Source organism: Panicum virgatum, chromosome 5K, assembly GCF_016808335.1.
Source record: "Panicum virgatum strain AP13 chromosome 5K, P.virgatum_v5, whole genome shotgun sequence".
NCBI lineage: Eukaryota > Viridiplantae > Streptophyta > Magnoliopsida > Poales > Poaceae > Panicum > Panicum virgatum.
Window position 1 is genome coordinate 2,366,739 of NC_053140.1, and position 114,258 is coordinate 2,480,996.

Consider the following 114,258-nt stretch of genomic DNA (forward strand, 5'->3'; position numbering starts at 1 on the left):
TGAGGCAGGCTCTGCCTCTGATGATGAGGAGACGGTGGAGAGCGGCGACATCGACACCGACCCGGAGGATCCCGCCTACTGGGATGGGCGTGTGCACTCGCTGGAGGTTTGGCTCCCCCGGGGGGGACGAGGACATGGCTGCGCGTCTTGCGTTCACCTACGTCGCGCCCACCGAGGTGAGCACCAGCGTTGCCCTGTTCCTCCGTGCTGCCCTGGCCGCGGTGGCCCCCATGGTTCGAGTGGAGCTCCTTCCGTCCTCCAGGGGTCATGCTGCTGCGCTTTGCTACGGCGGCGGATCGGGACCTGGTGCGTGGGATGAGCCCCATCATGCATGATGGTGCTACCCTGGAGCTCGAGCGCCCAAAAGAAACCTCCAACAGGTTCTTCAGGGAGCCCGAGTGGCTGGCCTACATCGCAGTGGTCGACTACCCGCCCGAGCACTGGCAGCCGGCGCACATTATGCGCAGCATGGCCGGCTTCGGCACGGTGGTGGAGATTGACCCGGCTTGCCTCACTGGGTATGATTTCTCCCCGCTGCGCTTAGTCGTTGCCGTTCACAGCCGCTTGGACATCCCGTCTGAGCTGTGGGTTGATGCTGATGATGGAAACCTGTGAGGGAGCATAGCATAGATCCTGCCTATCCGCGTTTGGCCACGCCACCTGCAGCTCAACCAGCTTGGAGGCCTCATCCCCTTCTTTGGGCCCCCACCACCAAACCCCTTCATCCCACCCAACCACCCTGCTGGGCCCTGGCCTGCCCCCCCCCCCCCCCCCCCCCCCCGCCAGCCCACAATGCTGATGCTGCTGCTCCTGCCCACGGGCTGCCTCCTGCTGCTGACCTGTCGGGCGGCCTTCCTGGCACGCCGGCGCGGTTCAACCCTGCTGCTAGTATGCTTCAGCTTGCTGCTATCCTGTCTGCTACAAAGCGCGCTCTGCAGACCCCGCCTCGCCCTCCCATCGGCTCTGCTCAGGTGGCCCCAACCGCACCGCCACCCTCTTCTGTGCGCTCCAGGCCCACGGTGTGCTGCGGGCGTCGCCCCCGTGTTGGCCTGCAGCTGAGCGCTCCCAAACCCAAGCATCAGAGCAGCCGTCTAGCCGAGAAAGCTGATGGTAAGTTCGTGCCTGTCGCGGACAAAGCTTGTCAGCTCAAAGCTCTCAAGAATGCGCTCGTGCCTAGCTCCAGCAAGCTCAAGCAGGCTGTGGAGAAGAGGAACCTGCTCACCCGCTCCAAGCTGACCTCCGCAAGATGGTGTCCGCTACCGGACTTGGCGTGAAGCCATCGGTGCCTGGGCCGTCTGCATGATGCGCAGACTCTTTCCGCCTCACCGTGACGGCGGCTGCCTTGTTGCTGTCCGTCCGGTTCCTATCAGTGTTGTTGTTTGTTGTGTCCTTCGCTGTTTAGTTCGTCTTGTTTCTCAGTGTTGTCATCTTGTCGTTGTGTCTTTGTTTACCTGTGGTCATCTCGGTGCTGTTTCACCTTGTGACCTCAGCTTTGGTTTAGTCTGTCGGTTGGGTGTCCAGCATCCTTGGTTTCTCCTTGGGAGTGGATGCTGCTGGTGTCTGTGCTTTCTCTATGTGTAACCGCTTTAAAAATTTCAACGTTGTGTCGTGGAATGTGCGTGGGTTAGGCGACCCGGACAAGTGTGCAATTGTTAAAAGATGCTCTAGTTTCTGCAGCCCCTGCCATGATCTGTCTCCAAGAGACCAAGCTGCACCACATTGATCAATTTCAAGCACACAGTTTCCTCCCCCCCCCCCCCCCACGATTCGCACGCTCCTTGCAGTTTGTTCGTTCTGCTGGCACTCGCGGCGGTATCCTCTCCGCCTGGAACGCTGATGCCTTCGCTCTTGAGGGCTTCATATCCAGGCGTCACACCCTGACCACCACGCTTGTTTCCATTGCCTCCGAACACCTGCTCACTGTGACCAACGTCTATGCTCCCTCGGATCATCGTGACTCCAAGCACTTCCTTGAGGACCTGCTCGAATTGCAGCCTCTCATCTCTGGCCCTTAGATCTTAGTCGGGGATTTCAACCTTATTCGCTGTGCTTCTGAGAAAAACACCGGAAACCTCAATCCCACTCTATGCACCCTTTTCAATGATACACTCGATAACCTTGGGGTCATGGAACTCCCGCTCCTGGATCACCTCTACACCTGGAGCAACAAACGCTCCTCCCCGGTCATGGCACGCCTTGACCATGCTTTTGTCAACACCACTCAGTGCAGCGCCAACCCCAACACCACCCTCACCTCCCTGGTTCGTCCCACGTTCGACCACACGCCCCTGCTTCTTTCCATAGCCAGCACCATCCCCAAAACAAACCTCTTCCGTTTCGAAAATTCCTGGCTACAAAACCCCTCCTTCCTCCCTGAGGTGCTCCCTACATGGCTCGACACTCCAGCTCATGCGGATGCTGCTGGCAGCCTTGCTGCTTGCCTCAAGACGACCCGTGCCGCGGCAATGGTTTGGGCTAAGCGTATGTGGGCGCCACCCTCTCTCATTCCCAATTGCAAGTTTCTCATAATGTTGTTCGACTTTCTGGAAGAATCTTGTTGCTTGTCCCCACAGGAAGCAGATGTGCGCACCATGTGTCATGACAAGCTAAACCAGGCTGTGAAGGAACGGGCTGCTTATTGGAAGCAAAGAGGGAAGCAAAAAGCACTGCGGGAGGGGGACTCAAACACTCAGTTCTTTCATGCCCATGCTACCCAGCGCATGCGCCGGAATGCAATCAAACTTGTTGAGGTGGACGGTGTTCAACTCACTGCTCACGAGGGGAAGATCGCCGCTCTTACAACTCACTACAAAAAGACACTTGGGGATCCTGGGCACAGCAATTTCAGCTTCGACCTCCGGACCATTTATGCCGGGCACCGATTGGCAAGTTCCCGCTTATCTGAACCGTTCACTGAAGCGGAAGCTCACCATGCTGTCCACTCCATGAACAGCTGTAGTGCGCCCGGGACTGACGGCTTCGGGCCAAGCTTCTACAAGGCTGCTTGGGCAATGATCAAAGGGGGAGTGATGCAGTTCCTTCGGGGTTTTTATGCGGGGACAATTGATCTTGGCCGAGTAAACTGCTCCTACATGGTCCTGCTTCCCAAGAAACCCGGAGCATTTACTGTGGATGCATTCAGACCAATCTGTTTGCAGAATTGCAGTGTCAAGATTGGAGCGAAGATCCTCACAACACGCCTGCAGTGGGAAATCACAGGGCTGATTGACCTAGACCAGACTGGTTTCCTCAAAGGCCGGACGATCGTTGAGAATTTTGTTTATGCCGCGGAGCTGCTGCAGGTGTGCCACAAGCGGAAAGTGCCCACATTGGTTCTTAAGCTCGACTTGCTTTTGATACTGTCAACTGGAACTATCTCTCTGAGATCATGGAGGTTCGCGGCTTTGACGCTCGCTGGTGCTCCTGGGTGCGGAGGCTACTACAAACATCACGCACTGCTGTGTTAGTGAATGGATGCCCCGGTCCGTGGATCACATGCAAATGGGGGCTCCGGCAAGGGGATCCAATGTCCCCGTACCTGTTCCTCCTTGTGGCAGATTTGTTGCAGGTGCTCATCCGGCGTGATGGCTCTGTTCGCAACCCCCTCGACCTATCCTCCACTTGCCCCGTGTTGCAATATGCTGACGACACTCTCATTCTGATGAGAGGTGAACTCCCTGATGTGCAGAACCTGAAGAATGTGCTTGACCAGTTCTTAGCTGCAACTGGTCTCCATATCAACTACCACAAGAGCACGGCTGTCCCCATGCACATGGAGCAGCATGTGATACCGCAGTGCATTTCTGAACTTGGTTGCAAGCAAGATGGGTTTCTGCAAAGCTATCTAGGCTTCCTTTGTCCTGCGACAAGCTGAGATTGTCTGCCTTTGATCCTTACATTAGCAAGGCTGATCGGTACCTAGCTGGATGGCAAACTTCACTTCTGAGTCCAATGGGTAGGACGGTCCTCATCAACTCTGTGCTGGGTGGACAACTCTCATACGTCATGTGTGCTGTGCCATTGCCGCCGGGGGTGATAACCAAAATTGATAAGCGACGTAGGAGCTTCCTCTGGACCGGTACTGATTGTGCTAGCGGGTCAAGCAGCCTTATTGCCTGGGATAATGTTCGCCGCCCGCGCGAACAGGGAGGGCTTGGGATCAAGGACCTAGCTGTGCAGAATACGTGTCTACTGCTGAAATTGCTGCACAAACTTTATGTGGGAGAGCTCACCTCCTGGGCTCGTTGGGTACGCCAGAATGTCTGTCTTGCAACAATGGAAGGTGATATAGGTGGTGTGCACTGGACTGCCCTGAGAGAGCTGCTTCCGCTTTATCAGGCAATAACAACGGTTGCGATTGGGGACGACCGATCCACCTCATTCTGGTATGATGTCTGGTGTGGTGATGAGAGCTTCTTTGAGCGGTTCCAGGCACTGTTAAGTCACTGCACCTCTGACAAACAAACCGTCTCGGACGTGGTTGGCTGTGGCCTGCAACCATGGCTCGTGAACAGACTCACGCCGGAGGCGACTGATGAACTGACTCTTTTGGGCGGAATCCTTTCTGCAGTTACACTTGCACATCATGACGACAAGAGGCTTTCTCCATTCTCTGGTGTGGACGGGAATCTCCAAACGTCTGCCTTGTATGCTCTGATCAAGTCGATGCATAACCCGTCTGGGAGTGTCACCACAAACTTCTGGAAGAGCTGCGCGCTGCCCAGAGTCCAATTCTTTGCTTGGCTGCTCCAGAATGACCGAATCCAATGCAAGGTTAACCTGCACCGCCGCGATCCCTGGGCTATGAGCTCGCCCCTGAGCTGACGGTAGCCGATGCACACCGCATGCCGCGGCCAGAGAGTGTGCCAGCGAACCACTTCGACACTTTTACATTGCTATGTTGCTGGCAGCTGTGGAAAAGAAGGAATGGATTTGTTTTCCGAGGCGAGACAATGGGCCTTCGTCAGACTCTGCATGAGAACCTGGAGCTGCAGGCTTCCGATCACGGATCGCCCCCTAGGTGATCAATGGTGTAATCTTTTGTCTTTGGCAATGTAAACCTAAAAAGGATGTAAAAACAAAACTTTCTCTTATCAGGCCTTTTAGGGGCAACTGAAAAATGAATAAAATCAGGTGGGGATCCTCTCCACCCCCCCCCCCCCCCCCCCGTTGACCCCTCAAAAAAACAGAGGATGCTCTTGCTCAGCGCCTGGCCGTAGTCGTGCCCGGCGGCAGCCGCGCACGCCATCTGCGCCGCGGCGGCGAGCACGAGCAGGGCGAGGCCGAGAACGGACATTCTGCCGGCTGCGCCGCGCGATCCTCCTCCTCGTCGTCCCCTGGCCATGGCCGAGAGAGCCCAGAGAGGCTAGCCAAGGAAGGAAGGAAAGCGATGGCACGGAATGGATGTAACTACACCTGCAGCGATTCCGTCCTGGCGATCGCGGATTGCTGCTTGAATCTTCGATCTTGCTGAGGCCGAGAGACAGAGCACTAGAGCTGTAGAGCAGAGCCGCCGCCGTATTTACGGGCTCCCGCTCCCGGTAACTCGCGCTGCAGACAACACGCCAGTCGCCAGGTGAAGAGTCAGAGTCTCATGGCCGCCGCGCAGCTCCGCCTCGGCATGTGACCACCTGGTCGCTGTGCTACCTTACAGCACAAGTGGCAACAAAGACCAAATGCTCGCTCAAGTGACGGACACGCACGTGAGTGACTCTGAATTTTTCGATTCCGGGTGCAGTGCCCGGAGCCGGAAGCAGGAAGGCCATGGTTTCCCAGACAGACAAGCCCCCTGACTTGTGCGGGAGCTCAGCGCCGCCCGGAGCCGCGGCCGATCCGCGGTGAATCCGGCGGCCTGTTGACCCAATGACCCTGCTGCTGCTGCGACCAAGCACGAGAGAGCCCCCATGATTTCTGCTCGCCGATGCCGTCTGCTCCTCCTCCCTCTGTTTGTTTCAGGAACCACAAACGCCAAGCGCAAAGGCCTAGCAACTCCCTTGCGCTGCACCAAATCTTCTCGCCTCTCATGCCACAAATGAACAAAAAAAAAGCACAAAAACTTGTCCCTGAATAGGCTAAAGCAAAGAGTATCAGAGAACCAAGGCGACACGCCGCTAGCACTGCGGCCTGGAAATACACATCAGGGAGAGGAGAACCTTGCAGATGATCCCAGACTTGTGCCCCTTGCATGCTTGCAGCACACCTCTCGAGTTCTCCAGCCACAATTCCGGCCAGATCACCGCACCATATATTCACTAACATATGCTAAACTATCAGCATCTTGCCTTACAGTTTTTACATAAAAAAAAGTCCCCCAAATTTCAGCTCAAACCCCGTGTACAGCACTGATGAAACGTCTTCCAAACCAGAAGCCACGGTTCTGCACCGGGTCATCGACCGTGCAAGCCCAAGATAATCCAAGACCCAAGGAAAAGAGTTTAACCCGTACCAACTGCTCACTCGCTTCTGTAGTAGCAGGCAAAGAGAGTTGTTCCTGGTGGTTTGACAGTCACCAACCGTAATTTTTTTTTTCAACGAACATTTCACCCACCATTCACAGCCAGCGACTTTTATCCAGCCAAAGGCTACACCAACCAACTGTTTATTCCAAAGAATTAGGATTTTAACCACTACTAAAAATATTCTCTAGCGGCAAAGGCCAATTACGGAATTACCCCACCTGTGTGTGGGGAGAAGGGGATACACAGTTAGGTTCGCCGCAGCATCGCAGCAAAGTTACACTACATGAGAGATTGGAGTCCTTCCTGAACCTGAACGGGGCTACGATATGAAAAAAGAGCATCACTGTGGTTTCTCTTCATCTGATTGAGATCCGTTGATGGCATCAGCAAAATACTCAACTGGAAAAAGGATTAAACAAGGAAACTGATGGTTCAGTAAGGATGCTACATTTTAGATGTTGAACGACATACATCTGAGGAGAACAATTACCTATGTCGTCCTGATCTGGGGAATCAAGTAATATGTCAGAATCTGAATGCAGGAAAGGGGTACCGGTGTAGTTCTCAAGAGCTTCCAAATCTGATGTGAATAGCAGCAGATATTTCATTGAACAGGTGAGGAATACACAAGTACACACAAAAGAATCTTCTACTGACTAAATTACAATGTTCTGGAACATATCATTGCTAACTAGATGTGTTTAGGTTTAAGATTCTACCAATAACATAAGTAGCACAAGAAAACAATGAAACACCTTTACAACACAACACATTTGCACTCGTTGCCTATTGCTGTTTTTCCTTTTTATTTTCTTCGCACACAATGACTATATTTCTTTACTACAACCGGTGGAACGTATCAGGTTAAATTGGAGTTAATCTATTAGTTTCCAATCTAGTATCAGTAACGCTACCTTTGTAGTTCAACAATGGAAGTGAAGATTAATAAAAAAAAACATAAGGTAAATTTCTCAACTAGAACATTACCTCCCAAGCTCATCAAATCTGCTGTTAGATCAGAAAGGCTGAAATTCCAGATCTGCCCTAAGGATCTGATGGAGTCTCTTGACGAGCCATCTGGTCCTAATTGCAGAGGTCCGGCATTTCCTACATCAGATCCAAACGTTGAATCTAGGGCTGATACATCCATGGTCATCCCTGGTATCTCTGATGGCGTAAAAGGAGCATGGTTGCTTGACGCCGCTGATGAGGGACTCACAGCCATCTCAGATGACATAGCACTGCCAGTAGCGCCAGCATGTGGTGCTTCAGTTACACCATTGTCCACAACCATGCTGCAGCAACATTAGAACAGCAATGAAGAGTCAGCAATGTGAAAAGAGTATGCAGCACCCAAAAAAAGAGGAGGGCACTGTGGTATAACTTTCCACAAAAAGTAAACAAGATTGGCCTTGTTTGGTTGTTCCTCTTCTAGGAACTTCTAGGAGTGAATCTTGCATGCATGGAGTAATAAATGAAGTATATTTGCAAAACCTCTTCACGGATGGGTGTAACTTTTCGCGACGAATCAAATGACGGTAATTAATCGATGATTGGCTACAGAGATGCTACAGTAAACACCCTCTAATCATGCGGTCAAAAGCCTCTTTAGATTCGTCAGGGTTCCTAGCACAGGAGTTCTGAAGTTGGTTTTGTAAATTGTCTTTATTTAATACCTCTAATTAGCAGTCAAAGTTGTGAACAGTCACTTCTAGAAAAACAAAACAGGGCAGCCCGACAAGGAAATGATGTAGCCAAAGTCAAACTGTGCATATCAAGCATATGTTCTGTATTAATTTGATGTGCAGTACTAGCTTAGAAACTGTACAGACCTTCTATTCCAGCATGTGCAAAATGCTAAATGCTTGACATGCTTTAACTATTCCAGGATGCATACTCAGGAACATGACTAAATAGCTTATAGGCATGACTCGTAATGAAAAGTCCAAAATTTTCGAACACAAAGGATAATGGTAATACTTACTCATTTCCAGAGTTCATGCGAATTGGATGATAACCACCTGGGGCAGGGATTCCATTCACTACATGACCACTGGACATACCACAGGCCATTGGGTCTATGTGAGGCTGGCCTGGAGCAGGCATTATAGGCTGCTGAAGTACTGGATACCCCATTGGTAAATTGCCAACTGCACATGAACCAGATTTTCATTAACTAAGTGCTTCTTGATTAAGAAAAACAGTCAATAATTTAAGCTGCACTTGGATTATTTCTAAACCATGACGGAGAGTTGCTAGAAGCAAGGCGTTTTTGTGCGGGAACTTATATCTTAATAACACAGGTTACTAAATGAAATAGGAACCGAAGTATTATTCTGTTAAGCAGGGAGAAAAGTATTAATCTGAAATGAATATGAATTTAACTAACATACAACAACCAGCGGCTAAACAATAATGTTTGTTTATCAACAGTGCAAGCCAAACACATTTTGAATAACAGATTAAACTAGCATGATGATTGCCTATATTGAGTCAACATTGCACGACTGGCGAGACCAAGAAAGAGAAGGAAATCATCTAACAGAAAATGCGCACACTTCAAGTCAAAGGCAAAGGAAGTATATTAAAGCTAAGGAGAACAGAAAAATATAAATCTTAGGCTGAAGCCTATTAATTCAGCCACTTTTCTTGGATAGACTAAGAAACATGGACATTACCTGGCATATGATGAATCCCATTTTGCATTGGAGCCAATGGAACACTTGAAGGTACTGGATATTTCATTAAATTGTACTGGTGTTGCAATAAATGATTGAACAAGATGATCTGCCTTTTCAATTTCAACCGTATATAGTAAGCCCTAAAGAACTCAGAGTTCTCTTCTTCGAGTTTCTGCCATACTGAACATAAAGAAAACATTAAACAAAATGAGCACTAAAACTTGAAAACTCAAATGAGTACAACTAGACGTTTGATAATCACAATACACCACAGAAGCTGAGCTCAGAAAGCATATAAAATTTTTCATTTGTACTGAGCATTTCCAGTAAATAACGATCATCATTGATCAATAGAGCAAATGCATGTGCAAATCAAGGAGAAGCTGTGCATTTATACTGAAATGAAATTTTTTTGGTCATTAATATTTTGAGCATGGTTATTTAACACTGAGTAAGACGACAGGTTGATTCAAGCAGTGGTACAGTATTTTCCCTATCCTATTCTTAAGTGTGTGAAAACAAAACAAAGCTCGACATAAATATATACAACCATAATCCCCCTTTTTTTTAAAAAAAACCAGAAGCCCATTTGACAAAACTAGTAAATATAAAAGATAAGTACACATGAATATCATCACCAACAAAATGTGAGAACGTTACCTAAGGTAGTGAAGCCAGGTTCTATTCTTGCACGAGTAGATAGAGTCCTAACAACCTCTCCTTTGTTCATGTATAGCTGTAGACATCGTTCTATCAAATTCTGTACCTGCAACAGGATGTATAGTTCAGCTAGTTGGACAAAGTGTAAAACTGTCATTGTAGAGGTATGCCATTCAGTAGGCTAGAGAGCTTACAAGTTCAATGTCTTCACGAGAGACCTTCTTATTGTCATTACTTGCTACTGACAAGGAACCAGAATCTCCTGCAGGAGCATCAGTGGCCATTGCATTTGGTTGTTGACTCTGCACTTCATTAATACCTTGTGCTGATGACTGCAACTCTGTCGTGCTCTGAATATCCTGTAGAAAAAGTCCTTGAGTAACATAATTCAACTGCCTGATGAAGGGAAAAACGTGGGTAAATGGCGCCGTTGAAAGTAACATCAGTCCATTGTGAGTATATCAGCAAGAAATAAAAATGGAGGCCTCGGTATTTAAGAAAAAATTGTCCAGGAATGGAGGGAAAAAAACTGAGGCCTTGGCATTAAAGAATGAATCATTGAAACAAAATGAGAGCAATCTCGTTATTGGACCACAATTGCTAAATACATAGATCCATAGCGTCTGTGCAATACCATTTTCTTTAGGTTTAAGTACAGATTCTGTGCAATTGCTCATGTTTACGTTTAGTTACCCCACAGAAATTCAATTTTTGAAACGAAAAGGCAGGACAGCTGCCTGTTTTTTTCTCTCTCGCAAACACAGAGGAGAGCTGCGTATCATTATTAATAAGAAAAAAAGGGTAGAATACGCATGGTAAATATTGAGTTAGGCCCAGACTGGGTAGTACACATCCAACAACAAAAAGAACAAGTGGCTTATAGAATACTATCCAATTACCAAAACCTTTAAAAGAAAGTGAACTGTTTAGCATCCAATACAAATTCCATATAGCACATCACTTGCAGTCTGCTTAAGGGGAAAAAACATGCACTTAAGCTGTATAAAATCTACCAGCAATCAATTTATTCTGAAGAATGAAGGACTGAAGGCAAAAGCGAGCAAACTCACCTGAGCATCCTTCATTGCAGCTTTATAACATAAAAAGACCGTGTTCTGTGAGCCTGATAAGAAAAATATAACAATGGTTATGCTTGGGTTCAGGGGCGGACCCAGCATAGGACATGGGTGTACACATGTATACCCGATAATTCTTCTTGTTCTTGCAAACGAAATCCAAGTTAGTAGGTAGCTCAATATATTGTAACTGGGTTTGGGGTGCTCCGTCTCGCACAGCACAAGGAAAGAGAAGGGGCCGGAGCGGCATACCTGGAGGATGCGCTCGTTGCCGGCAAAGGGCTGGGCCGCCGCTCGCCCAGTCGTCGCCGCCAGGGAAGGAAGATCTCGAGCAAGGGGGGAGATCAGGAGAGAGTTTCTCTCGGAGAGAAGGGAAAGGTTGGAGAAGAGAAACAGAGGGAGCAGATGAACCTGACGCCCTGAGGAGCGGAGCCTCGAGCGGGAGGGCGTCTAGTTATGGCCTGTCAAACAGATCTATAAAATTTATGTCTCAAAATATCACATCGAATATTTTGAACATATATATAAAATATTAAATAAAATTTATTTATAAAACCTTTTATACAGATAGATTGTAAATCGCGAGACGAATCTAATGAACCTACTTAATTCATAATTTGCAACAGTAATGCTACAGTAACCATTTACTAATTACATATTAATCATGAATTAATTATGCTCATTAGATTTATCCCGCGATTTATAATCCATCCGTGCAAAAAAAATTATAAATAAATTTTATTTAGTACTCGGAATAGCAAGATTCCATTTTAAAATATTTACACATGAAAATCTAAACACGGCCTTAGTGAGCCAAGCTCGAGCGTGACAATAACACCCATTGATATCATATCAGAAATAGTATAATAAAACTATATACTGAGATTAGTTTAAAAGATTGATTTAATTCAATAAAAAAAATAAAAAAAATATCTGGACATTTAGCTTTATTCTCTCTATTTTTTATAGTCATGTTTTCAAAACTGAATTATTCTCATTTGAGTTGACATCTTTGGAATAGTATGGATGATTGTTCGACTCCTGCGCAGAGAAACGCTCTTGAAAAAAATACTAGTGTAAGTATAAGATAACATCGAAAATGAGGAATCTTGATAATGAGATGATAAGCAAAGTTCTTCTTGATCGCCGACAATTATTTCAGGGCTGAAGGCAAACTAAGAGAAAATAGGGTGGCACATAACAGTGGAGCGCTGGTAATTTTGGTAAAGAAAGCACAATGACAAGCGGGAATATTAAAATTTTGTTTTTTATAACTTTAAAATTGATTTCATAAAAAAACTATTTAGATGCAACTAAAAATATATTCTCTCCGTCTCACAAAGACTATTCATTTAGAAAATTTCAGACATATTACTAGAAGTGAAAAATGTCATGTTATGATTGAAAATCGCATTGTTTATTTGATTCCTTATATCCTCAATAAATACAAAATAGATGGATTTTACTTAAACATTCGATTGGTTCTATGCCCTTGTCAATGCAATTATTTCTTAGTACTTGATATTTGGTTTGATTAGATGGATTTTACTACAATCTAACAAATAGTTTTTGTAGAATAAAATTTGAAGGCTAAAAGAACGATCTTTGCGGGATAGGAGTAAAAAGCATTGAAAACTGTAGTTCCGACCTTGGACATAAGATGTTGAAAATTGTGAACCTTGATTTACGGAACTTTGAAATCCTCAGCTTATTAGCCTAAAAAAATGCTCATTATTAATTGCAAACGTCGATCGTGGCTCGTATTGCAATATACGCAAGTTTCATCTTGATACGCATGGACCTTCTACTAGGATAATTACTTTCGAAAAAAAAGGATAACTATATTAGCATGTATTTTTGTTCTCTAAATTTAGTTAAACAGAACTCCGCCTTATTACCACATGTATTCTACCTCTTTGGCACTATCAACCAAAATTATATAATTTTGTGTGTTGCCACCAGGGGCGTCTTTGGCCCTGTGCGGGCTGTGCGACCGCACGTGCCCTCAAATTTGAAGGGCCCTCAAAATATAAAGTATATTTTAGTATACAGTAGTTTAGGAGGTTTCAATTTTACGAATTTATAGTCCATTTCGTAGCAAAACGAGGCCTAAATTGCTCGAAGCGGAACCGATCGGCGCGTGCGTGCCCAAGTCGCCCGACGCTCGGCCTTCCAATTCCTTTCGGTGCACACTCGCGACGTGAAACCCCAGACTGACGGGCGACGGCGACACTTTGGCTTCCTCACGCGACGCGACGGTCGCGCACCGCACGGCGCACGCCTCGCTGTCGTCGCTCGTCGGCAACGCGAAGGCGGACGCGCCCACGCCGGCACGCGGCATCGGCCAGAGCCCAGAGGCACTCGCGCTCGACCGGCGACCGCCCACGGCCCATCCAATTCCATCGTGCATCGGCGCTACTAGTAGTAGTACTTGGTTGCGATTGCAGAGGCCAAAGGCACTCGCCAAGGGAACTGGGCAGTGGGCACGCCAAGAGTAAGTCTTAATTTCATGTTATTTTTCTTCTTTCATCATTTAATTATGTTGATGTCTTGATGATTAAAATACATCTATTAATTTTGTTCTTTCCATTGCAAATGCAAGTCATGTCGTCAGCAAAACAGCATAGAAAATATGATTCTGGTTATCAAAAGCATAGAAAGAAACAAAGAATAGATGACATGCTAGAGAAGATTGATTATGAGCGCATCATTGAAGATTTTGTTTCAAAGAATGCCCAAAAAATAAAGTTCTTCAAGTGAAAAATAAGTACGACAATTCTTGAAATATCCCATTTACATGTTACTTGTTACTATTGTTTGATTTTATTAAGCTACTAAGGCTTTATCTTAGCATTTCACACTGGCCCCGTTTTGGCCGGGACGCCTCTGGTTGCCACCATGACTTGTACCAAGAAGACTAATGTGACAAAAGAGGAGATAACTGTGAGGCAACTGGAGAAGTTTATAAGATGGTGTGCTGTAGCTTTTTTTTTAACATGGCAGTAATTAAATCAAACAATACTAGAAGAGACAAATGCGAGTATTTTTTTTTGAAAGTAATAAACAAATGCAAAGTATTACATCGAGGTCTCACGTTTCTTTGGAGAGCGCCACCACCACCACCACCAAGACACGTGCATCTCACGTACATTTTCCCCTTTAGAACGGCGGCTTTTCTGATCGCCAACCAAGACGTGCGTGACGACTGGGCATAAAAAAGCTACTTATTCAAAAAAAAAACTGTTGGGCAAAAAGAGGCCAGTGGCACCAAAAAAAAAAGTCCGGTCCTGTGACTGTGAGCGTGACAAACCCCTCTGCTCTGCCTCTGAGCTTGTAGCTTTGCCATTGGCGAAGAAGCAAGGCAGCAGAAAGAGATGCCTCCCTTCCTGGTCAGTGTTGGGTGTGGCAGGCCGACCGCTGACCAGTACCCGTGCCCAACAACCAAATGTGTGTCTCGGCAGATCAAAGTGGCCGCGACAGCTGACGAGCCATCGTCGTCCTGTTCCTGTAGGACAGTAGCAGGAGGGGGTCTCTCGCCGGCGGCCGGCCGGGAAAGCCGCAGGCGGCGCCCACCGGAAATCCAATCCCGGCGGCGGAGCAGAGCAGAGCAGGTGCGAGCGCGAGTGACTGCAACCGCGGCCACGACAGCGCTTGCTGTGGCTGGAATGCGCCGCGTCCCGTCCGGTGGTCGTTTTCGGGAAGTCGAGACGAGTAGCTTGTAGCTGGTGCTGGCCGGCCGGATAACCATGCATGGAAGAAGCTGTTTTGTACTGTACCGGCCTGCTAGCTGCAGGTCAAGGTCCATTCTCCGGCTGCTCTCCACCGTCGGATAGCAGAGCCACATCTGTCTAAAACGAATGATATTTTCTTTCTGGATGAAACGAGATGTGAGGTTCGTACTGACTGACCAGAGGACATGTGCTGTTTCATCAGCAGGACGTCAGAGGATTGCTTCTGGCCGTGTTTTGTTCTGCGTAATTTTTTAAAGAGAATCTTGTTACAGTAGTAAATAAAATTTATTTATATTTTTTTTATAGATAGATTGTAAATCGCGAGATGAATCTAATTAGTCTAATTAATCTATAATGGTTATTGTAGACAATGGTTAATGTAGTATCACTGTTGCAAATTATGGATTAAGTAGACTAATTAGATTCGTCTTGCGACTTACAACTCATCTGAGTAAAAACTTTTATAAATAGATTTTATTTAATACTCACGTGTGTCCAAACATTTGATGTGATGGGTTTTAGGGTAAAGTTTTTGAATCTAAACATGGCCGACTTTATTTTCTAGTGCCATGGGCAATTCTCATTCCTGAGTGGTAAAAAGGGAAGAAGAGTGATATATAACTTGAGGGCCTGAACTTGTGTGGCAAATTACTAGCTGCTAGTTTCAGCATGGCGAGATTAATTGGGACGTCTAGAAATGGATTATTCATTATTCAGAGACGGTACAATTGCTGGCTTTAAACTTGAAACGAAACGGCGAAGGCATCAATCAGGATTAAATGTTATGGCCCCCAAAAGAATCAAAAACAATGATTTCGCAACAAACCTAGTACCGACAGAGAGATGCCTGGCGAGCTGAGCCAGCCAGTGGTCCTGCTACATGTTCACATGACCCCTCCTCTCACCAGCTTCAATTATTGGGGAAAAAAGTACTCCATTGCACAAGTTGAGAATGATATATGCCATTTCTTCAAAAAAAAAAGATTGATATATGTCGACATATTTTTTTCTTTTCTTTTTTGTAGTGAAGAGAGAAAGAAAAGGAAAGGGGACATATCACTGTACTGCAGGACAGAAGATCATGTTCCTGTGCTTCAGCCCTCAATTCCTTGTTCTCCTAAAAGATTTGATCTGGGAAAGCCCAATGGAAATGGGGCCTCAACTTTCAATCCATGGCCATTTCCTTCAGCTCATGGGAATGATAGGACCGAGTATTAACATTAGTAACTTTTGGGAAATCAAATAAATAGTGATCAGCAAAAGGATCCAAAGCTTTTCATCATGGGTGTTCCCGAATGCGAACAAGCAGAGAAGGAAGCAATCATGGATTCATGGCGGGAACCCAGAGATAGCTAGCTAGCCTCTAAAGTCAACCTACTAACCCTAGCGACGCAGATGGACACCGTCACCATCCAACAGCAAGCTAGCATAGCACCCCGTGCACGATTCACGCATGGCCCCCCGCATCCGCATGTGGGTTCACGCATGCCGTTACAGCGCTCGCGCTGTGCCCGGAAGTCTGGCCCGCCGCCGGCAGGGCCGGCCGGCTGGCTGGGGACGTGGTGAACAGGAGCAGTTTCGTTCGACGCTTGGCCAACCGGAGGAGGCGCGGTGAACCGGCGGCCGATCTACCCTGCTGCTGACTCGTCAAGGGGGCCAGCGCGAAAGCGACGGCGAGGCCGACAGGGCTTGGTCCTTTCCTCACCGGTGCTCGCTCGCTCTCGGCGTCGCTCTCGCTCCCCCCGGCGACGTCCCGGCTCGAGAGATATTCTCGTGGTCGTGGCCGCTCCGGCGTCGAGGCGGGCCGTGTGCGTGCCAGACCGTGCGCCGCAGGCATGTTGTGGCCGCGGCTGACGACGGCGCCCGGGATCCGATCCGCCGGAGCGTGACGCGAGCGTGAAGTGAATTGAGAAGAGTATCGCGCGCGTCGACCGGGACCTTGCCGGCCACTGCCCACCGCCGCTGTCCAGGGCCCTGCTCCGGCGAGCCCGTGCCGTTCGTCCATCTCCCCGGCCGGCGACGACGATGCACCATCTGTCAGGGCTGGCCGTGTCTGAGCAGCACCATCCACAGCCGTCTGCTCGTCTGACACGCACGGAGGATGAGGACGTAAGCACAAGCAGCAGGAAGACGATGGGTCTGATTGATGGCCCATTTGTTCGTCCTCCATGCATCATTCAGATTCCGCACCGTCGGATTGCATTGATCTAGCTAGAAGACGGCGACAGTCGACGACACCGGGCAGGGGGTGGGTGCCCGGCCGGAGGAGTGCGCGCCGGCCCCGCCGCACAGGCGGCGCGGCGACGGTTAGCCCGACGGGCGGGCGCGACACCGACACGCGGCGGGCCGGCGGCGAGCGAGCGTGGCCACCGCGGGCGTCACTCGTCGGAACGGTGGACGGATCTGGCGGGAGGGCCCCGGCCCGGACATATGGTCGCCACCGGGCCCCAGGGATCGGAGCAGGGCTTGACGGCCGCGTCCCCGGTTGCCAAAACCGCCCGCCGCCCCGAACGCGACGGCGGTTTGTTGCCTAGCGAGGTAGCGTAGCGTGGGGTTAGCGTCAGCCCATCTCTCACCTGATACTGCATTTCGTCGCATTCCTGTCCCTAGATAGCGATCCGGCCTAGATACCCTACTAGTACATGATTTGCGAGCTGAGACAAGTATATATATGCACGGCAAGATTTGGCACAGTATTCAAGCGTCAAAAACCATGCTCGCCTACTTTTTTTCTTTTATTAATGGAACACGCACAATCTTGATGGTTATCACATAGATATGGTGGGTGCGTGCGTGCGTTCGTAGGGATGAGTACACTAGTCATATGTTTTGAAAAAAAAATTATATACATATTATAATATAACACATTAAACGAAAGTGTGGCAGGTATTTCTGGGCCTTGCCTGGGGTCGGCCCACCCAACCAATCAGGCCCGTATCTTCAGGTCGACGACGGGACGACCTCTCTCAGCCCAATCAAGCCCACGAAAAACATCTCGAGGCCCAACTGGCAAAACCCCAGGCTCGACCGCTCAAGAGGCGGCGGCGAAGAGCGAGCGCCGGGCTCGGGGCGCATCGGGCGGGAGGACGGAGAATAGTTCGGCTCCCACCCCCCCCCCCCCCCACCCCTCCGGGAGCAGAGATGCCTCTGTACGACGGCATCAAGAAGCTCGACGGACGCCACTACCAGGTCCGCCCCCGCCTCGCCCGATCCGCTCTTCTTTAACTCCGATCCTCTTCTCTCATCCGTCACCGTCGCGGAGCGAGCCGAGCTCTCGTGCGCCCTGCTAGATGGATGTTCTGGTGGAATGGTGTTAGACGAAATGCCTAAGCGGGCTGTGGATTCGGGGTTCTCGAAATTACCATTTCGCAGTGGATGGTGCCTCTGACGTGTTCGATGGAATGGCCAATTAGATTTCACCGTAGGATTCATCAATGCTGGAGGGCATTAGCTTTTGCATTCGTATTGGAATTCTTCTTTAGGCCAAGATTTTAGTATTGTTGTGATTGTTCGCTTGCATAGAACTAGTGTTCTATAGTCCAAGATCATGAGATCGCCTTGATGGAGTGCTTCAGATAACAATACCTTACTGTTGATGCAAAACTCTTCATCGGCTTCGTCTTTTTCCTTCGGAATTCCAATAACTGTTTTGCAAAAATCTGGTGTCAACACTAATTCAAGGCAGTTCTTTGTCCCTCGTATATATTGTCTGTCACTCTGAACTACCTTAATAATACATATTCCTGAAGCCATATTACATGTGGAATGATGAGCATTCATCAAGTTCTTTCCCCCTAGTTCATGATTTTGTTCTCTGTTATACATGTTCCTGCAAATCATTTTTCCAGACCAAAGGCCTAAACTTGGACTTGCTCTTGTTCCAAGTGAATAAAGTAACTGTTGCATTCAACGATTTGGTCTTATGAAGTTCAGAACAGTATCCGGAAGGCATTGTCTCACATGACAGTATACCATTTCAACTTGGCTCGAGTACACGCTACCGAGCTTTGGAATTTAAGTTTGGACCTTCTTTGCCACTCTTTAGTGCTGTATACCAAAACTGTATATTTTCTTTTGAGTTAGACACATCACTTCGATTATCAATATCTATTATGGATAGCGAGTAGCGGGCGAAATGCCAACGTGGAAGAGAGCGAAGGCAGGAGAGAGACCGCGAAATGGCAGCGGGGAGTGGGAGCATCGTGCTTGTGGGGCCGCCACCCCGGCTTCTGCGTCGCTCATTCGCTACCCCTTCCACGCGCAGCATTAAACTGTCGTGGGACCCGTCACCAGGAGCTCGGCTACTCCGCTGAGTTGGAGCGGGAGACGCCCGCACGGCAACGTAACTATTACCTTTGCTCTTAGCTAGTAAGCTAAGCTATCATGGGTTCTCAAGTGACAAGTGGTGGGCCGGCAGACGGGGATCGACCTGGCCAGTTTGAACAGGAGACGGCTGACTGGCCGGCCGACGGACGGACGGACGGATGGCAACAGCAGCAGGCGTCGACGTCCATGTCGATGGACGGGGAGAGGTGGGGCTCCGGGTTGCCCGTGGCCGTCCAGGTTCATGGCACGCTGTCGCTGGCGACGAGGCACGCCGGCCGGAGCCGGAGCTACTACCAGGACGCGTACCAATCCGCACGGCGCAAGTGGGGGGAGCCGCGGCCGCTCGGGCTGCACGCCATCTCTCTACGAACATTTACCGAACATCCCGATCCGAGATGGTGGTGATAAGGCTGTAACTTTGCGTGCGTGTACTCCGTTGCAGTGCCTGTCATGCGGGCATTGTCCTCGTGGCAGATCAGCAAGGGTCTCACTCACTCACACGTTCGCTGCCAGCATGACAGACGCGCAGCAGCCGGGGCCCGGTCGCCGTGAACTCGCCGGCCGGAAAACCCACCAGATCCCGAGGCATTTTTTCATCACGTCGGCAGCAGATGGTGCAGTACGTGCCGGCCGTTCCGTTCAGGTTCAGATCAGGTTCAGGGACGAAGAAAGGACTGCTCCGCAAGGACCAGCCAGACCCTGCACGTACGGTACACGTTTCGGCACGGGTACGGCCTGCGGAAAAGGGCGAGGAAACCGACGTGCCTGCGCACTCCCCCGATCGATCGGGACGCCAGCGGCGGCCAGCTTGTTCGACGGCGTGCATCGCGGCAGGGGGTATCGCCGTCTCCTCGGTCCCCATCGGCGCGCAGGACCAGGACCCGCGCGACGCGAGCGCGGGTCGCGGTCGCCCGGCCGATCAGGTACGTACGGGACGCGCACGGCGCTGATTGCTACTCCCGACTACCCACCGTGTGGTGTCCGACTGGTGGAGGTAGCCCGTACGTACTCCGTACTTGACAGAACAATATCTCTGGCATCCATGATCATCTCCAGGTTATTTTGCTGGGAAACTCGGTTGCGTTGGGCATACATACCCTCACTTTCTTCTTGCTCTCCTCCAATCAACCGCTGCTAGCTCGCTCTCACACCCCACCATGTGCAGTTGCCTGCTCTGGCTAGCCGTCCTGGAATACCGTACATGGGTATCCTCGATTTCTCGACGATCGTTGCCTTATCATACCACACAACTCCTCACTGTGTGAGGCTGTCCTGCCTACAATCCGCTCTCCTCTTCAAGGACCACCTCGTCCCCTTGATTTAAAAAATGTTAAACCTGAACCCTAGCCACCAGCCAGGCCGCCTGTGATGATTTTATATTTGCTGTTTGATGCATGTGGTCGATACCCAAGTGGTTCGCATCGAGCGGCCGACGAGCGCGCAGGCTAAAGTACACAAGCGCCTGTCACCGAGTGTCAGTCAACTCGTAGACACCACTGGCCTACGTATCGCTCTATCCCTGCTGCTCGCCAATGATCGGCATGTCAGATTCCCACCGCATCGATGCGATCCCTGGCCAAAAACCATGATAAGGACACGCCTACGCTGTACAAAGATTTGCCCAATCTTTCACGGTACAAGAATCAATAATCAATATAATCTGAATTAGCACACGGGCAAGACAAATAAAATCTCAGCCAATAGCTACTAACTCCAAAACGTAGTTGTATTCTCGCGAGTAATAGTATAGATTAATTTCTCTTGCCAACCAATCACAGCAAACAAACCTCGCGTAAGCACAGACCCAAACAAGATAGCAGCAGTAGTTCACCACCGTTGGAATAAACAACTCAAATATGCCCCTCAATAATCAGCCAGCAAAGATAGATATAAGGATTGGCTTACAAGATTGCAGACCAAACCCTAATAACAGCGACCTTCTCCCACCCGTGCTTCCGAAGAATACGATCAGAAGAAGAGGGATCTCAACAAGAAATCCAAGTGACGCACCCGAGTAGTAGCAACTCGATCACGCACTCCACGCAAATCCGACGAGAGGATCAGCTTCAATTCATGATAATAGATGGGATCGCCATCTAGGGTTCCGGTCGAGGAGGAGCGACGGCTCGACAGGAAAATCCACGATCAAAACAAGTACTCCGTTTACAGGGAACGCTGCCCAATATAAGTGCGCGAAGGCACCTGGACTTAACTTGGACTCGGCCAACATGGCCTGACTGCACCTATTACGAGTCTAACAAAACAAACCATATAGCCAGATGCTCTACAACCCACGTACATGCATATAGTTGTATTAAAATAATCCGGCTAGCTTGCGAATCCTATTCCAATTCAGCCTGTTTCGTTGATGCTTTACAGTTGGAGCCAATCAATATTCTCTTCCATGGAATTTGTGTCCCTTCTTTAAGTCTCACCTGTATAGAACCAATATAGAAATATCCTCTTTTCTTCTCTATATTTTTGCGCAGATTAATTCCCTTGAAAAGAAGGTTGCACGGCAACACACTAGATGAAACAGCCTGACTCGTCTCCTTGGCCCTCTCTCCATGCTTCATATGAATATTAAATTCACCAAGCTTAATTGTCATAGAATTGTTTATATTATTGCTACCCCAAATAATTGAATCCTTTCCTTTGTTCAATAGGACATTATTAAGTGTAACATTGTGAGGAGCCATGGGCTCATCATCCTCTTCCCCTTGAAACAAAGTCGTCCTCGACTTTGACATATTTTTGAAAGACTTCTCACTCGAAACTGGGAATACACCATTCATATTTTTGTCAATTCTAATTTCATCCTTATTAATATCTTGTTGCTTCACAGCTACTGCTTTTGGATCAACATTGTTAACTTTGGACTCACTAGCTGCTGCTTCTGGAGTAGGAATATTCACATCACTCTCCGTCCCTTGAAGCAAAGTCGTCCTCGACTTTGGGACAATTTCAGCAACCTTTTTCTTTACTTTCACATGAGGAAAAATGATAGCCTTAATAGCACTCTCCGGCATTGGTTTCAGCACATGATGAACTCCCTTGTGCACAAAAGAATAATTATTGGAACGACCACCATGTGTTGCATCAACATCAAACTGCCATGGTCTTCCCAACAACAAATGACATGCACTCATCGGCGCAACAGCACAATCTACTGTATCCATATAATTTCCAATAGAAAATTTTACTCGCACCTTATGAGTAATTTTCAGCGTGCCACTTTGATTCATCCATTGCATGTAACAAGGACTAGGAAGCCTCCATGTAGATAAGGACAAGGCATGTACTAAATCTGAGCTAATGACATTAGTGAAGCTACCACCATCAATAATTAGCTTGCATACCTTATCATGAACTTTGCATTCCGAGTGAAATATATTAGATCGCTGCCCTCTCACATCAATAGTAGTACCATCACTGTGAACTTCCCGTGCCATCATAGATAACCCATTTGATGCAACATCATTATCATCAATTTTAATGTCAGGCTGAGTATCACAAGAAGAATCAGTAGCATGCAGCCCTGATGCTAAAGAAAGATCCACCCTCTCATCAATAGAGATTTGCTCAGGCACTCCAGCCTGCTGCTCAAGTGGAGAAGAAATATCTGAAATACTAGTATTCAATGGGACATCTTCTCCAACAACGGATGTGGCTGTAGGAATATCACTAGGCAATCCCATGATAGCCGGCTGGTTAGTAGAATTATTCTTCTCAAATGGTGTAGCAGAAGAAAATTTAGAAGCAACCAAATCAGAACTCCCACTACTTGATAATATATTCTTCTCTGGCTCAAAAGGAGGAGCAAAGCGTCGGCGCAACGCCTCCTTCATTGCATACCAAGTAGTGCAATAGTCATCACCATGTTCCAGTTGCATTCTTCGGAACCATAATGACACAGAAATAGAGAAGCTTCGTTTTGCCAAATTAGCCAGCTGGTTTAACGGCAATTCACCAATAGAATAACAATTTATTATAGCATCCTCCCACTCATAGTATTCTGATGGAGATGTTGTTGCACACAACATCGGTACAAACTCAAGGTATACGTCAAAAGAGTAATCCATCACCAAAAATTAGCAGAGTACCGTGAACAACCTGTCTCGTGATACCAAATGATAAGAACACGCCTACGCTGTCCAAAGATTTGCCCAATCTTTCACGGTGCAAGAATCAATAATCAATATAATCTGAATTAGCACACGGGCAAGACAAATAAAATCTCAGCCAATAGCTACTAACTCCAAAACGTAGTTGTATTCTCGCGAGTAATAGTATAGATTAATTTCTCTTGCCAACCAATCACAGCAAACAAACCTCGCGTAAGCACAGACCCAAACAAGATAGCAGCAGTAGTTCACCACCGTTGGAATAAACAACTCAAATATGCCCCTCAATAATCAGCCAGCAAAGATAGATATAAGGATTGGCTTACAAGATTGCAGACCAAACCCTAATAACAGCGACCTTCTCCCACCCGTGCTTCCGAAGAATACGATCAGAAGAAGAGGGATCTCAACAAGAAATCCAAGTGACGCACCCGAGTAGTAGCAACTCGATCACGCACTCCACGCAAATCCGACGAGAGGATCAGCTTCAATTCATGATAATAGATGGGATCGCCATCTAGGGTTCCGGTCGAGGAGGAGCGACGGCTCGACAGGAAAATCCACGATCAAAACAAGTCCTCCGTTTACAGGGAACGCTGCCCAATATAAGTGCGCGAAGGCACCTGGACTTAACTTGGACTCGGCCAACATGGCCTGACTGCACCTATTACGAGTCTAACAAAACAAACCATATAGCCAGATGCTCTACAACCCACGTACATGCATATAGTTGTATTAAAATAATCCGGCTAGCTTGCGAATCCTATTCCAATTCAGCCTGTTTCGTTGATGCTTTACAGTTGGAGCCAATCAATATTCTCTTCCATGGAATTTGTGTCCCTTCTTTAAGTCTCACCTGTATAGAACCAATATAGAAATATCCTCTTTTCTTCTCTATATTTTTGCGCAGATTAATTCCCTTGAAAAGAAGGTTGCACGGCAACACACTAGATGAAACAGCCTGACTCGTCTCCTTGGCCCTCTCTCCATGCTTCATATGAATATTAAATTCACCAAGCTTAATTGTCATAGAATTGTTTATATTATTGCTACCCCAAATAATTGAATCCTTTCCTTTGTTCAATAGGACATTATTAAGTGTAACATTGTGAGGAGCCATGGGCTCATCAAACCACCCCACCCACCCCTCCATGATGGGTACGGTCAGCCATCATCGGTGCGGTGTGGTGTGGGTTCGCGCACGAGGGGGATTTCTTCCTCAGGTCATGAATTCGCGTCCATGGATCATCGATTCAGGTGTCCCCATGCCACAGCCCACAGCCTTGCTGAATGCTGAGGCTAGAGTGCAGCCGCTTTATCGTAGACACGGCTGGATTTGGGCAGGTGAGTGGGGGTCGGCACACAGCAAAGCTACAACAACCTCACCTCAATCAGGCAGCGTGCTCTAACCCACCAACTTTTTCTTCCACCAATGACCTGGCATCAAACGGGAGCCTGCCCGCCCCTGAATCAACAGACAACAGGGGGGTTCATTCAGGTATCGCTGACTATGGCACTAGCACCCTCCAATCAAGGCTTCCTTCCTCGCGATCTTGCTCGATGGTTCTGTTACTCTTGTTGCGAGCGAGGGGATTGCAAGCTACGAGCAGCACCACCCTGAGCTTGGCACAGCTGCGCTCGTAAACTTGAGATCGCAAATCGTTGTCGTTGCTGTTCAGGTTGCAATCGCCGGCTCGGCACTGCGCCGCTACAGTGCCCGGGAAAGAGACCTGCCGAGCGCGAGAGTCCTCCTGCAAGTGGTCGTCATATCATGGGCCGGGCCGGGGAGGGGCCCCTCGTCCGATCCAGCCATTTCGTCAATGACAGACGCGACAGCCGGACAGCGAAGCAAATTGACGGCCGCGGCTCCTCCTCTGCACGTCTGCGGCACCACGGAACCAAAGGATGTCAATGGCGCCTGCACATCTCTCCATCTTGCTCTGGCGAATAAAATTGGACAGATAATCTCAGCTTCGCCTCTTATTTAGTTTGGGAATCAAGAAAATGGAATACGGTGATGGTATCTGCAGAATAGTATGCTTGCTTCCATGAATCGATTAACTATTTGTGTTTAATTTGGCATTTTTCGATATATTTCTCATTTTTCTTATTAGCTGTGGTTGCTAGAATGAGATGAAACGCAAAAGCACCTTTTTTTCTTTTACCATGGCGTCCTGGTTGTGACTCTATTTATCAGGGATCATTGCATGTATAGAGTTTAAAGATTGTATGTATTCAGTTGATACATAGACCGGACTTTTTCATCTAAAATAGTAAGAATGAGGAGAAATATGTGAACTGACTCGTCACCTTTTGCGCGGACAAGAACTAAAATAAAATGTTGATAGCTAGGTTTGAACTCGTCATTACTCAAATCAAACATCTTAGTCTATCAGCACACTATATAAATGCCCACCTCAGTTACAGTTCTTCAGGATAGATAATTCACTACTTGTTTACTTTGGTTGAGCTCAGCGTATCTTAATATCAACAATCGAATCCCACATCTTTTCCATCATGTCAACGAGCCAATCAGACCGTTTCAATTTTTCCTTTTGAAATGTCAATTATCAAGATTTGAACTCATTGCTCAAATCAACAATCTTAGGGTCTGTTTGGATGAGGCTAAAGTTGACTGCTAAACTATAGCACATATTAGCACTCATACCTATATTAAAAATTTTAAGTCTCGCCTAAAATTTAGCCCATTCTATTAGCACTCCCATTTGGATTAACTAGTGCTAAAATTTAGCACTTTCACTCATTAGGGCAGCCGCAATGTGATGAAAAAGTGGTCATTATGCAATAAATGCATCTTTGAGGACTGACTATATACATTGCAGAGGTGGTCTTTATAGCAATGATTGCTAAAGTAGTTCATAGGCATATGGACCGGCCATAAGAGAATAGAATATATCAACTTTTGATTTTACTGTGTACAAATGGATATTAAACTAAAACAGTTTGCGTTGGAAATGAGGAAGTTGAGTAAAAGCTGTATTTTTTTAACTTGTGGGACCCACCTTATGACCTACTCAGTTATTTGCACATTGTGAGTCTAACTTTTAGACTATTGACACCTGCTGTGGCCCCCGCCTTATGAACCATGCGGTCCTCTAACATTGCCCTCGCCCTTAGCATTTGGGTCCAAATAGAACCTTAGTATAACACAATAATACATAAATGCCCTCATGTGTGGTTCTTCAGTCTTCAGGATAGATAAGATAGCATTGCTAGTCTGGTTGAGGTCAGCGTATCTTAATATCAACAATCGAATCCCACATCTTTTCTGTCATGCCAATTAACCAATCAGACCATTTTCGTCGAAGTTGTTGTCAGTGGACCGTGACAGGCTTGTGTGGAAGAGAACGGGAGTTGATCCACGTTGCGTTTGACGTATGGAATGCTACTGACAGTGACACGGGAAATCGGTAGCACTAGCAGAAAAAACGCTGATGAGGCAAGAAAACCTGGGCTGAAAAAAGTATTGTGAGAATCCTGCAATGCAGTACAGCAACAATCCAAAGAGGCCAGACACTACTTTTTGTACGCCAGGGAAACAGTAGCTTCTTTCCGGTATGTGATTTTGTATCGTAAAAAAAAAAACTCGACCAGCGAGGGGCAAGCCGCCCCCGGGCATTAATGTAAGAAGAAGACTTCTCACGTAGTGCGAGAAAACCCCCGAACCCCTGTCTCACCCTTACACAGGGGCGCCGTAACCCATACCGTAACCCGTGTGAGAGCGGGCCGGGGTGAGCCGGGACCTATTTCCATGTGCTTTGGTGTGTAGGCAGGCGAGGGAATTTTTTTAACCTCAGCATAAAATTTGCTCCCACTAGGAGTCGAACCCAGGACCTGAGGAGTGCTACGGAGGCCACCTAACCAATCCGGCTAGGCACCCTTTCGCCCATTTTGTATCGTATCTTTGAAAAAAATGATAAACACAAAAGACAACATGATAAACAAAGTTTTTGGTGATAATTTTGTGTTTTGTGTGAGCAACGGATTGAAGGACCAAAGGGACTGCACGTCTAGTTCCGCACGGATTGAATGATCCAAGGGATTCCGTGCCCTAGTAACCCAGCAACTACCAACAAGAACTTGCAGCCGATATCTTATCGTAATAATCTAAAAAAGGAACTTCAATAATTTCATTCAAATCCCAAAGGGACGAGACATTGTACATGGAATTTAGGAGGACGGGGGTAGATGTACCAAGAATTTCCATCCCTAGATCTGTTTAGGGTGGCATGCATTCCAAACATTCCAAGACTAGAAAACCGATCGTAGGGTTTGTGGTCCTCGCTTGTCAAATTGAGAAAAGGAAGAGGAAACACGTTTGGTCTTCTCCAATACTAGCTGCGTTTGCAGTGATCCGTGCTTCGTAATGTCAGCACTCATCAGTCGTGATCACCATCTCTTTTTCATCAGAGGAAGATGCGCTAGGATCAAGGCAAGATGAGTACGCCTTGACAGCAGCCGATGAACCAACCAAGCAACCAACGATCACTACTTCAGAGACATGTTCAACAATACACGCCACCACTTTACCTTTCTTGATAAGAAAATAAAAATATCATGCCATGAACTAGCTAGGATGGCCATCAGAAATCAAAGTAAGTAGCCATCCCCTTTTAAATCTATCTATCTTTTCTGTTTGCTGCAACTTAGCAGAAGATCATGTACAGCTCATACGACAAGGATGTATCATATCCCTGTGCACTATTCGATCATCTCTCAATCAAAATAAGTACTTCATCTTGTGTGCTTTTTTTTTCCTGCAGCATTGTCTATAGTTTAGAAAAGAAAGAGATTTCGAACAAGCATATTAAGTTCTGTGGGATCTCATAAAAAATATGCTACAAAATGTCCTACTCAACCAATTTAATCTCAAATAATATTTTAAAGGATTATAGTTCAGATCTCTAGTAATGTAATGTTCTGAGTGCATGGCCAGAGGCGATGGGTCTATTTGGTTGGGCTGTGTCTACGGAAAAAAAGCTGCCGTGGGTTGTGAGCGGTGAAAAAGCTCAGAACCTTTTGGATGAATTAGCACAGGTTCCTAAAAATTAACACATGTCCATATGAAAGTCAGATTCAGATTTAAGATCATGTAAGCAATCCAGTGGCCGATATAAAGCCTCACATGTTGACAGTGTGTTTGCAATAGCGTCAGGCAAGATTTACATCAAGTGACATTAACAAGTACTGGTACTAGGCCTTGATTGGCCACCGATGCTTGATCAGAGGGCCCAAGTTACAGCAGCATGCCTGTACATACTGCCCAGCCATGCACCGTGGCGTGGCTATATAAGATGCGCGCACGCGCGGCTCTCCTTACCCTCGCGTTCGTGCTGTGCATAAACCTCTTCCTCTGCTTTCCTCTGTTTCGCCGGCCATGGTTGTCCTCGCCAAGGGTGAGCTCGAGCAGATCGCCCTCCCCGCGGCGCAGCCGGCGGCGGCCGACGTGCGGTCGGTGGACCTGTCCGCGGCGGCGGGGCCCGCGCGCTCGGCCGCGGCGCGCGCGCTGGTGGCGGCGTGCGAGGAGCACGGGTTCTTCCGGGTGACGGGTCACGGCGTGCCGGCGGAGCTCGTGCGCGCGGCGGAGGCCGCGGCGTCCGGGTTCTTCGCGCGGCCGCAGGGCGAGAAGGACGAGGAGGCCCCGACGCTCGGGTACGGCAGCAAGCGGGTCGGCGGCAACGGCGACATCGGGTGGGTCGAGTACCTCCTGCTCGGCGTCACGCCCGCCGGCGCCGTGCCCGTCGCCTCCGCGTCCTCCTCAACATTGCCGTGCGCCGCGGCCGCCGCCTCGTCTTCGTCGGCGTCGTCGTCCACGCCGGCTGGCCCCTTACGGTGAGTCGAAGCGGTGACGTTTACGTCAGCGGTCGGTGTTGCCTCCCTGCCTCTGCTTGCTCCCGGCAACGCCTTTCCATCGCTCACTCCACTCCATCATGCCCCTGCTCCAGCTCGCGTCCGTGACGTGGAGCGAGATACCACACGAGGCACGCGCACGTGCCAGGAACCAACACGGTATCGGTAGTGGAATTTCTTAGCGGCCACGTTGACCAAAACCAGACGCATGAACAGTAGTACCAGGCGTCGGGGGGCGGAAAAGAAAAGGAAAGAGTCCCTGTCCGTGGTTAAGACCGCTCGCCGTGGCCGCGTGCTGCGTCACAGGCTTCTGGCGGCCGACGACGCGCACGCCGTTTGACTCACGTGCGCCGCCGCGTCCCCCGCGCGACGTCGGTTGCATGGTCTCTCTCGACGCGCCGGCGCCGCCCGTTGATTGAGGTGGTGGCGGCCGGGGCGAGTGGTGACGTGCTGCCGCGCGGCTCCAACGCAGGAGCGGCCGCCTAGCAGAGGCATTGGAAGAAATCCAGAGAAAACAAAAGCAAGCTGGGTGTATAAATAATAATTTATTGTGATCTGCTTTCATTTCGTCTGACAGGGATCTCCTGGACGAGTACACGGAGGCGGTGCGGCGGATGGCGTGCGCGGTGCTGGAGCTGATGGCGGAGGGGCTGGGCCTCGCCGGCGGCGAGGGCGAGGACGACGAGGTGGGCGCGCTGGCGCGGCTGGTGACGCGCGCGGACAGCGACTGCGTGCTGCGGGTGAACCACTATCCGCCGCGGCCCCCCGCGGCGGCGGGCGCGCCCAGCCTGACGGGGTTCGGCGAGCACACGGACCCCCAGATCATCTCCGTGCTCCGCTCCAACGGCACCTCCGGCCTGGAGATCGCGCTGCGGGGCGGCGCCTGGGCCTCCGTCCCGCCCGACGGGGACGCCTTCTTCGTCAACGTCGGCGACACCCTGCAGGTACGCCCATTGATCGCTTGCCTTTTACTGTGTCAGTCAGTCTGTCAGTGGCCATACCATACATCTCGATCGAGCAAGCAATCCAGTCAGTCACGAGCAGCTAGCGAGCGGTACTCGCTCGAGATCTTTCGATGGGTCAACATCCATCCAACACGAATACACGATCGATCGACCTGTAAATAGCACGTACGGCCATATCTCGGGCCCAAACTGCACGTGAAACCTGCTGGCAGGCAGCCGTACGTGCAAATGCAATGAGCTGCTGAATAAAGCATGGGGCTCGCGCACGAACAGCGACGGCTCTTGGAAAAGTCCAAGCAGAGCGTATGCTGACGCTGCTGGGCATGCTTCCTAATTTGTGTTCACTGCTGATCAATGGCCGGCTGGGCGTGCAGGTGTTGACGAACGGGAGGTTCAGGAGCGTGCGGCACCGGGTGGTGGTGAACAGCGAGCGGTCCAGGCTGTCGCTGATCTTCTTCGGCGGGCCGCCGCTCGGCGAGAGGCTGGCGCCGCTGCCGCAGCTCCTCGGGGACGGCGGCCGGAGCCGGTACCGGGAGTTCACCTGGGCGGAGTTCAAGAACAGCGGGCGCAGGACCAGGCTCGCGGAGGACCGCCTCTCCCGCTTCGAGAACTAGCTGGCTACTGCTGCTAGATCGAAGCAAGCACAGCCAGGCTACCTAAGCTATAGCTAGCTAGTACCGTAGGAAGGGATCTTGTATGCATCTTCCGTATGTCACAATACAGTATTCTTTTGCTGCTTGTGGCCCTAGTACGTGTTGATACACGTGTATGTATGCACGTATACATACGGCGCACAGGTATATATACCATCTGCTAGTGTCCGTCTGTCTTATCTCTGTTAACTTACAACTCCAACGTGCTTAATTGGAAGCAATAATAGTTGATGCATGAACGAGTTCTGAACAACTGATCGATCGATCAGCAGGCACTGATGCTGGCACGTACGGTCAGATCAGAGATGCATGTCCCTCCGGGGTCGAACCTACCGCTCGTGAATGCCTGCCTGATCGTGCAACATTAGCCAGCCTGTTTTTGTGGCCCTTCCCAACAGCAGCAGTACTTGCGTGCAGCTAGGACGGGACGTAAAGTGCCAGTTGTTACCTGATCATCATCACTTTCCGAGCTGTGTTTAGTTCTAAAATTTCTCCCTCTAAACTTCACTATTCACCTATCACATCAAATCTTTTGTCTCATGTATAAAACATTAAATATAAGTAAATAAAAAAAACTAATTGTATAGTTTTGATGTACACGACGAGACGAATTTTTTGAGCCTACTTAGGTCATGGTAGGACAACAATTATCACAAGCAAACGAAAAATACTATAGTGTGCTACAGCGTCCGATGTGACTTTTTTTTACCACCATTTTACGGATCTAAACACAAATCGTTCTGTGCTGCACGCTGCACAAGAGCAGCAGCAGTACTTGCTTGCACCTGGACAGCTCCAGCAGAGTAACAGCGAAGTGTGTCGCAAAGAAAGAGGGGTGTTTGTCTGTTTGATTTGAGGTGGAACAGATCAGCTAGTGTTTGACCCTAGCTAGGAGACGATGACACCCAGAGGGCCAGACAAATGCATGGGATGGGACTGACATGCATCTCAGTCAAACCTAGAACTGGTTCAGGCCACTTGAATCAAGCACCTGCGTGCTCTTACCTGTCATTAACTAGTAGTCATTCATTCAGATAGTAGAAGCGAAGTTTCGCTGTATAGTAATAGTAACAGTTTTTTTCTGGCTTAATTTCCAACAAGAGTTTAGCCTCAACCTCTCGCCACCCTCCCTCCACTGCACACTTCCTTGTCCTCCTAACGTACAGTAATCCCCAGCCATCTTTAGCCCTGGAGGTTGCCGTTGTGTTATCCATTCCAATCGACGATTTCATTCTCGCTCGCCTCCAATCCACTTGCTGCCTGCGGCGCCATTGCGAGCAAGCCAGCAGGCTGGTTTCATCCTAGCTGTTCTTGAACGGGTGCTCAAAAACCAGCCCCCATCCATGGAAGATGATGGGAACGGGTGCTCGACGTGATCAAGGGAGACATGGATTGAACGCTTCGGCTGGATAGGTGGCCAGGCAGGCAGGCGCGAGCCCTGATGAGTGCAATCTATCATACCTCGCCTTTGCGCAACACGCCGGCCGGCGACAGCCAGCCACCGCCTCTTGGAGATCTGCCGCGTCCTGTTCCTAGCTCCATAGCTGGGCCCGCGCCGATCAAAAAGGAAACCCGGGTGAATGTTTCCCGGCCCGGGCAGGTACATTTGCTGCCTTTGGATTGTTTTTCGAGATTTGTGCCTCGGCTGCCCCCGCGTCTCAGGCATAAATCACCCGTTGTGGGCTCCAGACGTCAGTTCTTTCCTCTTGCTCAGATCCCCTTTCCCCTTTCGTTTTCTTCCCTTTCTCCCATCCATCGCCGCGCCAGTTCTTCCCCCGCAATTACCACCATGGACCCCCCTCCGTGCTCTTAATTTTCTAGCCCTTCCATCTGCTGCAGTCTCCGGCGGCGGCATCACAACCATGGATCGGAGGTCTTTCAACTCAGCATCCTCCCCGGCCCTTCGAAGAGTCCACGTATCCGGCGGCGAATCAGGGAGTTCTTCTCCTTCTTCCTGTTGCCGTCCGCCGATTGCGCCAACAATGGTTGTGGTCAAGGTGTCGCAGAGCCTGATTTCCTTTGCTATTGCGGTAATCCCGCTCGGATTTTAACTTCCGGCACCTGACGGAATCCGCGTCGCAAGTTCGTCGTGTGCCACAAGCGAGGTTATGCTTTGCTTTGTTTGATTTGAATAATCTGAAAATGTTGTAGATAAGGAAAAATCATGCAACAGGTCATCTTAACATTACACATTTTTAGCAAATGAATGGAACATCATGGGACAAGTCTTCTAAATAGGTACACATTTTCAGAATCAATGTTCCTCCTTTTCCTTTTCAGATTGTTAATATTAGGCATAGATAACTCTATTTCGTTACCGGTGCTAACTGTCGTAACATGTTACCTATGGCTCACTATCAAATTATACCACATTTATATGTACGGAACCAATAGAGTTTCAGAATCCCATGTTTGCTTTTCGTGAGCACCATTTACTGAACTTCTAAGCAGGCACGATCAATCTCTAATTGTTGCATGTTCCAAATTTATAGATCCATAATGTGAAGAATTGGCAGGTCATTTTTAGAAATGACCTCTGCACTAAACCATAGATACATGCAATATGATATCCATTTATTGCTTCAATTCGACCAAGTAGGCACAAATGGTAGAGTAACTTGCATACTTTCTGAGTGATACTCATCCCTGAACCTGGGCGAGCCAAATAGCCGATCTGAAATATTATTCACCGAACCATGATAAGCCATACAATCTAAATGGTAAAAAATGATGCCTCAAGGCAAATTGACTTAAATATAGATATGCTATTATTCTTAAAATAAATATGTAGTCACCCAAATTCACTATGAAACCATGCTATGTTACCATCTAATAAGTTTATCTCTACTACTAAAAAGAGGCTAAGGGTGATGTTTTTTTCGTCTACACAATTTGGTTAAGCCTCGGACGGTTGCAGATCGGCCGTTCGATCTGCAGCCAAGAATTGTTGAATCAGTTTGTTACTAAAGGGGTAGGCCAACGAAGGCTCCAGCTACTCTAAACAATGCAGATGTAAGTATAGTATTAGTAGTAAGCTACACAACCAAAATGTTTTTGTTCAAGCCAAGATGTGCTACTCTTTTTCCAGGAGGGTTGTTCAGATCCCAGAGCAAAACAGCTGAGTTTGGAGGCAGTTACTGCACTCTGTTCCGCATTCAAGGATTCTATTTCCAAAGCAATTGATTAGATCATAGACACAACACAAGTCTTGATGGAGCACATTAGTAGTTGATGATGCAGCTGGTAATTTTTTTCCCCACAACCATTCCTTACAATCTGTTGGTTTCTTATCTATTAATAATGGATATAAGTTCCCAAGAACATTGTTGCATTTCTTTCAGATTCTGATGTATTCTCACCATTTAATGTTCCTAACACAGGCTGAACATGGAGAAAATTGTGTAGAGCTAATGTACCAACTTCTCAGCATGGCAGGCAATTAGGAGGCATACCAGATTTGTTGATTGACCTCCTGGAAATTTGATGATGATGCCTGTGTAACATTAGGCCATTCACAGTGTCTGTTTGTTTTGTTTTTCTTTTTGGTGGGAAGCAAGTGACATTGTTTAGGTCTGTTCTTTTGCTCACCATTCAACTTAGGTTTCAATGGCTCTGTTATATCGAACACTATCTAAGTGTCACCAACTGTGATTGAACCATTGTACTGTTCCTGCCTTTTGCTTCTCAACAGCTGGGCAGCTGTTTCAGACCAGATTGGTTAAAATATTCTGTTACTGAACCTAAGAGCACATCTCGTCAACTTTGTTTCATGTACTGGTGGTGATATATATGGTTTCCATGCTCTAGCTATGTCATTTTTATCGCACCAATGCTCAATACAATTACTGATGTGCTTTAATGATTGTATTGTTTACTACATTTTGGTTCTCATTTTATGGGCAGATGTTCGAGACCAGCTTGATGTACAACTTTGGTTACCAATCTTGACAGCACATTTGCAACTTTGATTCCATGCTCTAGATTTGTCTTATTGGTTGTACCAATCACTTAGATATGCATCACATTACTTTTGTGCCTGAATTACATTTGAATGTCCTAACAGTTCATTGAAGCAACCTTGGCAGCATATTTGCAACTTGTTTCCATTTTCTAGCTCTGTCATATTTGCAAACCAGATAACGATATTAACCTAACAAACTTCAGTGCCCAAAATACATTTGAATGTCATAACAGTACATTCATTAGTAACTTAAACAGTTAGTAGCTTGGCATCCAAACTAAATTACATGATTCGTCAATCCAGAGGACCAACTTACTAAAGGGCTCGTAGGCACTACAAGTATGATGATCCACCAAAACACAAGCTACGATGAGCTCTGGAAACTAGTACCACCAGAATCAACACTCCCATGTGTAAGTTAAACCAACAGTCTTGGTTAGACATTCTGACATCTTGTGGTCATCAAGCCCACAGGTGCCGCATCACTTGTTTTTCTTCTTCTTGCTCACCTTCCTCCCTGCCTGCTTCAATCTCTCCCTTATTATGTCATTCCTCGTCTTGTAGAGATTCATCCTTTGACCATCACGCCTCATTTTCACATCCGGAGGCCTTAAGCTCAACAACTCTGAATCACTCAGACCAACACTAGACCCTGCAGCACCATACATGTTTCGCATGGATTCACAATCTGTTTCAGTACTAGAAACATACTCAGTGCAACTAGCATTAGCATTCTGTCGGCAAGCACTCCCCTCACTTGATCGACAGCCAAAACCAACCTCCCATGAGTATATATTACAAAACCCTTGTGCTTCACTCACGCAATCAAATGTCATTCCAGGTGAGGGCTCAAATATATATCTTCCCTTTCTATTCGATGCATTGCGTAGCCCCCTCTCAATAGCACCCATCAAGCTTTGGGTGCTCCCTTCAGGTGCATCTTTAGGAAGCCTCTTACTGAAAATGACAGAAACCATATATAGGTACAACTGAATATTTCCCAAACTAGAATCTGTTACGAAATTAGATAAGGTCTTAATGGGAAAAAAAGAACCAGATATAGATTCTAGGCTATATGTAATGGTCAGGTGCATCTTTGATTCATGTGCATTCTTTGCTTTGTTGTTATGTCGGGAGGATTATTCATCGTTCAGCAGTGGTTTCCTCTTGGTTGATTCTGGGACCAAGTAACAAGTACCTAATGTGTTATGTATCTATTTTCCTTTCAATGTGCTATTAACAAACATGATAGCATAGAATTGAGAAAAAAGGATTAAAATGTTTTCATTTCCATTGAGTTGTTGAAGTAAAATAGGGTCAATACATTCATACCCCTTAGGCCATGGCTGACAATCAATTCGTGAACTGATCATTTTCTGGCTGCCAGAATCATTCCCTTCCTGTTCAATTTGTAAGTCACACACGACTCTGATTCATCCTGGTTCCCATCTCCCACGCTTACAAACGAATAAGTCCACATGTCAAAGTAACCAAATAAAAAAATGCTCAGTATCAATTGCAATGGTGGAAGGCATGCAGTGGTGAAATGGTTATCTTTTTCATTCAGGATGTGCTTACCAAAAGGAGGAAGAAGGAGCTTCCACAGGTGAGTTATTCTCCACAGAGCAACTTGCTACATCCATATGAACTCCTGAATCATTGGAACTCTGGTCTTGTCCAACACGGCCAGTAAAAATTTTTTCCTTTCAAGTCATCACTAGCTCGCAGAGTGCAGCACCACTTTGCTTGCTCTCATTACCATATCGTGGAATGTCATTGCGGCACCTGACATCCAAAATGCATAAATGAAAACACAGCTCAGAACAGCTCAGTGGGGAAACTGGGTTGCTTAAAAAATGAGTTCAAGAAATCATCTTGGAATAGAACACATACCATTTTCATTTCCCATCTAGAGGTTGAAGTGTGATTGGAGCATGAATGGGTAGCAGTTAAGAACGGCCGCCTCTTCAATCGAAAGTAACCCCATTGCTGGTTCTGAAAGTTCAAGAAAAGATTGAGTTTGGGTCACCGGGATGACAACCAAAACAAAACCAAAGGCAAAATTGGCTAGTGGATACGGTTAAAAGGTGTCTTTTGCTGTAGGCCACTAAAAAAATATGATTTTGCTGAGAGACATTACAATTCTATGTTAATTTGCCAGGGGACACTATAGCTCATACAATAATATTTTCTATCCAAATGAGTCACAAAACACTCGGACAATTATATCCCTACCGCTGCTATGGCCGGCTCTCTCTCGCGCTCAACGCCGATGGTGGATTTGGATTGGAGCACCTCATTCTGCTCTGTTCCGGCTCCATGGAGGCTTGGCTGCTAGTCATCAACTCGTTGCGCTTGCTGCCGTTGCTGGGGTCGTGGTCGTGATCCGCTTAAGCTGTAGGTGCTCATCGCGGGATCTACAGCAGCTGCTTGTCCACCAGCAGCTCGGGCAACAACGCCGCAAGCCCGCTACGAGGACCAAGGGGACTAGCTAGGGAAGCACAGCTTGGCGCGACCATCAACGCCGGGAAGGCGACGACCAGGAGGTTGAGGATGTCCGCCTGCCCACAACCCTCCATGCGGTGCTCGCTCAAGCGGGCCGTGGTGCTCGATTCCAGCAGTATGGCTTGCTCCCGGCGGCCGCAGCGCTCGATTCCGAGAGTGGGGCTTGCTCCCGGCGGCCGCGGCGCTCGATCCCGGCAGGGATTCCTCCAGGCGGCATCAGCGACGATGAGTTCGCAGGGCGACGATGTACCCGAATCGGCCGGTTGGGGGTAGAATCGAGTCATGCCCAGGTAGAAGATAGTGAAGGGTAGATTAGTCATTTCCAGTATCCTCATATTAAACTTGAATATTATAAGTGGTCTAGTGTCTTAGAGCAAATGGTCACAGAATTATAATGTCTTTTTGCAAAGCCACAAAATTTTAATGATCTACAGCAAAGGACAATTTTTAACGGTGTCCTCTAGCAAATTTTCCCAAAACCGAATGGCGGACTAGAAAACCAGTTCGAGGCTACTACCTGAACCCTCGACTGAAATTGGATGGTCCGACGACTCTACACCATCTCCTCCTCTCTTGAAGCTCGCTGCTCTTTTGCAGCCATAGGTGCTGGTCAACACGTTCCGGGAAACCGGATCTAGGAAGAGGAAGCCGACTCCATGGTTGAGCTGGTGAGGAAGAAAGGGTTCTTGCCCAACAGATGCGATAGTACCTTGAAGGAGAATCCAGATATAGATGTGGGTCCCACCAACTATGCCTCGCTCCGTGCCTGGAGCTAGGGATGGAAACAGTAAGAAAATAGAAAATTTGATATCCGAAAATATTCGAGATATCCAAATCCGTATGCGTATGAATTCGATCTGTTTCCATCCTAAGGGATGGAAATTGGAAGAAAACACAAATATAAAAAAGAAATAACTACAAGCCTCAAAAGGCAACCCAATCTGGTACTTCTCCCGCTTTAAACAATTTGCTGCGCATGCGATGCAACATGTTCACCATGCCCAAGTACAGTACTATGCTAAGGCCATTGCAGGTCGGCACTAACCCCCTGTGCCGGTTCACGTAGTTGTGTTGGGGGAAGTAATGTGCACTATAATTATGTGTCATTAAACGGGTGTCTTTTTTGTTGTGTTGTGGCAAAATAACGACACAGCTGCACTTGATCTCGCATCAGTTCAGCATGCAACATCTACGACAGACACGGAGACACTATACTTGCTTCATACTAGCTAGTAGCCAAGCCAACGAACCACTGATCGATTACCAAGTGATGTTCCGGTGGCCGGCGGTGCTGGCTTCACCGTGGATGGATGAGCCGGCCGGCTCCTCCGCCGCCGCGCCCTGCGGGCTATGCCATGGCACTCGCAGCCTGGGGGCGGGCTTGTCGGGATCCGGGGACTGGGGCGCGGCGCCGACGGGCGTCCTGTCGCGGGCTCGCGGCGGGCGGTGCGTCACCGCCGACACGTCCCCGTCTACGCAACGCAACGGCTTCGCTTCCGAGTCGGGCTACGGACGCGCGCACCACGGTTCGAGTCGAGTCGAGTCGAGTCCAACAAGGAAAGGGCACACGCGTACGTTCCCGAATCTCTCTCTCGTACGTCTGTGCACCGATGCCACGTTTAGCTAGGCGTCCCAGAAAAATCCAAACCACCACCCACGCAAGCGGATCGTCCGCTGGCAAAATCAGATAGATCCTGAGACACATGCAGAAAATCGCAAGCGCGGCTGCTAGCCACGCGGTGAAGCCCCCCGCCGGCGAGAGGAAGGGCCGCGGGGAGACGCCGGAGGCGGCCAGCCCGAGTGCCGGTCAGAACGTCGTCGCCGCCGCCCGCCGGAAGATAACCCATGAGGAGAAGATGGCGGCGCTGCGGTTCATCAAGGCGGCGCACGAGGACGCGCTGCGCTACATTGACATGACGGAGGAGGAGGTGGAGGAGGAGTACCGCCGAGCCGGGAAGCTCCACGTTTATGACCCGGACACGGAGTGGCAGAAGCGCTACGCTAGAGTTGGTAGAATGTACCCCCCGCCCAAGTTCCTCGCCCCAGAACTCGACGAGTTCACCAAGCTCCTCGAGGAAGACGAGAACGGCTATCCTATCGGGCTAGCCGGTTGCGTTGGTATCTTTGAATAATAAAAGTAACAGTGGTAGCGGTCCAAGAAAACCAGGTTAGTTAGTAGATCGTCGGATGTTGTGGTGAATTCATCATTGACAACTTTGATGTTTTTCTTATGATTTTCCAAGTTCAGTTGATTCTTGACGATGGATAACCCCACCACATCTTTCTGCATACTTCTACCGAATATATATATATATATATATAATACGAGTTTATATGAAATCTTGGATTTCTTGGACGTACCAATTCTCTTTTCTTTTGGGCAGGCGTACGGATTAGTATTGGTGATTATCCAGTGATCGGGCTGAATGGTGCTATGTGACCACGCGCGATCGTCGGTCCGGCATGCACGCGGGCATGGAGTCCCAAGCGCCGCCGGCAGGGAACGCGCGGGCCGCCGGCCGGCCGGAAGACACGAGACGAGGGGTCTCCGTTCATCGCCCATCGGTCGTCCATGCGCGACTCGGCTCCGTCCGGCATGTCTTCGTGTTCCTGCCTGACAGAATTGATAGTCAGATTCACAGCGAACGCTCACGGCAACGGCAATACTTGGTCGTCCGCCCATGTTTAAAAAAAAAAGAAGATCCGGACTGATTTGCGCTAGCCGCTGCCCGCTAGGACGTGCGCTACTTCCATTTTTGCGCTACCACCACTTTCGGATTTTTTTGACGCCTCTCATTTGAATACGTAGCTGTAGCATTTGTTCATATACGCACGCACCATCTTATACACGCACACCATACTCACACCACCACTTTCGTATCCTAGCACACGTACGTAGCCATAATTCAGCCCGTAAGGCCTTGTTGGTGACTCCAATGATGGCCCAATTCATGCGCGCGCCCCAGGACTGCCACTTTTTTTTGGAAGGGACTGCTAACTTTATCTACCCATAAACACCGATTGAATTTAGCTAGGGCCACTCACGATTTTGCCTCCCACAGAGATGAGTTTTGCCTGGTACACCCCAAATTATCCACCCAGAATTCCAACGCCATCAAAATCAAAGGCTCAGATGTCTTCCAGGGAGGCTTCAACGCGATCAATGGTCGGAAATGTAAGGATCCACCAGACTCAACGGACCCGAATTTTCATTCCACTTTGGTTCACTCGCATCTCACATCCGCCCTCCGCTTCCCTCTCCCGCGCTCCCTTTGTCACTCGGTCGCGGTTCGATTCGGGTGCGATTAGGCATCACCAGAGGCGATGGTTTGGCCAACCATCATCTGAATCATCGGCGGTGTGTTGGGCCATATTTTAGCGTTTGTTGGGCCATATCTTAGTATTTCGAGCTATACTGTAGGTTGTTAAATTAAATAAATAACAGATGCATGCATGCAGTGGAATTGACGACATCATCCACGTGCAAAGGGAGGTTCATATTAAAAAGTCTATAAATATTAAACCGTGCATCTAAATTAAATTCCAATTGCACCATCATCTTTCTTGTTACAAGATCTTCAAAACAAGACTACACTTGCCTATGTTTACATGATATTTTCCAAATACATTTTTTGAGTACCAAATAATTATTTTCGGATGCTAGGAACAAATATTTTAACAATATGAACAAATAATTATTTTTAAAACAAAAAATTAAACATGGCGAACAAAAAATAATATACCGCGAACAAAATATTAAACATCGCGAACATTTGATTATATAGCCTAAATAATGGAAGATGGATATTGCGAACAAATGATTCAGCATCGTCGAACAATTTAGTCTAGAGTCAAGTCTATTTTACCCCCCTCATCTCATCTTGGCATTTAAAATACCCCCCTCAACTCACAAACCAGACATTACCGGTACCTCTGCTTGCAATACCGTTTAATTAACCCCCCCGCGCCCCCTTGACCCTGTTTTCGCTGCCACCTCAGCCCGGTTGTCGCCACGTCTGCCCTGCCACGTCAGGGCGAGCCCAATACCACGCCCCGGCCCAAAACGCACGAAGGCAGTCCTCCATTCGCAGCCGCCGCCGCCAACGTCGCCCTCTGTCGCTGACCAATTCGCCGTCGCTGCCATTCCCCCCGCCGGCAGCTCCCATCTCCGCCGCCGCCGCCGGCGGCTCCCTTCTGCGCTGCCCTTCCCCCCAGCCTTCCTTCTCCCAACGATGCACGGCTGTGTATCTAAATAGCATACTTCCCCAGGTTTGTTACCTCTAATTTCTAGGGTTCTATGAAATTAGATGTCTCGATTTCTCTGTTTGAACCATCGTTTCCTCTATCATGTTTGGTTGTAGGTTTTTATCTGGATTTAGGATCTGTTGAAATGGATTTGATAGACTTCATTGCTGTTCGGTTCCACTTTCTTGGTCACTTCATCAGTCATGGCACGAAGGTAGATTATGTAGGTGGTTCAGAAGCAATGTCTTACATAGACAGAGATAAACTGTCGTTGCCAGAGGTAGTGGGACACCTAAAGGACCACTACAATGTGGAAGAAGGCTCTTTGCTTCACTGGTTGTTCCCAGGAAAGGATATGAGCAGTGGGCTTAGAGTACTATTAGACGATGGTGTGTGCCAGTACATGTCACAGTGTGTAACTGAAGGTGGAGTTGCTGATGTCTATGTAGAGCATGGTAGTGGCACCAAAGTTGCAAATGAAAACAGCAACGATTCAGATGTCCAGGTCATTGGAAGCAAGGAAGTAAGCTTGTCTCCAACATTTGGGGCGGTGGAAGTATCAGGGAGCAAGAAATTGGAGTTATCAGCAAAGGATAATGTCAGTGCAATGAGTCAAGTAGAAGTACTGCAGGTTACTAGTTCAGATGACAGTGATTATTTGCCTGGTGACAACAGTTCTTCAGAGGTAGATGATGAAGTTGAACAGATTGTAAAGAAATTCAAGGAGTACAAGAAGAAATGTAAGTCAGGAGAAATTGCTAATTTAGATGATGTTGTGTGCTCAGGTAAAGGTGCGGCAAACAGTCCTGATGGATTGGGAATCGATGACGGAGATGAAACACCCTATGAAGACAGTAGTGAAGCGGAGGAGGAGTCCTATGAGTCAGGTAGCGATGAGGGATCAGTGAGGCAAGTCTCCCAGTTTCCTAGATATAAGAGTACAGGGCATAGGGCTGAGTTTTGTTTAGGAACGAAGTTTTCAAACAAGAGAGATTTCAAAGAGGCAGTGAGGCTGTATGCTCTCCAGCAGAGGAAGGTCATCAACTTTGTGAAGGATGAAGGATATAGAGTTAGAGCCAAGTGTGACTGGCCTAGTTGCCCATGGGTATGTCTCCTGTCCACCAATTCAAGGACAGATAGTTGGCAAATAGCTAGCTTCACAGATGAGCACAACTGTCCTTCAAGAAGAGATAACAAGTTAGTAACATCAAGGAGGATAGCTAATAAGTATGAAAACATCATTAGAGCAAATCCGCAATGGAACTTGTTGCATATGAAGGCAACTGTGCAAGAAGACATGTTTGCCGATGTAAGCATGTCAAAGCTGAAAAGGGCTAAATCAATAGTGATTGACAAGATGTTTAGGTCAGCAAAGGAAGAATATGGCAGAGTGTATGACTACCAGAATGAACTGCTGAGGAGCAATCCAGGGAGCACTGTCATAGTCAAAGTTTTCAATGCTGGATCAGAAGCTGTGTTTTCTCGGTTCTATGTATGCTTTCATGCATTGAAGCAAGGTTTCATGGCTGGGTGCAGAAAGGTGATTGGTTTGGATGGTTGTTTCTTCAAGGGCTGTACAAATGGTGAGTTGTTATGTGCACTTGGGAGAGATGCAAACAATTAGATGTATCCATTGGCTTGGGCTGTGGTGGAGAAGGAAACAAATGAGTCTTGGGACTGGTTTTGTGATCTTTTATTTAGAGACATACAACTTGGGGATGGAGAAGGTTGGGTAGTTATCTCTGATCAGCAAAAAGGGATACTAAAAGCTGTAGAAAAATGGGCACCAAGAGCAGAGCACAGGAACTGTGCTAGACATGTATATGCCAATTGGAGGAAGAAGTTCAAGAAGAAAGACTTCCAGAAACCATGGTGGAGATGTGCCAAGTCAAGTTGCATGACACTATTCAATCACAACAAGGCATTGTTGGCTAAGCACACACCAGAAGGTGCAAGGGCTTTGGCCAATTCAGAGCCAGAACATTACTGCAGAGCTTACTTCAAATTGGGTTCTAACTGTGATTCGTGTGACAATAACATTTGTGAGTCTTTTAACAAGTGGATTGTTGAAGCCAGATTCTTTCCAATTATTAGCATGTTGGAGGCAATTCGGTGCAAGGTGATGGTTAGGATCCAGCAGCAAAGAGAGAAAGCTCAGAGGTGGACTGGAAAGATATGCCCTAACATTTACAAGAAATTGAAGCTATTCATCAACCTTTCTGCAAATTGTCATGCCATAGCCAATGGGCTGGATTCATATGAAGTTAAGCATTGGGAACATTGATTTGTTGTCAATCTATTGGAAAAAACATGCAGCTGCAGATATTGGCAATTAACTGGACTGCCTTGCTGCCATGCAATATCATGTATTTTCTACAAGACAAATTGCTTCGATGACTACATTGCAGATTGCTACTCCATTGACCACTTCAAAAGAACATATGAATATTGCCTTCAACCTGTAGAGGGCATGTCTGCATGGCAACTGTCAGACAAACCGAGGCCCAAAGCACCTGGATATGTTAAGATGCCTGGCAGACCAAAAAAATCTAGAAGGAGGGAACCAGGGGAATCATCCAAGAAGAAGAGGATGTCTAAGGCCGGCACAAGGGTGAGGTGTCGCAGATGCAAGGGCCTTGGGCACAACGCAATCACTTGTGAGAGAAGAAACGGACCATTCTCGCAGCCAGCAGGTAAAGCACCAACTGCATCACACGAAGGAGGCAGGGCAGCAGCATCATCACCACCAGCTAATAATGCAATGGTTATCTCTTCATCTATATGATATTTTTAGTTGTCCGTTCAGATTTGTTACCTCTTCAACTATAGAGTACTCTCAACTATATGATACATTTTGCAGGTAGTTGTGCATACTTCACAGCAAAGTGCAGCCAGTGGAACAAAAAGAAAGAGAGGTGCTTCCACAGACATCGAGATTAGTTCTCAGTCACATGGTTCAGTGAACAGAATGAACAGAAGCAAAACAAGTGTAAGTTGACAGTAACTACTGTGTTCTATGCTGGATTCACTCACATTTGTGACTAACATTGGTTACTCCAAACAGGGTGCTACAACAACTGCAAGGGCAAAAGTTCAAACTCAACTAGGTGGCACTTCATCTATCCACTTAGAAGCTAATGTACCAACTTTTCAAGCTTGTTCCAGGGTGGATGTAACTGTCACTAGTGGAACTGCTAGTGCCCAAGTGGAAGCTCGTGAACCTCCAAAGAAACTGACACCAAGAAGGGCAAGGAAGGTGCCAGCTATCATGTCTCCTGATGACTAAACTGGATGGGTCCTATTGTGTTAGTGTCCTGATGAGTGAACTGGATGTGTCCTACTGTGTTAGTGTCCTATGTTGGACCATGTGTTCAAATTGAAGTTCAATTTGTGTTAAACAATGTTAGTAAACTGTGATGGACCATGTGTTGAACTTGATTTCAATGTGTGTTAAATTATGGAGTACTCTAAATTATGCCATATGTCCCTCTGTGTACTCATCAAACATGACAGCATCTGCCATTCCATTCCATTCCATTCCATTGCATTAAATTTCAGAGTACATTGGTTTTCAACATACAGAACATTAGCAGCCCAATACAAACAGCAAGTGCATACAACAGTATAGCCCTTTGCCTGTTTAATTCATTCACTCTTTCACCTAGCACAACTACTTCATGGTCTTTGGCCTGCATTGCAAGTCTGGCGGCTTGGAGCTCTGCTTCTTTTTCAGCTCTTGTCTCCTCTAGCTTTTCCCTGGCATCAACAACTGCAGCAACCATCTCTTCCTTCTCCCTTCTGAACTTCCACACCATGTCGCGCAGATCAATCAGCAAGCTTCGCACAAAGGGAGTGGTTGTTGATTCTTCTGCCCAATCCCACAAACGACATCCACCAACCTACAGAGAATGAGATCCAAGAGTACTCAAGAATAAATCACACTTCACTCCAAAAGCTGAAATTTTTCTGTACACCGATCCTTACCCGGGCTCTTAAACACTTGTAGTACCTACGTCCTGGGTTATCATCGCTCCAGGATATCCATCGGGCTGCCTTCTGCTGGCAGTGGCACATATACGGTGGCCAGTAATCTGTGGGCTTCTCTCGGTATGGAATCGGGGAAGGTGCCGCAGCCCCGTCCATCCTCGGCCACGAAGCCCGGGATGACGAGCTCGATGAACCGGTCGAACGAGCTGGGCTACCCCTCATGGCGTCGTGGCGTGCGGAACCTGGCGGCAGCGAAGGAGGGACCTTGCGGCGCAGAAGGGAGCCGCCAGCGATGGCGGCGGAGATGGGAGCTGCCGGCGGGGGGAATGACGTCGACGGTGAATCGGGCAGCGGCAAAGGGCGAATCGTTGGGAGAAGGAAGGCTGGGGGGAAGGGCGACGCAGAAAGGAGCCGCCGGCGGCTGCGGCGGAGATGGGAGCTGCCGGCGGGGGGAATGGCAGCGACGGCGAATCGGTCAGCTGCAGAGGGCGACGTTGGCGGCGGCTGCGAATGGACGACTGCCTTCGTGCGTTTTGGGCCGGGGCGTGGTATTGGGCTCGCCCTGACGTGGCAGGGCAGACGTGGCGACAACCGGGCTGAGGTGGCAGCGAAAACAGGGTCAAGGGGGCGCGGGGGGGGGGGGGGGGGGTTAATTAAACGGTATTGCAAGTAGAGGTACTAGTAATGTCTGGTTTGTGAGTTGAGGGAGGTATTTTAAACGCCAAGATGAGATGAGGGGGGTAAAATAGACTTGACTCTTTAGCCTACAACGGGAACAAGTAATTTGGCTTTATGAAAAAATTAGTTACGTGTAGATAGATAATGTTACATGAAGAATTACAAGCATATACTCAAACCAAATGAGTTAAAAAGAACTAACTAAAAAACAAGAAACATTAACTAAATAAAAATTGAAATAAGAAGAAAAAGAATGAAATGAAAATATCAGATAGAGGAAGGGGGCAAATCATAAGAAATTATATGAAAAAAACATTAAGAATCACTATATTTATAGTAATCATAGTCTTAGTCTATAGAAAAATAGAGAATAGTGGATGAAAATATTAGAAGAAATAAAAAATAAACAACGTAGAAAATAAATAAAAAGAAATATCTACCGGAACATTGCAAATGAATAGTAAAAATAAATAGAAGAAAATTAGTAACAAAACCAAACAAAAAGAAATAATATATATCTGTGCATGCAGCAGAAAAAACAAAAAGAAAGAAATAAACATCCGTGCATGCAGCATGCATGTACATGCAACAGCCGTGTAGAAGCGCGGGTCTCAAAAAGAAGCAACATTAAAAAAGAGATACTTGGTCCAATCAGACTACTAGTCTGGGCTAAATAAAAAAAATGGACAGCCCAATAAATAGCGCGAGATCCTTCAGGCGATGGATCTGATATTTGAAGCGCGCGCGATGCATAGCCCTCGCGGTTCGATTCCCCCCTCTATTTTCTCTTTTTTTTTTCTCCTCTCTTTTCTCTTTTATTCTCCCCCCAAATCCGGCGGCCAGCAAGAGGACCGGCGGCGGGTGGGGCCCCGAGCTGCTGTCCCCCACACGGCTGCGGCCAGCTGCCCCGCGCCGCCTGCTCAGCTCGCTCCACTCTGCTCACGCCGGCCCCTCGCGCCCCGCCGCGCCGGACGCTCTGCTCGCACTGTCCGCGCCGCCGCCCCGCTCCGCTCGGCGGCGCCCCGCTCCGCTCGGCGGCGCCCCGCCCCGCGCCAGCCTCCGCGGCCCTGCGTGTGCTGCGCGCTGGCCGCCGCCAGTTGATGCTGCAGCCGCGCCACGCTGCCCTTGCCGCGCCTCTATGCTGCTGTGCAGGGGGGCAAGGGAGAGGGGAAGTGGTGGCCGCGCGACGCCGCGAGGGAGGACGACCTGGGAGCGGCGGCGGGGCGTCTCAAGGACTGGGGGACGGCGGCGCAGCGGCGCTTGGGCACATCGACCCGTGGATGCAACCCGGCCGCGTCAGCGGCCTGCCCGCTCCACCCCGGTCATGTCGACCCGCGGCGGAGGTGGCGCCTGCACCCCTGGCCGACGGCTCTCTTGCGCCTGCGCCCCTGGCCGACGACTCTCTTGCGCCTGCGCCCCTGGCCGGCGGCCCCCTAGCGCCTGCGCATCTATCGAGCCTGAGTGGGCCGCAACCACTTGCGTCAGATCTATCTCCTGATTCAAATCTCCTCCCTGTCAAGCTTCTTGTCCCGTGGCTTGAATCCACGTCTACTTGTCCCTGCAGCAGCATCTCGCCCTTTTCCCTGCAGCGAAGAGGAGGTGGCCGCACTAGAGCAGATGGCATCATCTTCGACCTGAAGACTTCCCTGTTTACCAATAACTGCTGTAGTTCGGAGGTGCAGCACAACATCTCTCCCTCCTCTCTGTATTCTGCTACTTCTTTTCCCCTTAACAGAAGCTGAAGTTTGTATCAGGTATTCTTCCTCCTATCTGTATTGTTCATCTTGATCTATTGTTTAGTTGACCAATTATGCTCATTCACGTTATGGAGTACGATCTACCATTGCTCTGTAGTTTCTTACAATCCAAATAGTACATCATTCCAAGTAAAAACTGATAAACATAAAAGGCCAAGCAAACCTACTAATTTTTATTTTAAGCAAAGCTACTGATGCTAGACAAATGAATTGAGTTTTGACTGGAGAATATACAATAGATTGTTATTTTCCTAGCTGCTGAGCATACCTGTTTTAGATTGAGTTTGACTGCCAGATATAAAGTTATGTGTACTTGGAGAATATAGAGCATACCAGTTTCTTATTGAGTTTTAAGGCTTGTTAATATAATATTATCACTGATATATTTGTTAACATAGGTGAGTTGTTTTAGTATGATCATGTACATATCTTTCATGTGAGAGTTCCATACCTTAAACATTGCAGAGGTGTGCATTCATATGTGAGTTTGTTAATCTCTAAATATGTAAGTGAGTTGGATCTGTTCATGCCTGAATATACCATTCATATAATATGTTGGTAAGTCAGAGGTGTGCATTCATATGTTGGTAACCTTTTTGCCTGAATGCTTGTCGTGATCCAGTCATATGCTTGCATGATGTCTAGATATTTGTGCTGCACATATAATACTTTAGGCAGTTGCACAATGGTATAGTTGCAAGAAAATTAATAAAGTTCAATTGTATCATGGTTTAATTAGTAAAAATAGAAAAACTTTCACTTTCCAGCTCAGCTGTAACTTCTTGCTGATTAAACTAATCGGACCAACTATTGTTGTATGTCAGGATGGGATTCTGCATATGTTTTCTTATTGGTTCATATCCCCTGGGTTATGCTATTTTGCCTGCAAAATGTTAGCTAAGTGCTTACATTTGCCTTGGGCAGACCTTTGGAAAATTGAAGAACCACTGAGCTCAGTAGGTGAGACAAATTCCCTCTCTTCATTTTTGTTTTGTCATATAAAACAATAGTTAGCTTCTCTGAGTTGTGACCTCATGCATGCTAAACAAGATGTCTATATAATACTTCTTGCTTTGTCTTAAAACTAATTCTTATGGTCTACATTTACATATTACAAGTTTAAGTACAGTACTCTGATGCTTTCAGTGTTGTGTTGGATCCTTAGCCTAAGCCCTAAGGACATATGTGAGTCGTATTATTTTTTAACCTTGGGAATGATGATCAATTTGATTGACAGGTTTTGATCACTTGGTATGCCTGAATCTCAATTTTAGTAGTCCATTCCTCTATGCCGGTCAAGCACAATTAGAAGTTTCTAATTGAATAATTAGTACCAAGATTTGATGAATTGAGTCTATAAACTTCTAATATGGCACTGCAACTATGTGCTATGAAAAATCATGATATGGTGCTGCAAAACAAGCAATGAATGGGGTTAGAGGCTGCAGTGGAGGCTGCCATCGAGTTCTTGGAAAAGGCGGCCAATGCGTACTACTCCAATCACACTATCTATTAATGATGGAATAGCTCGCTCATGGTAGCGTGCAGTCAAGGTGCAATGCTGCTAAATGGTGGCATGGACTCCTCTTGTGGACATGCGGCTAGAGCTTGGAGTTATGCAGGCCCGGCTCTGGGGCCATGCGGCGGAGGCGACGGCCGGGGGCCCAGGGAGGAAGGGGGCCCAAAATTTTCAGTACCTAGTAGTCTAGTACTAGTAGGCTGCAGACCATGATGTTTGGTCAAAAACAAAAGCCCAAGTCGCAGGAAAGAAAAGGGCTGCTTGCTGAAACTAGACGCTCCGCCTCCGAGTCCCCCACATGGATCGCACGCCGCCTGCCCCGCAAGAGAGGAGACTATGGGCAGACGCCGGACGAGATGGAGGAGATTAATTAGACGCCAGATGAAACTATGAAAGTCTGCGCGATGGCGCCGTTGCTGGCCTGCCGCCCCTGCAGCCCGTGCTGCCTGGGCACGTGCACCTGCCGCCTGGGCACCTGCGTCTCTACCTCCGCTGGCCGCTGCATGGTAATTCTATTTCAATCTTTATTTTATTTATTAGCAATGTTAGATATTTGAAGCAACGAAAAAATTATTTGAGGTTATAACAAAGATTGAATGGCTTAGGTAGGTGCAGTATTGAGAAGGATACCTTGACAACATTGATCTTGATATTATTTTTAATGATATTACATCAAAAAATGCCCGAATGAGTTTTTTTGCGAAGGAATAAAGCATTATTATTGATCGAGTTATGGAGCTTATTTATTATTTAAGGTAATTATACTCGTTTTATTTTCCATTTTTTTAGTTTGTACTGTAACCATTGTTCTTAAAAAATTATATATACATCATTAGTACTATTATCTTCTGTATAGTATTACAAAATAAAAAATATTTAGTCTAAAGGGCCCATAAAGTCGGGTTCACTCGGGGGCCCTTGAAATCTTAGAGCCGGCCCTGGAGCTATGGAGAGGATAGAGAGAGAGAGGGTGTGCATGGAGAAGAAAAGAAATGGTAAATTACTTGTTAAGTGAGTCCTACATAATTATGAGCTTTGATCTCCATGTCAGTCGGCCGTTGGACATGGTCTAACTGAACGTAGGATACATTCTCCAGCTCCTCTTTGACTGGCAACTATTAACTGAACCCAGGATGGAGCAGGAATAAATGGCCGTCGGAGCAGAGCAGCCGGCTGCTTCTCCAGTTCGTCACAGAGCCTCCAGATTGACTGGATTCCAGGCATGCCCTCCAGCCATTCGATGAAATACCTAATGATAATATTCCATTAACATCTTTGCCCTGTAGGTGGTCTCCACACTGACGTTTTATTGAATAATGAATCATATTCAATTAACATCTGTGCCACAATATTGAGTGATGATTCAAGGTGGAGCTGATTTGAAATCGGTGTTTTGCAATGTTTAGAACATGAGTGAAAATACCATTGATCCAATATTCTGATTTAATGATCATCAGAAGCTGCGGCATGCTTGGAAGGGATTCGGCGGAAGCTGCAGCATGCTTGAGTCTAACAGCTTGTGAGTTTTTCTTTTTGACATGTGAAAGTACAACCTGCTCGCTCCTGATGGCATCGATGACACATGAAGCAAGTACAATGAGCATGCAAAATAAAGTTCTTTGATCCAAAATGAACTCATGAGTTTTGTCATTAGGTCCTGTCAAAGACTGAGTATTGTTTCCAAGTTTTGTGTCTCATGTAATGACATTGTTGAATACGGAATAATATAGCTCTCTTTGGCTAAGAAAAATATTGTTCACTTTAGTTGTGTGTTCCTGCTGTAATAATGAATCTAAATCTTTTGAAACTAAGTATTATGCGGGTAAATCATTTTTTATTGTTTGATTAGTAATAGTCATAATGTTGATTTTGGAATTTGTTTTGGCATTAGGTTTTTCTGCTATACAATTAGTATGGGACAACCATTTTATTTACTGCACTTGCTCACAAAAAAAATTGTTTTACTCACATTCTTTTCTTTAATAGAGGGGGAACTAGGAATGTCGGATGTTGGGGACACCTTGCTTGATGTTGCTATAGGTACTGACCACGATTTCAAAATTATTGATATGCTGGGTGGAACCGGGCAAGAAACAAATAATTCGGTTGAAGTCTCAGCTAAAAATGATGTGCAACAAGAACCATGTAAGCTTTCTTATTCTAATATTTTTTTATTACAGCTTTACATTTCAATAAACTAAAAATAACTTTTTGTGACAGGGAGAGGAAGGAAATAACAATGTTGTCGATGTTGTCACAGAGGTGGACCACAATTTAAAATCAGTTCAAATGTTGGTTGCAACTGAGGTTGAGCAACATACACATAAGCACGCTGGCTTTCCCCATTTGAATTGAAAAAAATGTTTTACTAACATATACTTTTGCTTAATAGAGGGGGAACCAGGAAAGGCCGATGTTGGAGAGGCATTGCTTGATGCTGTCACAGCTGGTGACCATCTCAATATGAACATTCAAATGGAAGGAAAATGTACTCTATTGATGTGTTTGTGTAATCAATATAATAACTTTGTCCTTTGTGTGAAACATCTATTCTCAGTTTGGACTATGGATCATGTGTTGTTTGGTGTACGTCTGAAATTTACCGTGGCGTTAGCACAGGCATCTTACTAGTAGTTGGGAAACGCACACAGAATCTATGAATGGTGATTTGCAAAACAGATAATCGGTTAAAAACCAGCCAGTCTTAAGTTGGACCAGTTATTGTGTCCGACCGACCATGCAACCAGAGAGTTAAAATTTGGACAAATGAAACGAGTACTAGTGTACACGCCAACTCTTTATCATATAAGTTAATCTTTTTTTAACTTTGATCAAGTTTATAGAAAAATAAAGTAATAACTATACTATCGAACGTATGCGCTATCAACCCATACTTTATGCTGAATTCAATGAAGTAAATTTAGTATTGCAAATGTTATTTGCCAAGTTTGAATTAGAGCAAACCTAATACGACTTGTAAATAAAAAATACAGGGAGTACTCCGTGCTATAGGTTGCCCTTTATTTCTTGTTATATATATCATTGATTGGTCCAGTCTTTTAAGTTGGAGCATGCATCTTTTTCTTTCATGCTAAAACGGATTTCTCCAATGCGTGCCGCATGTCCCCATCACCCTCTAAACAAACTATTTGCTGACAGTGATTGTGCCTGTGACATTTGTCGTCCTCCTCTCTTTAAGACATTTGAACTAACAATAGAGATGCCATGTGAACAAATATCTGCCAACCAATCTATACAAATCCTGACTTCTCAGGAGAAAAACTCCACTATCCTGTTTTGGAACTTGGAACTGCATTGCAGGAGATGCCGTTGTAGAAAACAGAGGAACAGTCTGAGAGCCTGCTCTAGTGCTCTTCTAACGCAATCTGTTGGAAGAGAAGATGAAGGAGATGGTCCCGTGCTCCCTGAAAGGCTGCAAAGCCTGCGATCAAAGTGCAAATCCCCCCCCCCCCCCCCCCATCAACCCACTGTGCGCGGGCCCGTATTAAACCCAGTCCAAAACCCCGATAGGGGGCCCACACCAAGGGATGCCGCCGCGGCTGCGACCGCACACGGCTCGCAGTCACTTTCTCCAACCCCCCACCCCACCACGCGCTGCGCTATCCCCTGCCATCAATGGAAGACAGCTGCCCACTGACCCCTCCCGGTCGCGTCCACCCCACCGCCGGTCCGCCGCCCACTCACTGACAGGTGGCGCGCGCGAGCTTCTGGGCCCGGTTTCCAGTGGATGGTAACTCCAAGCGCTTGCGTGTGGGTCTCATCCAGTCATCCCGAGCGGATATACGGATGCGCCCTGGAAACGACAAGCTACCTCCGTGGCCCCGGGCGCCCCTCCGGCCGACATGTGGTCCCGCCAGGATCCGGGCCCACGTCCGCGCGAGTATGGCATGAAGAAATGCACGTCGCCCAAAAGTACGCGGCCGCGTCAGAGGCAGAACAAGAAAAGACCTGACGGGCCGCACCGGCGCGCCCCGCGCGGTTCCACCCGGAGTCACCGAGCGCTTGACCCCACGCGACCTACAGGCCCACGTGTCGGCGTGAGGACGGGGGGCGCCGCGTGTCTTGCCGGGTGTGGGTCCGCGCGCGAGTCGTGGTGCCAATTATTAAAGACCCTCGCTTCTCTTTGGACTTCAGGAAAATTGAAGACTCGTTTGGGTTTGGGTGGCCCCGAGACAAAAAAAAAAAAAACAAAAAGGGGGCCTGCACACGAAAGCTCTTCTCAGTTTTTAGGCGACAGCTGCGAAGGGGGGCGCGGCGGAGGAGAGAGAGACGGGAAGAGAGTCTCTGGAGGGAGACGACGGGGGGAGCTCGAAACCCTAATCCCGAGGCGGCCCGCGACTCCGATCGCCTCCGCTCCCCGCGACGTGAGTTCCCCCACCCGCTCCAATCTCCGATCGCAAACCCCCATTCGCCTCGCTCTAGGGCTTTCCGATGCTGGCAATGTGGGGTTCTGGGGGGCATTCGGCCGCGATTTCTCAGGTGTTTTGATGCGTTTTGGCCGCGGGCGTGCTGCTCTCCAGCATTGCCCGGTGGTGGATTGCTCTTGGGCTTTGTTTTGGGCGGGGGTTTCGGTGAAAATTTGTTGGGGGGGTTTTCCCCCCCGGTTGGTTAGGGCATGCTTTGATGGTGAAAGCGGCGGTTGCCTGCGATCATTCCTGGGGTTTGGTTGCGGTGAAATGTTGGATGTTTTTGGCGGCGATTTTTGGTAACTTGTTGACTGTTGGGGCTAGTACGGGGGTCGGTTTTGGGTTGCACAACACTGCGTATTTAGACGCGCCTGGAGTTAATCCGCTACTGTTTTGCTCTACCAGCAATCTGATGCATCGCGGGGAAAAAACATTCCTCGATTCTATGGGGGTTTTGTATTTTAGAGTGGGGTTTTAGTGGGAATGGTCAGGAATTCGCTGTGCTCTTCCTCTTTACTATAGGCTTTGACTTGGATTATCAAAGAGTAATTAATTTATAAAGTGCGAGATTAGTTGGTTTTTGTCCTCGAACTTGCATTCTGATCGATCAGGAAAGAGAGCATAGATTTTAAAGCTCCATCATAGGTTTACTTTTGCTGCATGCCCCTCTCGAAGTCTAGGATTTGCATGTGGACCCCTAAATTGTTAGGAAGAGATCAGCATGCTGCAGTTTTGTCAGTGCAGCTTGCAAAGTTCTGGAACTTAATGAGCTGCAGAGGAGATACCGATAGAGGGAAAGTACTGCATACAGGCGCATTCGCACTATGATATGTACCCATGTGCATGATGATGATGTTCCTGGTGCATCGTTCCTTCAGGCTTCTCGAGTTCAGGAAAATGAAATCAGGAAAGTTGCTCTGCCATTAATAGCCAAATCAACAAATATCTAGATGATGTGTAATGGGAGTCCTGTTTTCTACACGTACAATTTGTTTCTTTAATTTGTTGATGAAAAATTGTGTAGAGATAGATTTTTCCTTACCATGACAATGATTACGTCAAGTCTAGACAAAGTGACGTGTTAGTTCTAACAGTGCAACAACTCAACTTTCGCCATTCCAGACTAATTATTTTTCCTTAGAACAAAACATTTAATGCGTTGTTCAAGCAAGCAATAGGTGAATAACTGCAACCATTTGCCTACCTGGCGATATCAAGCTGTTCATAACTAGTATGGCTCCTGGGCTTTCACTTATGGAATGTGCCAATTTGTATAGAAAACTTACTCATTGGATGTTTTGACACCATTATGGATGGAAAAGGAGTACTTCTTGGTGGAACTGGAAGTTTAAGCCATATGGAACTCATGCCTGGCTCTAATAATTAGTCCACATAAAAGCTGTGTTATCGTATCCTTTGTTTAAATTTCAATACTTTAAATCATACTTTTTCTAGGGGATCGTACATGGTTATTAAATTTACACTTAAGGTTCTCGTTATTTGATATTGTGTATTTTCAAACACTGACCAGTAAAGTATATTTGAATATAAGTTTATGCTGGCTTAACAATGCGTTTTCCCATACCTTAAAGAAAGCCGATGATGCTGTAACAATGAAGTGGTTGATGCATTTTTTGTGATGCCATTATTTAGATTAATAATGTTCTGAAACTGTACATTTTGATATTGTGGTATTTTCTGGTAAGATAACTCTTCTTCCTTTTTCAGTTTTCTTGCTTCTTTAAGGGTGGAGTCACCATGAGCGCCACCACTAATGACAGATGTCCACTTTGCTTGGAGATGATGGATTTGACAGATAAACAACTGAAGCCATGTAAATGTGGATATGAGGTGAATATCCATGTCTTGAGTACCTTTTTGATGTGGAATCAATTTTTATTTTTTATTCTTTTCTGCTTGCCTTCATTCTTTATATTTGGATATTTCTAATACCTTCTGATTGTTAGGACTCTTCTCAGCAATCATAAAACTATCATGCTCATGTTTAGTAAACAGTACTGGTGCAGTATGTTTCAGGATTCAACAATAATAGTTTAAACACCAGCTGTACTTGTATCTGTAGCATCCTATTTTAGATAACACTAACTGTTGACTGAAATGAATTAAATGCTTGTTGCATTTCTACCTTCATGATCCAATATCGTATGTTTAATTAAATGACTGTTTGGTAAAATATGCACAGCTCAAATAATGACTCTTTTTGCGAGCTTTATGTGTTAAGTTGGCACATTTATAATATATCATTTTCTTTGTAGATATGTCTGTGGTGTTGGCATCGAATAATGAATATGGACCAGAAAGATGAATCTGGTGGGAGGTGCCCTGGATGCCGTTCTGTCTATAACAAGGATAGGATCCTGGAGACAAGCGCCAGGAACCAAATGCATGTGCTTTATCTCTAAAATTCATTCTTATTCATCACCTTATGACCATTTTCAAATCTCAAAATTCTAATGTATCAAACTTCTTATTTTAAAATAATACAATAGTTGATTTACTTTAATTTTCTCTTCGTTCTTTTCCCCAATTCCAGTTTAAAGGAACTTTGTACTGATAAGGCAAATTATCAAAAAGAACAAACCAAGTCTCATAAGCAAACGTCTGCAAAAAGTCAGTTGGGACAGTCAGAACCAAAAGATCCAAATAATGTCCGTGTGATTCAGCGGAAGCTTGTTTATATTGTTGGTATGCCGAATGAGTTCGCCAGCGAGAAGGTAAGCTTTGCACTGAGAGTGTGAACACTACGAGTCTATGATCATGATTCTTCCCTCCCTGTAAGATCTTTTGATGAATATGAGATAAATGCTAACCGTATGCTATTCACGCAGTTGCTGAGACAGAAGAATTTCCTTGGACAGTATGGGAAAATAGAAAACATTATCATCGATAACATTGGAGCTAACCAACAGATTCCTGACTCTGGCCGTGTGTAAGTCATTTGAATATAGAAAGTTCAGATCGGTAATATGATCGCTATTATGTAGGCATCATTCTTCATATCTTTGCAGCTAAGACCTACAAACCAGAATTGCACATTTTGGAAAATGTGCCCTGATCGTTCCAAATTTGCTTACATGCCCTTCCATTTTCCAGTGACATGAACAATCCACCTTTTATAGTGACATTGGATATGATTTTGCATAAGGGATTACAGTTCTGATTTTACCTAATTATATTGTTGGTTCCTACTGGATCCATTTTCTATTGAGCAGTGGCTACTCTTATCAAACTTAATTCTTTGTTTTATGTTTGAGGTCAGATGCTTATTTATTGTGTAATTCTTTGCTCACATCCCTTTAGATATGTTACGTTTGCAAGAGAAGAGGAGGCTGTCCGATGCATACATGCGGTTAATGGCTACGTCTTGGATGGAAAACCTTTAAAGTAAGTTGGCTCTAAATGTACTTCAGTTCGACTTAAGCAAAAGACCATCCATCTTGTTATTTGTCTTATTGCAATGCCATGGCTAACTCTCTATATGCTGATCATATAGAGCAACTTTTGGTGTCACAAGATATTGCCATATATGGCTAAGCAATAGGGTATGTATTATATATTCAGTTCCCTGCAATTGTCTGTCTATTTCTTTTCTGATAGTGATATTTGGCTGTGCCTTGGCTCAGGTTTGCTATAAGCCAAACTGTTCGTATGTGCATTATAAAGCCTCAGCAGAAGATACTTGTACCAAAGATGATGTTTCTGTGGTGTGTGCAAGGTACATTTTTGGATATTACAATTTTGACATGTACTAGTCAATGTAAATCACTGTCCATGGGGAATAAGCAGAGAACAATGTTGACAACCCCTGGCCACAGGCGATCTCTCGCTGAGATGTGAGCAACCAATAGAGGAAATCGATAGAGAGATAGAGCAGAACAAGAATTATTCTTCCTGTTCTGCAAGCCTTCGCTTTGGGTTTTAATGTAATAGTCTGGTTCAACAATACAGGCGCTTGTGTTGTCACTGAATGCTACTGTCACACAGGGCCCACTCCCTCCAAGCCTCCAACTACTCACTACCCTTATATCACACGGACATGCCTTTGCCGATTACGCCCCGCCGAGCTTGTTTCTGATGCTGATGGTGTGGGTAGGCTGGCGAGCGGGGCTTAATATAGTAATTATGGGCTGGGCAACCTTGGGCCCTTGGATTCAACAACTGGGAACTTAGATTGTTGCGTCACATTCGATGAATATGTCAATCTCTTTGTTGGACCTGTCTTTGTTGCTGATTAGTAGAGAATATTCGGTATAAATAACTTGGAACTGCTGATTAGTACTTTAGTAGTGAATACTCAGTATAAATAAATTGGAACAACCGGCATTTATTTGCCGAGCATCTGAAGATTCTAATATCTTAAAGATGTGCTTTTTTTTGTTTCTTAATTAATTTGTATAATAGGGCACCTATCATCTGTGCCATGAGACCGTTATGCTTCATAAGGATGCGTACAAGCAACAGGCATTAAAAGTAAGGTGAATGTCCCACGTGTGGTTCTGGCCCTTGCTCAAACTAAAGCAAAACAAATAGAAGAGAAAGGGCCATGTAGCATGATTAGTTGAACGTTGTAGTGCAAACTCATATCTATATTCAATGTCGCCATGCTTCATTTGGATTGTTAGATGTGAGGTTACATAGATGGGATTGCCATGCACCTTAGGGGCACATGATATAGTTATTTATAGGAACAACCCACATATTTTTTTTTTGAAAACACATATATTCTTTTTACATCTCTGTTGTTTCTTTCTGGAGATTAGGCTGCAACATTTGATGGGAATGGATACCAAGGGTCCCCAACATCGCTCAGGACGAACTTTACCCCCACCAGGTGACTGCAGTTCAAGAACTACAACTTGTAGTGAAATCTCCAAAGACGTAAGAATCTAATTTAGTTTGAACTAATTATTAATTTTTCTTGTTATTTTTTAATACGACATTATGGTTTTTGCTGCAAAGAGGTAAATGAATGTGTTTTTTTTATAGTTTGCATATATTACTTGCCCATCGTCGTACTAACTGAGTCCTTTTATGCAAAGATTTGCATCAATGCTGAAGGATTACTACCCAATGGTGCTAACAAGAATGCTAGTTTACTACCAGCCACCACTCCACGGTAAATGTTTTTGTTACTAGGGCCAGATCCTGATGTATGTGTATGAACCTTCAGTCCTTCACTAATGGCCACCCTTCTTTTTGTGCTGCAGGGACTCGAGCCTTTCTTCTGGCAGTCCATCAAGTGCAAATGCGCTTCATCGAAGAGATGACCATGAGAGCATTCGCAGTAATCAGCAAAATTTGTCTGACCCCAAACCTAAAAAATATGTACCACCTGGAGGGCGTAACAGTTTAAGTACGACATCAGTACAGCATATGCAGCATTCATGGAGACCTATTGAGGGCACTTCAGTTCCACAAGGATCAAAGGTGCACCTTAATGAGCAGTTGGACTCCAATAGCGATAAATCTGAAGCATCTTCACAGTTAGGAAATGACACTTCAAATTCCAAGCAAATGACCTCAGCAGAAAATGGAACATCTGACACTTCGCAGCAAAAACCACAGTATTCTAATGTAGTTTCACAAGGACAAGTTGTATCAAGTCGGCGTTTTACTATACTTGGCAGGCCTAAAGCAACAGGAGAAGTTGGTACTGGCACTTCAAGTTCTACAAAACTTTCTGTGGTAAAAGATGAGCATAGCGGTTGCATTACAAGTTCTAGAAGTCATTTAGTTACCCAGAGCCTAGAGCAACCTTCACAGCAGGCTTCAGCTACTGTTAAATCTCATGCTGGAGCAGAGAAAAAGAATGGATGCCCAGATATCATTGAAAAGCTTGTCCCAGGAAATCATAAGCAGCTTTCAGAGTGCACGGCATCACACAGATCAACCGTAGTGCAGAGTATGAGTAGCAGACCTGTGCCCAGCAATCTTTCTACATCTGATGCCAAATCTCAAGCTACAGCTGGGTCCAATGATCTTTCAGATTTGAAGCGCAAGTTGGCATCACAAAATCAATTGAAGCTGGTAAATCAAGATGCACCTGTTTCTAATACTGTTATAGCAAGAGCAAGTATCTGCCGGAGCACTCGTAATAATCATGTAAATTTGACTGATGGTACACGACAAGATTCAGCACAAGGAGGCCATGAAAGCTTCTACAACAGGGAAATGGTTCGATCAGGTGATATAGTTCCATCTCATTGTTCAGATAGCACTATGTTATCAAGACCAACCAGTGCAGTATCATCCACTGATACAGCAGCACCAGATAGGAAAGAAAGAAAGAGACAGGCTTGTCCTCCTGGATTTGAGAAGTCTCATCACTCTTCTGATTCAGGCAAATCATCTGTATATGTGAGCTCCCCTGCTTGCTCTGGGATATGCCCCGCATCTGATGCCCTGGTAAAGGATTCGTGTGGTATTACAGATCAACAAGACCTCCCTAGCTGGGCTACAGATTGCCTGAAAGATGATGGAGATGTCACAAAAAATCTAAATGTGAGCACCTCTTCACGACTCGGTTCAACTGATATAAACCAGAGACACGGGCAGCTTCAAGGTACCTTCTTCTCTGGTTGGTTGAATCACCCTCGCTTGTCGCCTTATCCTCCACATCATAAGCTTCAGTATTCGGGAACCACCGGTAGCTACATGTCCACTGGGGGGTATGATGCATTTTGCCAGGGGACAAAATCAGTCATGGGAGGTGGTATGGCGGGCACATTGCTCCAGCAGCCAACAATGTCGACCCCTCGTGATAGCTGCACTAATGGAAACGCAGATTCTGGAATGAATGGCCCAAAGATCGACATCTCTTACCCCATGTACACCCTGTTCTAGTGCCAGGGCGAGAGGTCCGCTCTCCAGAACCTAACAACAGTCATGTAAAAGTGATATGCATACCTTCTAACCTAGGTGTCAAGATGGTGGATGATGGCGACTATTGCGTCGGGAATGCTTCGTGTTTGTGCTAAAGCTTGTAAAGATCAAACATGGAGCTTCATGTGTAAAGATTGTGCTGGATGATCCTTCTGTGAACATTTGGTAAATAACTGTTGGTTGGTCGTATTGCCAAGGTGTAATGTGCGCGCGCATTGTGTGTTGGCATTTCTTATTTCTACTTCTGATTTCCCCCTTTCAGCGCAGCATTCTCAATGTTGGATGGAATCTATTCGCCCATGAACCAACAATGTGAGCCGTTGCTTTCGCGACCGCAAGAACCCCCCCCCCCCCCCCCCCCCCCCCCCCCCGCGCGAAGGTTGCTGCAAACTCCTTGGCTATAAAGTAAAGTGACGCTTGCCTTTTAGATTCTTTTGGTTGGTCAACCTGGCCAGGGCTCCTTTTAGCAGTCAGTTGCTTGCACAGAGAGCAGGCAAACAGCCAGGCAACTGTATGGCTGTTCTTCCATTCGAGGGAATGGTGAGGAGCACCCTGAAAAGGAGGCATTGCGGAACAATCATCTCCATTCTCCACTACCAGGCTGTAGCTTTTTTTTTTTAGAAAAAAGAAAACATCTCCGGCCTCGGCCTCTGCAACCGCGCAAAGCCATCTAGCAGGCTGTAGCTATTACCCATAAACAAAGGCACCAACAGTTCACCACTGTCTGCTGTTGCGGTGCCGTTCATTGTCAGCAAAACACTAACAGTTCTCCAAGAAGAGCATCCCGTCACTACTATTACCTCTCGAAAGAATGAAAGAAACGGTCAATTTGCTACGTATGACCTAGCAATGGAAATCAAATCGCGGTACGAGTCCGTTAGTCCAATGTGCTGAAAAACAGAAAATATCATGCTTTTGTACGGCATTTCAGTCCTGCATCCATGTCAAATGTGCCATAACGCAACGCAGAGTACAGCAGGACAGTTTGACATGGCCATGGACTAACCCGTGCGCTTCGTGGTGCAAGTCGTCCAGCATGTTTTTTTTTTTTTGAAAACAAGAATACAATGAGAAGGCAAGGTTTTCGATAGTGATGCAAAGGAAATCCACAACATAGTACCAACTTCAAGGTTATGCTATGCATCCTCCATTCCTCCTCCTCGCAACTTGCATTTGTTAGCTCCGAAGGCGGAAGCATCCAGGATGCCCAACTCACCATGCAATTTTGGTCTTTTGTAACACAAGCCAGCAGGATTAGAGGATCCATACTCAAAGTTGTTGCCTCCCTCCAAAGTCAGTCACCCATACTCATCTTCTTCTCACCGGGCAAAAGTCGTCTCAGTTCACGCGTGGTGGATAGCTCTTGGATCAAAAGGAGACAAGGAAGTCTTTGCACACCCGTGCAATGACCAACTCGACCGAGTTCCTGTCTGTCACGGTTAAATTTGGCGCAATTCGCGGAGAAAATTCAGCACAAACCAAAACGAATTTACGCCGTGCTCCTCGCCTGCCTTGGTTTCCACAGCGTTGGGCATTCGGCGCTATCCCAATTGGTCTTTGTTTACTTCCAAAATCTGTGGGCCCCCGGGTGTACAAATACTCAGGTTCCTGTTGTGCTTTATTGTACTTGTCCCATGATCAGTCAGCAAGTATGCACAACAGCACCGGTATCACAACTGCACTAAAAAACTTGTTAGTAATACTAAAATTTAATCAGAGCTAATATATAATCAGCAGCAGAAGCAAATAGAAATATAGGACTTCCCTCCTACAGTAGTGTGTCTCACCATTCCCACAGGCAATTGACTGGGAGTTAGTCCTAGAAAGAACCAACGTTGAAAACCCGCATCCTTCGGCAAGGAACTGAACTGAGACGGCTCTTCTTCGAACTCTGGATTTTAAAATTTTAGTAACAAGGGTGAGTACAATTTTGTACTCGCAAGACTTCGGGTGTATATCAAAAATCCTATAATACATGCATGTTTAATCAAGGAAGGTTGATAGGTTCACTAGCACTAGACTGCATTTTATTTGAGTGTATATCATCATACGCATAATTTTGAAAATATTTTATTTTATATAAAATAGACCGACATCATCAATCATGACTCCCCGTTTTCCATTTCGCGGTCCTTTGACCATCTATATCAGTCCACCACCTTTGAACCGGTGCAAGTGCTATCAAACAATTTCCCATACCAAGTTTATCAAATTAAAAGTTCTAAAACCGGTGACTAGCTCAAGCGCTCATGACCGTGATGAAAGGCCCTTGTTTGGTTTTGGTAATTGAGTGACAACTTAGGTGGACTAATAAGTGTTTATGTTGAGATACACAGGAAATTAGTCCACACAAAGACACTAGTATGAGCAACATGTGCCATGGTGGAGAAATGGCTAAGGGATTGATGCTATGCTCATATAGTGTGATCGAGGAGCTCATTGCATATGAGACATGACATGGAGTCATGTGACCAAAGTGGAGAAGATCAAGACAATGCTTGGCTTGATGGACCGGTTGCAATGGAGAAGGGCAAGTCAAGGCTTTGAAGCGATGGACCGCGAGGCGGTGAAGCTTGGGCAAGATTTGGCACCGATGGACCGAGGCAACGGTGAAGAGCGAGCAAGGTCAAGATCGATGGACCAAAGAGGTCATGTGATGATATGGAGTGGATCATATCATTCAAGGAAGATCAAGCCAAGTGTTGACTCATGAAGATGATCAAAAGGCTTGATGGAGTTTGGTGCTTGTGTGGCATCAATATTTGGAAAGATGAAATGGAATGCGCAAGGCAAAGGTATGACTTGTAGGGCATTTCATTTCACCGGTCAAAGGTTGTGTAGAGAAGTGCATGACCGGATTTAGGATAGATGGCCGTTCTATCAAGAGGGGCAAACTTGTTTGCATATCGGTCATCTAGTGCCACTTGAGCGATCTAACATTGCAATGTAGCTAGGATCGAGTGGCGTGGTGAGATCAAGTGAAAATCCTTTGAAAATGATTGTGAAATGCTAACACACATGCACATGGTGTTGTTCACATGGTTGTGTTGGCACATTTGCAAAGGAGAAAGAGTTGGAGTTGATGTTGATCAACATTGGGAAGTAAGAAAGGTTTTTCGGTGTTCTCCGGAAATTAGGTGGCTCTTGGAGTGGAATACTGCTTTGATCCATTGTGTTTTGGATCAAGTATTCAGTTGGGTTGTGTAGCCCTCTGAATTAGCTTTCCATAGAGTCCAAGATCACCTAATTTGGACATCGGAGCTAAGAGTTATGGCCGTTTTACCGAGGTACATTTCTGCTGGAAATAGACCTGCGGACGGTCCGCTAGACCTGCGGACGGTCCGCCCTTGAGTGGCGGACGGTCCGCCGTTATCTCGGTTGAGCTCAAACAGAACCGTTTTTGGCTCTGTGGGTAGTCCAAAATGACCTGCGGACCGTCCGGTCCATGGGGGCGGACGGTCCGCCTATAAAAGCTGAAACGGGCGCAGAAACTTGGTTGTGTCTTGGGTGCCCAAAATGACCTGCGGACCGTCCGGTCCTTGGGGGCGGACGGTCCGCCTCCTACTGAAATTTCTGGGACAGAAACACTGCGGTTTCTGTGTGTGCTCACGTTTTGAACTGCGGACAGTCCGCCCCTGGGGAGCGGACAGTCCGCCGGTAACTTCCAGATTTAGTCAGAGACGTTTGCAAATCGGTTGGTTCGAAGTTTTGAACCGCGGACAGTCCGCCCCAGGGGCGCGGACAGTCCGCCCGGGGCTCTAACGGTCGACTCTGACACATAATCATTGCAGTTCTAGCCGTTGGTTTTAAATGGCGGACGGTCCGGTTTTTGTGAGGCGGACAGTCCGCGAAAACTCAGTTTTCACGGGATTTGAGTGTAACGGCTAGTTTGGGGCCTCCCTCTATAAATAGAGGGTGTGGCCGGCCATTTGAGGAGGCTTAGCACCTTGGGGACTTAGTGTCCATGTGTGAGAGTGCTTGAGAGCCCTCTACTCACTCTAACTTGATAGTAATCATCCGATCGAGTGAGAGAGCGATTCTAGTGCGATTGCTTTGAGAGATTGCATCGAGTGGCACTAGGTGATCGTGTTGCAAGCCGGTGTGCTTGTTACTCTTGGAGGTTGCCACCTCCTAGACGGCTTGGTGGCAAGAGGCTCCGTTGAAGCCCGCAAGAAGATTGTGCGGTGCTCCGGAGAAGAGATTGTGAGGGGTATTGTGCTCACCCCGCGGGAGCCGCGAAGAGCAACTCTAGTTGAGCGAGACTTGAAGAGCAACAAGTGGTTCGGCCGGATCATGTGCTAGAGCTCGGTGTGAGCACTCCACGTGGGAGAGTGTGACTTGAGAGTCACCACTAGCAAGAGGATCGGCGGCAACCTTGGAGCTTGTCTCAACGGGGATTAGCTTGGTGGCAACCAAGTGAACCTCGGGATAAAAATCACCGTGTCAACTTTGTCTACTCTTCTCGGTGGTTTGCTTTCTCCAAATCACAAGCATTGTATTTACATTCTTCTATATCTTGTGCTTGTGTAGTTGCTCTCTAGTGATTAATTAGCTTGTGTAGCTTGCTAATCAACTTCTTGCTTGTGTAGCTAGAAGTAGAGATCCTAGTGTAACTAGTTAGCTTGTGTAGCTTAATTAGTTGCTCTTGCTTAGATTGTGTAGCTAAGCAAGTTGAGCACTTGGATTTGGATTGTGTATCCTTGTCCTTGAGCATCTAGTGAGCTTAGGTTTGGCTTTGTGCTTTTGCTCATTAGATTTGTTTAGGAGCTCCCCCGGTTTGTGAAGTACTAGTGCTTAAGCTTGTGTGACTTGGCATTAGAATTGTTAGGAGAGCTCTTACTAGATTGGCACTCCATTTGCTTTGTGTAGGATCCTTTTTGGAGGTGCCTTAGAGTCATAGTTAGAGGGGTGAAGTTTTGGCTAAGCGAATAGTTTCAATTCCGCATAAGTTTCGGTTAGCCGGCGTAATTAATTTTAGAAAGGACTATTCACCCCCCCTCTAGTCCGCCATCTCGACCCTACAAGTGGTATCAGAGCCGAGGTCTCTCATTTGTGGTCCTTACCGACCCGAGAGGATGGCGACTTATGGGCTAGATGTTGAGTGTCCACACATTTTTTATGGCACACACTTTGCACTGTGGAAAAATTGGATGATATGCAATTTTAAATTTATTTGCCCTCAAATGTGGTGGATGGTGGATGTAGGTTTTTCTCATGTGTTAGATGAAGGAAATCTAACTCCAACACAAGAGAAATGCCTAGATCTAGACATCCAAGCTACTAACATATTATTTAGATCTTTGCATGATTGCATTCTTTGTGAGGTCATGGACAAGGAAACCGCCCATGAGATTTGGAGTTATCTAAATGAGAAATATGGGGCGGCCTCCGATGATCATGATGATTTTAAGGCCCTAGAGGAAATACATGAGGATGGTGAGCATATCCACGACATGGTAGTTGTGGAAGATTGCTCCACCTCATGGTCAAGTGATGATGATGATGATGATCAATCTACAACAAGCTCACTTGACATAATTGATGATGATTCAAGTGTTGCAAATTATAATTCTACTCCAAGCATACTTGATGATCAAGTTGGCTCATGTACGGATGATATTGCTACTTCAAGCTCATCTCTATCTCCACATTGCTTCATGTCACAAAGTGACACAAAGGTATCAAATTGCAATGTGATTGATCTTAATTCATATGATGAGCTCTTGAGTAGATATGCTAGCTTGACCAAATTATTTGAGGAAGTGTTAGTCAAAACAATCAAATTTGAAAAAGAAAACTCTTTTCTCAAAGACACATGTGAACAACAAAAGCATCTACTTTATGTCATAAGTTGTTCATATGAGGAGCTAAAATTGACTCATGAGGAGCTTAGTGTTGCTCATGAGAATTTGGTACTAGACCATGCTTTACTCACTAACAAGCTTTCTAGTAAAGTAATTAAAACTAGTGAGAGCTCATCACATGGGTCAAAGGATCAATTGCAAAATATTGCTAACCCTTGTGATGTAGGTAAGAAACATGTATCCACCTCATGTGATGATTTATTGTTTATGCCTTGTACTTCAAATACTTGTTCTTCTTCTACTATGCAATATGAGACTAACCTTGTAGAAGAAAACAAAGAGCTCCAAAGTCAAGTGAAGTATTTGAGCAACAAAATAGAGAGATGGACAAAATCAAAAGTCACCCTTGAAAGCATAATAAAAAATCAAAGAAGTTTCGGTGACATGAGTGGCATTGGTTCCATCGAGAGCAAAGCCAAAGGCAAGAAATGGGGCAAAAATAAATATAATAGAAAGATGAAGAAGCAAGAAGAAATGAAGCTATCTCATTTCATGTGCTTTCAATGCCATGAGATGGGACATCTTGCAAATGGTTGCCCCAACAAAGAAAAGCTAAAGTTGAAGAAGGAAGAAGAGAAGCTTAAACATATCAAATGCTTCAAGTGCCGCACTTGGGGTCACCTCACCTCAATGTGCCCAACCAAGCAATTGGTGAAGCAACAAGAACCTCAACCAAAGCCACAAGTTGAGCAAGAGAAGGCACCCCAACCTCAAGTCAAGATCAACCATGATGATCAAGTTGATGACTTGAAGATGATGAAAAAGAGAACAAGAAGGGGTGGCAAGGCAAGAGCAAGGCATCCAACTCATATTCAAGATGCCAAGATGTTAAGCAAGAACATGATTCAAGATAAGAATCCACATGCTCACATCAAGTGCTATAGTTATGCAAAATTGGGTCACCAAGCTTCGGGTTACCCAAACAAGCTTGAGAAGAAGGCTCAAGCAAACTATGAGAAGCAAGGCAATGAGAACCATCAAATGAGTAAGAAAGAAAAGACTCAACAAAAGAGAAGATGCTACTTATGCCGGGAAAGGGGACACATGGCTTATTCATGTCCCTTAGGTAACAATTCTAAGCTTATTTCAATTAACGCAAATATTATGCTTAGAAAGGATGGTAATGGTACCTCATTTGTTACTATTGCAAAACATCCCGCTATTCATACTAAGGCTTTGCCAAAGTATGTTGCTCCTAACTTGAGAGGACCCAACCTAGTTTGGGTACCATCAAAACGTGGATAAATGTGTGTAGGTACCAATGACATTGGAGGCTTGACTCAATTGGTTTTATCTTGTTCATCATGTGATTGAGTCAAGTAATCGAAGCCTAGTGCTATTCTCATCCCAATGTCAAGTCAAAACAATGAAGTCCAAGTTCTACAACATACAAGTATCTTTTTCTAGTTGTGATGATTTGTAGGAAATATTTGATGGCTTGCAAATTTAGTTGAGTTGAATCTTGTTTTGGATGAAAAATCATTTTGCATATTGGAAAATGAGTTAAATGTCATTGACTTCTCAAAAATGATTTGAAAACTAGTACATATGACATTTGGTTCTTATGTATACTCTTTGTTTCATTTTTCTGATTTTTTGAAGCAATTTTGAGCCATTTATGAGTTTTCATGATTTTACTCATTTTATTTTTGAATTCTTGTTGTAACTTGTTCATATGAGTCTTTTGAAAGTTTTCATGCAATATTTGAGATTTTTGGATTTTTATATGAGCAATGATCCCAAATTGAGGTTGAAATTGAGAAAGTTAGCACAATTCTGGACAGTCTGAAATTTGGCACTGCGGACAGTCCGCGGGTAAGGGGCGGACAGTCCGCCGTTCATGAGACTTGTCCTCCAGAGGCTCTGCAGAGAAGTTCTCAACCGCAAAAATACACTGCGGACAGTCCGCCAAAGGACCGCGGACGGTCCGCGAATGGACAGAAAGGAGGATCCTGACTTATCATCAGCTACAAAGAAAAGTGACAAATATTGGATTGATCTTGAGTCACTTAAATTGAAAGGTCCTCAAGTTGAAATCATCTTTACAAGTGGTTGAGGAACCTAGGTTTGGTTTTGAAATGATCTAGAAGCATGACAAGTATTGGGTCACACTCTTGGCACTTAATTGAAAGATCAAGACCAAGCTCAAGAAGAAAGAAAAGGACTTAAAGAAAGATGTGAAGATTTTTCATCATGACAAGTCCATAGTTTGATCAATCAGTCAAAGTCATTCAAGTGAGTGTCAAGAATGGTTCTTGGAGAGATCACTTCTCCCTGGAGAGGGGCCGGGCCGCCCAAGAGTGGGATGGACAAGCAAGGTGCTTGGAAGGCCGACATGGAAGTGGTAATCTAGAGTCATTGGAGATGCTTAGTTGAAGCTATCAAATGGGTTGATCAAGAAAAGCAAGCAACACCTAACATAAGAGAGATTCATGATAGTTCAAGTATATTCAAGTGGTATTCTCTCAAACAAGCAAAGATAAAAAAGAAGAAGCAAGCCAACCACAACAAGATAGTGCACTTGATTATAAATAATTCTCAATTCATATGGGTGAAGGATGGTTTTCATATTGGTATTCATTGTCTTCACCAAGCTATTATAATTGGACTTCATGATGCTAGTTGGAGAACTAAATTGGAATCTAATGACTATCCTCTACTCCAACATAGCAAGGTGAAATTGCTTGACATATGCATTCATTATATGCTAAGGACATGATTAGTGCATATAGTCATATATAGTGATCATTCATGAAAAATAAAATATTTTTAAATGTTTTATGATGCCACTATTGCTTCTATGGTTGATATGATCTAGTGGTAACATATGACATGTTCATGAGCTAGTAAACCCAAGTAGTTGATCTAGAAAATGAGTTTTCAAATGTTTAACTCAACATTGTCAAGATAACCCTTACAATGAGGTGTGAAGAAGCTTGTCATTGGTTCAAACCGAGTTGAATTATTTGGGCAAGTAGTCTAGATCAAGTCAAAGAGAAAGAAGCTCATGGAAACAATCTAGTTCAAGAATTGGTTATCAATGTCAAATTCAATAAAGTGGTCCATCATAATTTTACAAATGATACCAGATTCAACAAAAGGTATATCATTGTATCTCTACAAGTGATATACATGGTCATACAAGTGGTACTCATTCAAGTAGATCTAGTACAACAATGGTGGTTCCACAAGTGATCCTCAACTTTAAGTGATCAATTCAAATCAAGAAAGCTATCCTCATCAAGAAGAGCTCAAGATTCAAGTAGATTGACAAAACTCTTTGACATAGGGGGAGGAGCCCCACTACAAAGTATCAAGGTCAAGGATCCTACTAGTATCCTACATGTGGCATTTCAAGGTGATCTTCATGCTTCCACATGTTGTTGTTACAAGTGGTGTCAATTCCAATCAAATTGAAAGTGTCCATCAAAAATGAAGATTCAAGACTCAACCATCTACCCAAGTCCAACTCTTTGTATCAAACCACAAACGCTTCATATGATTGCCTACAAGGGGTATTCAAGTGGTAACCCTATAAGTACAAGAGGTACAACCTCAAGTGGTAGCCATTGATCTTCACATGGCCAATTTCATGTGGCTTCGGCCCTTTTTATGGTCATTGATGACAAAGGGGGAGAGAAATGAACAAAGATATGAATTATCCTTGGATGACAAAGGGAGAGATGAGATGAGAGTACGATCATGGACATGGATCAAGAGGGGCAATATTGAGGAGGATCAATATTCTTGGACAAGAGGAGCACACAAGTAGGGGGAGCAAGCTCATGAACTTAGTTGTTTGCATTTGATATGTGCATATTCATGTGCTTGCTTGCATTTGCATAAGTTTTAAAATTTATATATGCATTGCTTGTGTGAGATGTATGCTAGTCATAGAACTTAATTGATGATTTGATAACTAGCATGCATAGATTGTAGCTAGACATTTTTTTTTACAAATGGATCAAGAGCCTTGCTAATATTGTTGATCTCATGAGGTATCTTGAGTTTTTGATGAATGTCTAGTTACTCATTGATGCTAAGGAATGAACTCCAAGGATGCAACTCAAATTGGTATCACACTTCAAAGGTTTATCCTATATACCTTAGCATCACTTAGTAGTGATAACAATCCCACAAATTTCATATTTATGCATGTGTGTGAGTTTAAAACCAAATCTCTTGAGCACACATGTAGGGGGAGTTATCACTACCAAGTCGGATTTTTATGGTGCTTATCCAATCTTTACAAGTGGTCTTAATGGTGGATAAGAAACATAAAATCCAAACCAAGTTAGCTATTTACACATGTGTGAAGTGCTAGCTTGGAATATGCTTAATTTCCATATCTTTGTAGAGTTGTCATCAATTACCAAAAAGGGGGAGATTGAAAGGCCCTTGTTTGGTTTTGGTAATTGAGTGACAACTTAGGTGGACTAATAAGTGTTTATGTTGAGATACACAGGAAATTAGTCCACACAAAGACACTAGTATGAGCAACATGTGCCATGGTGGAGAAATGGCTAAGGGATTGATGCTATGCTCATATAGTGTGATCGAGGAGCTCATTGCATATGAGACATGACATGGAGTCATGTGACCAAAGTGGAGAAGATCAAGACAATGCTTGGCTTGATGGACCGGTTGCAATGGAGAAGGGCAAGTCAAGGCTTTGAAGCGATGGACCGCGAGGCGGTGAAGCTTGGGCAAGATTTGGCGCCGATGGACCGAGGCAACGGTGAAGAGCGAGCAAGGTCAAGATCGATGGACCAAAGAGGTCATGTGATGATATGGAGTGGATCATATCATTCAAGGAAGATCAAGCCAAGTGTTGACTCATGAAGATGATCAAAAGGCTTGATGGAGTTTGGTGCTTGTGTGGCATCAATATTTGGAAAGATGAAATGGAATGCGCAAGGCAAAGGTATGACTTGTAGGGCATTTCATTTCACCGGTCAAAGGTTGTGTAGAGAAGTGCATGACCGGATTTAGGATAGATGGCCGTTCTATCAAGAGGGGCAAACTTGTTTGCATATCGGTCATCTAGTGCCACTTGAGCGATCTAACATTGCAATGTAGCTAGGATCGAGTGGCGTGGTGAGATCAAGTGAAAATCCTTTGAAAATGATTGTGAAATGCTAACACACATGCACATGGTGTTGTTCACGTGGTTGTGTTGGCACATTTGCAAAGGAGAAAGAGTTGGAGTTGATGTTGATCAACATTGGGAAGTAAGAAAGGTTTTTCGGTGTTCTCCGGAAATTAGGTGGCTCTTGGAGTGGAATACTGCTTTGATCCATTGTGTTTTGGATCAAGTATTCAGTTGGGTTGTGTAGCCCTCTGAATTAGCTTTCCATAGAGTCCAAGATCACCTAATTTGGACATCGGAGCTAAGAGTTATGGCCGTTTTACCGAGGTACATTTCTGCTGGAAATAGACCTGCGGACGGTCCGCTAGACCTGCGGACGGTCCGCCCTTGAGTGGCGGACGGTCCGCCGTTATCTCGGTTGAGCTCAAACAGAACCGTTTTTGGCTCTGTGGGTAGTCCAAAATGACATGCGGACCGTCCGGTCCATGGGGGCGGACGGTCCGCCTATAAAAGCTGAAACGGGCGCAGAAACTTGGTTGTGTCTTGGGTGCCCAAAATGACCTGCGGACCGTCCGGTCCTTGGGGGCGGACGGTCCGCCTCCTACTGAAATTTCTGGGACAGAAACACTGCGGTTTCTGTGTGTGCTCACGTTTTGAACTGCGGACAGTCCGCCCCTGGGGAGCGGACAGTCCGCCGGTAACTTCCAGATTTAGTCAGAGACGTTTGCAAATCGGTTGGTTCGAAGTTTTGAACCGCGGACAGTCCGCCCCAGGGGCGCGGACAGTCCGCCCGGGGCTCTAACGGTCGACTCTGACACATAATCATTGCAGTTCTAGCCGTTGGTTTTAAATGGCGGACGGTCCGGTTTTTGTGAGGCGGACAGTCCGCGAAAACTCAGTTTTCACGGGATTTGAGTGTAACGGCTAGTTTGGGGCCTCCCTCTATAAATAGAGGGTGTGGCCGGCCATTTGAGGAGGCTTAGCACCTTGGGGACTTAGTGTCCATGTGTGAGAGTGCTTGAGAGCCCTCTACTCACTCTAACTTGATAGTAATCATCCGATCGAGTGAGAGAGCGATTCTAGTGCGATTGCTTTGAGAGATTGCATCGAGTGGCACTAGGTGATCGTGTTGCAAGCCGGTGTGCTTGTTACTCTTGGAGGTTGCCACCTCCTAGACGGCTTGGTGGCAAGAGGCTCCGTTGAAGCCCGCAAGAAGATTGTGCGGTGCTCCGGAGAAGAGATTGTGAGGGGTATTGTGCTCACCCCGCGGGAGCCGCGAAGAGCAACTCTAGTTGAGCGAGACTTGAAGAGCAACAAGTGGTTCGGCCGGATCATGTGCTAGAGCTCGGTGTGAGCACTCCACGTGGGAGAGTGTGACTTGAGAGTCACCACTAGCAAGAGGATCGGCGGCAACCTTGGAGCTTGTCTCAACGGGGATTAGCTTGGTGGCAACCAAGTGAACCTCGGGATAAAAATCACCGTGTCAACTTTGTCTACTCTTCTCGGTGGTTTGCTTTCTCCAAATCACAAGCATTGTATTTACATTCTTCTATATCTTGTGCTTGTGTAGTTGCTCTCTAGTGATTAGTTAGCTTGTGTAGCTTGCTAATCAACTTCTTGCTTGTGTAGCTAGAAGTAGAGATCCTAGTGTAACTAGTTAGCTTGTGTAGCTTAATTAGTTGCTCTTGCTTAGATTGTGTAGCTAAGCAAGTTGAGCACTTGGATTTGGATTGTGTATCCTTGTCCTTGAGCATCTAGTGAGCTTAGGTTTGGCTTTGTGCTTTTGCTCATTAGATTTGTTTAGGAGCTCCCCCGGTTTGTGAAGTACTAGTGCTTAAGCTTGTGTGACTTGGCATTAGAATTGTTAGGAGAGCTCTTACTAGCTTGGCACTCCATTTGCTTTGTGTAGGATCCTTTTTGGAGGTGCCTTAGAGTCATAGTTAGAGGGGTGAAGTTTTGGCTAAGCGAATAATTTCAATTCCGCATAAGTTTCGGTTAGCCGGCGTAATTAATTTTAGAAAGGACTATTCACCCCCCCTCTAGTCCGCCATCTCGACCCTACACGTGAGCACGGCTATTCGAATAGTTTTACACTCTGCAGAGGTTGTACACGTTACCCATACGACATGTTTCGCTTTGATGCCAGCGCGTGATCAGCGCGCATGTACACAATTCTTTAGATGTGTCGGCAAGCTAACATGACAAAACCGTTACATCAACTGGACCCAAAATATGCTACACGACAGACTATAGGAGTGTCTCGGCTCCGTACATCTGACTGGGTTAGCTATCCCGACCCGACGAACTCCTCGAGCACTCGGGCGGTAGCATCCTCTCGGGGCCAACTGACTTAATAAGCTAAGGCCAGTGCCCATTTAGCCGTATGGTTACACTGTAATACTTGACTAGAATAGTGCCAATTACCGGTCCTTAATTTGACACGGGTGATAAATCCCTAAAATGCGCCGGAAACGCATCCAGAACCAAGCCATATTCATCATCCATTTTTTCCCTTTCCATCCATATTCTTTTACTCATCCTCATACCAACATGACCACTAGACCATATATTCACCCGCGTCTACCATAGATATTTTATCTTTTAAAAACAACCATACAAATGTATATTTTCTTTAAAAGAAACCAACCCATGTGATGCTACTTAACTACCGCGCAAATACTAAGCTAACTAAGCATTTGACTCCAAGCTAAACGAATAACCCATAAACTTATGGCGACAAGGAATAAAGGGTGCAATTTAACAAGAAAGGTAAATGCATTGAAATAGGACGTGTCTACCCGACATAAAATGACATTTGGACACGTAAAATCATCATCGCATGCACATATTTGAAGGCTTAGGAATTTAAATAGGAGCAAGAATGATCAAGGGGGTGCTTGCCTTGCTGCTGCTCGATCTCACACTCATGCGCTGGTTCTACGCCTGGTTCGGACTCCGGCTCAGCTACGATGGACTCGTCGGCTACTCGAAACGAACGACGAAAGGCACATGCAAGGAACCAGCAGGAACCACGAGTAAGAACCAAAACAAAGCCACGAAATGATAGAGCATGATTTAAGAAAATTTTAGGAAAAAGAATCACTCAATTTGGAGTTAAAATGGGAAAGTTATGCATGTTTGAAAATCAAACTCAGGATTAAAAAGTGAAAAGCTACTATGCTGAAGAACCCTAGATTTTTCCTGATTTTCTCCATTTGTTTTCTAACTGAAAATTCATATGAGAAAAGGTTTGTTTCACTGACATGTGGGGCCCATGGTATAGAGTATAAACCCTGTATAAAGACATGTATTCAGGATTTATTTTTCTAAAGGAAAAGGCATCGCTGACGTCATCGTGACATCAGCATGACGTCACTCTGCTCGCTGCAGGCGCGATTGCACCGAGCTACCGGTGCGCGCGTGTGCGCGAGCGCTTACGCTACCGGCCAAGCTGTGGCTCGGGACCCAAAGGTCGCCGGAGCCACGCCGACGGCAAGCAAGGCGGCGGCCGGAGGCAGGGTTGTGCGGCTAGGCCGATTCGGCCACAGTCGGCGTCCCGACCCGGGGGCCTGGATCCCAACTAGTAAATGCTACGTGTTTCCTCGTCCCAGATGATGATGCAGGAGGCAACACAGTAACACACGGTTTATTCTGGTTCCGGCCGCGGGGCCGTACGTCCAGCAAAAGGGGGTGTGCGAGGGCACTGTATTATCTTGCACCCGGAGTGCTTGTAAAAGGGGGTACAAGCGAGACGAGAGAGGGAGGGAAGCTCCCAGGTCTCTGCTAGAAGAGGAGTCGGGTATGGCGATGATCGTGAATGTAAGTGACCGCGGTAGCTGATGTCCAGAAGCGTCCGAAAAAGGAGTCAACCAGCCAGTCCCCCCGTTTAAAGGAAGGCCGCCTCCTCCTTTTATAGTCACAAGGAGGGGCGGTGCACATGAGTGGGGCGTGGAAGTCGTAGTTTTTCCTTGAATCGCGGGGGTACAGTGACCGAACACTGTAGGAAGTACACTGTGGGGCATGGCGTCAGGCGTGGCAGTCGTCCTGGATATCGTCCTTGGTCCTGCGGAGATCGCGCCGGCGTCCTGCCAGCCCCTGCAGGCGGCGTGGTCGTCACTGTAGGATGTACGGGACTCCAGATATGGCGTTCCGTGGGCCCTGCAGGTCAGGGTCCTGCGTGCCCCAGCGGTGGCGAGGCACGCGGCGGTCCCGGACCCCTCTGGACAAAGTACCGGTGTGCGCACTAAGGAGGTCCGGGGGTTGCGTGGTGGTCCCAGACCCCTCGAGGGGGGAGGTCCGGGACTTCAGCTGAGTGTGCTGAGCATCCCTCGAGGAGGGGTACGTGGCGTCGCCGGGTCCTTTCCCAAGCAGGAGGTGGGTCCGGGGCCATGCGTATGATGAGATGGAGTCCGGTCAACCGGAGTTGGCACAATAGTAATGGGGACTGTGCTGAGCGCGTCTTGTCCCGCGTCGCAGGTTCCACAGTGCCGCCACAGCGTCCGGGATGGCGGAGCAGTGACCGAAGTCGGCGGATGGGACTCCGGTCGCAGCCATCATAAGGAATGGCGGTCTGACACCGTCTGTCCTAGGTGCCGTGGAGGAGTGATCGGCTTTTAATTCCCCCGTACGGCAAGCGGTTGAGCGGCGGGGCCGTTTGTCCTTATGCTGAGGGGTGGCCTCGAGTGAGGCGGAGGTGAGTCGCATGCTCGAGGGTAGGTTCGCTACCCTCGAGCGAGGCGGAGGTGCGTGGCTTGCTCGAGGGTAGTTCCGCTACCCTCGAGCGAGGCGGAAATGCAGGGCGCAGTCGAGGGTCTTGATAGGAGCCATCGAGCGAGACGGAGATCATCCCGCGGGCCCGAGAGGAGTGCGAATGGGCCGCATGCTGGGCTTCGTTGAGTCCTTTCCTTTCTTTCAGATTGGAAGGAGGCCGTGGGCCTTCGTGGGCCCAGTTGCCTTAACATGTGTTTGCGTTTTAAAGCGATCTTAGTACCCCGATTAGGGTGTCCCTAATCGTGGTACCCGACAGCCACCGCCGAGCCCAAAGGAGGTACCAAGAAGGCTCACCGTGACACGGGGAAGGTCGAGGAGCAGTCAAATTGGGCAGAGGGCGGCCAGAGTTGGGAAACGTGGTGGTGTGTGGCGGTTAGCGGCGGTAGGGACGTGGCAGGGGCTCGGGAAGAAGGAGGGGTGGCTCGCATGGAGGACGGCAGGGTCCTACGGGTCGTGAGCGACAGCTCGTGGGCGACAGAGGGCGCCCGAGCTCTCACCGCGACTCGCCGGGGCTCGCCGGCTCCGAGGAAGATGGCGGCGGCGATGCTAGCGGAGTGGAAAAGAGAGGGGCAATTGGTGCTGGGAAGAAGGAATTGGCGAGCAATCCGTATTGCAGTGCAAGCCAAAGGGCCTTATGGCGGTGGAGAGGGAGGAGTGGGCGGCCGTGGCGGGGCCTGGCGGCGAGCTCCGCTTGGACTAGGAACAGAGGGGAGTAAAGGAGGGGAAGAGGTGGCTATGAGCTGGACATGGAGGAGCAGTGTGCGGCGGCGTGCAGCGCTAGGACTCGTCCTCACTCCGGGCGGCGTGGCGCTGGCGGATTCCCGCCGCCGCAGAGGGGAAAAGGGAGGAACAAGGCGGCGCACAGGGCAGCGGGGTGCTGTGCCACGCTGTAGCGTCGATCGACGAGGCCTGGAGGAGCAGTGCGGTGGGTGGTGACGTGTTCGGGCGGAGCAGCGAAGTGGCGGGCGACGCGCCGCGTGGGAGGAGGAAGACGACGCCACTGGCGTGCGGGCCCGGCGCGTCAGCGACACGGGGAAAAAGAGAGGAGGCGCGGTTTGGGCCGCGGCTGGAGTGGGCCGTGGTGGCGGTCGGGCCGGCCCAGGAGGAGAAGAAAAGGGGAGGGGGAAGCCGGGCCGCTGCGGTCCGGTTTGGGCTAAAGGAAGAGGGAGGAGGGAAAGAGAGATGGGCCGGTTGGGCTGGGTTCTGGCCCATGCCGAGGTGAGCCCCCTTTTTTTCTCTCTCTTGAATTCAAACCAAAGTTCAAATTCAAACAGAAATTATCCAAAAACATTTGGAAGCTTAATAAGATTGATCTAGTATTTTTTAACATGGTTTTACTCTCTTTTTTTCTATTGTTTCTTTTTAGTCACAAAAGGAAATGTTTGTGCAAAAAAACATGAGAAAAGCCAAATAAAAACCAAATCAAGCATTAATCTATTTATTTATCTTAATTTTATTTGTATTTGAAATTTGGGCTGTTACAAAATCTCCTCCAATTGGTGAATGACACAGTTCTCCCTAATCAGGTACCTGATAAATATGGTACCAAATTACAGGTTAATTTGTCCCGAGTCGGCCGGGCTTTCGACAATGCGAGAAGATGCGCATTCCTCTGCGACGCCGAATTCGCTGTCGAATTGCTGATAGAAAAAGAAGTCAGATGAGGATGGGAGAAAGTGACCAAGAATCGGTCCGGTTTCGTCCAAGACGGGGGCATCGGTTTTGACGGTTCTGAATTTCTGGTTCCAGCAGGCAGCAGCTTTTGTCCCCCTCCCTGGTTTCGCTGTGTAAACTAGTGGCGCAGTGCAAATGCTACCCCAAGTCTCCAACCCAGCTTTCACCCGAATTTAGTTAACAGACTTTAAAAGGAGAGTGGCATGGCCATCTATTTTCGTCTAATCTTGTTTAACACCATCTTATTAATTGAAGGGAGAGATTTATGCACACAGAGTTATCCGATGATCATGATATTATCACAAAACAAATTTACTCCCTCCGTTCTAAACTACAATTTTATCTTTTCTAGATATATATATTTTGCTATAGTGTCTAAATGAAAATCCTTACAAAAGGCTTCAGTTCCTTGTCATCTAGGCAACTGCATCCGCCAAGACCGCTTCATAATAATTATGCCATTACGAGAGACTCACACACTTGTATTTTGTTACATTTTTTATTATATGTCGGTGGAATTCTGATGTGATTCCTTCCTCAAGATCATAGTGTCAGCATTATAGGGATCAGTGGCGTACCTAGCATTTGAGTAAAGGGTATGCCGTGATATTTTTTTCACTTACAATTCGGTATATTGTCCATATACAAACGGTATATTATCTTATATAATTCGGTAAAAAACTGTTAAAATTCGGTAAATAACATTGCATATCTTAAATTCAACAATTAAGTACCAAGGTTCCGTAAATTATAATGCAAATGATTCAAATATATTAAGTTCAAATGAAAAAGAAGCTTACATAGGAAAGTTAATAGATTATTACCATGCTACTTCTTGTCTGGACTACGGTTTCTAGAACTCATGAAACTCTCAATTATATCATCTTCATCCACCTCAAAGAAAATATCCCACTCAATGAAAGTCTGTAGACAATCATCCAAAAGCCCATCGCCCAACTTATTTCTTTTCTTAGTTTTGACTAAAGCCATTGCAGAGAATACCCTTTCAACACTTGCCGTCGCCACGGGTAGAAGCAATACAAATTAGAATTGAGAGATTGAAATAAACCTTTCAGCCTCAGAGGCTCAAAGAGCTGCAGCCTGCAACTGCAAGGGACGCTGGCCTGCAGGGGGCAGGGCAGCCGGGGGCGCCGTCTCGCGCCGAACTGCAGGGAGGGCCACCGAGCGCCCGGGCCGGAGGCAGACTGGCAGAGGGGGCAGCGCCGGCGAATTCCTGCAGGAGTCAGGAGGGAGGGGGCACGGTTCTAGGGTTAGGGATAGGGATTGGGGAGAAGAAATCAAGGGAACAAACCGGATCCGGAGGAGGCATCACCGGAGAAGGCAGCAGCGGGGTGGCGCGCCGGAGTAGCGAGCGGGCGGCCAGGGCGCCAGGCGCAGGCGCCGGCAGCCGTGCGTCGCGCCGTTGCGCGTCTCCCCTCTGCCTGGGCGTCAGGCGTGGGCAAGTGGGCAACGGGATGGGGAGAAGCGAGCTTCTGTTACCTATTGAACACGGGTGGGTTTGGGATTGGAATTCAGGAATTGAGATGAGTTTTTTTTTACTTGATGGGCCCAAACTTTAGGTATGCCAAGGCATACCAAGCCCACCCATTGGGTCCGCCATTGATAGGGATGATGATTCAATTAAAGAGGATCATGACTCAATCCACCAAGGCTGCTTCAAACTTTATCCTTGGTCCTCAAACTTTATTGAGAAGAATGGAGCTTATTTTAAGTCCTTAAAGTTGGTATAGTTAAATAAATCGTCTTGGTACCAGTATCCTGGATGATAGCCTATGTTGATTTTTTCTCAAAAAAAATAAACATATGGTGGTTCATGCGTAATCTTCAGATAATCATTTAGGCCGATTTGTACATTAATTTTCTTATACGTATCTATTTTTTTTGCTTATCCGTTCGTGGTTGTCTATGCCTATGCATCAGATTGGACCTGCATCTAACTTTTCGTGCGTCATTGCAAAAATGCTTTGATGAACTGGTTTCAGAAAAATCCCTTTTGCAAGCGTCTGATAACTCCAAGCTCACCGTTGCATTGCAAACCTGCATCAAACTCGTATCTTGTCTGTACCCGTGCTGCTGCGCACGTGCTTCACGCCCCGACTCGGGCTCATAGACCACGCCGATCCCCCTCCCCTTCGAGTTCGACCCTTCCTTCCCCTGTTCGGCTGTTCCCTTTCCGTTTCGCTTCCTCCTCGGCTCCTCCCAGTTCTCGCCTACATTTCCCACTTTCGCACCCCAAAAATGGCCAAAACCTTGTGAAACGGGGGGGAGCACTAGTGAAAACCCACCCGCGGCTCGCACACCCATCCCATCGACGCCATTGGCACCGCAGCACCCTCGGCCCCGGTGTGCAGAGGCGCTGAATGGCCTTGCGCCTGTAGATTCTGGTCCCTTGCCACCGACCAATCCGGCCGAGGTTTGACCAAGATCGGCAGGCGGCCGCGTGCGTCGGGCTCGATCCGACTCGTCTCCTAGGATGGCAGCGGTGGCGGACGGATCGGCTTCTGCGGCGGCGGCCAAGGAGGTGGAGTACCAGGCCGGCGTGCAGAAGCTGGTGGACCTGCTGTCCAAGTTCAACCCGGCCGCCAAGGAGTTCGTCCCCTCCTCGGCCGCCGCGGCGTCGCCGCCCAAGAAGGCGCTGTCGGCGGACGCGCCGGTGTTCGACTACCACTCGATCGGAGCCGGGAATGGGGGCGTCAAGGACTCCGCCACCGACGCTTCTTTTTACATTGGGAGCCCACAGCGCAGGGTAATAATTCGCAACGCTCCTTTTCGTTCTCGATTCTTCACCAGACGCTGGGGTGGCTTGGATCGGCGCTGTGGTTGTGTGTGCGATTTGATCGCTTCTATCGTAAGTTGTTTGGTAACGATTTGGAGTTTTCTTTCTTATCTTCGTGTTGGATTGCGTTATCGGTTGGTGGTTCCCGTAGTGCGGTGGTTGGCGTTCTTTGGTAAAAGGTTTGTCCTCTTCTTTCGATGTAAAGGTTTGATCTTCACGCGACGCCACTCCATAAGCGCCACCGGTGATGTTCTATCATGCACTTCTGTTCTTTAAGTTGATCTGGTTTTATGTGCGATTGCTTGCACGGCTATGGTGCTTTTAACTCGTTGTTGATTCATTTGATTTGGGTAATATTGTGGTTGCTTCAAGTCTTATCAATTATTTTCTTTTGGTGAAAATCACTAGTTTTTACTATTTTCTCTTTTTCCAGTTATACTAGCAATAGTAGGTAGGTAAGACATTGCCAAGGAACAATTATTTGTAAACTATAGCACCATAACATTTCTCCGTACTAATTGTTATGGAGTGGCTCACTGATCCGTTCATTGTCTGCAACTATCAATGTAGGAAATCTGAAGTTTGAAAAGCTCAATTCAATACCCATACTGAACTTTTGGACATAATGATATGGGACAAAACTTCATTTCAAATCTTTGGTCAATGTTAAATTCAGTTTTTCAATTTTGTGATACTTTCCCAAGATTGCTTCTTTATTTGTTTTATTTCATATTCCCATAGGACTTGCTAGATGATCAGCTGTTTGTAAGAGCAAATATTGGATTCCGTGATCCCATTGAGAAGTACGATGTAAGTTGTAAGGAGTGTTTTTTGTTGTTGTTGTTGTAATTTTCAGAGGTGGAATGGATACATCAACCAAGGAAGGAGGAGGGCAAATGATCGGGCGAGGCGAACAGAAAGAGAAGACAGCATTAGGCAAACTGTTTATGTCTCTGAACTTGACCATACGGTGAGTAGTTGATGGTTACCTACCTGAGCATGCATTGCTATATATTATATATTCTCGGGTTTTTGTAAGATCTAATGATGTTGACCATCTTGTAGGTGACGGAGGAGAGACTTGCTGATATCTTTGCTACCTGCAGGCAAGTAAGTTATTTCATCTGGAAATATTGATTTGTACTGGTACTTGTGTCCTGCAAATATGAAATTGCACTGCTTTATTGCTTGTCCTGGTCAACTAAAGTTATCAAGCAGAGTCTACTAAGTGATCATATTTACTGTTTTGTGTTTTTTCACTTCTAAATGTAACTTCTTTAATTATTAAAGATTCCCCGTCGAAAATATACTTTTTTTAAAAAAAAATGCTGCCACAAACGTTCACAACTGAAAATTTATCAGCTGCTGATTTCCAAATACGTGATAGCTAACTCACTTTCTCTCTCTTAGGTTGTTGATTGCAGAATTTGTGGTGATCCCCACTCAGTTCTTAGGTTTGCATTTATTGAGTTCTCTGATGAGGGTATTATTTATTGACCTAGTACTCTAATAACGTTTTTTTTTCTGTAATAAATCTTTCTTTATGAATTTTGAGTTTCATTGTCTGTACTCTGTAGAGGGTGCAAGAACTGCACTTAACCTTGGAGGGACAATTTTTGGTTTCTACCCTGTTAGAGTCTTGCCTTCAAAGACAGCTATATTACCTGTTAATCCAAAGTTTCTTCCCAGAGTGAGCAGTCTTGCATTTATTTCATGTCCTGATACCATTAAGTAGTATACTATTCCACAATATGCTAATACTGGTGTTGTGTTTGTCTTGTTCCATAGACGGAAGATGAGAAGGAAATGGTTATGCGAACTGTCTATTGTACAAACATAGATAAAATGGTACCCATCTCCTTCTACTCCATGTACTTTATCGTCTTTCACTTATTTGTTTTTTCATTGATACTTCATATTTTGGGATCCTGGATCTTGGGGGCTAGGTCTGAAGGTAATTTCATTAAATTAGATGCTTCGTGACATCATTTGCCTCTTTGTCATGTAGGTTACTCAATTAGATGTAAAGACTTTCTTTGAAGGACTTTGCGGTGAGGTGAGCGATGGAGTCTGCAGTTTTCCGATCCCATCATCAAACATACTATTTAATTAAGGAAAAAACTGCTCGATATATTGCTATATGCTTTACCGGCTAAAGTAGGCTTTCTTTGCAGGTCTCTCGGTTGAGACTTCTAGGGGATAATGTACATTCCACAAGGATTGCTTTTGTTGAGTTTGTTCACGTAAGAACAAAATGTTTTTATTATATGCTTTACTTCTGTTACTTAGCTCCTATTTTTATATTTCAAGTGATATTTGCTGGCTAAATCCTCCTGCACAAAGAACTAGTTTAGATTGTCTATTTTGCATCTCCGTAAAATTGCTTCCATCCTAATATTTGTAATCTCAAAATACTGTACCAGTCATGTCAGTATGTCACTAGTAAGCTCTTGCTATCCCACTACATCTGTTATCCAACCTCTGCATGTGTCATAATCTCTTAATAGCACATGCATGACTAAGTAATGACAGAAGTTTGTTCAAACAACTGTGGTGCTTCTCGCTTTCTCGTTACTTGTGTATTCATCTGCAACATGATCTTGCCCATACAGTCATATGTTATATTTCTTCCTTTCATATTCCGTACCCGTTTCAGATGGAGGTTTTGATTTTAAGTATTAAACTCTGAATCACAGGCTGAGGGTGCCATCTTGGCTCTGAATTGCAGTGGGATGATTTTGGGAACTCTGCCTGTCAGGCATGACCCTCCTTCCATTCCTGGTCTATGTATTTAAGACCGAAAAATCTGAATATTTAGATTTGCTAATGCTGATGGCATTGTGGGATGTTCAGGGTGAGCCCTTCAAAGACTCCAGTGAAGCCACGTGTAAATCGAGTCGGATCTAACTGACACTGCGTAAGCCGAACTGGATTGTTCACGGGAAGGGATCACCATAAGCTTAAGGCTTCCGCGATCCAGTGCGTCAGGATGCATTGGCTTACATTCTTACAAACATTCTCTTTGTACCCTTTTGCAAACCTATGGGAAGGGAACTGGTTAAATCAGACCCTTTTATAGCTTGCATTTGGTTCTCATGTTTCATTCGTCCTGATGGAACTGTCATTAGGCAACCAACCATCACAGTAATTTCTGTTCATTGTTACTGCTGTTAAACTAATCGGCATTTAACGTCTTACCTATGAACTATCACTGTTGTTTGCATTATTTGCAATCACTATTGTAGCTGTGTTCCAGAGGTCCACAAAGATGCATGAGGCGATGCATAACATACTAATCAGAATGTGAAACCTCTGGAATACAATGTTGATATTGTAGCTACTATGCTGCAGGGCTTTGGGCAACGAGATTCATTGGCATATCCAGTAGTAGATCGGCCCTTTATAGGGTTACAGAACTGTGTCTCGTGAAAAAAAACAGAGACAATACTACGCACTGGAAAATCTCAAATGGTGTGAAGAAATTCTGCATGTGCTTCTGCCGCTTCTCTAAGTGAGAAAGAAACGCATAACGAAGAGAAAAGCTGAAGAGCACCCGAGTATTTCTTTCGCTCTCTGCACCCGTTCATGTTGGTGCTTGAATGTGCATGTGCTGTACATCTTCACTTTGTCCGTCTGTGCTCCTTTGAAGAGACAAATCCATTGCTGTTAAAAGTTGAAAAAAAAATCCCGTTGCAGGTGTACCAAAATAGTACTGACTTATCTTTGATTATGGTGCAGGCTATGGCTATTACTCTGTCCGTTTTCATGCATCTATTATTTTCATTCTCACAAACTTATAAAGTAAGGAAACTAACACGTTGACCCTGTTTAGTTCCCACCCCATAAACCCCGTAAATACAAAAAAACCGTCACATCGAATGTTTTGACACATGCATGGAGTACTAAATGAAGTCTATTTACAAAACTTTTTGCATAGATGGGCTGTAAATCGCGAGACGAATCTAATGAGCCTATTTAATCCATGATTTGCAACAGCGATGCTATAGTAACCATCCGCTAATTATTGATTAATCATGGATTAATTAGCACCATTAGATTCGTGTCGCGATTTACAACCCATTTCTGAAAAAAGTTTTGTAAATAGACTTCATTTAGTAATTAGTAAGATTCCAACGCAAATTTTTTTTTTCAGAAAAGTTAGAAAGGTCGTTGCATTTGAGAATCAAGCCCATACGCCCACGGATACAGACCGGCAAATACAGTTATAAAAATAGATTTCTGAAGAAACGATCGGACCAAACAGGGAATCAGACAATCAGTACGAGGATACAGGACGTAGAAGGCCAAATTTATCCGAAGCATTAGCCCATGGGCTAAGTGAATGATCATCAATCAATAGCTACAAAAAGGAACTGTTGGGATTCAGGAGCGGTCCAACAATATGAAATTGAAGTTTAACAGTGTAGTGCAGATAGGAGAGTACGGTCCCCAACAGGAGCGAAAGCATAGAGGAAGACACATACGCGAAGCCAGAACTGCTGGACTGTCTCCCGCCGGGAAACCACGCGCAATGCGCTGCCGGACACTGGCGGCGCGCCTGCTTCTTCGCCGTCGCCGTTGTTCCTCCCCCCCCCCCCCCCCCCCCCTCCATCGGCAAGGCAAGCGAATCACATCGGTGAGCCGCTCGGAGGCCCTCGGCCGGCTGGAGGAATGACGGATGCGGCGTGCCGACGCCGTGCGCGGAGGTGACACGATTGGACCTCCGGTTGCACGAACGGGATGGGAGCACGCGCGGAACGACCGTGACACGGCGGCGCTCCGGCGAGGCAGCGGCGCCCGCGGCCGTCGGTAGACGAAATAACGACCGGGGGTGGACGGTAAACGAAATACCGTCCCCCCTTTCTCCTCCCTCACTCGACCCCGTTGCCACGGACGCCGCGTTGAACTGAGCTCCACCAACGCGGCACCGTCCAAGAACGGCGAGAGGCCCGTGCCGCCGCCGCCGCAGTCGAACCACACTAGCATCTCTGGGATCCAGGCACGGCCTGCGGCATCTGCTGGGGATTGCCGGAGCTTGCAGCGACGCAGAGCACACGTCTCGGACTGGCCAGGACGCGGCGTCGTCCAGCGCGCGGACAACGGCCAGGACGCGGCGGCGTCCAGCGCGACAACGACCCCAAAGGGTGGACGGTAAATGAAATACCGTCCACCCCTGGGTGCATACAAACCGTCAGATCTAGATTGTACAGCTGAGATTGGCCTGGATATTACACAAGGAAATCCCCTGTTCTTCTTCCTCGCTCGACTCCCGTGCGACCGTGCCCCCGTCCCCCTCGGTTAGAGAGGATCTGCTCGTCCTCTCCAACCCAATGACTTGCGGGCCTCTTGCAAGCTGAAGCACCGGCGGCGGAAGGAAGACCTCGGCGCTTGTTCCGATGACGTGCCCTCGCGTCGAGGCGGCGCACTGCTCGGCGAAGCTGCTTCTCATCCTGCTAGGCGCGCTGATCTTCGTTGCGAAGAGAGAACGGCGGCCGCCGGAACACGGCGTGAAGCCATGGCTAAACATAGATTCGTCAACCCAATGTTCCGCAAGAAGAACTCACGTCATCCATCAGGTCATGAACAGGCCATTAGAGCACGACGCCAAGAAAAATTGGAGCAGCTTCTTATTTCTGAATCAGCAAGAGACTCGGAGATTTATTTCTTCAGCTATCTTCTCTGTCACTGTGAAATTCTGTAGACATGAGGATACTGCACATAGCGTCAAAGCTGAATCACATTGCCCTATCCAGGAACTCGATCCAGCGGCCTCGCTTCCAGGCACAAGTCTGCAGCATCGGCCGGGTTTGGTCGGAGCTTGCAGCGACGCGCAGCGCCTGTCTCGAGCTGGTGAACAGAGGGCGGGGAGGGCCTTCATGGGGCCGGTTCCGTTGACCGGGAGCGATGCTAGACCTTCAGGTGAACCGAGCGCGCCGAGAACGGCCGGGACGCGACGGGCGACGGGATCCGGCGAGACAACGACCCCAGGGGTGGACGGTAAATGAAATACCGTCCACCCCTGGGTCCCTACCAACCGTCGGATCCTGATTGTACGGCTGCGATTGGCACGGAAATTACTAAGAAGACCCCCTGTTCTTCTTCCTCGTTCAACTACCGAGTCCCGTCCCCCTCCGCGAATGAACCTCCTTCTGCGAGCCGTGGCACCGGCGGCGGAAGGTAGACTCAGACGCTTTGTTCCGATGATCTGTTCTTGCACACCGCCCTACCGAACAGACTTCTCATCGTGCTGCTGGTTGTGAGGAACCGGGCTCAGCAGCGCAGAGAACGGCGGCCGCCAGAACACGTCGCGGAAGCATGAGAGCATCAAGCCTGGACGCCGCGCGTGGCGTCGAAGGTGGCCAGCTGGTGTTCGATGGAATGCGTGATCGCACGTCACCGATGGCGGGGAGCCACTAGTGTGCTGTAGCCATTAGAGCCGATGTGCTGCTGGAGCTCGGAACTGGCACGAACATGACAGGTCTGGCCCTGGTCAGGACCTAGGACAGCGGAACATGCAGGAACCATGAAATTCTCTCTTTCTTTGACATGGATCGGCGCGTGCAGCCGAAGCTTTTGGTCTGCCGTTCGTGCCACCATCCCTGGACAAGGGGCAGGAGGGACTTGAGCAAGGGCGCCAATTTCGCCGTCGTCGGGGCGATGGCTCTCGACCTGACCTTGTTCCCACCTGCACCACCACATCTCATCTGCTCCTCAGTGGAGCTCGATTGGGGCGGATTGGATTGGAATTAATGGCTCTCGACCTGGCCTTCTTCCCTCCTGCACCACACGTCGTGTGCTGTAACCTACTCTGAATTCTCTTAACCAACATTGTTCCTATGACGTGCCTTCGCGTCGAGGGCGGCGCGCTGCTCGACGAAACTGCCTTTTCGTCCTGCTAGGCGCGCTGATCTTCGTTGCGAGAAGAGAGAACGGCGGCCACGGGAACTCGGCGTGCGGGCACAAGAGCATGAAGCCATGGCTACACATAGCTTCGTCAACCCAATGCTCCTCAAGAAGAACTCATGTCAGCCATCAGGTCATGAACAGGCCATCAAAGTACGACACCAAGAAAAATTGGAGCAGCTTCTTATTTCCGAATCAGCAAGAGATTCAGAGATTTCTTCTGCTATCTTCTCTGTCACTGTTGAATTGTGCAGGCATGAGGATCCTGCACCTAGCGTCAAAAAGCTGAATCACATTGCCCTATCCAGGAGCACGATCCAGCGCGCTCGCATCACGCACGGCCTGCGGCATCGGCCGGGGTTGGTCGGAGCTTGCAGCGACGCACAGCGCCTGTCTCGAGGTGGTGAACAGCGGCCGGGGAAGGTGAGCCGTGCGCGCGGAGAACGGCCAGGACGCGATGCTAGACATTCAGGAGGCCACGAGGTGAGTTGTGCGCGCGGAGAACGGTCGGGACACGACGATCCGCGGCGAGACAACGACCCCAGGGGTGGACGGTAAATGAAATACCGTCCACCCCTGGGTCCCTTCAACCGTTGGATCCTGATTGTACGGCCGAGATTGGCACTGAAATTACATAAGGAGACCCCCTGTTCTTCTTCCTCGTTCGACTACCGACTAACGAGCCCCGTCCCCCCCCCCCCCCCCCCCCCCCCCCCGCGTCCCTCGATGTCGGCTGAACCTCCAGCGAGCCCTGGCACCGGCGGCGGAAGGCAGACCCAGATGCTTGTTCCTATGATCTGTTCTTGCGCACCGCCCTACGGAACAGACTTCTCATCCTGCTGAGCACGGCGTTGGGGAACAAGAGCATGAGGCCTCGGCGCCGCGCATGGCGCCGAAGGCGGAGCGGGTGTTCGATGAAACGCGCGTCCTCCTCCGTGCAGCCGATGTTGTGCCAAAACTCAAAACAAGCAGAGCACGGACATGAAATTGGCCAAGGACAAAGGACTCAGGACAGCCACGGCGAGATGTGCGCGGGCGCCACCGCCACTAGAATCAAATCGTCCTCTCCAGGAACATGATACGGCAGCCTTGCAGCCAGGCCAGAGCTTGCAGCGACGAACGCCGCGCGCCTCGGAAGCACTCGGTCGGGCTGGTGAACAGAGGACGGGGACGGGGAAGGCCTTCGCCGCGCCGGTCCCGTTCACTAGGTGCACGAGCCCTGATCTCTAGGGGGCCTCCAGTACGCGGGAAGTGAGGCGCGCGCGAGCAACGGCCGTGACGCGGCGGCCGCCCGGCGAGACAGGCAGACAGCAACCCCAGCGGTGGACAGTAAAAATACCGTCCACCCCCCGCCCCCTGGGCCCCTACCAACCGTTAGATCGGACTTGGGCGGTCGAGATTGTCTACTAGATTATATAAGGGGACCCGTTCTTCTTCCTCTCGCCTCCGGTGTTTCCGTCCCCTCTTCCGGCCAGAGGATCTGCCTCCCTCGATGACGCGCTGAGCGGGCCTCTTGCGAGCCGCCGGCGCTTGTTCCTAATTCCGTTGACGTGTCCTTGCGGCGAGGCGTACTGCCCCTGCCCGGCGGAACTGCCTTCTCGTCCCGAGGGAGCTGGCTCAATCGAACGGCAGCCGCGAGAACACGGCGTTGGGGAACCTGGGCGCCGCCGGTGCCGTACAAGGTGGAGCTGGTGTTGGACGAAATGCTTGACCTCACGTTATACCGATAGCAACATAGCGTTGAGTGAGCTCGGTTGCCGACTTGCCGTGTGTGTGTGTGTGTGTGTGTGTGTGTGTGTGTGTGTGTGTCAACGAGTTCTTGAAATGCTGATGGGAGTGAATTCCTATTTCAAAAAAAAAAAAGGAATGTTTCATCGATGAACACAGGGATTCTGCAGTCCCAAGGACGAACCACCATAAACCGATGGCTCTGATGATTTATGGACTGCAAACATGCTGCCACGCCGCTGCAAAAGGCCATCACAGTGCAAAGCTAAGAACATGAAGTCGATTCTAATTTCTGAAGCAGCAAGAGATTCAGAGAAAAATGAAGGAGGGGGAAAAATGGCAACGCGTGTACAGCTACACGGGCATTTTGCTGATTGCTTTGCAGTTTACACAGCTGAAAATTTTCATGAAACAAAATTGCACAGATGGTTTCGCAGTTGAGAATTGAGACCAATGGTCAAGTCTGTTCAGTAGCCGATGATCCATCCATTACAACAACCAATAGCTCTATCTGGCAATGATATCCAAGCGGAAATTATAAAAAATTGACAAGGGCCTCGCCGGCACAGCAAAAGGAATCACAAAACAAACACTGTTGGGGGTTCAGCTCCAAACAGAAGCATCAGGGAGTCAGCAACAGGAGAAGGGACAGTTGGGATACACCACGAAAAGGGGAAAAAAACGTCAGCACAAAAAGATTTCATTGCCTCATTCATTCCTAGTCTTTTCTTTGCCTCTGCTTAGTGCCATTCAGCTGTATCTTTCCCATGCTCGTTTATGACAAAATGAGTCTCACTACCAATCAATAATTCAAAACCAAGGCCAAGACAATTGTGACAACCAAAATACACCACGCAGGAAACAAAAGGAAGAGGTGAAATGGCTTGGTGGAACGGAATTTTTCGCAACCAACGCACCTGGTCCATTCCATTGGATCATAAACTGACGTTTTGGTACGTTTCGTACTATTTTGGTGTATTGTCGACCGTTTGTTTGCCTTACGAAACTCGGTGCAAAACGGGCCGAACTAGTGCAAAAGTTCGTACCACGAAGTTGCGTCGGAATTTTTTGCAACGAACACATCCGATCCCCCCATTGGACCCTAAACTGTTGTAGGGTTGGCGGGTCTGAATATTTTGCAAGCAAAGCTGGAGTGCTGGACAGAATGCAACTGCTTCAGAATTCCTTTGCCACAATGACGCCGTCGCCTTCTTCCCGCACTGGTGCTTCTGGCACTGGCACTGCGTCGACCGCGTGCTCACCGCGCTCGCGAGCTGCGCCAGCGCCATGCTCCCGCCTCCCCCCTCCTCCTCCGCCCGCTCCCCGTCCTTCGCCGCCGCGGCGCCGCCTCCCCTCCCGCTGCTGCTGCCGCTGCCGCTGCTGCTCCGCGAGAGCTTCTTCATCCTCACCCGCACCTCCCACTGCGCCTCCTCGTGCCCTTCCGCGTCGCAGAACGAGCACCGGCCCGCGGCGGCGCAGGCCGCCTTCGCCACGCGCCGCGCCTCGCGGACGCTCTCGGTGCGCTCCAGGATCAGAGCCAGCGCCACCGCGTCCTCCAGCGTCTCCAGCACCTGCGGCACCACCCAGTCCTTTCACCGGGAGGCCGCAAGTACGCGGAAGGGGAGCCGTGCACGCGGAGAACGGCCGGGACGCGACGGTATCCGGCGAGACAACGACACCAGGGGTGGACGGTAAATGAAATACCGTCCGCCCCTGGGTCCTAGCAACCGTCGGATTGATATTGTACGGTCAAGATTGGCGCGAAAACTACATAAGGAGACCTTTGTTCTTCTTCCTCGCGGTCGCGGGAGTGCCGAGCACCGTCCCCCCTCTGCATCCCTTGATGTCGAACCTCCTGCGAGCCGTGGCGCCGGCGGCAGAAGGCAGAACCAGACGCTTGTTCCGATGATCTATCCTACGTAACAGGCTTCTCATCCTGCAGCTCGTTGTGAGGCCGCAGGCTGGGCAGCTCCAGAGAACGTCGGCCGCCAGAACACGGCGTGGGAGCGCAGGACGGCAGGAGCATCAAGCAAGCCAGGGCGCCGCGCGTGGCGTCGAAGGTGGTCAGAGGGTGTTCGACAAAATGCGTGATTGAGAGTCGGATTACAGCCTGTTGGAGAACACGGGCCCGTGGCCTCGCAGCCGCACGGCCAGCGGCATCTTGCCGGGCTGACCAGAGCTTGCAAAGCCGCGCCGCGCGTCTCGGAACAACTCAGGGCGGTGAGCACTGAGCAGCGGCCGGGGAGGGCCTTCGCCGCGCCGGTTCCATTCATCGGGGGCAAGCTTCAGGAGGCCGCCGTTCTGCGGGAAGATGAGCCGAGCGCGCGAGGAACGGCCGGGACGAGGCGGGTGTCCGGCGACTCAACGTCCAGGGGTGGACGGTAAATGAAATACCGTCCACCCCTGGGCCCCTACTAACCGTAAGATCGGATTTGTGCGGTCGAGATTGGCCACAAGATTACCCAAGGAGACCCGTTCTTCCTCTTCCCGCCTCCGGTGCTCCCGTCCCCTCTTCCGGCCAGAGGATCCGCCGCCCTCGATGACGTGCTAGCTGAACCGAGGGCCTCTTGCGAGCCGAGGGTCGCCGGCACCGGCGGCGAAAGGCAGGCGGGCGCTCGTTACTAATTTCGTTGATGTATCCTTGCGGCAAGGCGTGCTGCCCGGCGGATCTGCCTTCTCGTCCTGCTGCTCGTCCCGAGGGAACTGGCTCAATAGAATGGCAGCCGCGAGAACATGGCGTGGGGGAGCATGGGCGCCGCGGGTGCCGTAGAAGGTGGAGCGGGTGTTCGACGAAATGCCTGATCTGACGTTGCGGATGGCGTTGTCCGAGCTCGGTTGCCAGGCGTGGGTCAACGAGTTCTTGCAATGCAATGCTTGATGGCAGTGGACTCCAATTTCGAAAACGAAATGTCTCATCGATGAGCATGGGGATTTCTGCAGTCCCGACGACAGACCACCGTAAACCGAAGACTTGGTTGATTCTGATGATTTGCAGACTGCAAAAGGCATTTTGCAAGCATGGCTACGACTGAAAGTTTCCTCAAGAAGAACTCACATCAGCCATCAGATCATGATCGAGCATGATGTCGAGAACAGGCCATCACAGTGCAACGCTAAGGACATGAAGCCGCTTCTAATTTCTGAAGCAGCAAGAGGTTCAGAGAGTCGTTCAGCTATCGTTTCCATCACCGTGGAATTGTGCAGGCATTCTGCACCTAGCGTAAGCAGAAACCCACAATATTGCTTTACACAGCTGAAAATTTTCATGAAAAAGAATTTTACATATGGTTTTGCTGTTGAGACTTGAGATCAATGGTCAAGTCTGTTGTCTAGTAGCCCATGGTCCATCAATTACAAGTTTACAACAACCAATAGCTCTATCTGGCAGTGATATCCGAGCATAGTATTAGTCCAAGAATTGACAAGGGCCTCGCCGGAACAGCAGAACGAATCAGAAAATAAACACTGTTTGAGGTTCAGCTCCAAGCAGAAGCAACAGGAGAAGGGACAGTTGGGATACACCACAAAAGAATAAAAGCCGTCAGCACAAAAGGTTCCATTGCCTCATTTCTAATCTCTTCTTTGCCGCTGCTTAGTGCCATCCAGCTGTATCTTTCCCGTGCTTGTTTATGAAAAATTACATTGCCCATCAATAATTCAAAACCAAAGCCAAGACAATTGTGGCAACCAAAATACACCAGGCAGGAAACAAAAGGAAGAGGCGAAACCGCTTGGTGGAAAGAACTTTTTTTTTTTTTGGTGTGTGCAGCTCCTTTTTTTTTACCTTCAATTCAATCGCAACAAAATAGTCATCCGCGAAGGCTTTGAGATGTTAATCTCCTGGGAGGCTTTATATAGAAAAGACTAGAACCTAAAGAAATGGAAAATGGCGGGTCTGAATATTTTGCAAGCAAAGCTGGACAGAATGCAACTGCTTCAGAATTCCATTGCCACACCGACGCCGTCGCCTCAAGCTTGTCCTCTCCAGCATCAACCAGGTGGCTGAATAATGGAGAGGCAGGCGAGTTCAACATGTCCATAACCATACACTTTGCTATGAGCTTCCCGGGGGCCAGCGCAGGTGATCTATCGAGCTTGCTCACGGCCGGCGGCGAGCATGTGCCCGGCCTTCTGAAGCTATGAGCATGCAGTGTCTGGACGATCAGTCAAGCAGTAAATACTTCCATTGGATACTAGTAATAGCACGATCTTCTATTCGAAATACATTTGATTCTGATTACAACTAGCAAGGTGGCCCGCGCTAATAGCGCGGGTAGCTAGTTTTTTATTTAATTCTCTAAAAATATTTACATTGACAAAAGAGATATATTTTATAATTTATTTACCTCTCGTTTGCTCTTGTTCAATATTATAATACTTGCAGCTTTCTATGCATAGGAGTTTATATCAATCATCGCTTTTTATGTTGTTTTATTCTATATTATAGTTGCATATTTTAGTATTTAAACCTGCAAAATCTAAATTTGAGGATTGAATTCAATTTTGGATCACCTTGAATACGGAGCAAATTGTACATAATTGTATTCATATAAAATTTTTTATAATTATGAAATATATTTATATGTATTTGATAGTTATGTTTGCCAACAATCTGTAACTTAGATGTTGGAGTTCGATTTGTATCTTGCAATATTTTGATTAATATTTAGCAAAAATATATCTAGTGTAGTTGTTAGAGCACTTAAGTAGCATCTAGTAGATCTAGACCTTACTCATCATCGGAGTGAAATAAAAATGATCATGGATTAGACAAAAAAAAAGTTATGTTAAAAAATAAGTTGAGGCCTCCTGCTGGCTTTGGTAAATAATTGTTATACAAAACTTATATATATGCGTGCTATGTTAATGCATATATGTTTTAAATTTTTTATTTAATCGAACATATTATTATTTTTCCCTCTTTGGTTACTGCACAATTTATTTGTTTTTAGCCCATATGACTGCACTGCATATATTGGTCTACTTTAGAGTTTTGTCATCTCGGTGATAGATAGTTCCATATATATCTTTGTTGTTGTTTCTAACTCTTTTCTTTATTTTTCATTTTCTCTAGCAATTTTTATTGATTTCTCTGTCTTCTATTTTGTTCCTCGGTATATTTGAAATCGATTAGTGTGTATCGCATCCGATGCATCTAATGGAGAAGTTTCCTGTTTAGTATTGTGCCTCAGGGTTTTTTTTCTGAGCGAAGAGGAGCATCGACAACGTACATTTGTTTGAATCATTTGATTTTGTACTGTAGGCAATCGACTTTGAGATAGATTAGCAGGGCTTCAGGCCTGTATCTGTGGCTAAAATAATTTCAGTTGTGACTTCTTTGATGGAGCAGCTTTTTTTATGGATATAGAGCTGTTTTGAAAACCGTTCGGTAGAACCGCTTCTTCTATTTTTTCATGAATATATGAAAGATGTCAAATGTCCAACAGGACATGGCTATAATTTAATATTTTTCTCATTCTAATGATATTATTTATAGACTAAACCAATAAATTCACTTTTGTCCTTTTCTTTTGCCCTCATTTTCTCATTTTTCCTGCCTTCTTTTTCTATTCTCATTTTTCTACTTTCCTTACCCATTCAATCTTGGTGCTTCTTTATCTTTTTCTCTTCTCTTTCTCTATACTTCTTTAGACGTATCGATCACATTTGTGTTCCATGTCTAGTGTGTACTTATAGAAGATTAGATGGGGAAAATAATGTTAATAATTATCTATGCTATTTGATTCCTCACATGACTAACTCCCTGATTTTTCCCATGCATCTATTTAGATTGAGCTGATAATAGTCACATTTATTTGTAGGTTTCGGTGCTTTACTCTTTATCCCAGTGATTATTACTTGTATGGAACTATTATATGCCCATAGAATCATAATTCTTTGTTGACCACCATCAGATTAGTCTGTATAACTAAAGTTGTTCAAGAATATGCAATATTTATGATGATGATTCTTGTTTGGAGAAAGCATTGGTTCTTTAGCGGATATTTCTCTCACATTAATTCGTCTGCGTATTCATTGGCCCACACTTACAATCATAAGGTGCCAATGGTCTTGCAATAGATTGCAATATGTGAAACTCTACGCATCATCATTATTTTTTCGTCCCTATCTTGACGTTTGGTTGCTCCAGAAGAAATGGATTGATTGAGTTCGGCAATGATTTTGAGTAGAATCCAGTGTGCTTCATGCAGCTGCATGTACTGCATGACGTTCTTGAGACTCAAAAAGTTGTGATTCGGAATCTCGAGCAAAGACTATGGTCGCGTCGTAGTGCAGGGCGTTCCAAAGATTTTTCAAAGCAATTATCTCTTTCAATAGTACCAATACAATACAACTATGGTCGTGTTGTCACACTTATGCTGCTGCCATTTTTTTTCATCTTTAAGGAAGGTTAATGCGAGACATAGATGGTAACATGAGTTTTTATGTCATGTGGACCCTGTATTTAACTTTAATTGGATACAGACACTTTTTGGTAGTTTAAAATATTGCATCTCATTAAATTGGATATGGACTCTTTTGTCCAATTTAGATCGTTAGATCTTCATTAAATCGAATGGTGTAAATCCTATACACAAATATTATTTAGATCTTCGTTAATTTGGAGTATTTATTAACTTTATTTGCCATGAAACTCAAACTTGGATTTTTATTATTGCATTTGATACTATTTATTTAGCTATTTTTCTTCTTGATATGATTCAAAATCACTACACATATCAACAATAATTTTTTTATTCTAGTTCTTGCATTTATCTATTTATTAATCATATTTGATGCCAATTTTTTTTATACTTATAATTTTTAATTTAGCTATTTGGCTAATAATAATTTTTTTGTCGTGTGCCAATGCTAATTTTTTTAATTTTATAATTCCGAATTTGCTTATTTAGTAATTGTATTCAACATGCACTCTTTGGTTAAGTCCTAATTTCTTTATTTTTTTAATTCCAAATTAAGCTATATTTAGTAATCGTATTTGGTATGGACTCTTTGTCATGTTTTTTTAATTTTTTAAATTCAAAATTAGCTATTTATTAATCGTATTTGACATCTCATCGCGTTTTTTTACTCCATCATCATCACGAAATCGTCCGTCCATCTATCTTCGACATCCCTTCACGTCGGGGCAGTGCCACGACACCGGGGGCACAACGCGTCGGAGGCTCCCTCTGCCAGCCTGTTGCCTGCGACCACCGTGCTGCTAGCTACCAGTAGTTGCTAGGAATTCAAGTCAATATTATTTTTTTGCAAAGAGGTATTAACAGTCCAGATTAATTCTAAAACATATGTTTTTCCATCAAGCTCACGTATTACCCATGCCCCCTCTTCTTCAATCGTACAGAACGCATAATCCGTTTGCAAAACTTTTAACAGGTACTAACAATATGACATACTAAAAAATTAGTCAACTGACAACAGTTGGACAGTCAAAGAATAACGTAGGAATTTATAGACCCTCTCGACGAACGTGGTGGTTTGTTTTAACACTCCCTTAATAATATAATAGAATTTATACTTTTAATTTTAAATTTAGCTATTCAGCTAATATTAATTTTTATCTAGTGCTAATGCTATTTTTTAATTTGATAATTCAGAATTTTCCTATTTAGTAATTGTATTCAACATGGACTCTTTGATTAAGCCCTAATTTCCTTATTTTTTAATTCCGAATTAAACTATTTACTAATAGTATTCAGCATGGACTCTTTGCCATGTCTTAATTTTTCTTAATTTTTTAAATCCGAAATTAGCTATTTATTAATCGTATTTGATATGAACTCTTGAGTTAGTTTGAACCGTTAGACCTTCATAAAATCCAACGGTGCAAATTCTTCTCTTTTTTAGATTAATGTGGAAATTTCTGGAACCTCTCGGCGAACGTAGTGGCTTCTTTTAACACTCCTTTAATAATATAATAGATTTTAATTGACGGACTAAGAAATGATTGCTTAGTTTAGAAATAGTAGAGACTAGAGATCAAGAAGTCTATTCTATATGATCGGAGCCACAGCGTCTATGTCATTGGTTGAGTCAATTGTCCCAAACCACACCGTCCACGTCGCCGCCTCCGGCTACCTCGGTCGGGGCCACCGCCTTCTTCCCGCACTGGTGCTTCCGGCACTGGCACTGCGTCGACCGCGCGCTCGCCGCGCTCGCGAGCCGTGCCAGCGCCATGTTCCCGCCTCCCCACTCCTCCGCCCGCTCCCCGTCCTTCGCCGCCGCGGCGCCGCCTCCCCTCCCGCTGCCGCTGCTGCTCCGCCAGAGCTTCTTCATCCTCACCCGCACCTCGCACTGCGCCTCCTCGTGCCCTTCCGCGTCGCAGAACGAGCACCGGCCCGCGGCGGCGCAGGCCGCCTTCGCCACGCGCCGCGCCTCGCGGACGCTCTCGGCGCGCTCCAGGCTCAGGGCCAGCGCCACCGCGTCCTCCAGCGTCTCCAGCACCTGCGGCACCACCCAGTCCTGGAGCTCGGCGCGGAGGCCGCCGACGAAGGCGGCCTTCAGGAACGCGTCGTCGGGGATGTCGGCGCCCAAGCCCGAGCACCGCCGGAGGATCCCCTGCATGCGGAGGTGGTACCGGTTGACGGTCTCGCCGGGCCCCTGCCTCAGCGACACGAGCTCCGCGCGCGCGCGGTCGGCGGCGTCCGGCGGGCGGAAGAAGTCGAGGAAGGCGGCGCGGACGGCGTGCCACGGCGGGGGCGGCGAGGCCTCGTCGACCGAGGTCGTGAAGTCGTACCACAGCGCGGCGTCGTCGTCGAGCGACGCCGTGAAGATGCGGGCGGCGGCCGCCGGCGTCACGGCCGGGAAGATGCTGGCTCGGCAGACGTGGTCGAAGCGCGCGAGATGGGCGTCGGGGCACTCGCCGGGATCGCCGCGGAAGACGGGTAGAGGCGCGACCGCGAAGTAGGAGCCCGGGGCGTCGTCCGGGTAGTGGAGAGACGGTTTCCGCGAGACTGAAGCCGCGGAGGGCGAACGGGCGAGTTCTTGGCTTGCTGCGTCGATGGAGGTGGGAGTTGGTGAGCGGCGGCGATGGGGGCGGAGGCGGACGCCGCGTTGCCGGCGACGGACAGGCGTCCCGTGGTCGGACGTGGAGAAGTCGGCGGAGGCGCGGTCCATGGCTGCGGCCTGTGTGTTTGCGTTGCGCGATCGGAGGAAGAAGCAAGGGCAAGTTGCCAAGTTTGTCTCCAAGATGGCGCGCGGGAGACGGTTGCAGACTTGCAGTTGCAGACTTAAATGGCACAGTTGCTTTTGTTGATCATAACACAACAGCTCGATAGTCACCAATCAAAATTAGCCGCTCGTATACACGCAATGGTAGGATTCTATATTTCAAACACAAAACATTTGTAAAGGTCTTGGTGATCCAAGTTGCTCAAAAGTTTCCAAAACTCCTTGGGTAACCAGTAGGATTTCGAATTGTATAAACTCTAGAAACGTGTAATAATTTTGAGATGCAGGAGTCAATCACTAAATTCATCATTCTGTCATTGGCTAAGACTCCATAGAATACAAACTAGTTGGCTACAGAGCATTTTGCAGGCAGCATAATGCAGGGATCGGCTCGCCTCGAGCACCAACCAACACACACATCCTTACACAGATTAGGGAGTAATTCAGTTGCACAAGCTCGATCCAGCACGAGACACTGGCAAAACCATTTGGATACAAAACATCTGTAGTAGCCAAAATTTACTAATTGAAAGTTTGATGAAGTAAATCGCATGGTTTAGCTCTCCATCGAACTTGATTCCTCCAGACTAGACATCTGTTGACTTGTGTTGGTCAGCACGCAACCTCCTCAGCAACTTGTATAGGCCGAAAACATTGTTTTCTTGCCATCGGTATGGTACAAAGAATGACCGGTATAATGCAGAGGAAAGCTCTCTATCTAGGAATGGTAGTGCCGCCAATGCCTGGAGTTCAGAAACAGTTGTCAGGCAGTGAAAATAAAACTTGGTTTAATGAATTGGTAAGGAGATTTCGAGTGTGGGTTTACCTCCCACGTTGTCAAGTCATTTCCACGTGAGGGATAAGGCCTCCTTAGATCAAGTTCCACCAATAAGGTACATGCTCCGATATCCTTAAGCTGCATCCAAAATCAAACAGATTGCACTCAGTGCGCTATTAGAAGAAAATTGCCTTGTGAAACTTCAAGAGGATGGAAAATACATATTGCTCCTCAGAGGCCTTATTCTTGTTGTTGAAGTATGCCGGAGCAGCGGTGGTGCCACCCAGGGTCTCATTGAAGGGAAATGGAAGCAGCCCACGGAAGCCATCATCTATCCACCTAACTTCACTGATATAGGAGGGTATGAAGAACGATGACGGATAGCGATGCCACTCACTCCCAACACACAGAATAGACCCTGTAAACAAACAGGCATAGTAATTTAGCTAAAACAATTCCTCTAAGAATCTCGCATTTTGAGCACAGGATGCTCTCTTTTAAGTCAGCTTTGCCTCTTCCTTTGTATCAGTACCTTTACAAAGAAGCAAAATAGAAGCAGCGACACACAATACCCTCTCTGGCATGTCTAGCGTCATAGGCGCCTAATGCATTATACTAAAGGATACGAAGCAAGCACAAAATAAATCATATTGAAATGTGTTCAGTGGAATCTTACCAGGCCCAGAATCTTCGTGATATTCTAAATGCTGATAGATCTGCAGGGGAGCACCGTATCCATTCAACATGGAAAATGTTCGGCTGTGGGAGGCACACAAAATAAAACCAAGGATCAAAGGCCGTAGACCCTTGGCTATCTGTCACAAGCATCATGAAACAACTTTACAACCATTACCAGTTAATAAAGAAGAAAGTGTAAATATCATTCAACTCTCCAAGCTAACCTTTTCAAAGATAGACTGATCAGATGAATATTTGTCATGGAAAAAATCAGGAAAGATGTCAATAACAGATGCAGCTGCAACACATATCAATGTATATATTGGATAGAGAAACCTGGACAAACAGATCGAAGAAGGCCGGTTAATTCCAATATGTTTCGTTTCGTCTGCATATTAGCATTTCAAAGACTGGGAAATTATAAAGAAAGATTCTCCAGGAGCTAGCTGTTTCATTCTTTTCATACCCAACACTACAAATTTAATACACCGAAATAATGGTGAATATATACAGAAAACCTGGCTATTGCACCTAACATTCGTTCGTGGCAATAACTAGACAGATTGATTGCAACTTAGAATGGATACTATGAGAAATTTTGTGAATTCATTTTAAATATGAAAATTTCCAACAGCAATACAAGCTAAACACATCAGCAACTTAAAAGATGCAGGTTGAGACAACATTCGGGGCAACATATTGTTTGTTTAAAGTCTAATCTAATCTCAGAAAAAATTGAAGTGGTTACTGCAGCGAAACAGTGGAGTCTAAGGGAGATGTCAAATAGATGCAACTACTCCAGCTAGATAAAATCAAAGCAGGTTATATGCTAGGTTCAAAGGCAAACACAATAAGCATTTCTAGCCTCTGAACAATCTTCATGAAGAGATACATCGTTCCAAAGAAGAAAAAAAATATTATGTTGCATGTCCAAGTCTTCAACTAATCAAAAGTCTGAATTGCAAAGTCATGCTTACCTTTCTTCTTTGTGTGCCTGCAAAGACATGAAAGCCAACCAGATATAAACAGGAGAGACAACCATCAGTAGATCTGGAGCATATTTCTTTCTTGCAAATGGTACAACCCCCAAGAACAGAAGAGCAAGGATGAAGGCAAAATTGAAATTATTGAATCCATTTCTGAAGTAGAATGAAGGGCCCTCGGTTCCATACAAGTGACTTTCGCCACCACCAAGAACATTATATTTCAGAAGATTGAACACCGAGAATGTCCATCGACCATAGCAGTGATAATCAGCAAGAAACGAAAGAACCTAGCAAAACTTTTCATGATTAGATCAAACTCGTACATACTGTACAATAATGAAATTATGAGGCATTTTACTTACAAGAAGGCTCACTGAAGTCAGGAATCCGGATAAAAATACCCTTCCAAAAGGTCCTCTAATTAATGAGTAAACAGTAACAGGAAGGAATACCAAAATTGAGAAAGGCCAACCAAGGATCACTCCGGCAGCTGCAACTGAGACGGCAGCAGCATATTTCTCAAGAAGGAAGAGTCCAGATGAAAGTGTAACAGCATACATGGAGAATGAACTTGGCAGGAAACCTGGAATAGGGTATACATATATATATGAGGTAAGCTAGCACTTTAGTTAGAGGAATCAGACATCTGCAATATAATTTTTAAATAAGAACAGAAAATTGAATTTAATAAGAGAAACATACTGGTACTAGCAAAGAAGCAACCACTGGATAAGCATAGCATCGCAAGAACATAACAAGCGAGTCTTTTTCCATATCTTCTTGAAAGAGCAACCACCAGAACAGTTTCAGTTACAGTTGAAATAAGACCAAGAAAGATTCTCACTGAGTAGAACACACGGATCTGTACAACCACAACAAAAATAGGTGAAATGTCATCAGTAACAGATAGTGAAGTAGTGGATCAACCAGCAAATATAAGAATGTGAAGAAAACAGAAGAGTAAAAGATTACATACTTTATGCTCACCAAAGATCAATGAAGCAGGGCCAGCTACAAGGGCATGAATGGAAAGGTATAAATATGATCTAAGAGCAAAGTCGGAACTGCAATAAAAAAATGCAGAAAGTCAAAATAAGTCCTTCCAAATATTGTTAATGTGTCTGGTTTCCATACAAGTGCATATGGAGTTTTCCAGGATGCTATGAATGAAACATCAAACCTAAATGCTACTATAGCAATATTGCAAGCTGAAGTGATGTAGAAGTAAAAGTCTAGACCAACATTCAACAAAAGGTAGTTTAGGGTATAGATTAAGCACTTATTCCTATGATGTGGCAAAAAAATACGTATTAATTTGAAAAACAATTTCAGCAACAGTTACAGGAGACATGCAGCTATCTTATATAGCTGTAGCATTCCTCCAATCATATTACTGAATACTGATAATTAGAACAGATGACCGGACTCCAAAATGTAACCGGATATCATAAAACATAGTTTCCAGCAGAATCTCCAGAGAATGCAGAGCATCTAAACTTCAAATAAAAAGGAATGTTTTGATACATAATAGGATGACCAAATTTATGGTTATTCAAATCAAAAGTGAAGCCCACAGTCGCACCGACAGTCAGTTCTTTAAAAGACAGCTGGCAGGCCGATTAGGTAAGTTGCAATCAGGTGCGGCGTAGGATGGCTGAGCCTAGGCAAACAGACAGCTTACTTTCAATGTAAATAGTTTGCGGCCTTATTTCTGAAACAGAATATAAAATAATACTCGAAGCATAATGACATCTTTAAGAATGGAGGAGTTGCAAACTTAGCCAGCCCCAAACCTCACCATCATCACTAGTAAATCTCCCAATCAGTCAAACATCAGCATTGAATGCGGACACTTTCAACTGGTTCACCAATCCCAAAAAAATGAAGAACAGTACATTCATTCCCTTAAACATTCAAATCGTTCCACTAATCTACAAGTCTACAGCTTAGACTACGACATACTCCCAGAATAACATTCCTAATGACGCCGTAGATCTTCACATCCCCTTCAAACCAATCAAGGCTACTTGCCATTTGCCAAAAGTTCCCCAAAATCCTCTCCAATTAGAACAGGCCAGTACACTAGCATTTCCCTGCCAATCCGTTCCGAGCAGGAATGACCGATAGAGGTAGGGTGGTTTAAGGGGTGGGGTCGGAGATGCTACCTGTACTCCCAGGTCTGGAAGCCGGAGCGGTAGAGGAGGAAGTGGAGGGGCTCCCAGTAGTTGAAGACCTCGTCGCAGTCGTGGATCAGGTTGGAGGACGCGCTCATGTGGCGGAGGAGCCCGAGCGCCAGGAACGGGAGGAACCACTTGATACCCCCGTCCTCGCCGTCCCCGTCGCCGCCGCCGCCGGGGCGACGCCCCCGGTCCTTGGCGTCCTTGGCGTACCCATCGTCGGTTAGCGGCGACGCCGCCGTGGCCCGGCGCTGGCGCGCCGACGAGAGCGACATGGCCGGAGGCCGAGGCTAGGTGTTGGTCTTCGGCTTCAGGGGTCGAGAGGGTGGGCAGCGTGGGTTTCTCGGTGGACTTGAAGCTTCTGGATCTTTGGGATTTTGGGTTTGCTTTGGTCGCGCGAAGCAAAGCACAAGTTACAGATGGGTCCCGAGTGCTTTTCCCTCTTTTCGAAAAGTTGCTCGTGGTTGATGATTCCGCCGCGGAGCGAGATACATGCCGTATTTCAGTATTTGGATCCCACCTGTGAAACAACGTGACTAAACTTTTAAGAACTAAAATTCCAAACAAATTGACTAAAATGTTTTAGTCTCTTTAGCCCCTAGCTCTTAAAGGCCCTGTTTGGGGGAGCGTTTTCCAGCTTCTGCGACTGCGGGAAGCTCCAGAAGCGAGAAGCTCCCCTAAATGGCATTGCTTCTCTCACAATCTTAAAGCTGAAAAATCTCATTTTACACTAGAAGCGAGAAGCAACAACGGAGGAGCTTCCCGAGCTTTTGCGGTTCCGCCCCCTTCCTCGTCTCCTCGCCTCTCCTTCCCTTCCACTCTCTCCCTTGCCTCTCCCCCACTCCAACCGCTGGTGGCTGCATCTGCTCGAGCTCCGGCCGTCTCCACCCGAGCTCCGCCCGCCTCCACTCGAGCTCCGACCGCCGGTGCGACGGAGGAGGATGAGCCCGCCCGCCGGCGCGGAGGGGTGTGAAGGAGGTCGACGAGAGGGGCGCGGAGGAGGAGGACTAGCTCCCGCTGGCGCGGAGGAGGACGAGCTCCCCTGGGCGCGCGGCCGGTGCGAGGGCGAGCTCCCAGGAGCGGCGCTCCCTCGCCCCGAGCCGCGGCCACCGCATCCTCCCTTGCTTCGAGCCGCGGCCGCCGCATCCTCCCTCGCCCCGAGTCGCTGCCGCGGCATCCTCCCTCGCCCGCCGCTGCCGCCGTATCCTCCCTCGCCTGCCGCCGTCGCCGCGGCCGCCTCGTCCTCCCTCCCCTGGGCGGTGCGGCCGGGGTTCAGGCCTGGCGGGGTGAGCTCCCCTAGGCGGCGCGGCCGAGGCTCGTGGCCGGCCGGAGCTCCCCTCCCCTGAGGCCCTGACGGCCATGCCGCCCGAGCTCCCTCTCGTGCCGATAAGCGCATTTTCAGAAGCTCCCCCAAACAAACATGGTTAGCTTCTCTGAAAAGCAGCTTCTTAGAAAAGCAAATGGAGCTTTTCCTAGTAGAGCTTTTGGAGAAGCTGCAGCTCCCCCAAACAGGGCCAAAGAGTAGCTAAAAGAAGCTAACAGGAGGAATTGAGTGGGCATAGCATACCCCTTATTTTAGTCATTTTGTATTTTTAGATAATAAAATAGTCATATCCCGATCTCTATATAGCAAGTTATATCCAACCTTTATTACAAAGTAAACACCACCGGATTCAAACGAGAAAAGGAAACAGTTTTAAAAGCAAAGCCTATTTCTAAACTGCCACCCATGTCTCGCGAAGATCCCCATAGCAGTTGATTCCAAGACCCGACGCGCTGCTGAGATGGTGTCATGATCCTCCTTGTGAAGTATCACCAACATCCTTATCAAGTGTGTGGCCCTAAAAAGGATCTACAAACCTGTTTGTTTTCTAATATTATGAAAAATAATATTATTTCTGCAAAACAAGAAATCTCAACATAAAGTGCTAACCCCCGTATAAAGTAAATTTTTATCCCCTTTAATTCCAAGTAAGCAAGGTCCAAACATACGCGTAATACTTCTACTTCAAGATTTATAAATAACAAAAGTTGTGTGAATTATTCTCCAAACTAACCTAGCTAGATGACAATCAAAGAAAAGGTGAGCAATGGTTTCTTTAGTCACTTTGTATGGAACTTTAGTCCCTTTTAATCACTTGAAGATAGGGATGACTAAAAATTAGTTAGTGCTTTTAGTCACTTGATCCAAACAGGCCACTTCGCCATGCCCCTACGGGTTTGATTAACTGAAGAAAACAGAGCCAAAGACCGTTGCACAAATTAACGCTATCATGATGCGGTTCCAATATTTACGAAATACCAACGATCGGCGCATGTTAAAAATGGAGAAAAACGAACAAAAGTACATGGGAGCCTAATAAGTAGCTCAAAAAAAAGTATGAGAAGTCATGCAATAAATTGTACTGCGTCCATGGTAACGCCTTCCTTGATAGGTTGTTGATCGTGGTAACAACCTAACAATGGGTCCTGCCTCTAAAATTAAGGAACAAGCCGCCGTGGGTCACGCGGGAAGAGTGAAGTCATCCTGATGTTTTTCAGGCCGCAGAACAGCATGACAACTCTTTCCAAGCCTGCCCCAAAACCGCCATGAGGAGGTGCACCATAACTACAACGGGGACAAATAATCAAATAAGTACCCAATATAGAGGGATTGAGAACACCACTGTAAGACTGCAATAAGATTGTGCACCCGGGCTAAGAAAACATACCTGAATGATTCAATGTATGTCGAGATAGTACTGACATCAATTCCACACTCTGCAGCACGTTTGTCCAACAGCCCAGGTACATGTATTCTTTGTGCTCCAGAAATTATCTCCTCGCCTATCACACACATCAGCAAGGTTGAGCTTTACGTTCAGAAATGGAAAGGAGCAAATATTTGCTACACAGGACGTTCTTCTTCAGAGTAGACAACTGACAACTCAAAAGGCTGATCCCGTAAAAGAATACTCTTTGATATGTGGTCTATGCAATGCATACCTCGAATGAAGACATCGAAAGAATTGCTGTAAGCTGGGTTGTTATAACAAGGCATGGTGTAGAATGGTCGTACGGCCAGAGGATACTGATAGAGAATGAAAAAATCTGTGCCATACCTGCAAACAACACAGAATGTTCCTTTATACAAAATAATTGGAAACAAATAACAAGACAAAAGTAACCACCTTAGGTACAGTAAGGTAAAGGAAACAATAAATTGCTTAAGTATGTTGAGAAGAAAAACCAATGCCAGAAAGAAAATTGTTTTCATCTTCCATGCATGTTCTATGAGTAGTTAGTGAAGTATAAGCGAATGGAAAAAGCTGGCCACCATATTATTTTTGAGGAGAACAAGTTTTGGCTTTTGGCTATATATATATATATATATAACTATTCAAAGGGGAGAGAAGCAAATAGAATACCATAGTCATCTTGATGCTACTCGAGTCGCGGTGAACTGGGTAGTATGGCTGGATGCCTAGGTCCTATAAGCCCAGAAAGCCAAATCAGCCACTATTTAATGTTACAAGTTGCCTGCAACACATTCAGCACATACTCCCCTCTGTCGCCAAATATAAGGTGCACTAACAATATGAAAAGTTTGTGCTGCAACAGTAGTTACATTGGATGTGCATTTTGAAATACTATCTAAATGATCAAACTTTTATTGAAATGAGTAATATAGCATAAAAGAAATTAGCTGTCAAAGTGCGGTATCAAAGACCGAGCCAAGTCAAACCACGCCTCATATTTTGGGATGGGGGAGTTCATTAGCAGTGGGCAATCTCATTTGCGCAATGTGTGGTCTGCTATATGACAGTGCTCCCCACACATTCTACCACCGTCAAACAGGATACTTGATTTGTATTTATAAAAGTACAAGCAAAAAGCAAGATATGGCATTCATACTTTTCCTTGACAAGGCGACCAAGCTTTTTCTCAGCATAAGTATTGAGGTCACCCATGGGTTCAATTTCTGTTCCAGCTTCCTGTCAATTGGATGAATTAGTCCACCTATGTGTACAGTAAAGATGACTAGAGCAACTAGAAACTAGAATACTTCATGGCCATCTCTATGACACCCCAAAACAAGCCTCGATTATGCAAGAATCAGCTGCTGTTTGTACCTTCAACATTTGAATTCCTTCCTCATAAGTGAGCTTCAGGGTTTGATCCAGAAACTGCAAGAATGGCAAGCTTTTATTTGAGCCATTAGCTTGAGCCACACAACCAGATGATTGCATGATTGCATCCCTGACAACCATAAAACAAACAAGAATGTTTTACCTTTAGTGGTTCAAACGGATACTGCCTATTTATTGCCTCGAGTTCCATCTTGCAGTTTTCATTCAAATGTTTAAATATTGAGACAAATAAACCATCTACAATATCACAAACCTGCATAACAAACCAGTTCTTAGTAAACACTACGTCAGTAAATGAAATGAATCAGTAGTCATATTCTCATCTTACCTCAAAATAGTGCTCCTTAATCTCCATTTCAGCATCAAGACCTATAAACTCACACAGATGCTTGTGTGTGTGGGAATTTTCTGCTCTAAACACAGGACCAATCTCGAATACACGTTCAAACCCACCACAAATAGCCATTTGCTTGTGCAACTGAGGAGATTGTCCTAAACAAGCAGGCTGACCATTGTATAAAAGGTTGAATACGGATGCACCACCCTCGCTGGATCCTTGAATCAGTTTCGGGGTATGGATCCCAACAAAGCTCTCTGACAATAAAAATTCTCTGAATTTCTGCATATGTAAGAAAAAGAATATGTTAACACAACAATAAAAAGAACATTACATGATAAACATATTGGCACCTTAACAGATCACCGACAACGGATGCAGCCATGAATAAGATCAACATAATAAGGTCAAGAAAATAAATAAACCATGCCAGATGTTAAAAGTTTGTCTCATGATCAGTGCAATCAGAGAGCTATCCTTAGTTACAGGGTAATGTAATATGACCATGGTTACCGCCGCTAAACAAAACTAACAGTTCATGCAAAGATCAGTCTAACAGACTCAAACAAATGAACATTTTGTCAAAGATAATTAATTAAGCTGAAAGTATGAATGTTTACCACACTCGCTTTTATATTCGATACGTACAAGGCCGGTGTTCATGGGGCCATATAGCATGCCATCTGACACAGCACAATCCACAACAACATAAATAATAGCAAACTAACAATCAAAGTATTGTCACACTCACGTTTTCAACTTGACACTGGACTTGGTAGATTGCTTGATTGGACGGTATTCACAGATCAATGGCTCTGTAATTCAAGCGGGTATCTTGGCCAACATGAACTTTCTTTTGCCCATCCTTCAATCAAAACAAGAGTCAAATCATATCTGTAAGTCTCAGCAAGGTTCTTAAAATCAAAGGCAAAAAAAGTTGGAGCAAAAAGTGTGTGCTTTATTAAAACAGAATGCAGATAGTTCACATGATTTACAAAAAAAAACAAAAAAAAACCATACACTGTACCTTTTCAAATTCCATCTCGCCCCGTGCTGCGTCCTCAATGTTAATCGGAAGAACCGGTATAGCCCTATTGACACAATAGATCTTCCGTACTTGAATCTCAACCTGCAAATGGCACCCAAAACAGACTAATCAGTAAAATTTAACGCCTGACGATGACAAACATGCACGGATGTACTCCAAAGAAGGAACAGGCGGAACCTGCTGGGAGCAGGCCTTAATGTCACGACCCGTGGCCTCTGGCGAGCTACTGCCGGGATGTGAGCACGCGGACAGGGCGTCGCTGCCGAGCAAGACGGACGAACAGCTCGTCGGAAGGCTCCTTCGTGAGGAAGACGACCGAGAAAGGGGAAAACCCAATTCTGAATGATTTCTGATCTATCCCCTCCTGTGTTGCCGTTCCTCTTTTAGAGGTGTTTCTCTCCCACTTGGGCTGTAGACTTGGTTACGAGTGGCATGACGGCCCATAGCACCTATCTGCCTAGATGGGCTGGGTGTTACATTACCGCCCCGCCGAAATGTTGCTTGTCCCCAAGCAACAATATGCTTGCCGCCAATAGGTTGCATACCATCTTTTCTCATTCTGAGTTTGTCTCAAGAACTTGTGTGAGCAGGCTGTCTTGAACAACATCATTTAACCTGCCAATTTCAATACCAGGATCCCATTGTCTCCTCATGTATGGATCAATTTGCAAAGCACTTACTACCAGAATAAAACTATCAAACTTCCATGTCAGCATTTCTTCCAGAATAGGTTGCTTAATCATGCTGCTAGGATTGACAACCTGTACTCTGAATTCAGGAACAGATGGATCCCATGGCTGGATCATTGATAAGATAACAATGTGTAAATAGTGATCCTTGTCATCAACAAGGTGTAATCTTCTTTTGCACATGGTACCTTCTGATTCTTCTCTACTTGGAACAACTATACGCTTATAACGAAGAATTGTGGAGTGAGCGGTTACTGAGCTGCTGCTGCTCCTCGGTTTCACAACAACTTCTATATCTCGTTGGTGTCCACAAGCCTCACTGACTGTTAATATAGCCATGCCATCTTGATCCAAATGACTCTTCATATCAGCAGGATAGACAATATGCAGACTGAACACTTGCATAAACTGAAGTAACATTGATATGTCACCCAATGCAAATACCATGGTAATATACCTCCAGATAACACTAGCATCAAACAATGTGAACTTATGGATACCTGGATCCCACCGTCTCATAGCAATCGTGTATAATGCAAATTGATGCTCACCTACTGCTGAACCAATGTTGCTATGCTTCCATATAGGCCTGTCCTTCGGCATTGGTAGGGTGCCATCCTTCCATGGGCTGAAACATCCTAACACCCCTTCTTGCGATTTTTGAAGTACTAACTGGTTGATATTGATCCGTCCAGTTTGTGTTGTTCCACACAAGGCTCTCACTGCATAGAACTGAAAATTTTTCTTGCACTTCCCTGCAAGTTGCTTCTGCAAACTACTATGCGTACCAAGGCCAGGTGCTAGGCCATCATCCCACACCACTTCATTGAACAAAGTATCTGCATTTTGTGTGCCAAGTATTGCTTCAAACTTTTGTTCTGCACGGTTCAACCCAACAATTGACTCTGCCTTTTCACTATCCAAGTACTGTCCGTCCAGGGCTATTTTCTGTAGTAAGCTGCTGCCCACATCGGGGCCAGATAGCAGATCTTCATCCCATACAATCTTCTTGGGCATTTGCTGAAGCACCTCCTGTGTAGCATCACTTAACACCATGCCATGGTTCTGACTAAGCAATTTAATGGTGAATGTTTCAGCAGTTAGCTTCCTCTCCTCACTAACCAAATAATCTCCATTTTGATCCAAGTGCTGCAGCAAACAATGTGGTTCAAGGTCGTGCTGCAACTCATCATCCCACTTGACAACCTCGTCACCCTTACACTCACTACTCCATACCCCCTGCTGCAGCAAGCCATCATTCAAGTCTCGGTCATGCGGCATCTCATCATTCAGTACCATATGTGAAGGGGATATTCCCTCAAACCCATCATACGCAGCATCCACACCAAGCTCAAAAGGAAAGTGGATGCCATTTACATGAGGTGGCTCGTGATGGATGTCTGGATTGGCAATTGAGATCATTTTCTTATCAACCAAGTGCTCTTCTCCATGAGCTAGCAGATCCAGTAGCCCACCATGGTAGTTGACGTCATGCTCGATGTCCCCATCCCAAACCACAACTGAGGGACGCATTTCATCGAACATAGGGAGTGCCGTATCTTCAGACAGCATCGGAGGAGCACCACCATTCTCGTCACGGATGTAGCACTCATAGTCGTTGCAGCCGTTGTAGCCGCTACCACCACCGCAGTCGAGGCTGCCATCTCCGCCGTAGCTCGCCCCGCTGCCGCCATGGCCGCACCCATCAGGGTCGGTGCTACCAGTGAGCACGCCACTTCCAGGAGCCCAAAGCGCATCCCCCCGCTGTTCTGATGATTCCATGGCTTCGAGGAGGATCTGTGTTTGCGCGGATGGCTTTGGGGGCGCCGTGGTGAATCACGCCGGAAACCGAACCAATCGTGGACGGGAATGACAGGGAGTGGTTCTAGCGCGAGGTGCGACCAGAACCAAGCGATCCCAAACCCAAGCCGTTGATCAGCTCAAGGTCGACGGGGTAATCGGACTCACCAGAGAAAATCCCGCGAGCGTCCAGAGTGAACACCTGAAGCAGCCGATCCGTGCGAAAGCCGAGAGAAATCCGTGCGAAATCCAAGCCACCAAACGGCCGTCGCGAATCACCTTCAAAACTTCCCCAGATCGAGGAACCCAGCGGCGAGAGAAATCGATCCCCAAACTAGAAACCTAAGCGGCGCGATGGAAGTGGGCGACGGCGCCGGAGCGGCTAACCGGCGGTCTGCGTGGCCGCCGCCGACTGGGAGCCGGTGACGGGGCGTGGACACCGAGGTCGAACGGTCACTCGGCGGAGCAGGTCGAAATCGCCGTGGCGGCGACCAGATTGGATGGGATCGAGGGGAAAACGAAGAAAATCCAGACGCGAAGAACAAGGAACTCCGAGAGAGACATAGAAGAACAGCAAACTCAACAAGGATAGCAACGAACCGATAATGGCGATCGACCGCGAGGGCGATGTGCCGGGTAGGAGCCTGAATCTGATACCAACTGTCAGACCCGTGGCCTCCGGCGAGCTACTGCCGGGACGGAGCACGCGGACAGGGTGTCGCTGCCGAGCGAGACGGACGAACAGCTCGTCGGAAGGCTCCTTCGTGAGGAAGACGACCGAGAAAGGGGAAAACCCAATTCTGAATGATTTCTGATCTATCCCCTCCTGTGTTGCCGTTCCTCTTTTAGAGGTGTTTCTCTCTGTAGCAGCACCGTCTAAATTAAACCGGTTTAAGTGCACTAACCATCATCTTAACACTTAATCAAGTTACTGTGCACTTAAAATGGTGTAATCTGACAGGCAGTCGGGTAAATCCCGATTAAACTACTGTACTCCAGGATCACAATTGCACTAGTAGACTCTTACGAAGACGAGCACGGGTGACACAAGCATACAACAAAACCAAATTAATTTACAACACTGAGTTGTTTTACAGATAAGTTCGATATATCAAATACGGTGTTTTTAAATGTACAGCGGAAGTTTAAAACGGGGTTTCAAATACAATACGGTAGAAGCAAACGACGATACAAGGTGAACTCCACATCCTGCCCACCGATGTGATGCCGATCTGCCCGACCTTCACGGAGAAGACGGGACCCACTCGACAGTCCACCCAGGAGGAAGTGGTTGTCCAATCCAGGACGCACAGACTTTCTCGAAGTCAGCAAAGACACAACCTGCTCAAAGGGGTTACAACAACAACCCTGAGTATACTAATACTCAGCAAGTCTTACCCGACTATGGTATATACTTATCTGACTCCTAGACATGCAAAGTTGTTTGGCTCTGAAGTTGTTTTGCTGAAAAGCTACTAATAGTGGATCCTTACTTTTAGTATTTTAGCTCAAATTTATTATACAAATACCGACTAGATTTGCCTGAACACCTAGAGCACGCATGGTTGATCACATTATCTTTTCAGAGTACCACAACCATACCTCATATTCTCAACTTTCCATTTCCAATTCCATCATTTACTACGATGTGACAGAGAGATCAAGGTTCTCATATCTGCGAGTCACGGCGAATCGATTTGATTTAACCTTACAAGGTAGACCTAACCAACACGACACATGTAAACCCCGTCGGGCCACACGCATCAACTGTTTCCATCGTTACCACGACATCTGAATCGCGCCTGCTAAAACCCAGGTGTTGGGCCCCTCACGGCGAACTCCCAGAGAACCCGAAGGTGGCATCCATCCAACACCCGCCAACTCCCACGCCCAGCGTAGCAGGTAGGGATTCAAAGTATCGTTGTAAAGCGGTACACAGCTTACCGGTTTCGACTATCTCCTACTTCCGACATGTGGTTAGTACTGTTCAATCCTCGATCAGTAGTACCAACAACGGTACGGTTCTCAATCGACACAGGCGGAGACTCACTTCCTATACCTTCCATATCCATAACCAAATTCATCTCCGCCCGGTCTCCATTTTTCCTTTCTTTCCCAAAGATTCATTCTCTAGCAACCCTTTTATAAGTAACAAGGACCTATATCTCGCGAGTGACAGGAATCACTCGACTTCTACCGAATCCTGATTAAGCATTGCAGTACTAACGACCTGTACACTAGTAGAGACTCATAGGTACCTAGGGAAAGACATGCATACTAGGGTTTCATTCAATTCCTAGAAAACTTAATGCACAATACTTAAATAATAACATTGAATACTGAAAGTAGGGGTTATACTCCGGGGCTTGCCTTGCAGGTCAGTAGGGTTAGTGACTTCTTCGGGAGCTTGATCAACGACTTCTCCTGGCTGCGGTTCTCCTGCGGAAGGCTCCTAGACCGGCTCGGCAATCAGCTCGTAGGCGACTTCGGTTTCAGCGTCTATACGAATAAGAATATGCCATGCATAGAACTCAGGAAATGATGCAAGGCAATGCAGTAAACATAAATAGAAGCGTAGGCAAGACCAGTAAACGGGACTCTCAAAACTATGGCTCAAAGAAATGGTGTAGTGCTGAGATGGGATTTTGGCTCCAAATTCTCTTTAGCCTGAAGTGTCTCCAACAAGAAAGACTGGGGTGCCTTTGAGCAAAACAAGCTCAATTCCAACTAGAAAAATGTAGTTCCAGGCTTTAATTGCTCTTAAACAAGAACCAGCAAAACCATCTAGCAAAAGTAATGAAACTCTCCATTTCATGGTTCTATCAGATAGAGCATGAAATTACGAAGCTAATGCAACTGGTTTTGCCTTTTTAGCATTTTTCTAGGATTTTCTACTAATTTTGGAAGATTTCAGCCAAAAAAAACAATAAAGAAAACATTAAAGGGGGGCTGACAGCCGGGCCCCACATGTAAGTGGGAGCCCAGCTCCCAGTCTCCCCGCCTCCCCTGCTTTGCCTGCTCGGCCCGCCGTGGCCATGGCCGGCGCGCGGCCAGGCGGGCTCGCGGCGGCGCGGCGCTGGCCCCCGCCGGC

The 114,258-nt window shown here is 46.7% G+C and overlaps 10 protein-coding genes and 1 long non-coding RNA gene across 19 annotated transcripts; 6 read left to right on the forward strand and 5 right to left on the reverse strand.

Moving 5' to 3' along the window:
* Positions 1-6,484: 6,484 nt before the first annotated feature.
* On the reverse strand, positions 6,485-11,323 carry LOC120705623. 6 transcript variants are annotated; one of them, XM_039990071.1, is made up of 9 exons: positions 11,128-11,316; positions 10,870-10,922; positions 9,994-10,158; positions 9,800-9,905; positions 9,137-9,319; positions 8,443-8,608; positions 7,446-7,753; positions 6,949-7,038; positions 6,485-6,857 (listed from the first exon to the last, which is right to left on the reverse strand). In XM_039990071.1, the coding sequence occupies exons 2-9, from the start codon at positions 10,882-10,884 to the stop codon at positions 6,799-6,801; spliced, it is 1,092 nt and encodes a 363-aa protein (XP_039846005.1). In that variant the 5' UTR covers positions 10,885-10,922; positions 11,128-11,316; the 3' UTR covers positions 6,485-6,798. The 6 variants fall into 6 exon arrangements, with proteins under 6 accessions (XP_039846005.1, XP_039846001.1, XP_039846000.1 ...); XM_039990066.1 differs by having other exon boundaries at positions 6,498-6,857; positions 10,870-11,020; positions 11,128-11,318; XM_039990068.1 differs by having other exon boundaries at positions 6,538-6,857; positions 9,994-10,195; positions 11,128-11,323.
* A 17,058-nt stretch (positions 11,324-28,381) lies between these two features.
* LOC120705625 (gibberellin 2-beta-dioxygenase 3-like) lies at positions 28,382-30,784 on the forward strand. The gene is made up of 3 exons (XM_039990073.1): positions 28,382-28,909; positions 29,505-29,871; positions 30,267-30,784. The coding sequence occupies exons 1-3, from the start codon at positions 28,455-28,457 to the stop codon at positions 30,504-30,506; spliced, it is 1,062 nt and encodes a 353-aa protein (XP_039846007.1). The 5' UTR covers positions 28,382-28,454; the 3' UTR covers positions 30,507-30,784.
* Positions 30,785-32,231: 1,447 nt separating this feature from the next.
* On the forward strand, positions 32,232-34,289 carry LOC120705626. The gene is made up of 3 exons (XR_005688013.1): positions 32,232-33,557; positions 33,634-33,788; positions 33,926-34,289. It is a non-coding gene; the product is annotated as an uncharacterized LOC120705626 (long non-coding RNA).
* A 401-nt stretch (positions 34,290-34,690) lies between these two features.
* Positions 34,691-37,749, reverse strand: LOC120705627. 3 transcript variants are annotated; one of them, XR_005688014.1, is made up of 5 exons: positions 37,529-37,743; positions 36,400-36,501; positions 36,085-36,291; positions 35,839-35,963; positions 34,691-35,463 (listed from the first exon to the last, which is right to left on the reverse strand). XR_005688014.1 is itself a non-coding variant. In XM_039990074.1 (2 exons), exons 1-2 carry the CDS (start codon positions 35,877-35,879, stop codon positions 34,989-34,991), a joined length of 516 nt encoding a protein of 171 aa, XP_039846008.1. In that variant the 5' UTR covers positions 35,880-36,075; the 3' UTR covers positions 34,691-34,988. The 3 variants fall into 3 exon arrangements, 1 of the variants encoding a protein (XP_039846008.1); XR_005688015.1 differs by lacking the exon at positions 35,839-35,963 and having other exon boundaries at positions 37,529-37,749; XM_039990074.1 differs by lacking the exons at positions 36,085-36,291; positions 36,400-36,501; positions 37,529-37,743 and having other exon boundaries at positions 35,839-36,075.
* Positions 37,750-41,180: 3,431 nt separating this feature from the next.
* Positions 41,181-43,580, forward strand: LOC120710417. Its single transcript, XM_039996107.1, has 2 exons — positions 41,181-41,280; positions 41,373-43,580. Exon 2 carries the CDS (start codon positions 41,402-41,404, stop codon positions 42,878-42,880), a length of 1,479 nt encoding a protein of 492 aa, XP_039852041.1. The 5' UTR covers positions 41,181-41,280; positions 41,373-41,401; the 3' UTR covers positions 42,881-43,580.
* On the forward strand, positions 43,545-44,542 carry LOC120709416. The gene is made up of 3 exons (XM_039995048.1): positions 43,545-44,020; positions 44,117-44,245; positions 44,321-44,542. The coding sequence occupies exons 1-3, from the start codon at positions 43,727-43,729 to the stop codon at positions 44,540-44,542; spliced, it is 645 nt and encodes a 214-aa protein (XP_039850982.1). The 5' UTR covers positions 43,545-43,726.
* An 8,883-nt stretch (positions 44,543-53,425) lies between these two features.
* On the forward strand, positions 53,426-60,742 carry LOC120705628. The gene is made up of 11 exons (XM_039990075.1): positions 53,426-53,582; positions 55,353-55,475; positions 55,901-56,028; positions 56,179-56,359; positions 56,474-56,574; positions 56,946-57,029; positions 57,139-57,187; positions 57,269-57,360; positions 58,406-58,523; positions 58,685-58,761; positions 58,853-60,742. Exons 2-11 carry the CDS (start codon positions 55,383-55,385, stop codon positions 60,486-60,488), a joined length of 2,559 nt encoding a protein of 852 aa, XP_039846009.1. The 5' UTR covers positions 53,426-53,582; positions 55,353-55,382; the 3' UTR covers positions 60,489-60,742.
* Positions 60,743-80,078: 19,336 nt separating this feature from the next.
* Positions 80,079-83,947, forward strand: LOC120705629 (polyadenylate-binding protein-interacting protein 9-like). Its single transcript, XM_039990076.1, has 10 exons — positions 80,079-80,691; positions 81,578-81,691; positions 81,787-81,831; positions 82,132-82,204; positions 82,299-82,411; positions 82,510-82,569; positions 82,730-82,777; positions 82,896-82,964; positions 83,418-83,479; positions 83,575-83,947. Exons 1-10 carry the CDS (start codon positions 80,419-80,421, stop codon positions 83,630-83,632), a joined length of 915 nt encoding a protein of 304 aa, XP_039846010.1. The 5' UTR covers positions 80,079-80,418; the 3' UTR covers positions 83,633-83,947.
* A 14,843-nt stretch (positions 83,948-98,790) lies between these two features.
* Positions 98,791-103,563, reverse strand: LOC120705630 (dol-P-Man:Man(6)GlcNAc(2)-PP-Dol alpha-1,2-mannosyltransferase-like). Its single transcript, XM_039990077.1, has 10 exons — positions 103,152-103,563; positions 101,963-102,050; positions 101,689-101,848; positions 101,349-101,569; positions 100,978-101,273; positions 100,225-100,336; positions 99,999-100,137; positions 99,544-99,740; positions 99,371-99,460; positions 98,791-99,287 (listed from the first exon to the last, which is right to left on the reverse strand). The coding sequence occupies exons 1-10, from the start codon at positions 103,436-103,438 to the stop codon at positions 99,132-99,134; spliced, it is 1,746 nt and encodes a 581-aa protein (XP_039846011.1). The 5' UTR covers positions 103,439-103,563; the 3' UTR covers positions 98,791-99,131.
* A 1,853-nt stretch (positions 103,564-105,416) lies between these two features.
* Positions 105,417-112,023, reverse strand: LOC120705631. 2 transcript variants are annotated; one of them, XM_039990078.1, is made up of 10 exons: positions 108,856-112,023; positions 108,658-108,759; positions 108,382-108,495; positions 107,622-107,912; positions 107,436-107,546; positions 107,276-107,329; positions 107,058-107,137; positions 106,149-106,264; positions 105,875-105,989; positions 105,417-105,771 (listed from the first exon to the last, which is right to left on the reverse strand). In XM_039990078.1, exon 1 carries the CDS (start codon positions 111,147-111,149, stop codon positions 109,233-109,235), a length of 1,917 nt encoding a protein of 638 aa, XP_039846012.1. In that variant the 5' UTR covers positions 111,150-112,023; the 3' UTR covers positions 105,417-105,771; positions 105,875-105,989; positions 106,149-106,264; positions 107,058-107,137; positions 107,276-107,329; positions 107,436-107,546; positions 107,622-107,912; positions 108,382-108,495; positions 108,658-108,759; positions 108,856-109,232. The 2 variants fall into 2 exon arrangements, with proteins under 2 accessions (XP_039846012.1, XP_039846014.1); XM_039990080.1 differs by lacking the exons at positions 105,417-105,771; positions 105,875-105,989; positions 106,149-106,264 and adding an exon at positions 106,527-106,633.
* Positions 105,645-109,226, reverse strand: LOC120709417 (aspartate--tRNA ligase 2, cytoplasmic-like). The gene is made up of 10 exons (XM_039995049.1): positions 109,161-109,226; positions 108,658-108,759; positions 108,279-108,353; positions 107,622-107,912; positions 107,436-107,546; positions 107,276-107,329; positions 107,058-107,137; positions 106,149-106,264; positions 105,875-105,989; positions 105,645-105,771 (listed from the first exon to the last, which is right to left on the reverse strand). Exons 1-10 carry the CDS (start codon positions 109,224-109,226, stop codon positions 105,645-105,647), a joined length of 1,137 nt encoding a protein of 378 aa, XP_039850983.1.
* Positions 112,024-114,258: the final 2,235 nt, after the last annotated feature.

Excerpts from the sequence above, each read along its gene's own strand:
- LOC120705623 (XM_039990067.1), bottom strand. The coding sequence starts at position 10,977 with ATGCTGGGTCCGCCCCTGAACCCAAGCATAACCATTGTTATATTTTTC. Across the intron at positions 7,039-7,445 it reads AGATTTGATGAGCTTGGGAG|ATTTGGAAGCTCTTGAGAAC; the intron begins GTAATGTTCTAG and ends TATTCACATCAG. Across the intron at positions 6,858-6,948 it reads CCCAGATCAGGACGACATAG|TTGAGTATTTTGCTGATGCC; the intron begins GTAATTGTTCTC and ends TCCTTTTTCCAG.
- LOC120705625 (XM_039990073.1), top strand. The coding sequence starts at position 28,455 with ATGGTTGTCCTCGCCAAGGGTGAGCTCGAGCAGATCGCCCTCCCCGCG. Across the intron at positions 28,910-29,504 it reads ACGCCGGCTGGCCCCTTACG|GGATCTCCTGGACGAGTACA; the intron begins GTGAGTCGAAGC and ends TTCGTCTGACAG. Across the intron at positions 29,872-30,266 it reads ACGTCGGCGACACCCTGCAG|GTGTTGACGAACGGGAGGTT; the intron begins GTACGCCCATTG and ends CTGGGCGTGCAG.
- LOC120705627 (XM_039990074.1), bottom strand. The coding sequence starts at position 35,879 with ATGATCAGTTCACGAATTGATTGTCAGCCATGGCCTAAGGG. Across the intron at positions 35,464-35,838 it reads TGTCAGCCATGGCCTAAGGG|TAAGAGGCTTCCTAAAGATG; the intron begins GTATGAATGTAT and ends TGTCATTTTCAG.
- LOC120710417 (XM_039996107.1), top strand. The coding sequence starts at position 41,402 with ATGGATTTGATAGACTTCATTGCTGTTCGGTTCCACTTTCTTGGTCAC.
- LOC120709416 (XM_039995048.1), top strand. The coding sequence starts at position 43,727 with ATGTCTGCATGGCAACTGTCAGACAAACCGAGGCCCAAAGCACCTGGA. Across the intron at positions 44,021-44,116 it reads CACCAGCTAATAATGCAATG|GTAGTTGTGCATACTTCACA; the intron begins GTTATCTCTTCA and ends TACATTTTGCAG. Across the intron at positions 44,246-44,320 it reads TGAACAGAAGCAAAACAAGT|GGTGCTACAACAACTGCAAG; the intron begins GTAAGTTGACAG and ends TACTCCAAACAG.
- LOC120705628 (XM_039990075.1), top strand. The coding sequence starts at position 55,383 with ATGAGCGCCACCACTAATGACAGATGTCCACTTTGCTTGGAGATGATG. Across the intron at positions 55,476-55,900 it reads CATGTAAATGTGGATATGAG|ATATGTCTGTGGTGTTGGCA; the intron begins GTGAATATCCAT and ends TTTTCTTTGTAG. Across the intron at positions 56,575-56,945 it reads ATTCCTGACTCTGGCCGTGT|ATATGTTACGTTTGCAAGAG; the intron begins GTAAGTCATTTG and ends ACATCCCTTTAG.
- LOC120705629 (XM_039990076.1), top strand. The coding sequence starts at position 80,419 with ATGGCAGCGGTGGCGGACGGATCGGCTTCTGCGGCGGCGGCCAAGGAG. Across the intron at positions 82,570-82,729 it reads GTACAAACATAGATAAAATG|GTTACTCAATTAGATGTAAA; the intron begins GTACCCATCTCC and ends TTTGTCATGTAG. Across the intron at positions 83,480-83,574 it reads TTGGGAACTCTGCCTGTCAG|GGTGAGCCCTTCAAAGACTC; the intron begins GCATGACCCTCC and ends TGGGATGTTCAG.
- LOC120705630 (XM_039990077.1), bottom strand. The coding sequence starts at position 103,438 with ATGTCGCTCTCGTCGGCGCGCCAGCGCCGGGCCACGGCGGCGTCGCCG. Across the intron at positions 102,051-103,151 it reads TTCCAGACCTGGGAGTACAG|TTCCGACTTTGCTCTTAGAT; the intron begins GTAGCATCTCCG and ends TTTTTATTGCAG. Across the intron at positions 101,849-101,962 it reads TGATCTTTGGTGAGCATAAA|ATCCGTGTGTTCTACTCAGT; the intron begins GTATGTAATCTT and ends GTGGTTGTACAG.
- LOC120709417 (XM_039995049.1), bottom strand. The coding sequence starts at position 109,226 with ATGGTATGCAACCTATTGGCGGCAAGCATATTGTTGCTTGGGGACAAG. Across the intron at positions 108,760-109,160 it reads AGCAACATTTCGGCGGGGCG|GTTGAGATTCAAGTACGGAA; the intron begins GTAATGTAACAC and ends TGCCATTTGCAG. Across the intron at positions 105,772-105,874 it reads ACATACATTGAATCATTCAG|TTATGGTGCACCTCCTCATG; the intron begins GTATGTTTTCTT and ends TCCCCGTTGTAG.
- LOC120705631 (XM_039990078.1), bottom strand. The coding sequence starts at position 111,149 with ATGGAATCATCAGAACAGCGGGGGGATGCGCTTTGGGCTCCTGGAAGT.